At 41.2% G+C, this 137,293-nt stretch overlaps 15 protein-coding genes and 1 long non-coding RNA gene across 30 annotated transcripts in view; 9 read left to right on the top strand and 7 right to left on the bottom strand.

The window, feature by feature from the left end:
* LOC137789714 (receptor-type tyrosine-protein phosphatase H-like) overlaps positions 1-1,146 on the bottom strand; it is a 7,949-nt gene extending 6,803 nt beyond the window's left edge. Inside the window, exons 1-3 of the mRNA XM_068583477.1 lie at positions 1,068-1,146; positions 655-921; positions 237-485 (exon numbers count right to left, since the gene is read on the bottom strand). Of these exons, the coding sequence (XP_068439578.1) occupies positions 237-485; positions 655-921; positions 1,068-1,146 (595 nt within the window). The remainder of the gene's footprint in view (positions 1-236; positions 486-654; positions 922-1,067) is intronic.
* A 3,620-nt stretch (positions 1,147-4,766) lies between these two features.
* Positions 4,767-14,066, bottom strand: LOC137789713 (receptor-type tyrosine-protein phosphatase H-like). Its single transcript, XM_068583476.1, has 19 exons — positions 13,998-14,066; positions 13,064-13,196; positions 12,651-12,917; positions 11,383-11,631; positions 10,882-11,139; positions 10,432-10,689; positions 9,085-9,333; positions 8,719-8,949; positions 8,261-8,521; positions 7,970-8,063; positions 7,830-7,880; positions 7,351-7,432; positions 7,043-7,133; positions 6,829-6,905; positions 6,541-6,675; positions 6,201-6,323; positions 5,794-5,954; positions 5,232-5,367; positions 4,767-4,877 (listed from the first exon to the last, which is right to left on the bottom strand). The coding sequence occupies exons 1-19, from the start codon at positions 14,064-14,066 to the stop codon at positions 4,767-4,769; spliced, it is 3,036 nt and encodes a 1,011-aa protein (XP_068439577.1).
* A 1,590-nt stretch (positions 14,067-15,656) lies between these two features.
* zgc:56095 (Ferritin, lower subunit-like) lies at positions 15,657-18,138 on the top strand. Of its 3 annotated transcripts, none has more exons than XM_068583175.1 (5): positions 15,657-15,803; positions 16,443-16,546; positions 16,756-16,902; positions 16,993-17,118; positions 17,572-18,138. In XM_068583175.1, the coding sequence occupies exons 2-5, from the start codon at positions 16,445-16,447 to the stop codon at positions 17,719-17,721; spliced, it is 525 nt and encodes a 174-aa protein (XP_068439276.1). In that variant the 5' UTR covers positions 15,657-15,803; positions 16,443-16,444; the 3' UTR covers positions 17,722-18,138. The 3 variants fall into 3 exon arrangements, with proteins under 3 accessions (XP_068439276.1, XP_068439277.1, XP_068439279.1); XM_068583176.1 differs by lacking the exon at positions 15,657-15,803 and adding an exon at positions 15,883-16,220; XM_068583178.1 differs by lacking the exon at positions 15,657-15,803 and adding an exon at positions 16,236-16,304.
* Positions 18,139-19,235: 1,097 nt separating this feature from the next.
* Positions 19,236-23,898, top strand: syt5b (synaptotagmin Vb). The gene is made up of 9 exons (XM_068582938.1): positions 19,236-19,415; positions 20,311-20,514; positions 21,497-21,672; positions 21,761-21,859; positions 21,998-22,165; positions 22,542-22,709; positions 22,861-22,978; positions 23,092-23,225; positions 23,329-23,898. Exons 2-9 carry the CDS (start codon positions 20,316-20,318, stop codon positions 23,536-23,538), a joined length of 1,272 nt encoding a protein of 423 aa, XP_068439039.1. The 5' UTR covers positions 19,236-19,415; positions 20,311-20,315; the 3' UTR covers positions 23,539-23,898.
* A 488-nt stretch (positions 23,899-24,386) lies between these two features.
* Positions 24,387-28,246, top strand: LOC137789389 (dynein axonemal assembly factor 3-like). 5 transcript variants are annotated; one of them, XM_068582933.1, is made up of 12 exons: positions 24,387-24,487; positions 24,574-24,656; positions 25,229-25,335; positions 25,557-25,650; positions 25,761-25,915; positions 26,059-26,259; positions 26,350-26,472; positions 26,556-26,678; positions 26,820-26,964; positions 27,168-27,282; positions 27,421-27,495; positions 27,747-28,246. In XM_068582933.1, exons 2-12 carry the CDS (start codon positions 24,575-24,577, stop codon positions 27,886-27,888), a joined length of 1,362 nt encoding a protein of 453 aa, XP_068439034.1. In that variant the 5' UTR covers positions 24,387-24,487; position 24,574; the 3' UTR covers positions 27,889-28,246. The 5 variants fall into 5 exon arrangements, with proteins under 5 accessions (XP_068439034.1, XP_068439037.1, XP_068439038.1 ...); XM_068582936.1 differs by having other exon boundaries at positions 24,404-24,487; positions 24,556-24,656; XM_068582937.1 differs by having other exon boundaries at positions 24,409-24,441.
* LOC137789392 (troponin T, slow skeletal muscle-like) lies at positions 28,224-30,147 on the bottom strand. 2 transcript variants are annotated; one of them, XM_068582940.1, is made up of 9 exons: positions 30,026-30,040; positions 29,840-29,912; positions 29,634-29,750; positions 29,422-29,499; positions 29,223-29,336; positions 29,036-29,145; positions 28,730-28,820; positions 28,605-28,645; positions 28,224-28,332 (listed from the first exon to the last, which is right to left on the bottom strand). In XM_068582940.1, the coding sequence occupies exons 3-9, from the start codon at positions 29,730-29,732 to the stop codon at positions 28,287-28,289; spliced, it is 579 nt and encodes a 192-aa protein (XP_068439041.1). In that variant the 5' UTR covers positions 29,733-29,750; positions 29,840-29,912; positions 30,026-30,040; the 3' UTR covers positions 28,224-28,286. The 2 variants fall into 2 exon arrangements, with proteins under 2 accessions (XP_068439041.1, XP_068439040.1); XM_068582939.1 differs by having other exon boundaries at positions 29,855-30,147.
* A 3,365-nt stretch (positions 30,148-33,512) lies between these two features.
* On the bottom strand, positions 33,513-46,883 carry LOC137789226 (carnitine O-palmitoyltransferase 1, liver isoform-like). 3 transcript variants are annotated; one of them, XM_068582570.1, is made up of 19 exons: positions 46,718-46,883; positions 44,423-44,572; positions 43,688-43,827; positions 43,272-43,443; positions 42,824-42,925; positions 42,270-42,407; positions 41,981-42,058; positions 41,309-41,416; positions 40,731-40,818; positions 39,345-39,540; positions 39,062-39,247; positions 38,866-38,971; positions 38,663-38,779; positions 37,716-37,880; positions 37,449-37,577; positions 37,094-37,249; positions 36,874-36,984; positions 36,668-36,760; positions 33,513-36,265 (listed from the first exon to the last, which is right to left on the bottom strand). In XM_068582570.1, exons 2-19 carry the CDS (start codon positions 44,561-44,563, stop codon positions 36,140-36,142), a joined length of 2,352 nt encoding a protein of 783 aa, XP_068438671.1. In that variant the 5' UTR covers positions 44,564-44,572; positions 46,718-46,883; the 3' UTR covers positions 33,513-36,139. The 3 variants fall into 3 exon arrangements, with proteins under 3 accessions (XP_068438671.1, XP_068438670.1, XP_068438672.1); XM_068582569.1 differs by having other exon boundaries at positions 33,514-36,265; positions 44,423-44,568; positions 46,717-46,883; XM_068582571.1 differs by lacking the exon at positions 40,731-40,818 and adding an exon at positions 40,088-40,172 and having other exon boundaries at positions 33,515-36,265; positions 44,423-44,568; positions 46,717-46,883.
* A 627-nt stretch (positions 46,884-47,510) lies between these two features.
* On the bottom strand, positions 47,511-60,867 carry brsk1a (BR serine/threonine kinase 1a). Of its 5 annotated transcripts, none has more exons than XM_068582884.1 (19): positions 59,507-60,867; positions 59,323-59,417; positions 59,008-59,093; positions 58,391-58,531; positions 57,955-58,071; positions 57,679-57,712; positions 57,223-57,291; positions 56,922-57,068; positions 56,361-56,392; positions 56,053-56,217; positions 55,001-55,098; positions 54,170-54,323; positions 53,982-54,042; positions 52,148-52,778; positions 51,857-51,905; positions 51,577-51,700; positions 51,036-51,246; positions 50,498-50,587; positions 47,511-50,173 (listed from the first exon to the last, which is right to left on the bottom strand). In XM_068582884.1, the coding sequence occupies exons 1-19, from the start codon at positions 59,589-59,591 to the stop codon at positions 49,962-49,964; spliced, it is 2,601 nt and encodes an 866-aa protein (XP_068438985.1). In that variant the 5' UTR covers positions 59,592-60,867; the 3' UTR covers positions 47,511-49,961. The 5 variants fall into 5 exon arrangements, with proteins under 5 accessions (XP_068438985.1, XP_068438988.1, XP_068438986.1 ...); XM_068582887.1 differs by having other exon boundaries at positions 52,148-52,424; XM_068582885.1 differs by having other exon boundaries at positions 54,170-54,320.
* A 2,135-nt stretch (positions 60,868-63,002) lies between these two features.
* On the bottom strand, positions 63,003-64,853 carry LOC137789168 (uncharacterized). The gene is made up of 3 exons (XR_011077809.1): positions 64,748-64,853; positions 63,832-63,944; positions 63,003-63,218 (listed from the first exon to the last, which is right to left on the bottom strand). It is a non-coding gene; the product is annotated as an uncharacterized lncRNA (long non-coding RNA).
* Positions 64,854-66,797: 1,944 nt separating this feature from the next.
* prr12a (proline rich 12a) lies at positions 66,798-82,535 on the top strand. The gene is made up of 15 exons (XM_068582591.1): positions 66,798-67,988; positions 69,867-70,024; positions 70,478-70,639; positions 70,901-75,636; positions 75,792-76,016; positions 76,177-76,864; positions 77,081-77,568; positions 77,876-77,992; positions 78,226-78,359; positions 78,685-79,139; positions 79,276-79,395; positions 79,932-80,029; positions 80,314-80,445; positions 80,912-81,007; positions 81,185-82,535. The coding sequence occupies exons 1-15, from the start codon at positions 67,906-67,908 to the stop codon at positions 81,317-81,319; spliced, it is 7,827 nt and encodes a 2,608-aa protein (XP_068438692.1). The 5' UTR covers positions 66,798-67,905; the 3' UTR covers positions 81,320-82,535.
* Positions 82,536-83,242: 707 nt separating this feature from the next.
* irf3 (interferon regulatory factor 3) lies at positions 83,243-89,321 on the top strand. Of its 2 annotated transcripts, XM_068583580.1 has the most exons (11): positions 83,243-83,359; positions 84,607-84,771; positions 84,924-85,095; positions 85,514-85,590; positions 85,692-85,752; positions 85,894-85,962; positions 86,071-86,313; positions 86,460-86,550; positions 87,101-87,396; positions 87,505-87,623; positions 88,052-89,321. In XM_068583580.1, the coding sequence occupies exons 2-11, from the start codon at positions 84,607-84,609 to the stop codon at positions 88,163-88,165; spliced, it is 1,407 nt and encodes a 468-aa protein (XP_068439681.1). In that variant the 5' UTR covers positions 83,243-83,359; the 3' UTR covers positions 88,166-89,321. The 2 variants fall into 2 exon arrangements, with proteins under 2 accessions (XP_068439681.1, XP_068439682.1); XM_068583581.1 differs by lacking the exons at positions 83,243-83,359; positions 85,514-85,590 and having other exon boundaries at positions 84,692-84,771.
* On the bottom strand, positions 88,849-94,208 carry si:dkey-94f20.4 (synembryn-A). The gene is made up of 13 exons (XM_068583579.1): positions 94,116-94,208; positions 93,975-94,022; positions 93,195-93,212; positions 92,993-93,076; positions 92,337-92,911; positions 91,936-92,071; positions 91,538-91,726; positions 91,328-91,422; positions 90,689-90,839; positions 90,457-90,552; positions 90,202-90,346; positions 89,661-89,937; positions 88,849-89,486 (listed from the first exon to the last, which is right to left on the bottom strand). Exons 1-13 carry the CDS (start codon positions 94,203-94,205, stop codon positions 89,348-89,350), a joined length of 2,043 nt encoding a protein of 680 aa, XP_068439680.1. The 5' UTR covers positions 94,206-94,208; the 3' UTR covers positions 88,849-89,347.
* Positions 94,209-100,084: 5,876 nt separating this feature from the next.
* On the top strand, positions 100,085-113,073 carry LOC137789441 (transient receptor potential cation channel subfamily M member 4-like). Its single transcript, XM_068583038.1, has 28 exons — positions 100,085-100,153; positions 101,403-101,464; positions 101,576-101,753; positions 102,075-102,255; positions 103,557-103,726; positions 103,907-104,081; positions 104,749-104,813; positions 104,949-105,182; positions 106,023-106,125; positions 106,227-106,348; positions 106,457-106,753; positions 106,872-106,973; positions 107,104-107,232; positions 107,439-107,568; positions 107,885-108,030; positions 108,443-108,555; positions 108,651-108,767; positions 108,926-108,975; positions 109,082-109,314; positions 109,487-109,602; positions 110,104-110,236; positions 110,517-110,691; positions 110,902-111,067; positions 111,177-111,358; positions 111,620-111,752; positions 111,852-111,924; positions 112,479-112,572; positions 112,716-113,073. The coding sequence occupies exons 1-28, from the start codon at positions 100,094-100,096 to the stop codon at positions 112,742-112,744; spliced, it is 3,768 nt and encodes a 1,255-aa protein (XP_068439139.1). The 5' UTR covers positions 100,085-100,093; the 3' UTR covers positions 112,745-113,073.
* Positions 113,074-115,042: 1,969 nt separating this feature from the next.
* LOC137789844 (sarcoplasmic reticulum histidine-rich calcium-binding protein-like) lies at positions 115,043-119,025 on the top strand. The gene is made up of 6 exons (XM_068583665.1): positions 115,043-115,940; positions 117,523-117,632; positions 117,726-117,797; positions 117,893-117,947; positions 118,063-118,099; positions 118,222-119,025. The coding sequence occupies exons 1-6, from the start codon at positions 115,259-115,261 to the stop codon at positions 118,241-118,243; spliced, it is 978 nt and encodes a 325-aa protein (XP_068439766.1). The 5' UTR covers positions 115,043-115,258; the 3' UTR covers positions 118,244-119,025.
* A 2,311-nt stretch (positions 119,026-121,336) lies between these two features.
* LOC137789712 (uncharacterized) lies at positions 121,337-132,232 on the top strand. The gene is made up of 17 exons (XM_068583474.1): positions 121,337-121,388; positions 123,534-123,542; positions 123,928-123,960; positions 124,052-124,228; positions 124,391-124,542; positions 124,643-124,732; positions 124,971-125,037; positions 126,138-126,295; positions 127,779-127,884; positions 127,967-127,999; positions 128,085-128,261; positions 128,635-128,783; positions 128,885-128,974; positions 129,766-129,801; positions 129,879-129,948; positions 130,027-130,190; positions 132,056-132,232. Exons 1-17 carry the CDS (start codon positions 121,337-121,339, stop codon positions 132,230-132,232), a joined length of 1,740 nt encoding a protein of 579 aa, XP_068439575.1.
* A 4,141-nt stretch (positions 132,233-136,373) lies between these two features.
* The window catches only part of LOC137789711 (uncharacterized), an 8,554-nt gene continuing 7,634 nt past the window's right edge, over positions 136,374-137,293 (top strand). The window contains exons 1-4 of the mRNA XM_068583473.1: positions 136,374-136,379; positions 136,700-136,772; positions 136,869-136,895; positions 136,988-137,158. Of these exons, the coding sequence (XP_068439574.1) occupies positions 136,700-136,772; positions 136,869-136,895; positions 136,988-137,158 (271 nt within the window). The 5' untranslated portion in view covers positions 136,374-136,379. The remainder of the gene's footprint in view (positions 136,380-136,699; positions 136,773-136,868; positions 136,896-136,987; positions 137,159-137,293) is intronic.

Genomic DNA, 137,293 nt, shown 5'->3' with positions numbered 1-137,293 from the left:
AAGAAAATGTTGAAACATAATCTGAGTTTAAAAATTGCATCCTTGTTAACATGTTGTGTTTGGTGCAGTTTCTTTTTTGAATAAATAATAAGTTGCATCATATTATTTAATTTCATTATCCACAATATTAAGTCAACAAAACACTTCTGTTGCTTATAAACTTTTAATCATCTTATATTCTTCCAGAGCTTTGACCTGGCTCTTGTTATCTGGCTATGAGAGGAAAATTCACTCACCAGTAAATGCAGTGATGTTCTCTCCGCTGCTTCTGACACTTTCAAACACAGTGAAGAGACTGAAGTCATATGCAGTCGTATCTGTGAGACCTGAGATTGTCACTTGCTGTCCAGCTGATGCAGCGATGTTTGTCTCCACTCCATTTAACACAAGTGTATAACTGAGGTTATCGTCCACTTTTTGCCACTTCAGAGTTATACTGGTCTCATTTTGTGTGACCTGTTGAAAATCTTTTGCATTGGGAGGAGCTAGGATGAAAACAGAAGTGAAGAAGATGTTGAAACATAATCTGAGTTAAAAAAGGACATATTTGATAAAATGTGTAAAACTAATAATAAGTTGCATGATTTTTTTAATTACAAATAAAAACACAGCAATTTAATTTGCATATAACAAGAGAAATGCCTGATTACCTACCAGTGACAGCTTCAAATGAGTATCCAGTGCTGTTGACTTCCTCAAAGGTTATGAGGATGAAATTATATTTTCTTGCAGCAGTCAGATCAGAAACCACATATGTGACTGATGGCCCCTGTGTCTCAGTTATGAATATTTCCTTGTGGGAACCGTCTTCGTGAAAATATTGTAGAAAGTATGTTGGGATGTTGTTAACCTTGTCCCACTGCAGAGTTATACTGGTCTCAGTTCGTGTCACCACAGTTACATGATGAACATTTCCAGGAGCTGAAAAGACAAAAAGTCGACAGTTTTAGTAAAGAAAGTTTCAGACATGACATTAGACATCATAATTGGTCTTTACAGAAGTCTGCTTCACAATACAAGGATGTGCAGACATGTCACCAAGATAAAGGACAGTGGCTCCAACTTACGTGTTTTTGTTGTTGGAATAGTTGTCAACGGTGTTGATGTCATTTCTGGTGTTGCTGTGATTTCTGGTGTTCCTGTCATTTCTGGTGCGACTGTGGTTTGGTTTTCAGTGACAAACTAAAACAGAGTATGAATTATACAGAGAGAATGACCTCACATCAAAAATGTTATTTCTAATTTAACAAAATTCTCACAAGTGTTCATTTGACTATGGACTAGTTGAGAGAAATATAATGCAATATGATAGTGTATAGCAATATGATAGTGTATAGCAATATGATATTGTATAGCAATATGATAGTGTAGAGCAATATGATAGTGTATAGCAATATGATAGTGTATAGCAATATGATATTGTATAGCAATATGATAGTGTAGAGCAATATGATAGTGTATAGCAATATGATAGTGTATAGCAATATGATAGTGTATAGCAATATGATATTGTATAGCAATATGATAGTGTATAGCATTCTGTTAAAACTGTTGCATGCTGTTTTTTAAAAGACACCTTGGTGTTTCAGAGACGTTCTACTTTTTATGATCTTGCTGAGCAGGAAACATCTGAGAAGTTCAAATGCAAATTACGGCCCGGAAATTGTTGTAATATGTTGTACTTTGACCTCTAAATCTCAACAGTAGACAAATCTAAAAATAGTGACTTTAATGCAACTATTGTCTTCTTTTAGTTAAACCAATCCTGTTCATTGAATATTTATATATTTGTGCACAGTATTTACTTGTAATAACTTCCATGTGCTACATTTTATACAATAGTATAACTTACAAAATTTATCCTAATAAAGAACAGTCTTACAAAACAGTATGCAGTCTAAAATATATGATGAGCAATATTGATAATCAAGACAATGTTTCCACTGTCTAAACCTGGTGAGGATTCATATCGTGCCTTGAATCATAACTGTGGTTTTGACACTTTTCTTTTGAACAGGTATCATATCTGATTACTATTAGAGGGGAAAGATTTAAAAAACACTTACCCAAAGTAGAGTCAGGAAGACACACCGCAGAAAGTGGTCTGAGGTCATTTTGAAAGATAAAAGCTTCATCGTCATGAAGGTTTACGAAGCTTCACACATTCTATGAACTCGTATAATCCTTTTGTCGTTCCCAGATAGACTTTAAGTTTCTGTTTTCAGCTCTGCCTCAAGGTTGTTGACAGAAACAACAACGCATGAGGTTGACAATGAAATTCTTCGTGCCCGGGCTGAAGCAGTCCAATATTAACTTTATTCCGGTGGTGTTGACTTTTAATTCTTAACCATGTCCTCCTTCTGCAACCTCTGATCCCCTCTCATATTGGCAAGTGACTATGTAAAGAACTGCTTCTCCTTTTTGGCCTTGTACAACCACAGAGACCTTTGCCCCGCCTATTACTTCCTTATTAACGGTCATAGTGTGCGACTTGTCAAAGGTAAGTCAATCAAGTAAATGTGTCCCTGTTTTACATGTTTATTAGTGGTGATTGCTTTGCATATGCTGTGTGTTTGTCAGTGCCAGTCTATTGTTTGTGACTGCCCGTTTATCTTTATGATGTGCAAATAAACGATGCCGAAGGGTTTTTTGTTTTTTTTTATGAACACAGGCAAAGCTTTTTCAAATGCTTCTCAATATATTTTAAATTTGTTTTGTTTTCTAACTATTTGAAATAGTTATTTAAGTTGCTGTTAAAATCCCTGTGTAGTCTCTTCCGTTGTTCTGGTTTCACACAGCAGTAGATTTGTTTGAAGTTTCTCAGAGCGCAGTAATATTTATAGTTTCCTTGTGGTTGGCGTCTATAAGAAAGTGCGACTCAAAAAACCCAACACTCTTTTAATGAAACATGAATTGGTGACAGTGCTTATGGTGTCATATTGTGAGGCAGTGCTCAATAAATGTTTTCATGCAATTACATGAAACAAAACTGTGTTCAATTGGACATTAGGGAAACATGAGGAGGAAGTAACCTTTGTGAAAGACATTAAGGTTCCTTATCTTATGCTATGACATGATCTCTCTCTTTTGATACAATAACTATAATGAGCTTCTGTATGTGACATTGAGCATAACTATTGCTTGTTTTAAAAGCATTTTCAGTCAGCATTTATGCAAACTTATTTTATTTTATATTTTCTCTTTGCCTGCATGATCATTTGTTTTGAATACAAGTCTAAGATCTACACGCTAAAGTGACAAACAAACAAAACTAATTTTCATGTTGCTAATGTTTGTTTTTTTCTCAATTCCTTTTATATTTTTTTACATTTTGCAATTGCAAAGAATATTTGTTGATTGGTTTCTTGAAATACTTTAGTGTGGCTGAATTTAAAATAAATAACTTCTTGCCGTACAGTCAACTATGCAAATTCACCAGTTTTTCAAAGCACCACTGGTTCTCCTGTCCATCAAAAGTCTTGCTCTGACTCGGGCTGACAGTATATGAGGTAATACTGTACACCATGTGTATATGAACATCACAATATACATTCCTTTACATTTCCTGTATTATGCCGGCATTTTTATGAGCACAGCAATACATATTTTTGCATAATTCTCTCACTGACCAATGCTGAGAGGCTTATTCTTAAATTTGATGTTAACTGTTTTGGTTTGCTCCCATTTTGTCCAAGTCAGCAGATTCTCTTCAGATTGCATGTGTGTGAACACTTGCAACTGTGCCCGCTGTTGAGTCTTTTTAAGCTGAAATAACGAATATCGAACCAGAACTTGTCTCTGAAATCCTGTCTTCCCTGCACAGAGAAGAAGCGCCGCTACACAGAGTCCCTAAGAGTCGGCGTCAGGATACACTGAAGAGTGACAATTCACATATGTATGTATACACAAAAGACAAAGGTGGAACATGTTGTCTCAGGTATAAGAACAAAGGGACTGGATCACCTGTGGGCTCAAGGTATTCGTCCTGCCTTTAATTCATGACCTTTGCACACAAATGATTGAATACTTTATATCAGGTACAGGAACTGTTCACTATTTGTGTTTGACAGCTGCAGGAGAGAAGATGATCGACATATATAGGCTTAAAGGCCAAATCACGAGTGAAAGAGAAAATACAACTAATAATATATAACATTGCCATTACATTCCTCCCTTTTGATCATACCCTTAAGCAACATAAACATGAGAAACGAAAAGACAGGTTCCTGAAATGGATCCCCCGAGTCACCTGCGATGAGAAAATGAGCAAAGCAAGACAAACAATAGACCAGCACCCCATGAGGCAGGGAGGTGAACAGCATTAAAGTGAATTGTTCTGGGTCATAACATAAAGTATGCATATTGGACCCAAGGCCCAGCTTATAGAGCAATATTTATACTCAGTGTGTTGCTTGCCTGTGTCACTTTAACACTAATATGAAAATGGACACGTTGTGTTTTTCATTTATTTAGCAGACTTTGCAGACACATTCAGGTATTTCTGCTTATGAAAAATAATGTGTTTCTTGTACAAATAGAAAATATGTCTTTTCAACCTACATTTCTTATTTTTTTTAAATGTGATTAAAAATAAAATCTGTCACCTGGAGTGTTGTTTCCACACAAGAGGATGAATACACATTTTATAAATGAGAGGAACACAAATTTACAAGTAAAAGAAAATCTAAAGAGTACTATTCATGTACAGTAAACATTTGCATATTTACAATTAATAACAACTTTAGCATGCAACCTTTTGTCAACACTTAGAGTGTAGTGGCATATATCATGTCTTCATTCTCATATATGTTTTCTTCATTCTTCTCATCCGGCTGCAGACGGTCCATGATGCATTGGTGCAGGAAAACGTACTGGGACTGAAAATAAACCAGATTTTACTGGTCATTTGAAAAGCAGAACTTTGGGTGTAGCGTGTTTATGTTCGCGTCGTATTCTGACTAATACTTCCCTGTAAATGTTAACGAGCCCTTAGTTTCCTAATAATGTGGGCTTGTTTGGACTTACAGTTGAGCAATAAAAATAAGTTAAATATGCATTCAAACAAACGCTGACACTTGAAAAAACAATTTCAGAACTGTGTCTTTGGAGGGTGCAAAAGAACAACTACATGGACATCTAGAAGCAAAGCTTACAATGAAACCATAAACATGTTTCCTGGTATAAAGGAAGTGGTACTTCGGCCTGAAGGAACTTCACATGAGCGGTTTTACCTCCGTCTGCACCATGTGTGGTCGGCTCAGTCTCATCTTGTGCACAAAGCCTTGGATTCCTACAGCTCTTTCTTTCTCAAGCTGCTGAAGCAGCACATCCAGAGCAATGATAGTGCCCGTCCTCCCCACTCCAGCACTGAGAGACAAAGCAAAAGGTAAGCAGTGAGTGTCCAGGTCTGATGGTCTCAACGTAGATTTACATGTGGAGATCACTCACGTCTGAGCACCTTCTTTCTTACAACTGATATAAACAACAAGTGAAAGTTAAAGAAACTTATGTCATCTAAAATGCCTGTGCATATACATATATATATATATATATATATATATATATATATATATATATATATATATATATATATATATATATATATATATATATATATATATATATACACTTTCTATATATATATATATATATATATATATATATATATATATATATATATATATATATATATATATATATATATCATGACATATAATGGCAGTAATGTTGTAAGTTGACCCAACTACCTCAATTGGATTTGTGTAGGCTGACAGATAAGTATTCGTTCTGTACCTGCAGTGAACCACGGTTGGTGCTTCTGCCCCATCACTCTCTATGTGCTGTCTCACCAGTCCTCTGAACTGGATCAGCACTTCTGTGCCCTGTGGGACTCCATGTTCAGGCCAGGCAGTGAATTGAAATTGTCTCACTGTGCGTTCCTCTGAGGTAATCCCCTATGAAGGTGATCAAATAATATAATACAATAATATTGAGTAATTAAAATAATGTAAGTCTTGAACCAACAAAAAGGTCGTCGAAGTTGTCAAGCGTTCTTCCTCTTTAGGAATGTGTTGTGAATTGGTATTGGTGCTCTGACACAATGACACTTTCTATTCACTGTTTTGTGCCCAGCCTAGTGACTTGGAATTATAATAAAACTCATCCTATTTAACAATACAACTTTTAGCGATGGTCCGTACATGTATCACGCTAAACTCCCTCAATGTCCAGTTGGACTCCTGCTGCTCAGATCGGATGGTGACCAGCAGATCTCCGTAGGAGCACGGCTTCCTGTCTGCAGGCCAGTATTGCTCACACTTAGTCTAGAGAAAAGAAACACCAAAATTGGGTTATTGAAGCTGTTTTAATGTACTTGTTGGAATGTAATGTCAGTTTTTTCTGGGGGACTTAAAAACCTAATAATTGTAAAAGTCACCATTCAACAACACGTCAGCTATTAAAGCAAACTATGCACAACTAGTCAATAATTTAAGTTAAAATCTGTCTGTAAACATTCTCCAAATCTTCCTCATGACTCACCCCTCCATCCTCAGTGCAGTTGGTTACCATGACGATGCCTTTCACTCTTTGTTCCCAGATCATTCTCCAAAAGTCATTGACTGTCGAGGGCAGAGGCCCCTGGGCGGCGATGTACTCTCTGTTGCTGTTGAAGCCCTAAGAAGCAACGGTCAAAGGTAACGTGAACACCTGTCTAGTGTGTACCAGTCCTACATTGCTCAACATGATATAGAAACCATTGTCATTAGAGATATTAAATGATTCAAGCTTATCAAATCTGCCCTTTGACAGTCATCAAGTAATACCTACCGGCATGTAACTGGCATTAATGTAGTCAGAAGTTTCATTGGGACCGGATGTAGATAACTTCACCCGACACCAGTCATCTAGGAGGACACAACGAGAGTTCAACTGCAATGCAACACAACTACAGTCGGCCATGCTTAGAAGGAATCGGTGGGACTGTTTCATGAGTGTCGACTGCTCATGATATTGTGGTCCAGCAGTCAGAGGACAGGCTTACACGGCAGGACATTGCTGAAACGGTTCCTTGCTTTGTTCTGGGCCAGAAGAGCTGCTTCTCGTGTTTGCTCCGTGCCAACAGGAATGAAGCTCTGCATGGACGTTGAGAGATGAGAATGCATGTGATTGAATGGGAAGCATGTGAAACAGTACCTCAGCTATACACACACACACACACACACACACACACACACACACACACACACACACACACACACACACACACACACACACACACACACTGTTATGGTTGAGTCATGAAATAGGGAGACGCAGCAGAGAAACAAAATACAACATGCGTTCATGCACCTCATATTCCTGGCTGAAACCTCTCCTCTCATCCACACCTAATTGGTAGAAGTGGTCTGGAAACTTTGCCACAGAAATAGCTCTGAAAAAACACACACAACAAGAGTAGAATCCACGGCATGTTGTAATAGTATTTAAGACAAATGATATACACAAATATAAATAATGAATAAATAAATAAATAATAAAGGCGTTAATCTTATAGACACTAATGGGGTTGTGTTCATGTAATAGGGCTGGGATGAGGCATAATTGGCCTCAGCTAGAGCGGATTGTGTGTTTTGTGTGTCTTCCCTATGTTAACTGTAGGAGGGACGGAGGAGTGAGAGAAGGCGCGAGTGGCACAGTCTGCCAGAGCGGCGATGCTGGACGGTGCAGGTCACAATCAAACGTTGCCAAACGATACCTTACGCCTGCTCGTGTCATTAGTGCTGGGGGGGAATCCAGGGAGGTAACTGAGCTTGTCACAGGATACTTACATGATGTTTTTGTTGGATTGTCTTGGAGCACCAATGAATACATTTTTCCTGCTGTAGGAAAGAAGCAAAGAGGGTGTGATTGAGTCTGATTCACTACATGTCAGAGATAATATATCTATGGTTACTGGAGCATCACTAACCTGATAATATCTGGTCTTTTTAAAAAAACAAAGAGAGCCAAACAGACCAGGAGACCAAAAAGCAAAACACCAAATACGGACCCTGCAATGACTCCTACAGGGAAAGAATCTGGATTAAAGACTTTAAAACATATACATACTCAAAATAGTAGACACCAAAACCAAACAACAAGCCGTCATACAACTGATTCAAAACAGCACAATAATGCGATAAAAGTGAGAGTATTTTGTTACTCCAGGAAACACACTGAAATGGTCCTTCTATAGAGTAATATAGTCACTCTGACTCACCCCTCGGATCAGTGTGACATGAGAAAACAAATGGTACACAACTCCTGTCGCCGGACACTGAAGCTAAAGACACCTCATATGTTTTAGCAGGTTGGAATCCAGGTATTTTGAGATGCTGTCCCTCTGATTCACGCACTGTGAAATTTCTCCCAGTCACGTTCACCTCCACAGAAGTCCACACGCCAGCCGGTTTATTCCAGACGATAAGGACAGAATAGCCAGCGTCCCAGTACTCACAGTGAGCGGTTAAGTACGGAGGAACTAAGAAAAACAAGTAGAAATGTGCCTTTACAACACAACCACAGACCAGTGTAACCATTGTCAAACACAAATACATTTGTTTTTATGTCCAAAAGTAATACTACAGAACCACATTAGCCAATCCACATGAAGTTATCTTACATACTCGGATCATAATTGATTTGTCACTTAATGTGTTCAAACAGTTTTGTACTCACTGATTGTCAAATTGTGGCTACACTGTGGAAAGCGCATGGACCTTACTTCATAGACCAGAGACACCTCGTAGGTCGCGCCAGGGTAAAGGCCAGAAAATGACACATTGCCTCTGCCAGGACTGACATGAGTGTCTGATTCATAAGTGGCTGTTGCATTCGAGAACAAGCCTTCAATCGTCCCTTGGATTGATGAGTTCGTCACACGCCAGGGGACATTGGTACAGTTTATGGCTGAAATAAGGAGAAAATAAAAGCCTCCTTTTGTTAAAACTAGCACATGATTCAATCAACAAATAACACTTCCGTTACAATTCATGTTGAAAAGTGTTTGAGGGTTTGTGGCAGAGAAAGCGTGTAAGTAAATACCTGTCACTGTGAAGCCTTTATAAACAGTGCTATTGAGTCCAGAGAACGCTGTGACTACGCTGAATGGATACTGCGTTCCAGGCTGGAGAGAGGTGATTGGATGGGAGACGACACCCATGGCTCCTTTTGGGAAAAGTTGTTCCCCATCAATTTGGAGAAAGTATTCCCAGTTTTTATTCGTCTGCCACGTCAGAGTTAAGCTGGTCACCGAGCGCTCAGTCACGTTGACCACAGTCACCATTGAGGGAACTGAAAACACACACAAACACACTGTGTGTCAATGAAACACATTTTGAATGCAGAAATTAGGTTAGAATAAATGTTTTTTAAAACCCGTTAAAAACTGTGGAGACCCTATGGGCTCTTGACCTCTTTTTCCCTGTGTTTGAGTCATTGTAGGAACCCCAAATAAATTCCAATACTTGTGTTTATTATATGTATTTGTTCAGCAAAGTTTTGGGGAAAAATGTATATCTGAAAAAGTATTATTTAATTGATATTTTGATCATAACTATAAACAACCAGCATGAGTGTATCAAAAAAGACTCCTCCAGAGTTTAAAATGCATTGTTCGGTGCGGTAACAACTTCTCACAGACTAATTTACAAAAGATTGCGACCTAAAACATCGAAATCTGCCAGAATAAACACAATCTAGGAGAGCGTTGACATGTTATGAAGCATATTCAGTAAAACAAAGGAAAAATGACACACTTTGTGCCAAAGCAGTGTGTCTAATCCAGTCAATCTAATATCAAAAAAATTAGCTGTTTCCGCATGTGCTGTATGACTGGGTTCAAGCAAGCGGAGTCGGACCAATGAGATTGTAGGATTTTGAATCGCCGCGCTTTGGCCGTGTTTGTAAATGTCGCGATACTAAAAGGGGGTTTGTAAGTATATTGAGTACTTTATTAGACTCCCACAGGCCCGTACGGTTACAGGGTTGTGTCTTTGACAGAAATCTGACGTCGTAAGAGTTACTTATAAAGGCTTTAGTAAAACAGCCTAAATAATATGATGTGCATTAGGAAGATTCAAGTCACTACCGTATCTCCTGTCTGATGTCAGTTCTATTGAACTGTAGTTCTGTTGTTTTAATTGTTTTACTGCAGTAATCTATTGGCCTGATTTAAATCATCAGTTGCAAACTCTGCATTATAAACAGGTAGTTAAGTAACGTCAATGCGCATTAGTTCCTCTAAATCCTTTGTTGGAAGTTTAATTTGTGATGGGTGGGACAACCAGGTAAAGTTGTTTAAAAGGTGCAATTAAATACAGCAATGTGTAAAGGGCTGGCATATCATGAACAAAATACCTGGCTTCAAGTGTTTACTCAAAGGTCACCTACCAGTCACAGCGTAAAAGGAGAATCCAGTGCTGTTGACTTTCTCAAAGCGAGTGATGAGAGTGAAATTATATTTAGTCCCAGCATCAAGTGAATGGACGTCATGTGTGACTGATGCGTCTTGAGGAGATATGTTGATAGTGTGCTCTTTGCCTTCATATTGTAGAGTGTATGATGATATGTTCTTGACTTTGTCCCACAGCAGAGTTATACTGCTCTCATTTTGTGTTGACACAGTCACATTATTTACATTTCCAGGAGCTGAGAAGGCAAACAGTTCACAGTTTTCAAGACAAAGGGTCTTTCAAGCAAATCAATAGTTGGATTCAACTCCATTATTCCATCAGCAAAATCATTAATCCATTTATTAACAATGAGAAACTTTAAATGTGATATTGTGACAGAGCACTCCTTGCTCTTGTTGTTCGTCTTCATCAGGAGTGAACATCTTACCAGTCGGTGCAGTGATGCTCTCTCCGCTGCTTCTGACACTTTTAAACACAGTGAAGAGACTGAAGTCATAGTTAGTCCCACTTGTGAGCTCTGAGATTGTGTGTGACATTGGTTCCTGTCCCGCTGACAGCGACACATTAATCTCTCCTCCATCATACACAAGTGTATAATTGAGGAAGTCATTCACTTTTTGCCACTGCAGAGTTATACTGGTCTCATTTTGTGTGATGGATTTGAAATCTTTTGCATTGGGAGGAGCTAGAATGAAAACAGAAGTGAAGAAGATGTTGAAACAAAATCGGAGTAAAAAAATACAATAAATGTGTTTTGTGTAGTTTAAAAAGAAACTGATAATAAACTGGATTACATTATTTAATTTTATTAGCCACAATCTAAGTGAACAACACACTTCTGTTCCTTATAAACTTTAAATTGTATTATATTCTTCCAGAGCTTTGACCTGGCTCTTGTTATCTGGCTATGAGAGGAAAATTCACTCACCAGTAAATGCAGTGATGTTCTCTCCGCTGCTTCTGACACTTTTAAACACAGTGAAGAGACTGAAGTCATATGTTGTCGTATCTGTGAGACCTGAGATTGTCACTTGCTGTCCAGCTGATGCAGAGATGTTTGTCTCCACTCCATCATACACAAGTGTATAACTGAGGTTATTGTCCACTTTTTGCCACTGCAGAGTTATACTGGTCTCACTTTGTGTGATCGATTTGAAATCTTTTGCATTGGGAGGAGCTAGAATGTAAAAAGAAGTGAAGAAAATGTTGAAACAAAATCTGAGTTAAAAAAATGACATCTTTGATAAAATGTTGTGTTCTGTGTAAAACTAATAATAAGTTGCATTACACTATTGAATGTACTTTTCCACAAAAAAAGATTACATCCATGATAAATAGTAGTGTTGAACAGCCTTGATCACTATGCTGCTCCTGCCGCTATGCAAAGGAAGCAAGCTGTTATTTGAGTGATTTATGAGCGCTTTGCCCAGCAGCATCATCACTCCTTCTAACCGGACGACTGACTCCACATTTGTGGCTTTAAAGGAGGGTGATGGACACAAAACAAAGAACTTTTGTTTTCTCATCTTTGCCTATTTTGTTCTGCACAACTATTGTTATGTTCACAAAGAAACTGTAAACGAACAAAAGCTGCTTAGTTTGTTTTTCTCTGTACCAAATTTGGACAGCAATCTGAATTCTGTTGTCCTGTCGTACAATGACAAATAAAACCCTTGTAACCTCTTGAAAAACAGAAACGTGTTAGTGGACGTAGCAGTTTTTGTTGTAAATGTACAACTGTTGCTGCTCTACAAACTATATTTTAAACAATATTAAGTTTTTTAAATGATATATGTGTTTTTAAAACCAATTATTTTGTCAGGTAGAATATTGACAAGTGTAGTTTCTTCTACTAAAATCTTAAAAATAACTGCCCCGAAGACCACAATAGTTCTCCAACACGCTTGGAAAAGAGGTGTGAGCAGAAAGGTATTTCGTTAGTGTACAACACACCACCAGATGCCTCTGAATCTTACACACTGGGCCTTAAGGCCATGGTTCAGAACATGTTCCACTTTTTTTGTTGTTGTACTGATTTGAAATATTCTGCTTTCCGGAGCTATAGGATGTAAAGATACATTGATACTTGAATATTGTCTATAGCAAGTTAGATTTAGTTTAAATGAATTTTTTAATTACAAATAAAAACACAGCAATTTAATTTGCATATAACAAGAGAAATGCCTGATGACCGACCAGTGACAGCTTCAAATGAGTATCCAGTGCTGTTGACTTCCTCAAAGGTTATGAGGATGAAATTATATTTTCTTGCAGCAGTCAGATCAGAAACCACATATGTGACTGATGGCCCCTGTGTCTCAGTTATGAATATTTCCTTGTGGGAACCTTCTTCGTGAAAATATTGTAGAAAGTATGTTGGGATGTTGTTAACCTTGTCCCACTGCAGAGTTATAATGGTCTCAGTTTGTGTCACCACAGTTACATGATGAACATTTCCAGGAGCTGAAAAGACAAAAAGGCGACAGTTTAATTAAAGAAAGTTTCAGACATGACATTAGACATCATAATTGGTCTTTACAGAAGTCTGCTTCACAATACAAGGATGTGCAGACATGTCACCAAGATAAAGGACAGTGGCTCCAACTTACGTGTTTTTGTTGTTGGAATAGTTGTCAACGGTGTTGTTGTCATTTCTGGTGTTGCTGTCATTTCTGGTGTTCCTGTCATTTCTGGTGCTCCTGTCATTTCTGGTGCGACTGTGGTTTGGTTTTCAGTGACAAACTAAAACAGAGTATGAATTATACAGAGAGAATGACCTCACACCAAAAATGTTATTTCTAATTTAACAAAATTCTCACAAGTGTTCATTTGACTATGGACTAGTTGAGAGAAATATAATGCAATATGATAGTGTATAGCAATATGATAGTGTATAGCAATATGATAGTGTAGAGCAATATGATAGTGTATAGCAATATGATAGTGTATAGCAATATGATATTGTATAGCAATATGATAGTGTATAGCATTCTGTTAAAACTGTTGCATGCTGTTTTTTAAAAGACACCTTGGTGTTTCAGAGACGTTCTACTTTTTATGATCTTGCTGAGCAGGAAACATCTGAGAAGTTCAAATGCAAATTACGGCCCGGAAATTGTTGTAATATGTTGTACTTTGACCTCTAAATCTCAACAGTAGCTAAATCTGAAATATACGACGAAAAGAGTTCACAAAAATAGTGACTTTAATGCAACTATTGTCTTCTTTTAGTTAAACCAATTCTGTTCATTGAATATTTATATATTTGTGCACAGTATTTACTTGTAATAACTTCCATGTGCTACATTTTATACAATAGTATAACTTACAAAATTTATCCTAATAAAGAACAGTCTTACAAAACAGTATGCAGTCTAAAATATATGATGAGCAATATTGATAATCAAGACAATGTTTCCACTGTCTAAACCTGGTGAGGATTCATATCGTGCCTTGAATCATAACTGTGGTTTTGACACTTTTCTTTTGAATAGGTATCATATCTGATTACTATTAGAGGGGAAAGATTTAAAAAACACTTACCCAAAGTAGAGTCAGGAAGACACACAGCAGAAAGTGGTCTGAGGTCATTTTGAAAGATAAAAGCTTCATCGTCATGAAGGTTTACTAAGCTTCACACATTCTATGAACTCGTATAATCCTTTTGTCGTTCCCAGATAGACTTTAAGTTTCTGTTTTCAGCTCTGCCTCAAGGTTGTTGACAAAAGCAACAACACATGAGGTTGATAAGGAAATTCTTCGTGCCCGGGCTGAAGCAGTACAATATTAACTTTATTCCAGTGGTGTTGACTTTTAATTCTTAACCATGTCCTCCTTCTGCAACCTCTGATTCCCTTTAATATTGACAAGTGACTATGTAAAGAACTGCTTCTCCTTTTTGGCCTTGTACAATTAATAAATTGCTCCCGTAGCTGCGACTGAAGTGTATGAAAGTTAGATAGTTCTGATGTTTGATGTTTTTAGTTCAGTTCAGTTTTTCTTACTCAGTGAGAAAAGTCCAGTCTGAGTTGGCTTGAACAAGAGCACTGAACATCTTCAGACCATGCCTCCGTGAGGAAAGTTCTCCTCCTTCAGAGAAGTGAAGTAAAGATCCAGAAGTGATACTGACTTAAAGTGCTTTGCTATAGTAAATCAGACCGCTGGGTCAGGAGCTTTGCACATTGATGAGTCTGCGTACAAAGGGGGGATTGAACAGCTGGCCCTCTAATGTGGTCAGAACAACATGGAGCAGAAGAAGTTCAAAACTATGGAGAGGATAGTGTCCTTCAGGAGGAGCCCGCCAACGTCAGGGATCCACAATCTCCCAGGACCTAAAGTGGGCCTCCAACATCGTCTCAAAAAAAAGGCAAGCGCAGCAGAGGATGTAGTTCCTACACCAGCCTCAGCACCAACTGAATAAGTTTTACTATGTTATCATCCAGTCTGTCCTCTGCACTTCCATCACTGTCTGGTTTGGATCGGCCACCAAACAGGATGGGAACAGACTACAACGGGCTGTCAGGTCTGCAGAGGAAATCAGCTGACAGACAATCCAGTCAGCAGACCCCAGAACAGCTTCCTTTTTGACAGATAGATAGATAGATAGATAGATAGATAGATAGATAGATAGATAGAGAGAGAGAGAGAGAGAGAGAGAGAGAGAGAGAGAGAGAGAGAGAGAGAGAGAGAGAGAGAGAGAGAGAGAGAGAGAGATACATACATACATACATACATACATACATACATACATACATACATACATACATACATACATACATACATACATACATACTTTATTATTTATTTATTAATTAATTAATGGGAAATTTGTTGTCAGAGTAGCGCCCAACACTTTACACTAAATGGAATAAACTAACCACAGGGATGAAGGATGTACACAAAAATAATAATAATAATAATAATAATATATATATATATATATATATATATATATATATATATATATATATATATATATATATATATATATATATATATATAAATTTAATTAAAATGTGTTTAACAAACAAGGTCTGCTTACAATCCTCACTCTCATGTCTTTCTTTTTGTCTTGACAGATTAGTGTGCATCTCTTAATCTTTGTGTAACAGTAATAGAGAATGTGTCAGTGTTATGGCTCATAAGGTCTCACTGTTGTCTGTAATATGTAATTCGTCCCCAACACACCAGGTGGCAGTGGAGACGCGCAGATAACCGGACGGGGGTCTCCGTCTCGTGAGCTGCAGTTTGCTATAAAAAAAAAAAAAGAAGAGATAATAACAAAGCCAGCTGACGGTGCTACCGGAGTGGGGTCGCTCACAGACCTCTGGAGAGAGACGAAGAGCAGAGGTGACTATGCCAACCCAACTTTATCCACAGCCCGGTGCAGCCAGCGAGCATGCGTGCTAGCTACTATGTAGCATTATGCTAGCTGGTGCTGACTTTGACGACGTTAGGTAAACAGTCGCTTTGCGTCGTCGGCGGTTAGTTCTTGTTTTAAGTGCTTTCAACTAACGAACAGAAGCCAGAAGTGACGATAATGAGGTCTGTTCTCCAACGTGTGTATTATAGAGGATGTATATAATCTCATTTCACTGCAACGGATAACAAAGGTGACCTGACTCGAGATGTCACATCCCACTTGAACTCAATTATCTTAACACATGACGACAGGCTGGCTGATGTTTCACTGAAGCCCTTAAATACCGGCTGCATACAAGCTGGACAGCAAAGGCGTGCAGCACTTTGATAATCTCACTTCACCAGGCGAGTAAACACACACACACACACACACACACACACTCACACACGTTTGTCAGGCAAGATAACTAGCTGAGCGTGAAAGGAAAGGTAAGACGTGTTTCTTTGTCTTCTGGACTGCTTTGTGTTACACAACAGGAGTGCTAATGGCCTTCTCCTAACTGGGCATTGTTTCACGTCAACGTTACCCTCATACCAGTCGTATTGATTTTTTTTTTTGTCTTTCAGAAATGCAGTCTGTGGTCAAACAAAACCTCCATTTGGAGACCGAAGGAGATGTGAACAAACTCATCAACCTGAAGCTCAATGCATCCTACACCTACCTTTCTCTGGTAGGATTTCTGTCACAGTATCATGAACGTTAATCCACGACAGCATAGTCTCTGTATGAATAAATAGTATTGTTATGCAATGTTTTGAAATCCTGTTTTTGCACAGAAATATACTAATAATTTGCCCTCTTTGACAGCGTTCCTTCTCTCCTAAACACGTGTTTGCACTGTAATCCTTCAATACTGCTTTGCTCTCATTTCTTCTGTAGGGGATGTATTTCGACAGGGACGATGTTTCTCTGGCAAAATTCTCCAAATTTTTCCTGGAGCGCTCGGTGACAGAGAGGCAACAGGCTGAGAAGCTGCTGGATTATCAGAACCTGAGAGGAGGTCGCATTATGCTACAGACCATTGCTGTAAGTCCATTTTGTTTTCGGGGGAATTTTTAAGCCACCATTGTTACCATTGTTTGATATATTTATCCAAGTATACACTTTCTGTTGTAGAAACCCAGTAGAGAGGACTGGAGAGGTGGTCTGGATGCACTGTCCTTTTCCCTGGACTTCCAGAAGGTCCTAAACGGATGTGTCCTCGACGTGCACCGCAGAGCTGAGACCCACACTGACCCTCATGTAAGTCTGGTGCAGACGGATAGAAATGCTATTGGTTCTTGAGCTTTTGTTTAGCTGAGAGATGGGGAATTTGATACAAACACAGCTACGCTGTTGCAAATTAACAATTTACGTGAGTTCAATATGTATTAAGCAAACTCGGTCTGCAAGATTTAAGGGTTGTGTTGTGTTATAATTATTAACTGTGACCTAATTTATTATATTATTTGTGTTGATCTGATGGAGCAATCTGGTTTATTTGAAAGTGATTGAAATGTTCTTTTTTCTGTTATTTATAAAAACACAGTCACAAAATGATGTATATTTACAGAAAAAGTTTACGTACCACTGCTTTAAGTGTTTGTGTTGTCGCCGCCAACCCCCACCCTGAAGCTGTAAACCTAAGGGAAACACTGCTTTTTAAAGCATTCCTTTACATTTCACTCACTACTGTCTGTCTTGCTTCTCTTGTAGCTGTGTGACTTCCTCGAGCAGCACTTCCTCACCGATGGCTATGACACTATGAAGAAGCTGGGCGATTACATTGGCAGTCTGACCCGCATCACGGCGTCTGAGACACATGGAGCTATGGGAGAATACCTCTTTGATAAACACACTCTGTAAAGGTCACACACCAGTACAACGAAATAAGCTCCACATTTCAAAAGATAGTAAACCGAATAACAGTTTCTCACACTATGCGTTCTACTCCGTTAAGAAAACTTTACAATATTGTCATGGTTTACCAGAAACTTCATTCTTGTGCGATGGGCACAAGAGAAGTTCTAAGAAAAAAAACACAAAATACCTCAATTTTCTAACATGTTATCATTAATATGATGCTGAAAACTATTTTCCTCAGCTGTTAATTAGTCACATGTTAATTTAGTCTCAGTTTATCATGTGTCATGCATTCCATTGTGTCAGATATTTCAACTTTCACAAATATATGAATTCATACTATTTTTGAGTCAAATACATGATTTAAGATTTGGAATATAATTGAAATATTAAATAAAGCCAGACAATGTTGACATATCATTTTTGTTTGTCTTCTTCTTTTATAACCACTTTAACATGTATTTGTCCTTTTTTTTTCTCTCAGATCAGTCACTTTCTGTACTTTTCCTGATGTCAAGGCTGCCACTATAGAACACTGTAAAGATAATAGGGGGACTTTGCTTAGTCACTGTTGGGTGGGAGCTTAATGTTTAACATTAGGCTACTAGACAGCATGTGGTTAAACATGACCGTGCTGCTTCTTAGTAAATGGCATGGTTCAGCAAAGATAAGGTTCAGATGCAGACGTTGTCAACAAAGTGCATCACACCCAGGCATAGTACTCTGTTTCAGTTGCAACCTAGAGATGCATTGCTGCAACATAACAAAGATAAATGATGAAATGTAATAAACAGTGATTGGGGGGAAAAAAAGACACTCATTTGTTTAAATAAGAAAAAATATCCCATTAATTAGCTGACCCCATTAACAAAAGCCATGTGTTGAAAAAACACATTTTTTACAGACTGCAGAGGGAATATAATGCAAACAAGTATGTCGTCATCAAAATGATATTTCTGTTGCCATGTTAGTGTTATTTTCCCAGTTTGTTTCCGTATGCTGTTTAGTTAGTAATCTATGAGAGGAGGCTGTTGCATGTTGGACTGGAGCCACTGAGATCTCCAGATGTAGCAGTGCAAACCTGTGGCAGAATGCCCAGGGATTAATGTTCACAGTGCTCTAGATATGGGTATGTGTTTTGTACAGTTAAATGGTAAGCCAGAGGATGGAATATCCACTCTCAGTGAAAGTTGTTGGTAGATTGACGATTGAATGCAGCACAGCAATGTTGAGGGGATTAGTGCAGGGCTGGATGTACTACAATCTCTTCAATCCAATGGATAAACAACCACCACCATGTTTAGTCAGTCACTTTTCTTACTCCAGAAGAAGCCTTAAATTGTTCAACTTGTGTGGAATCTGTGACAGTGGAGTGGTGATATACTAGAAGGTGTTGTTGCTCTTCATGCATCTTTCTTCAGAGACATACAGCAACAGATGTGTTGGCAGCGTTCTAATGTCGGGAGGGGGTTGGGGGGATTAAATCACCACGCTGCTCTTGTGATTTGACAGTGCTTTGGCTTTGATCGAAAGGGATGCAGGGAGCCTGCCAGTCAGAGTCAGCAGCCTACTGAAGGAATGATGGGTGTGTGAGGGCTACAACGGGCCAAAAGGGAAGCAGCAAGAAATACACTTCGAAACCAAAGGTTGCTCCAAAAGCTGTGTCGGCATAGAGGGAATTAAAGGGACATCAACTGGTGAGAAAAAGCTAGATTTTGTATTTTTTTTTATTTATGATAATAGCCCATTAGGATTTGAACAAGCCAACTTATTAAATGCAGCCTCTAGGTTGTTTTTCTGTGACTGATTTGTCCGATAGGGTCCGATAAATCTGAAATAAACCATGACCCCTGATAAACAGCTGATAAGAGATGTGAATAGATGTCAAGTCAAACTATTTTAAAATTGAAGTCCAGAAGAAATTTACTTTCTATGTACATTTTATTTGTAAAATTACATATTTGTTTGCATGTAAATATATATCATAATATACATATATCATAATATATATATACATATATGTATATATGTATATATATATATATATAAATATATATATATATATATATATATATATGTGTGTGTGTGTGTGTCCATGTGTATGTGTGTTTTTATTATATACATTTTTATTTTATATACATGAAAACAAGAAATCTCTGACAATTTTTTGCTTCAGTCCACTGGACGTACTTTGGAAAATGCTTCTCAGAAAACTCCATGAGAGGAAAATTGCGAGAGGAGACCAACCCCTGTATATGTAAGCTTTGAGGAGCTTTTTGGATTAATACTGTAGTGCCACAGTTTAATCCAGTTACATGCATAGACAGTGATGAGAGAAAAATAGGGATGGCACAAACGGGGGAGTGACAGCAATAGAGAGATGACAGAGAGAATGAGAGTAACAGAGGGATTTGGGTCAGCCATGTTGAGCATCTGGCTTAAAGATGGCCTATGCTCTTGAACTGTCCAGCAACGCATGGACATAGGGATTACATGGCGCACCAACGTGGTTGTGTTATCTCTCACTGCAGGTGCCAACATGACAGAATAAACAAACCAACATTAACTGCACAGATTCATCTGTTTTGACAGCTGCCATGAGGTTGGCCAGTGTAAGGGTCCGGGCCCGGAGGGCCGCCGAGCCGTCTGAACCGGAGCATGAGGAAGCAACAGAGTCGGAGCACCACGAGCACTCCCATACGGAGCACCATGAGCACGCCCATCCAGAGCATCACCCCGGCCACGACTACAACCACATGAAGGAGAAGTTCATGAATGAACTTGGTCATCTGCCAAGTAAGCCGCTTCCAAAATTGAAATTTCACAACTACATTTACTTGAGGAGATAAACTGTATATTTTACATCCTCTTTGGTTATCGTTTGATAGAAATGCACCCATGTACTAAATCGATGTAGAAATTATATTACATATTCTATTGACCAGTGTTGTCTAGCTTATTTTTTAAAGGTATTATGTTTTTGACAAAACATTCAACATATTATAAGACATGATTCATAGGAATTGGAGCTTGTTTTCATGGTCATTATACTAATAATTATTTGTGACGGTCATACCCATGAAAATCTTAGTGGGAAAAGAGCACAATAATTATTTTGCCCTTAAATTAACAGCTACAGTGCTCTGAGTAAGGCACATAATGATGAACTGTGCCGCGGGCTGTGGTCGTACAGGGACACTCCCAACTCACAGTGTGTTAGTCTCTGATTGTGGAGAAGGGTGTTGCTGACGACACACATGCATGCTCATCAAAATGTCGCCAAACAACAAGTGCTTGAAAAAATGTAAGGCCATGAAATGCTGCAAAGAACCCTCACACACAGCATTTGTTCCAATATATCATGTCTTATTTCGATGATAGTGTACATTATGCTCTCAGCTCGGTTTCCAAGCTTTTGAAAAGGAGTTTATGTTCAACAATATTGTTGGAACTGTCTTAGATTGTAGCAGTAAACCGATTTATGAAAGTGGATCTTTCTTTGATGTAATCTCTTGAAAATCCTGATGCGTGAGACTTTTACAAAGCCTACGATAGAGAGGGTAGTTTTTAAAAGTCTACTTAAAAATCTATTTAAAATTCATGTTTTTTGTTTCTTTTATTGCTTTTTGGGGGGGCGTTGGGAATTTTCCTCATCATCTTATTATATTAGAACATAACAGAAGATCAGACATCCAGACATTTCTGCCAAATCAAAACACACTCCCATTTTGCATACAGTGAATACGATGAGTAACTTTACCTTCTTTTTATTTTGCAGTTCCCGTGTGGGCAATAGCAGCCATTGTTGTGGTGGTCCTGGTTTTGGTGGCATGCTTCATCTTTTGTCTTGTCAAGAAATGCTTCGGGAAAAAGAAAAAGCCAAAGAAAGTGAGGGAGCGGAAGACTGGTCGCCGCAAAAAGGAAAAGGAAGGTGAAGGAGAGGCTGGAGAGAAGGTATGTTTATATCCAGTAGCACATCATTGGATAATCTTACCTGATCTTCATGATAAATACCCAATGCACTTGTGTTTTAATCTGGCAGGAGGGAGAGGTGAAGAAGGAAGGAGAGGAAGAAGAGAAAGAACAGGAAAAGTTAGGAAGGCTGGAGTTCTCGTTGGACTACAACTTCACAGATGCTCAGGTTGGTCCTGTGTGAAAACAAAATCCTTATCAGTTGTATCAAAGACGTTCATATTATTCTACAAATATTCAAGAATAAATCTATACACCTTTTTCATGACCACGCATCATTCTAACACCTGTTGTCTTTCCTCCTAAGCTGATCGTGGGTATCCTTCAGGCTCAGGACCTTGCTGCTATGGACATGGGGGGGACCTCAGACCCCTATGTCAAAGTGTATTTGTTGCCAGACAAAAAGAAGAAGTATGAGACCAAAGTTCAACGGAAGAATTTATGTCCTGTTTTCAACGAGACTTTCATCTTTAAGGTACCGCGTGCCTGATATCGAGCCTTCGTCGCCTTGATGTTGTCTGTGTTATGTTTGCTCTTTCTCTTGTCTTTGTGTCTCTGTCGCAGCTTGTGTTGGTGTTCCAGGTTGTTGATGACATATCACTTTTTACCCCTCGTGAGACAGAAGTTTGGCCTATGTCTGAACTTCCCCTCGTCTTTAATCTTTCAATCCCTGAATGGCGTCTGTCAAGGTATCCCTGCCCCTAAAGCAGAATGTTTTAATTGTCTCCTGTCGCCATATGTTCCTTGTAGTTGTCTGCATTTGTAAATTTCATTAAACAAAATTGTCAACAATCTACCAACAACGATTGTACATTCTAATGCTGTATCCACCTCTCTCTCTCTCTCTCTAGATCCCGTATGCAGAGTTGGGTGGAAAGACTTTAGTGCTGCAAGTTTATGACTTTGACCGCTTCTCTAAGCATGATATTATCGGCGAGATAAAGATTCCCATGAACAGCGTTGATTTGGGCCAGCCAATGCAACAATGGAGAGATGTGGAGAGTGGTGAAAAGGAGGAGGTATATATTGTATTATTGTTATGTTGAGTGTATTTATATTTACTAAAGAGTATACTAAGCATTACTTCTCTAGTTAATGAGCATAATAATCTACAGTGTCATAAAATATGTCTTAATTTGTATTTGATGCAGTGACATATTTTCTTTTTAGCAAGAAAAACTGGGCGATATCTGCATTTCTTTACGATATGTACCCACTGCTGGAAAACTGACAGTGAACATCATGGAGGCAAAGAATCTGAAGAAAATGGATGTTGGTGGATTATCAGGTAATTAGCCTCCTTATTATTGTAATACTGGCCTAAGACAACTTTAGTCTTAGGAGAAAGTGAAGTAGCTCAACAAAACACAACTATATCACCTTCTTTTCCTCCTATATAAGATCCGTATGTGAAGATTGTTCTGCAGCAAAATGGGAAACGGATTAAGAAGAAAAAGACGACCGTTAAGAAAAACACGCTCAATCCTTACTTCAATGAGAGTTTCAGTTTTGAAGTCCCCTTTGAGCAGATACAGGTAAGATGTGTCTCAATATCAATGATCAACTAGAATTTTAGCAGACCCTTATTGTTATTATACGTAATGATTTGATATTACATCTTTCGTTTTTGTGTTTCAGAAAGTGCAGGTGGTCATCACAGTGTTTGACTACGATAAGCTTGGGAGCAATGACCCCATCGGAAAGACCTTCATGGGTTATGGAGCGACTGGAGTTGGCCTGCGCCACTGGTCAGAAATGATAGCCAATCCCAGACGCCCAGTAGCCCAGTGGCACACTCTGCTGCCAGAAGAAGAAGTCGATGCAGCAGTCAAAGCAAAACCTCGTTAGAGTCGGACCTTGTTTGGATATTGAATACTGGCAATATCTTACTTATTGTCATCGTCCAGTGGTGTTCTCAAGTGGCTTTTCCTGTTTTCCATCTTGTTTCTTTTAAGGTACTTTAGTGTGTGTGCGAGTGTGTGTGTGTGTGTGTGTGTGTGTGTGTGTGTGTGTGTGTGTGTGTGTGTGTGTGTCAACAGACAACATTTGGTTGTTACTCAGCTCCCCCTGTTTACCTTATACTTTAAACCAAGATGACTTTGTATTTGAATACTTGTAAAACACGTATCTGTGAATGTGCATCTTTTGTGTATGCTCATGCATGGGCCTATTAAAATTATTTCAGGGTCACTCTGTTTTAAAGTCCAGCTGGAGACGTGGTGGAGCTAAAAAGGCTAACAACCCTTTTGCATCTGTAATTATGATCTGGTCCTTTTTGTCTACTTCATCAATAAATGTGTCAGAAAAAATTGTCCTTTGGCTCAATTATTTTGCTCCTTTTTTCAAGAGAAATGTAACTTTCAAAATCTGACAAATATTTGTCATTATTATGTTATAAAGGCATATGACAGTGTAAAAACCAAAAAGTAAAGGAGCATATTTGAATTTGCATCAGGTTTCTCTTCATAAACAACAGAAATTAAATTGAAACAGACTTGTTGTAATGCGTTTGATATGGCGAATGAACCCACAATGCACTATTTCACATCAATGCTTATTTTATTCTCTCAACTTTGATTCAATTAATATTATTAGAAAGGAAGGAGTATACGACGTTTCACGTCATGTCTGTGTCATGCCATGTGCCACCGGTAGATGGCGCCCGTCCCACCCGTTTAGACACTGTTGCTTAGCAGCAGAACTCAAACGCAGGGTTAGCTGGGTAACTTCACTCAGGTGTCACACCGAGAGGTGAGTTTTCACCGTCACTTGCAGTAACTGGTCGCAGCACACTGAGGTAAGAGGCGAGATACACAATAAAAGGCTTCTTTTAGGATAGTGACGTGAAGTTTTCCGCCTCCTCGGTCTCTGTTTCGGCCCCAGAATGAGCGCCGGACGGGCATCAGAGGGCGCTGGCTCCGTCACCTGGTGGGGCCTCAGTCCTGCGCGCGACCTGCTGAGTATGGGTGAGAGCTGAACGTGCACGTGCATGTGTCGTCCGCCAACACACGTGCGTCAGATGAAAAAAGATCTTCGCCTGAACTAAAAGTACTGCTTACATGCTAGCGCATCGATTCAAAGGATCCAATAAGTTAACAACCATTTCACTTAATTTTCGGCACTTTAAATAAATGTGTTGTTACTTTTGTTGTGCACTTTAACATTAGCGCAATTTTGAATGCTTGGTGTTTACTTGAATTGCAGTTTAGTATTGCAACATGGTTTATGTCAGACTTGTAACATTACAATAAAAGGGCAAATGAGTCATGTACACAGAAGCAATATGTAGTTATTAACATTTCTGTTTCTCTAAGTTACGGCCTCAACTTCAACTAAACAGTCCTTATAGTCGTAGCTTATTGTTATGAGGGTAATTGAATTTGATAATTAAGAGTTTCTTTTAAGCTTTTGAGGTTTGGTACCAGACCAAATAGTATGATGTTACTACATTACACTCCACTACTCTCTCTCTCTCTCTCTCTCTCTCTCTCTCTCTCTCTCTCTCTCTCTCTCTCTCTCTCTCTCTCTCTGTACTCAGGCCCTGTGAGACTTAATGAGGACTTCAATGTTTTACTGGTTGGCAGCGGAGATCCACGACATATTTTGAAGACCATTTCTGTTTTGCAGAACCAGCAAAGCCTTCATGTGAGCCTCTCAGTCTCTTAAATTGTCTATATATATATATATATATATATATATATATATATATATATATATATATATATATATATATATATATATATATATATATATATATATATATATATATAAGATGTGTACCAACATGCATTTATAACAAATACCACAATCATAAATTGATATTCTCGACTTTGAGCTGCACACTTCTTCCCTCTGCTCTACTGCAGGTGTGGGTGATAGAAGACAGCATGGAGGTGGTGGCTAGACAGCTGCTGCTCCTCTACCTGGCACTGATGCCAAAGGAAAGCGTGGGAATTAATGGTGGGTGAGGTTTTGACGTATTTTTTTAAGTATTATATTATATATATTCAGTAAAATAAATAAATAAATGGGTCCTAAATAAAAACAATTGTCACGATTTTTGTGTTCAGAGAAGACAGAACTTTTCTTGGAGGTGTTTGGGAACGCTGAGATCCGCAGTCAGACCGAAGAGACACTGAGACGTGTGGCATCACAGCTCACTCTGTCTGTGACTGAAACACTGGAGGAAGCCACACACCCCTCTCTGAACACAACTCTTCTCAAGGTACAATCATTTGTAGAACAAGGCCCATCCTCTGTGTTTCTTTTACCTTACGATTGATATTTTTTCTTGAAATAAGACCTTGAGGCCTGCTCAGTCGAACCCACGTGAAACTAGACATTCTTTTTCTTTGAATAATTCCTCAGTTCAAGGAACGAGACGAGCTGGCCAGGATATTCAAGTTGTGGATCCAGCCTCGTCCGTCCTCATCCTCTTCTGAGTGTGCTGCGCCTATACTGATGTCCAAAGCCTGGGATTATCGGGTCAGACAGCACCTTGGAACACGCTACGACTCCAAAAAGAACTGCTTCGACTGGGACCTCACAATGAAACTGCACGAGAAAAGGGTCATTTTTTTATAGTTTGTTGAGTTGAATCAGTTTTAGAAATCTAGGCATTTGTAAGCTCAACTGCTGCCATTATCTCTGTTTCTGCAGTGTGGTGTCATCAATAAACAACAATATACACAATGGAGGGAACGGGGTTTGGCATTCGAAATGAGGGAAGGTGTCTACCAAATTACCAATCCAAGTTTGCTCTCTTCCAGAGTGTTCTGTCGAGTAAGTGTGTGTCTGTTTTTCTGAACAATATTTCTACACGATGCAGCAATAAGATGACATGAGGGAACTTTGTATCTGGACAGAAAGGGGACAAAGTGTGTTACAGCGGCTACTGGGGGGACATTGTTTCCAGTCCTTATCTCTCCTTTGGCATTGAAACTGATGACAAGAGCCTGCTGAAGAAACAGAATGGGCAACACATCAAGGTAAAATACAGCAGCAATGGCACAGATTACATGTTGGATTAGAGTAATGTCTCTGCATACATTTATCAGACCGTTGCAGTGAGTCGTGAACCGTAAATACACAATATAAATGGTTTCTGTCCCCTTTACTCACATCCACAGACAGCCCAGGATATCTCTTTTGCAAATGTACAGGAATTGTTCCGCTCCCTGTCCAGTAGGCGGGGCTGCCCCGCCACCTCTCAGTCAGACGCAACGGCGGAGGAGCCATCCCCCGAGGCGGACCGAAGATCTGTCACCATTACCGGTAAATGGCTGTTAACACTCGCGGGCCAGGTCATCATTACATGATTGTCAGTGCACTGCAGTTAAAAATAGCTTCTGCAATAACACAAGCGGTTTAATTAACTCACAGTGAAAATGAATCCTCTGAATCCTGTTTTGTTGAGCACACACAGTAACAGTAACTATGTATGAAACGTGCTCTGAATTGTCTCAAATCCTCTTCAGACCTGATGCGACTGAATGGCATCTCTGTGACGTTCCTGCCATCGGACTCACTTCACAAAATGCCCGAAAAAATGAAATATTCGCACTTCTTTAACACCATCTACTTCTCTGCCAGGTCAGCATTTTAATGATCAATATTCTCTTACGCACAATTCTAGCAATTCATCTAAAATAGGATCCGTTCACCATCTTGACCGCAGACTACTGACGTAAGCGCTCACCATGCTTCATTTCTGTGTTCACTGCTCTGAAGCTGCGTGCACCGGCTGGGCCCGACAATGAGACAGATTGCAGCGCCAGACGCTGTGCTCGTCGTGGAGTTGGCCGAGTGAGTGTTTTTTATAGTAACATGTTACCATGGTGACACTGTATTCACCAAGAGTACAGTGACCATGCTCTGATATTCACAAGTGCTTGTGCTTTTCTGTATCGGATTGCTTTGTGTTTGCTCACATCCCATCTGTAATTTCGATGATAAAAATGATATTGATAACTGTAATGCAGCGGTTGCATTCAAGTTCAGTTGTGTGTCATTGTGTGACGGCTACATCTTGGATCTTGTGTGTCATTGTGTGACAGGTACATCTTGGATCTGACCAAAGAGCAAGCAGCAGGCTTTGCAGAGAAAGTGGTGAGCATCGCTCTGGAGGCTGAATTTGAGCCGTGGCGAGACGGGAAGAGTGATGACGTCTATGCTGTTTTCATACCACAGAGGAAGTAAAGGTGGTTGATTTATTCTGCTCCCATTGTCAGCAGCTTTACCTTCATACTATCTAACATTCAAGGGAATATTTCCTCACAGCACAGCCATTTTGTTTCAATATCCTATGCACACAGAGTTTATTTTTCCTTCAGAAGGAAGTTAACCAAGAAAGTAGCTAAATACATTTGTGTTCATTTGTGTTTGTAGTATGTGAACCTTTCCATGTTTAGTTTACTTTTTCACAATTTGGATGACACTGCAAGAAAATATCCGTTTTATGTACACATGCATTTTAATAAATACAGATGCAATTGCAAGTGGATGTATTTTAATAAATGTGCCACATCAAAAAATCTCTAATCTTGTTCAGAAACTAGTAGATTGTCTTCTGGTTTCATTGTGCCTCCGGTGTGAGTTCACTTCCAGCGTCCTCCGACCTTCCCCTTCCCATGGACCTTTTTGCTGCATTGAGACAAGAAAAAAAAGAAAGTATTAACATCAGCACAGAAATGACCAGCAAGTGTGACTGACTGGAGATGGATATGGCTTTATTTTACACATCTTAGATGAATATTAAGAGCTGTGAGGTGGTCATTTCCTGTGTAGACGTGACGGTTGCCATCCATCTGTGCTGTGTTTGCATCGTCGATGCTAAGTAGCATTATACAATGCTCACTTTTTAGGGTGTGAAAGTTGTGTCGAGGCAGACTGCTGGGATGAGCAGAGGGACTTACAATTTCTGAGCATGTTGGATTCTGTTCAGGAGGACGTTGATCTGAGAAAAAAGAAACACAAATTACTTCACAAATGATATATATTTAAAATACCAGTTTTGTATACTCCTGGCTCTATGACTCACCTCATACTTTTGCCTCTTCGTCTTTTCAGTCAGCTCAAATTTCTCTGACTCCAGCTGGTAGATACTTTCCCACATCTCCATGGCTCTCTCTCTAAAACACACCAGCATCAGCAACAAGTTTAAATGACAATAAAATGTCACTTTTTACTTTTGGCAACAGATTTGTTTGCCAGGCTCACCAAGCTGGCATTTCTACGACTTTGACCTGCTCTCAAATGTGATGGAATATTTAAACTGAACACTAATCCTTTCGCAACCATTAACAAAATTCAAAAAGCATCAGTCTTCAATGGGCCCTAAACTGACCTCAGGCCGTCCTCTCGCAGGGTCTCAATAGCCAGTGGCTTGCGTCTTTCTGCCAGAGTCTTCCTCTTGATTTCCCTCGCCGTTTGCTTTTTGCCCCGCCTCTGCTCTGCCTGCGGGAAACCAAACACAACTCTTTAACTCTGACCCTTTGCAGTGACACAGCGGCCTGTAAATGTATTATTCTGACCTTGGCCAGGAACCCTCCGAAGTGAGCTCCCATGTTGGAGAGCACTTTCTTCTTCTTGGCCTCATCCTCTGCCCTCTTCTTCGCCTCTTCGTCCTCCTTCCTCTGTCTCTCCTCCTGACAAAGTCATAAAAAAACATTGTGATCCCAGCAGATTTTTTTTTTTCACAACATATGAAATACAATGTTCAAAGTTAATTACTGCAATCCGTGTCTGTCTGTGCCGCTCTTTCTCAGCCCTCACACGCTGCTGCTCAGCTCTTTCTGCCCGGCGGGTCTCCTATTACAGATAAAACACATGTCTGACTTTTAAACATGACTCAAGTTGCATCACTATTGTTCTGAATAGTCAATGTGTCCTGACACATCTTTTTCTCTCGTACAAATACATGGGATTAATGGACAAACGGTTACAATTCTCTCTTTGAGTCCAATCAGCTCCTCTTCCTCTTTCTTCCTCTGCTCAAAGTGGACATCAATCAGAGTCTGCAGCTCCAGAAGATCTTTCTCCATCCTTTTCCTGTGGATATCCTGTCGGAGAACCAGTGGAGACACAGATCAAGTATATTGAATGCCTGTGTTTGGCTCTATAATCGTGTAAATGTTCCATTAACAACAACCTTGAAGGAACATACATCAAAGTCAACCCTATCCCCCTCAGGTATTTTAGGGGCGGCAAGCTGGGTGACCGGCCTGTAAAATAACACAACGGCATGTCAACATATTCAATCTGAGTGTCTTTACTGCTTTCTGTAGTAAAATCTGACAATGTGTTTTGATGTGTAGTATTTCCATGTCAATCTTACTTGTATTTGGGGCGTTCTTCTTCAACATGACAGCCACACAGCAACAAAAAAGGGAATCAGTTTGTTTTGTTTTCATAAACAGCAGTTGGATTTGACTATGTTTCATTTATTTATTTATGACCTTTTAGTTGAACACCAATAGGCAAACAATTAGGTTTTAAACATAGACATAAAACATAGGTTATGGCCACTGTTCATAACCGTGATATGAACGGCCCAATATAAGAACAGCATTCTCTTATCTCGTGAGAGAACTTAAGGTTTAAAGCTTCCTGTTATATTTGAATAGAAGTTCAACGTTCCTGGGTCAACATGCATGTAAATACTTATATTTACATTAATCCTGGGAGAACACTTTCACCGACAGGTTGCTGTTACAGCTCGTACCTCAGCTGAATGTGTTATTTCTAGGGTGAGGTAATGAACTCGACACCGCCCAGCATCTTATCTGATTTTATCTTATCTTATCACAGTCTCACCTCCCTCGCCCTGCTCCTCGTCTTCTTCTGGAGAAAGAAGGAGAGACAATTGAGTTCATAGAAATGATAAACGTGCTGTTTTTAAAAATGAAGGAGTGAATGTCCTTACCCTCTTGATGGCCTCTAAAAAACAAAAAAAAGTTCATGTGTTATGAATGTAGAAACGTTTATAAATGAGAAACAAGTTAACTTGCACTGGATTGACTTACCCGTGATCGTCAAACTCAGACATGGCGACACTGGAGAGAAAAACATGTATATAAAAATCACAACTGTTTTAGACATGTAACAGCATTAGCCCAATACATGAAAGGTCCTCCTGACTTTTCAAAATGTAGATCTGACAATGTGCTGGCTAAATACATTAGAATACGTCCTAAATGATCACAAAATGTGTTATTACCTATTAATCAAAGTACATTTGTGATGCATTAATTGGTGTTTGCTCTCTACTTTTAAAGGAGTACGTAGCATTTGAAAGAATGAAAACACAACCTTCCACAGATGAAAAGTCGAATACATAAGGAAGAGAATGCAGTTGTTCAATAAACTGAGGAATGCTGTTGCTGCAGCCGTATTTTATCCGGTATGACCAGTAGCTTTTTGTCTCTTTTCTATTTGTGCCACTGCTTTTAGTGACACATTGGGGACACTTTTGAGCTCAGTCAGGTCCCTAATGACACGTTTGAAGCAATCGACATACGAATATGCAAATCAAATACATTCATTGTGCGATTATTTTGTATCACTTGTGGCCACGGTGGGCAATGTTCAGCAAAAGTTAAAAAGTCAAGGCAAAAATCTGACTGATATTAAACGTTTGATTATATATAATAACGTGCAATCTGAATTCCTGGCATGAAGAATTAAAATACTGGCCCTTCAATGATTATTTGTGCACGCTCAACAGTGAACAGATTTGATGACATACGAGACGACGCATTACGGGATCGATGCAGGCCAGTGCTTTTGTTCAAAGCATAAGATAACGCAGAGGGCCATTTGGAGCAAATGATCTAGAAATAGAAGAGGTGAGAGGGACTATTAGCTCGCAGCAGTGTCCTGTTACCCAGGATAACAGTGAGGTATTAGCTAGCCAATCTACAAAAGAGAATGTGGGATGGGGAGATTAAGTTGGTCGGCTGGTTGCTATTAACACCGGCCAAGTCTTCTATTACCATTTGATCTGTTTGCAGTCTCACTGAACTGAGGGGATGTTTAAATGTGTGTGGAGCCCCATCACAGACATCAAGACTTTTTAACATGCATTTCAGTGGGACTTGTTACAGGAGATACAGAATCATAACTGTGCAGAGAACACATCAAAACCAGACACACCAGCAACAGACCAATTTTCTAAATACTATTTTCAATGAACAACTGGAAGCCCTCCCAGACCGCCTGTCTTTGAGAGTATTAACATATAGATCAGGCCCCGGGGCCGACGCCGTCGTCTCTCAGAGCCCGTCATAGTTAGTTTTTAGCCAAGATATCTGGGCATGAGCATGTGAATCTGAATAAACACGGGCACATGGACAAAAGGCAAATGAGGGATTGGGAGAGGAATTCATCACATTGCTTCACTGTTGAATGTGTCTGGCTCTCTTCACTGAACTTAATTGTAATTAAGTTTCCAAAGATGCCAACTTGTATATTTATTTATATATTTCACTCAACACCAACATGGTATGAGTTCCAACAAGCAGATTCTGAATACATTTTCTCTGACGTTGTACGATGAAACAAATCTGAGCATGTTTAGATCGAACAAATTTCACACATTTCAAAGCATCTTTGATTTAATCAGTTATTATTGTCATTACAGTAATTAAATGTTAGAAGTGCAATAGATGTTGTTTTTATGGAAACTTACAGGCAGCTGGAACAAGTTTTGAACACAGTGACATATTAGCTGCACCTTTGTTAAAACGTATTTCACACATCCAGCAGACATGAGGAGAGATGATTCATTTGGATGATTCTTTCACTGATAAATGCTCCATTATGCTTACAAGCTGATCAGTTTCCAACTTTGTGTCTGTTTATCAGTTGGAAAGCCTGGCACAGTGTACAGTGGGTTTTTAAGTTGCTAAAAGTAACTGCTTGCTGCGCGAGCACTGTGACTCAACATATTAAAGATGCAACCTAAAAAATCATAAAAACAAGCGCTGAAAAGCTCTGTAGTGCTGAGAAGAACTGCAGCTTTGGAGCAGTCCCTCTTCACATTACTCATAGTCATTTCATCCATAAAACACGTTGATTATTGCCGCTTTAAACAAAGTTATGCAAGTAAAGCATTTCTTGAAATGACCACAGTCCATAAACAATACTATGCAATCAAACCTAATGGCTTTTGTACGACTACATACGCTACATACTGTACCAGATAAAAATGACGGTCGCCCTTTTGATGGTCACATATTTCAAATAATCACAGCACCGTACGAGAAGAAACACCTCGGTCTAGAAAGGGTGTCGAGGAAAAGTGAAAACTCAGCGGCCTACCTGAACAGCAAAAGAGAAGGATGTTTGACTGGTGATGGAAACAAGGGCAGTAACACTGAGCGGGGAGACAGAGCTTTATATAAGGGGTCCTCTCGGGTGACTTGAGCGGTGAAAACATGTGTGTGAGTGTGTAAGGCAAGATTTAGAAAAGAAGGACAGGGGACTGAATGTGGATTATTGTCGGCTTTTGTGAGCGTATGCGGAAGTCTGAAGGGCAGGATAATGAGCGAAGGGTTGGTTGCTGACCTCACAGCTGAAACAAGACACAGACAGACAGGTGGCAGGAAATACACAGAGACAGAAAAGGAGGCAGAAACTCGCCAATTCCTTGCACATGGAGATCCTGTGTACGGTTCAGGATGGGCGTGATTCATAGAGGTTGTTCCTCTTCCTCTCCTGAGTAATAGATCTCTGAATAAACCTCATGCTGCTCCTTCTCTATCTGTAGACATGACACAATAGAAGGTCACACATAACATGTATGACAGCCAGCTCTCACTACATAACTACACTTGCTTCTTTCTTGCACAAGTTTTTGTGAAATGCAAATATGTCTTTTGGAATAATCAAAAGCAAACTGCATTTGCATATAGACACATATGAAAGTGCGTTGGGAACCAACGACTCACCCCGCAGAAGTGCACTCCATCTCTCACAAAGACACACCTGCGCATCAGGTAAGAATTGTTTATTGTTTATTTATGGAACGCAATCTTATTGTAGACGATATATATTTACATGTGATTGTCTTACGGCAATAAAAACACGTCAGTGATCTCATTATTTTTAAAATCTTGCAATATGGATAACATGGATAGATATCCTAAAATATGTCAAAGAATACACTTAAGATTGCAACTATTCTTTTCATTATCTGATTCATCCTGAACATGAGCGAAAACCTGCAGGAATGACGTAAAGTTGCCGATATGAAATGATCTGCAGGGACAAACAAGACTTGACAATTACTCCTGAACATAAAAACATAGTACAAATATGTGAAGATAAACCAGAACCAGCTAGGGGATTTGTACCATGAAATTATTATATTTTACAGACAGCACAAATTTTAAATACTGCTCTTTGGAAAGTGCTTTTAAACCATTTGGCAAATAAGAATTATTTGGAAAAGTAAATTACTTCCAACAGTTGTAATATCTTGCAGTATATGCATCGTATTTAATTATTTACGTTAACTCGAAGGGTGTTTCACCTTTAAGTGTTTACTTCTGCCAACTCCCTAATAAACACATCATATATTTTCATTTTATTTAGAATTGTCTGTATTCCTTTAAATTTAATTGGTTATTCTTGTTTAGTTCTTATAATTTGTTACATATTCAACATAGTATTTGTATTGACGCAGCTGATTTGGACTTTTTCCATGTTATCTTCAATGTTTACTCTTATTTATCATCATTTATTAAAGTAGGAGTGCTGTGTCCTTTTGCAGAAAATATATACAAATAAATAGGTTGCAAGGAGTCAGCAGATCCAGCTCCTCTTGAAGGTCAGTGTGTGGTATTTGGCGACATCAAGTGGTGAAGTTGAAGATTGCAACCAAGTGAAACTATTGGTGGCCCACGTGAAAACACAAATGGCCTCGTCTAGGGCGAGTGTTTGGTTTGTCCGTTCTGGGCTCCTGTAGAAACACGGCGTGGAAGGTGTGGAAGCAAAGAATAACTGAACACAAAAGTTCCATGGGACGCAAACACATGAACTGTCCCAATCAACGGAGTAGACAAATATATTATTAAATATATTGCTAGTTATGCTGCATCAATTCAATTGTTTTTTTAAACGGTCCATGAGTCCAATAATCATATGGAAGTGCAATGCTAAATCAGCGGCATACTCTTCTCAACAGAAAGAAACACTTAAGCTTTTTTTCAATTAAGAATTTGTTTATGTTCTGCTGTAATATTGCATTACAAAAGGATAAACATAGTAACACTACGAGACAAGCTTAACTGAAAAATAAGAGGCAATAATTGATGAAGAATAACTGAGGAATCTGCGTCACTGATACACAACTGTCTTTGAATCAGATGGCTTCACTCCACATGTAATACACATCTGACCTGCGGCTCTGCTCAAGACTAAACAAATGCCTGCATATGGTATTCATGAATATAGCTTGGATTGTTATGTTACTGAGTGATGAAAATAATTACAAAACAAATTCGTAGATGGCAGTGAAATATGTGAAGTTCCTTGAAGTACAGTTTTTAATAAGTTGGAAATGCCTACTGACCACTGAAAGTAAAGTGGACCTATATTTATTTGTATGTACATTTTGAATATGTTTGAAAACCTTAAGTTATTTCCTGGGTGAGCTCACTGAATATAATACTCGTCAAACAGTAATGCCAACCTATGTATTAAAGAGCCATGTCATTTCGCTACATGTATTAACAGCCTGGCACTCTCAGCACAATATTACAATCATGTGGTTTTTGTAGAAAGCAGATTTATACATAACAAGTAAACGATGAGAAGTCCCAGACTTCCAATCTTTCACAATGTGTGGTGTCACTGTTAAAGCAATGTTGCATTCAGATGCTAGAAAAGGAAATCAACAGCTCTGTGTTTTCTGTCTGCGCTAATGTGCCGAGACTCAAGATGCACACGTCCAAACACAGTTTCCCAATAAATACCTCACAGAAAACCAGTGTGGTACATGTAATGGTGTCAAAATGTACTGCACTTAAATTGAAATCAAATTAATCCCCGTAATAAGGTAAAGTATTAGGAATTTATATCCTAATTTTGAGAGGGCAATTCATACTGGCCTTAGTAATAATCCATGATGTCATGATAATAACGTACATTTCCAATTGTTTCTCTGTTAAAGCTAAAGCAATAAATCCTACTGTACTTGAATCTTATTTGACATTTTTCCTTCTCGCACATCTATCACACACACACACACACCCACCCACCCACGCACACACACCCACCCACGCACCCTCCATTTTATTTGTTTTCCAATGGAGCTGTTTCTTGAATATCATCTGGCTGGCAAAGAAATCTCCCAATGCATTACAAAAAAACTGCCTGTCCTCAATTTATAGTGTAACATTAATGCTTGCTCAACTTCCCTTCATCTTCCTTTACCCCTAAGTGCTGCCTACAGGTCTTTCTTGACCTCCGGTCGCTTCACTTCTGTCCTCTTGAGCTCTGTCTGGTTGGGGCACAGCAGCTGGATCAGGTCGCGCAGAGCCTTTCTAATCTGACCACCAAATGTATTGGCACCCTGGAGGGAGACATCAAATAAAGAATGAGGAGATTAATGTGTCTGGGGCATGAAACACAATTTGCATTTTACATAAATTCATCTCAAAAAGTTGTTTGTAATTTGCTGTCATCATAACACAATGTTTAAGTCTAAATAATTTCACAACTTTGGGGTAAAAAAAAAAAAGAAGCTGTGCTCAAAACATGAATATGTTGTTTTTATCTTAGGTATTGATATCAGTAACTGACTCAAAAAATACATATCTTTGGTATAATAAATGGTGTAATACACAGCATAAAAATACATATTCAGTCCTGGCACAGCAGTTCCTGCCGCAAGTTAAGAAGTGTACTTATTTCCACTGTTCATGTCCACCTACGCAGAACACTATTATTATACTACTACTTTCATCAAACTCACAGTGTTTGGACATGAATGCTTGCATGTGATGTGGAAGCTTAAAATGTTTTCTCCCAAAGCGCTGTAGGACACCCCATAACCTTCATCAGCCACCTGAAAGAAATATAGACAATATTTAATACCTATTGCTGCTTGATGAATATCACAACTGTATGGTTGGTTTCTAGTTAAGCCAAACAGGTTAAATGACTGAGTGAAGCACTGACCGGTCCAAAGCCCCCTCCACAGGTGACATACTCTGGGTAGTTGACGATGTCAAACATCTCCACTAGCAATGGAGTCTGACTAGTGGACAGCCGCCAGGGCTCGGATAGCACCTGCAACACCCACAAGAAGACAAAGCATCAGTTTGCTGAAGTTGCTGCTAATCAGTGTGTACTGAAGGGATAAATACTCAAACTAAACTCTTAAAGAAAATAATTGAACCTCTTTCAAGAAAGGAGACTCCACTCTGAGGTATTTGGATACCACGTAGAGACAAAAGAGGTGTCTGTCGATGCCAGCTCCAGTCATAGCCATGCGGTATAGATGCTGGTGCTTTTCTGATGCTTCCTGGAACAAACGTCTGCACACATCTGCTGCCTGGTGGAGAATGGCATGAGTGGCGTGACTGCTTGGCATAGCGCCAAGCAGTCACGCCATATAAAATAAACACTGTATGATTTATGCGATGAAAATTAGACAACCTTTAATCATCCTCTTTTGAGTTACCTCACTACAACTTTCCTCACACGCTTTACAAAAACCAATGAAAATCAAGAGACATTTTCCATGGTCTCACCTCTCCACCTTCCAGCGCTCGAACGAAGGCACTGCTCTCATTGGTGCAGGAGCGAACCGTCTCGGTCCGGCCTTCCTTGAACAGACGGGTCATGCAGGCTTCGTACGTCAAACAGAATTTCCCCTGGTCCTGGAATGCAAACACATAGCTCACATGCAACGGATAATACTGACACCAAGTTCAATGCCCAAATGTAATGTAATAGTCGCACACGCACACGCACACACACGCACACACACACACACACACTTTCAGAGGGAGGCTTACCCTGTAGTGGGCCAACTGAAGAGCCATCTGAATGAAGGCATCTGGACTGACTCGACACCTTTTGATCTTTCCTTTGCCAAATTCTTCAAAGGCAAAAACGTGGACATCCACATCGTCAGCCAGGGCCTGAGCCACTGCCAGAGACCCGGAGATCTGCTCCTCACACTGAGACAGACACATCCAAACAGCTAGAATCAAACGGACTGAGATACCGATAACCGTTGTACTGCGGTTTCAACAGAAAGAGCAATTCTTCCATCTTGTAATAAATAATGAGTCAGCTTTTTACCACCCTTTTTACATTACTATTTACATGAAATGTATGTATCAGTTTGCTTGGCTCTCAAATTTTCAATCCAAGTGATCGTTTTCTAAGTCAACACACTGCGGTTGAAGAAGATCCATGAACATTTGTCAAGGCAGTATATGTAGAACTGAAACCTGAAACCAATTGTTCGACAGTTTTGCAAACATGCTAATTTTTGCTAATCTTTCTAGAGATTGATACCAAGAGATTGCCGGGCAACATTCGGGACTGTGAAAGTTACTGCATCACATAAAACATACTTTTTGATGCGTCTGACCAAAATCAAAGTATCTGTATGTCTGCCCTTTGATTTTCTCAACAACCATTCATCCGATAAACTTCACAATTGGCACGTGTATTACTTAGAACAACAAGAAGTTGAAGCTAGCGCTTGAGATCTAAGGGAAATATTCATTATCTCCTTCTGACTCCTCACTCACTACTCTAAAACTCAATGCATTGCCGCAGCTCAGCTGTATTCATTCAAAACAAGCATTACAGAGGCGGTTGAGGCAGACAAACCTGGTAGAGATCTGCACTCTAGTGAATAGAACTTTCTAGTTGGTAATGCATTATGTAAACACTGTGTTTTGAAAGGGGACCAAAGGAATTACAGGCAAGGTGTGGATGGATTACTAACTTCTGGAGGTATTTCCCAGGTCAGCTTCTGTGGCCGTGGTAGTGATGAATCCACTTCTCCTTTGCAGTGACCCTCTGCATTGTAACCGAGCTGGAAGCAGTCAGTGGACAAGACGTACTGGAAACACACAACAATTATAAGTAATTACCTCTTAGAACCAAGAGACACCAATGTGGAATTTACTGTTGTTGCATGTTCCTTACCTGCCAAGAGTGTGATAACACTGGTGCATCAGCCCAGGAGTGCTCTCCATTTAAGCCCATTTTTCCATTCTTGAAATAAACAACTGTGAAAGACTTGTCAAACCACCTGCGTGTCCACCAAGATCAGAATTGGAAAACACAACATTACCAACTAGTTGATTTTCAGGAGGCAGTTATCAGTTCAGTGAAAGATTACCTGTCAAAACATTTCCCATGCAACAAGGACTTGGCGTATGAATCTATTCTAGTCGGGTCATCTGCCATCCCGCCCTGCTCTTCATCATCCAGAGACACAAAGAAGGCCGCTTTCTCAATGTAGTCCAGAGACCGTTTATTGACCCCACTGCTAAAATACTTCATCCTGGCTTTAGCCCATGGAATCCTGCGAAACATTTCAGAGGAAATCATGACATTACATCAATGATGCAGTGTACTTTATTGTCCATGTGATTTAAGAACTGGTGGCTTGTCAAACTGACCTGTCTCCAGCAGTCAGGGCCCCCAGTTTGGCCTCTCCTTTGGAAGGAGGTGCCGGGTCATCAAGGATCATCTGAATTTGAGATTCTATCTCCCTGGGTGTTAGAAGTCTGCCTGCATGATACATCCTTAGCCGAAAGTAGCGGCCCCTGTGGTATACCGCTATGTGGTCACTGTCCTGCCAATGTTGCAAAGTGTCTTCACAAATTAAATAAAACAGAAACATATACTTTGTTAATTGAGTCAAAGGAATGTCATAGAAAAACAAATATATAAATACCAGATATGATGCTCTTAATGCGAGTGCCTTGCACTTTTGGTTATGCAAAACTGTCTTCCCCACTGGCATGGGTTCCTCCTGTCACATTCTTGACTCATCAATTTTTTTGTTTTGACTGCAGGACACAATAGCCGCATCTACAACACATCCTTGTGACAGTAACTGGTTTGAATTCCACAATAAACAGGCAGATAAACAATGTTCATGTACAGGATAGTATGCATGTTATGTGGCGATACATGTAAAAGATGTGGCGTGATCAGTCTCTACTCTACCATCTTGGAAAGACCTCAAAGCTGAGTGATTAAGGTCTGATCCATAAGCAAACGTTCAAACTGGCACACATTTGACCCAAATTAATTCAGATGAGCAGTGAAACTTCTTCAATCTCACAATACAACACATTTATATTATCATATTGGTTTGACATTTAGAGATCTAAAAGGGTGAAAATATAAATACTACCTGTTAGTGTTCCAGGGATACGACAAGTGTCAAACATCCGCTCAAATTGATAGGAACAGCAAGGAACTGCAGACCTCAACATCCACTGAGCATGACAAAGAAGAATGGGCCAGTACAAATAGAAAGTAAGGGAGAGAAAGGAATGAAAAGGATAGAAAAATACACACGTGAGTGTTTGGAAGAGATAGAAAGAGACCCAGGAAAGAGAGGAAGGAAAAAGATGAGAAAACAAAATGAAAAAAAAGATGAGAAAACAAAATGTGTGGGCAGAAGAAAATAGGTATTAGTTAGAGAAAACATTTCCAGAAACCCAGACAGATCTGCGATGAGACCACAAGGCAAGAGGGAGACAGATGAGAGATGAGAGGATGGCCTGTACAGCAGACATACTATGACTCAGTGAATCGCGGCACCTTGCTTCTTTAGACTGTATAAACTCACACATACACACACACCCTGTCTTTCACACAATTTTCTCTCCCACGCTTAAACTCCAGAGGGCTCAGACACCTTCAGTATGCCTCATCATCTCTGAAGCAGTGGTGTATTAACACTGCTCACTTGCTAAAGCTACCTGCTCATGTACAGACAATATTGTGTCAGCACTGTGTGTCTATGTGCGTGTGTATGTCCGTCTCTTTACCGGTTTCCTCTCCAGGAATGCGTGTGGTGTTGAATACCCTCTCACACTGAGCTGAACACAGAGGAATGACAGTGCCGGGTATACGGGTCTGGGAAACGGAGAGGAGAGGACGAAGGCAAGAACAGAGGAGAGCAGTGGAGGGAACGTAGAATCAATCAAAAAGGGCAAGATGAGTGAGAGGACATGAGGAAATGAATAAAGAGAAATTAAGCGAGTGAAAGACAGGTTGAAAAGAGTAGAAAGGGAAGGGGTGAGAGATGAGCATGGCATGAGAATATGAGGGATTTGTCGGTACAAACATAACATGGAAACTAAATAAATAAACGGAAATGCACACAATATCTACCATACACTTGCAAGACACACAAACGGCAATGAACAAATGTTACTCAGTCAAGAATCAAGCAAATCAGTCAATCAACCATATATTTCTCTTGTGATTATTGATCAAAATAAATATATACACAAATGCCTTAAAATGTGTCTTCAAAAGTCTTCTGTTGCCATGGCAAAGAGACATGAATTATGAACGCCTTTGTCTATTTGGGGCTGCTGGAGTTGACTGGTGGAAAACTCACAGGTTTAAGCTCTTCCTTGTTGAGTTTGCGGCGGTATAGGAAGTATGCGTGAAGGCTGTTGCCGGCCCTGGCCGCCTGGATGGGTGTAGGCGTCACATACATGAAGTCCTGTTGAAAAAACGCGCAGAGACAGGAAGTAAGGCGCAGGATAAACATGAATCATCTATTCTAAAATAACTGCAGAACCAAGATTCAAGTCTTGCTTATAGAGTTTGCATGAGTAAAAATCTTCCTAGTTTATTGATTCAAAAACAAAGGACTGTTTATTAAAACATACTTTAAGAAATAGTTGCGTTTTTAGAGACATAAAAATAAAGAATCACACTCATATAACCGTTTGTGTAAAATTGTATTAAAAATTAAACCGATAATGAATATAAATGGTAGTTTAGCTTTTCCAGGATTAATAAAACAATAAAAAAGATTGCCTGTCTTAGTCTAACAGGCAGTAACACAATTATGTATCCAATATGTTTCTCTTCTCATGACAAACAAACACCCACAAATGATTCACAGAGAGAAAATCCTTAAATTTCATGGCCATAAAATAAAATAGAAAATAATTAACATGATACAGACCACATCAAATAGTCAACATCAAACAAAGTCAATGCTAATGATGACTACATCAGGTTGAACTGGGAATTTATTAGACCAAAATGACTTCCATACCATCCCATAATAGTTACTGTTGACCATTATTGGGCTCCGTCCACGTAGATAGACATATTCCTCCCACCAGTCACTGACCTTAAGAATGAAAACAAAAATGATTTGTGAGAGAGCTAATATTGCAGCCAACTGACAGCCACTTCCACGCCTTACATATTCAGCCAGGGTAAATAATTGAGATCACAGAACCTTACAAAGACATACATTTTTAATAGAATTTAAAATTGCTTTGGACATTTAAGTGATATTGGATTGGAAGTAGCCACACACACTGCGGTCAACCACTTACATAGTTGGTGGCCCATAGAGCTTTGAGTTTGAGGTACCACTCCAGGCGTTTACCGAGGCTGCTCTCAAACTCCACTGACAGCTTGGTCATGCGTTCATACTCTGTATCATCCATGAGCGGACGCACCGATTCCAAGTGCTACACAAAAGAGATGTGCGAAGAAGAAGGAAAAAAAAGCATCATTCAGTAAATATAAGATGACCAACATGATTATATCTTCAACTAAATACAAAAATATAGAAAATATATGTCAATCAATAAACAAAATCAATTAAAGGCCACAATTGGTGATGTGGAAGCCTTCTATCACTAGAGCCACATCTACATTATACTGAAATCTTTCATCTGTCAAAGATACATCCATTTATAAGGGTAGATGGTATGCATTTTCTATATTTCTAAACTAGCTTACATCCAGATTAAACACTCAGACAATAACAAAAGAAATTTGTTGCAACCGAGGCAGAAAATGAGGAATGTGTGAAAGCAATCCATCTGTTCCACAGTTAGTTGTCAGCATGTTGTCATTTCCTCGGCTTCGTGTGACGTCTCACCCTTTGGATTGTGTCCTTTATGGCAGGCACAGGCAAGTTTGGCAACGAACCCTGGTAACTGTAGAGCAGAGGCTTTCTGCCAGAGAAGATCCGCACCAGCGCCTATCAGAAACACAGGCATTCAAAAACAAACGCTAAAAATATTAAAGTGAGATTCAAGATTCAAGATGTTTTTACTGTAATATGCACAGCTAACAGACAGTTCTTCTCTACAAAAAGCTTATTTTGCTCGGTCCTTCTAACACAGAATTACAATAAACTGTAAAAAATAAATAAATAAAAAATAAGGCACAAAATATAAAAGATATAACAGTATTGCACAAAAATATGATAATAGTATTGCTAAGATATGAAACATTATGATAATAGTATTGCTATGATAAATGACGGCAAAGGGCATTGTTAGTTCACAGTAACAAATAGAAAAAAAGTGTGAGACAACACTGACCACCCAGACTTTGGTGGTGGTGGACATCTTGCCGTGCTTCTCAAACATCCAGCGGTGGTAGGACAGAAGCTGCTTGAGGCACATGCGCATGGTGAAGATGAGCAAGAGCCATAGCATGGTGCTGAAGAGCACTGCCGACACCAACGTCTGGCACTGGCTACTCATAGACTGGCTGGAGATAGTGGGAGATGATGGACAGATGGAGACAAAAAGAAACAAAATAAACAACAAAAAAATACTAATTTCTCCTATATTTTACATAACATTTGTGTATCATAATTAGTATATGAATTATTGATTCATGGCCAAACATGCGTTTTGTGAAGTCACGGTGAACCTTCACCCACCAAATTCTAAGCAGTTTGTGATAAATCTGATAAAATTATCTCCACAATTGACAGGGCAGGATGTATTACCTGACTGGCAGGTGCTCCTGTATCTTGGCTATGAGTCCCATGGAGGGATCAGAGCGTGTGTACATGGTAGCAAGAATTGCTATGACCACAAAAAGCCAGGAGGATGGGCTAGCAGGATATACCCCCGTTAACACGCTGTTCTGTTAACAAGAGAGGAGAAAGATGTGAAATCTACATTGACATGCACACAGATTTTGTGATCACATTAAAGTAATAAATTTGAATTTTTACTGCATTAACTCGATGCCAGCCTTTAAATAGATTCATATAATAAATCCCTGTGAATTTCACTGTTAATGTGAGGCTGTTGCAGCAGGTGTGTGTCCAACTTCGTTTGAAAAGCTTACACATTAAACATCACTTTAATTCTTACCCACATTGCTTGTGAAAACCAATGAGTGATGGAAGATCGATCAAAAACACAAGTATGCCCGATGTACTAGGCCATACAATCAAAACTAAAAAAAGCAACATTTTAAATTAAGAATTATTTGCAATTAAAAGAGTTCTTTTTAAAAAAGTCTACAATTAAAACAATTAAAGAAAACACTGTTGCATTCAGCCTGTGTCCATGTTTAATAAATAAGGTGAAAATACAAATAACTAATTCTGCCAAGTTAAAGTTTGTAGTCTTTATTCTTGCAAAAATACTGAAAACATTAAATAAACAGGCCAACAGAACAGAATACTTTATAAGGCTCCTCAACATTTAGCTCTGACACAGATGCAAGATACCTTTAGTCCGACAATACGCTTCTTCCAGGAGCGCACACCAGAAAGGTAGATCTCAGTGAAGGCCTGGTGGGACAGATGAAGATCAATGCCATCTGGGGTGACCGTGAACTGGAAAGCCACCGCCTGGTGGGCTTCCGCCATGATGACTGTGCACAATGAGAGGGAAAGAAGGGGAGAAAGAAATGTTTACTGTGAATAGGAAGCAACAACCTAAAGGCAGAAAGGAAGGAATGTATGCGTACTAAACACAGATTATCAAAATGTTAAAACCTTAAAACAAACAATACAAAATGAACATGGCAAAACAACTTATCTCAGGAGAAAATTAAAACCATGTGAAATGATTTTGAGTGATAGATATTTTCTAATATTTGAAAGCAGCCTCTTCAAGATGTACAAACCAACTTGTTCAAATGCCTGCAATAAAACAAACGATTAGCATGAAGTCAAAACTGTCATACACATAGGGCCCAAGTTTGATGCAAGTTTTCCTCCAATTCAGAAGTAATGACAAATTAAATTGTCTTTCAAATAATAAATGTGCACTGCAGCAGCTGATCGGAAACTGAGTTCTGAAGGTGGTAGCAAATGAAGGAATTTAAGAGATGATTCATCAAACTGATGCCTGCCAAATCACATCCATTTCATGCATGAGCATTTTAGGAGGAGCTCAAAAAGGCACACATTATTCATGAGTCCTTTCAAATGTAAAGTCAGCTTGAAGCAGATATGAGTTGGTTGGGAATACGCTGACGGGCTGCTGATGTAATTGGGTATATTTGTTTTTTGCAATAACTGCTTCTCTTCACACAGAATTGATTTTCCTCCACAAATAGGCTATGGATAATGCCCTGGGGTTGAGTCACTCTGACACTGGACTGCACCCATGTGGAGGACACGTCTACTCTTGTGGTGCCCTTTAGGTCAGATCTGGCAGATAAATTAATGCATTCACAGTGAAGTTATCGTGAGCGTCAACTTTGCGTCCCAATTCACTTGGAGAGTATGTCTTTAAAGCTGGGCGATAAAAAAAAAAGGCCGCCAGACAATGATACTGTTAACAATTATATTTTTGATTAGGCTACGGATACAGTATAATTTATTATAGTAATTAATAAGCGGGTGGGCTGCGAATAGTAAAGTCTGTTTAAAGACAATATAGTATATATCAAGGTTTTTAAAAGGGAGAAAAGGTTCAACGCAAACCTGTACCCTCTCAAGCAAGTACACACTTGCTTGAGATGAAAACTAAACTAAACAATTTAGATTTTTGGAAAACTGCCAGACAGAAAGCCAAACATTGGACAGTGTGTCCACAGCAGGAAGAGGATGAAGGGTGAAACGGTCAGCTTGTGTAAACTAGGTAAAAGGTGAACAGCTCTTAGAGGTTAAGTAACTGTTTAATAATCATATTAAAATCCCCCTATCTATTGTATGACAGCAGCTCTAGTCTTGTCAAGCTAATATGCATATTTGATATGACCCCAAGGGTAAATAACTAGTAGATTAATATCAATAACAGAGAAGTTAAGTTAGGAATGGAGTGTTTGTGCCTAATGGGAACAACACATTCTCACCTTATCTCGACTAACCTTTGCTGAAATTATGCCCCAAAAGGAATAATTAACAGATTGAAAATAGCTCCACGTTAAAGCACTGTATCCTATCATGGCAACAAGTGAAAATGTAACATAGTCAGATGTCTCTTATCATATCCACATTGTGGAGGCAATAACATAATTCAACAAACAGTTGTGTTATGAGCAGAAACAACATATGTTTGCACAAGCATCAACTAACGTAAATGAGGAGCTATGGGTGTCAACAAACAATAGTCACAGCCGAGAGGACACTTGAGACCTTTCAGCCAAGGCAACCCACATTAGCAGGCAGGGTTTGGGTTATAAAAGCGAGCCAAGACTTCGCCATATAGTAGTAAAACGTGATTAAGCAGGAATGAGAGTATCATTAACCATGTTTACCAACTGTTATTAACCTCGTAACATTATTATTATGGGAAGCGCCAGAATAACGTTCGCTAACGTGCGAGAAATATGGAAAACCAAGTGCTGCAAGTGAGCGCTACTTAATAACTACAGCAGGTAACAGATAACCTAGGTTTTTCTCGCTAAATGAAAGCTAGCGGATGCTAAGCGTCGGCTAGTCGAGCGTCGCCAGCCAGTTTCGACCGTTGGCTATCAGCGGATGCTGGAGGGACTTCTGAACGGTCACGGAACGACGTTTATGCCTTCGTTGCAGCGCACAACGTCCTTTTCACTATGCCGCTGGCGTACCTGTTGTTGTTGTTGTTGATGATGTTGTTTACGAAATGTCGAACGGTCCAAAGTAGCAGGACAGGTAACTTCTCACGACGACTAAGTGGCGTCGGCCCTGTGCAGCCGTACTACACAGATGCTTTCCTATGGGATGAAGCTGATGATAATGCTGCCTTCACATGCTGTCGGAAATATCGCAATCACGCATTGCTGTGATGCACGAGCTGCTACGTTTAGGGCGGAGAGAGGCGCGTGCATTGACATTTATGTCTATCGGTTCGGGGTGTATTTTATTTTAAATGTAAGATGAATTACAGTATTTACACGTATGACTGTCGTATGTTTGAAATTAAATTAATAAACGAATACATTTTTATAGTTGATACTGACATTATTATTATCGGTGCTGGCGTAACACATTTGTAGTCCTGACCCTTTTCTGTCTTCTTTCGTCCTCTTCTAACAGTCATATAATATTGTAAATGGACAGCACCCAAAGTTTGTTGAAAGCTCTGAGGAATTCAAATGTGTCATGGAAAAGTATAAGATGTGATTGATAGCTCCAGGAGAAGCTAAATATGTTTTTGTTTTTTTTGTTTGTTTGAGCATAAATTCATGTTGAGATTATCAACATGAATTTATAACATAACAGATACTAATGATTGTATCCGGGAACATTATCTGGAGCTTTAACATTTTTAACATCAGTGCAAGACAAAAGAAACAGCTATGCACAATAAACAGACATCATTTAAACCCAGAAACTAAATAGACACACATGAATTTAGGGTTTATTATTGTAACCATAACAATAAGGTGGATCTCTCTTTATTTTGACCATCAATTCAATCATAATTTTTTTATCACAGGCAATAGTTATAATAGTGCACTTTTTATATTTAAATTATGATACAGACATTTCTTTTTTAAACACCTTATTCTACTGACCCTTATGAATGGAGAATAGTTTACAATCTTAGCCAGAGTTGGGTCAATGAAAGTGGAGGTGATGCAGTGAGGAGAGAGATGAAAATGGGGATGGTGAGCAATCAAAGAGTGTATACGGACAATGTGGCAAACAACTTTGTACAGTTTCTCTTGTGATGATGGCTACACGACAGGTGAACAGGCAAACAGACAGGTTAAAGGGGCAAGGCATGAAACCAAGAGATGAAGCGAGTTAGCAAGCATTTAATGTGTGTGAGAGAAATTATGTGCTGGTCAGGGTTTGGCTATGTTAGTTGATGTAATATTTCTTGGGTCAGTCAAAATCTCTGCACGTGATCAGCTCAAAATACATCTGCTGCAACAATTTCAGCTCACTCTCACTCGGCCATCATCCACCCGTCTCACACACGTTCCAGTTGTCAGAGATAAGTGCGATAAAACACATGTAAGATATAAACAAAGATCATCGGAGAAGTCGGATGAGAGCAACTTGTCAGTCCTGCTATCAAAGTCGTTCTTCTTCTTGGAAACAAACACTCAAAGAGAGTGAAAATGAGAAATTAAATATAACAGGATTGTTCTTTAAATAGCTCTCTATATATTTTGTTGGCATAAAACAGTTTGTAAACAAATGCATGGCACTAGCAACCACATGAACAAATAAACTCACACAGAATTAAATAAAAACAAATAAATACATGGATAGTTAAGTAACAAATATAAAAAACAGAAATAAAAATAAACATAACTGTAGCACTGTGTATCTCTCTGAAAACATTCTGCACGATTGTTGCATATTGTGCTGTATGGAAGGAAGACTGGTGAGAATCATCGACTTGTCTGACGAGTGCTGGAGTAATACATGACTGTCCCGAGTTGCTACGTCTGCTTGCAGAATGGTGCGACTCTCTGGTGATGAGCGTGAGTGCAGTGATGAACTACTTGGCTTGTTGGTGAACACTGAAGTTGGTAGCATGGGGTTAGATGACTCTTTGCTTGCTTCCCATTTTGAAGTCCCGTTCAACAAAGAATTGACATCGCAAGCCTTTTGAAGTCCGGCATTATCGAAAATGTCCATTGATATATTTCCTTTGTTTTTTGTTTTTTTGTTGTTTTAGTTTGTTCTGAGTCAGTACATTAATACTATGGCAATAGGAGACAAGCTCGACAAGAAAGATGGCTTCTGTTTGATCCACGGGCCAGGAATGCTCTTCTCATTCAATCTGGGGTCACAAACAGCTGTGATGAGGTTCATGGAACTATTCACGCAAAGTGTTTTTTCATATAATTATGTTTATATTTCTGTTCAAATCAAAAATACTTTTCTTCAGAGCAACAGGGGTCCAATACGAAAATCTTAGATGTATTGTTTAATATTGTCTCTGAGTAAAAAGAAAATAGAAAAGAATAAAAACATTAAACTCAAAACAAAAGCCTTCTAAAATGCAACTGGTCAGCTTTCCCTCTCCAACACTGTAGAGTATTTTCAGTTACTGTCTTTTCTGTCATCACTATGCTACTGACATCCTCCAAAGAAATATGTAAACAATAAATACAAACTAAATAAAAAAATACTTTTTTTCACATTCACATTCACTTACTTAGCTTACTTTGTTGGTTTTCTTTACCTCAGGAGAAGACACTGCTGGAATTCTAGGATGTAGTTTCTCCTGAGAAAATCAGGACCTTTTGTTCAGCTCGTCATCACTGACTGAAGTGGGAGCAGGTTGCTAACTCTTAGGGTTCATCTGCTGAGATACGTCTATATTTCTTACCAGTATGGACTGGTAATTGCATGTTGCTTGATAATGATATGAGTGCACTGGTTAATTTTAAGAGTAATCTTGAGAACCATCACAAGACTGTTATTTCTTTTTGGTGTCAGATACTGTATTACAATGATATGGTAGACTAGCCTATCTGATCATTTCAGCATCCTTTAGCAGGCTGATTTGCTAACTGGCATGCACATTAGCACTTCAAAATTCCTAGTTTGATTGGTGAAGCTGTATCTATGATGGATAGCAAACTGCTCATTCCTATTATTTTTTCCATTAAAGGGTGATTCCTTAACACTTTGTTCTCATTTAAGGGGAAGGAATCCTGGTGATCCAGAAGATCAAAAGAATCTCAAGTTGGGGGGAAAAAAGCATGACGGGGAAACGGCTCAATCCTTGCTAGTCAAGCACCTTCAATAACTTAGTCAAGGAAGAATAGGAGTAGCTCATGGCTCGCAGTGATACTTGGAGATGAAGCTACACTGTCTTCTCTCCGGTGTAGTTCAGGCATCCTGCTGCGTAGTCTCACTTTCTATCCTACGGTTGGGATTGGGTTCCATTGGAGGACAGCAGTCGGGTTCTCTCTTTCGCCGAGCCTCTGCGCTGCAGAACTCCCCCGCTGCCACCTATGCCTCCGCCATCTGCTCGGTCGCCCCACTCGCACCTGTCGCCCCCACCCTCGGAACGCCTCGAGTTTTGGCGGGTGGGGGTCCCATGGGGCCGGCCGTTCTTCTCATCTGGGAAGGGATCTGTAGAGGAGAAGAGGAAAGTCACTCTCGACATATACTTGCTACAGTGAATGAAATGAGATGCAGTTGTGATTACAAAAAGTCGGAGGCGAGCCTTGAAGTTCGTTGTTCAATTGAGAAACAGTCGGAGGCGGACACTACTGTTCAGACAGTGCTGAAAACAGCACCATCCTATTCTGTAAATACTTTAAGACAATTCCAGCACAAGAAAATAAGTATTGGTCATGTGGTTAGGAACCATTTCAGAACAAAGATAGCTACTCCTTTATGCATCTAGAAGACAAAGTCAAAGCTAGGTACACAAGTGTGTAAAAGCAGTCTCACCAGAAAGGGTTTGCACCATGGGTTGGTCATGGGAGCTGAGAAGCTGGGCTTGAATTGTTTCCACTACTCGTCTGAACCTGCGACTCGGACCTGGAAATGCAAGGCAAGGCAATATGATACTTGAGGTTCAGCACCAAAACCATTACTATAACATTTTCAGATCAGCAATTTCTCAGACGCATCACTGTCCATTGTGCACTCATATATTAAAAGAAAGTAATGAAATCATGATTTATTTCATGAAATGTCTGAATCAGAGAATAAATAAACAAGATGAAGGATCTGCAAAAGCATTTGGAGCCAATTATCTTTTTATATTTAAAGGAATAGTTTGACGTTTTAGGCAATATTTGCTTTCTGGCAGTGAGTTAGATAAAACATGTTTTACAACTCTTTATATACATGGCTAAAGCGAGCATCCTGTTAGCTTAGCATAACGAGTGGAAACAGGATGAAACATTGCATTGCTCTTCCAAAATGTTTAAATCAGGTCCCTATTGAATGGTTAAAATTTAAATGAAATGGTTCCTCCGCTTGCCTGAAATGAGGGTGAACGTCACGCTGTAGATTCCCGTCTCCCTCCTGCCCTCCCTCTCGGTCCTCTCCCTGTCTCGTTCCCTCTCGCCTTCGGAGAAAGCAATGTCCACCTGGAACTTGACGGGCTTCTGGAAGACGGAGGGGCCGCCGGAGGACTTGTACTCGGCGCGAAAGCTGGTCTGAGAGAGAACGCTGTGACTGAGTGACGGGATCTGTTTGGTAGGGAGAGAGAGAAGAAGCAGAGAGACCGACAGACTTACGAGGCGGGAGAGGTACGGGGGCCAACGTGAGTATAGGGAGACAAAGGGTGAGGGTGAGGAGAAGAGAAAAGGGTGAGCCATTGGTGGAAGCAAAGTGATCTATCAACGTGCCACGAGTGAGCAAGATTGAAATAGAGAAAGCAGAAATAATGAAAGAAATGATGTGTGTACAGTATGAGAGTGCATGCGAAGTCCTTACAGCTTTGCCAGTGAGAGACACGCTTTCTACAAACAAGCTTTGATAGTGACAGGCGTGAAAGACAGAACACATCAGATACTCACAGACAGGAAGGCGTGGACAATGTCGGCTTTGACAGAACTCAGAGGTTTGTCTCTGATCACCACAAAGATCTGCTCCTCTTTCTCCAAGCCGATGAAGTTCCCAAACCACGACTTCTTAGCCAGCCTGGTAGCCAGACACAAATTATACAGTAGGAGCAAATAGCCGCAGGCATAGAGAACAAGAGCACAAACACACGGCTTTATTGAGTGAAAACAAGCGACACCTCTGGTACACATTTGTTTCTTCCTCAGTCATTTAACTCAAGGGGCTGTGACTTACTCAGGGCTGGATTCTGGTGTTAGACTGGACATGTCTTCTGATGTAGGAACTGAAAGAAACAACTCATATTAAAATGTGTGTACAATATTAGATTTTTTGTTGAAAGCCAGAGGAAAAAATAATTGCGATATAATCCATTTATAGAGGTCTGAAATACTGAAAAAGAAAAGTAATGTGTTCCAAGTGTTAAAGCCGAGGAAACGTTCTGAAACGGGTGAGCTACTTTAGTATTTACCATACCTGTGCAGCTACCGACGACCACATAGTATCGAGGTAAACTATAAAACTCACCTTGCAGTTTACGGCGATGGAAGCGGGGTGAGCCCAGCAGGTTGTTCTTGAAAGAATTGAGGCGAGTCCTCCAGTGGGCGGAGCTGCTAGCCGCCATGCCGCTTCCCCCTCCTGGGCTGGAGGGTGGGGTCAGGGACAGTGAGCCCACCCCTCCCCCTCCCTCTGCCCGCGAGGAGGACGAGGACGAGGAAGAGGAGGGCGGGGTGGAGGAGGGGTGGTGAGGGTGGTGGACAGGGGTGCCCAAGGGAGTGGGCAACGGAGAGCCTTGGGGAGTAACCTGCGGCACAGAGTGGGCAGAGTTTGGATAGAAGCTCTTAGTCACTGACTTTAGGAGAGAGGACGAAGGGAAGAAGAAACGAGGGATGGGTGACAGGAGCGCAGAAGGGGAGGGTGAGCGGGAGGATGGGTTGTGCAGAGGCAGGGACTTGATGGGCTGCAGATGGGGTCGGTCTGCTGGTCCCTTGGCGGGCAGGGTCTGGGTCTTTGGGTTGGGGGAAGCTTTGGGCTTGTCATGAGCCCGTGTTGAGCGAGGAGTGGTGGCGTTTCCCTGTTTGGGCTCCTTTGTGAGGGGGGTGGTGGTGGCAGAAGTGACGTCTGATTGGCTGAAAGTGAAGACGGGGCTTTGATAGGACTGGGAAGTGGGGTTTGTGGGGTGGGAGAGATGGATAATAAGAAAGAGAGGGGATGGAACATGGAGAAAGGATGAAAATGAATATCATGCTTCATGACAAAAGAGTGCATCTTGTGAGTAGTGAAAGTGTCAAATGCAATACTATCATTGCTGACTATAAAAGCTTTCATTTTGTATCTTATGTGAGTGAATGTTTAGTGACAGTTGTGGTAGTGACAAAGTGACAAAATGCAGTGACAAAGGACAGTGGCAGTGAAGGTGTTACAGTTCAGTGAGTGCTGGTATATTACGGTTGATTAATTTATCATCTATTGAGTGTTTCAATGTAGTTTAGAATATGAGCAAATCAGAAAAGCAAATTATCACATCAACCAAAATAAATCATCCAATAAAAAGATCTAATGGTATTATCTTAAAAATTGTATTTACAACTAGTTCATGTATGGTGAAGAAGAGAAGTGACATGAAGACAGAAGAAAAATGCCACACAAATCTCCTGTCGCGTAAGATTAAATCTGGGGAGCTGGTGTTGTGATGATTGAGGAGTGGATTCCATTTTTTTAAAGAGTTTGATGCCAGGTTGGGCGATACCAGTGAATACAAGTTGCTTAGGTAATCACAGCATTCTGATTTGATAGTTTACAATGTAATTAGTAAACAACATGACCAACAAGCGACAGGGTCACACATTACAAGATTTTTCTTGGGACCGTCCTTGAGTATGCCTGGTCTCTAAACTACGTTTTGTAATCAAAAACAAGTGAGAAAGTAAGACAGTAAATGACGTATACCATGGGCATAGTCATGCTTGTTGGTGTTGTCGTTGGCTCACATAAAATAGCCTGCACCACACATCTTGACTATTTATAGTTAATTTTGGTGCAACAATAACCTAGGGACATGTTATCAATGCAACACATAAGGTGAAATTCCTATTATTAGAGCCAACAACTACCCCAGGTTTCCCCAAGCCAACGGCAATTTCCTTCTTTTTGGGGCTTTTGTTGGGGGGAAATAGGCATTAGAAAGGGATAATGTATTGCTGTGTGATTTTAAGATCAAATGTGAATGTGCAAGTTAATGTTGTAAATTCAGTATTTTAAAATGCATGCTTGCAATGCATCATGTTCAAAGTGCAGGTCATCAAAGCAGCAGCAACAATTAGGTGTACAGTTTGTTAAAAGTTGGCCAACAGGCCCTTACCCTGGGACTGCTGAGAGGGCTGGAGGAGAGGCCAGTTGATGCTCCACTGACGGAGCGAGATCTGACAAAGACACCAGAGGTCAAAAGATCTTCAACAATAACGGAGTATAACAACCAAGAAACTGTGGGCCTTCGTGTTAACATTTAGAATGTGTGTACTGTATATGTGTAAGTATAACATACTCTACCTCTGGCTGTGTGCAGCTGTGTCTAGGGCCCTGCGAGGCGGGGTAGGGGACCCCTGTTCAGTAACACTTAGGACCTCCAGGCTTTTCCTCTCGGGGCGACAGCGGCCATGGCGTGTCAGCATTGGAGAGTCCACGCGCTTTCGAGGAGGGTCTGCTGTGAAACACCCACATAAAGTTATGACAGAATTAACCAACGTCAATAAGCAGTTTTGTTAAAGCCCCAATTATTTGATATTTGCATGATATGTCGTGCAACTGCCACGATAAAATAACACTCAGAAAGATGGTTTGTCCTTTTTGTTTGCGTCTTCATCATCCCGCTCCCTGATGTCCCTCTGTCATTATGCATTTATTTTTTGTGTTGCAGTACTGAAAAGTATGATTATGCTGAAAGAGATTTCTCCACAGGCCTTTAGCTCACTGCACCATCTGTGACTGTGATAAATGTAGCGTTATTTGCACATACAGAATAGCTGCCCTCTTCTAGTTTTGTCACATAGAGAAATCTTGCAGATGTCTTGCAAAGTCTGGTTTAATTATTAAAACCCAATTATGACTTATTGATAGTAGAATGTTACATATAGTTCCATAAAATTCCATCATAAAATAATTTAAAAAACAAAACTAGCTGATTACCTCTGCAAGATATTTCATCAAAAATGTAATAACGTTTGGAAAAGATTCCAAATGATCCCAAATTCATTGGCAGAGGTAATGAGTACCTGTGTATGCGCCAGACTCACAGACTGTAGAACAATTGCTTCAAAGAAACTGGCCGAGAAAAGCAACTCTCTCCTTTGAGTGGTTCCCTCCTGCCCCCTAGTGACTGACCTACGTCATTGCGTGGTGGCAAATCCTCATCCTCATAGCTTGGGTACCGCTCTTTCCTGTCAAGCAGCAGGTAATAGATCATCTTCTCCTGGTTTTCTCTGAAAGAAACAGAGAGAGAGAGAAAAAAAGACACTTATTGGAGGAGATGTTGGGAAAGAATAATGTTGAAAGGAAAAATATGTGAAAATAGTAGATGACCCTGCTATAAAGTCTGTGTAGAAAACATTGCCAGTAGCAAGTGACAGCAGCGGGATGAGTTTTTAATTTAATTCTTTTGAATTGATGATGTGTTTATTCACAGCTGTCCACTGAAAAATATATTTACTGCAACATACTAGAGAGAGTAGTCACCTTGGGATCTAAACTTGTGGCCACACATTTCCTCCTGCTTATACCATGTGCCTTAAAGGTATGTTCAGGGGCTGGATGCTTCAAAGGCTGCAGTCCTCGACGGAATACGTCATAACGACAAAACACAGACTTCTTTGAGCACAAACCGGCGCATCGTTTGAAAGCCTCAATATCAATCTTTTGTGACAAGAAGCAACTGACAACCCCATGACTTTGGTATTTGTGAGGCTTGATCGCTCAGCTCTGCTAGTCTATCTGCCATCTTGCATGCTTTAACCCTGTGGTGAGTCAGTCATCCTGACTCAGAACAGGAGTTTCACATTGCATGATGGAGAGGAAACCATAATCCCTCTCTGCTTTCAGACGGCGCTCCAAATGTCTAACCACAATACACACAATAAAAAAAGCATAAAAATACATGGCTGCATGATTATAATAAAGTAAGAACTAACTTGATGTTCAATGTACTGTATTGTTGTGTATGTCTAAATGTATGGATATTTTTTTAGTTTTGCTCCTATATGTTTGTATATGATAGTCTGTAATGTAATACTGTTATTAAATGATAAAATGGACATATCTGTCCATTTTTAAGTAAGGCAGTAGTAGTTGCATTACATGGCTACTTCATTGCATTGTGTTGAAGTGTTTACATTTTTCAGGAAAGATGAGACGTGTCAAGAGTTAAAAAAAATACTTACTCTTCACATTGTAAATCACGTGTGAGTTTGCCTCGGTCTCTGAAACAACCCAGCGAGTGCATGCTGTCCAACACATCTGGGTCCAGCTCAGTCAGGGATGAGATTTGTTTCACACACACTCGCCTGGGAGGCGGCTGCTCTGGACACGGCTCATTACGACCACCCCTGGAAACCACACACACACACACCACAATTAAACACACATGAATGACACAGATATGGTGTGTATTAATAAATATGACACTGCATCGCCATAAATGTGCTTTTCATTGAATAGTTAAAGTATGTACAAATTGTGATATACTCACAGATACCAGGCATGTTTCTGGATGGCCTCAAGCTGTAAAGGGTGACAGGGCAGTCTGTTAACAGCCAGATGGCCACAGAGATTTGCTGTGAAAACACTTCACACCAGATACCTTTCTTGCATGCACAAGACACCTCATCAGTACTAAATATTGTACAGTAAAAATCCCAATTTGCATACATTGAAAATTGGATTCTTTTGATCCTGTGTCTAAAACAAACTGATGATTTAATCACCCCAATGTAAGTGGCTCTAATCTATATCAGCTATGATGAACAAAATGCTATAGTGAAGATCCAGCTGCAAAGTGCTCAAGTAAAGAAAAGCAGGCAAATCAAAACATGTATCAAAACTAGGAAATTATTCATATTAATGACGGTGGTCCAATTAACAGCTTTTTTTCTATTCATGTATTCAAAAGGAAGGAATGAGAGGCAATCCAAACAGGTGTACATCAGGGTGGGTCTATCTCTGGATACAGTGGGCTTATAAGACCTGTATCAATTCCAGGTGTTGAATCAAACCCCCTGTGTCTGAGTCTGGTGGGAGCAAAGTCTCATACCGTGAGCCTCTTTTCAGGGTTGACCTCAATCATGCCCTTGAGCAGGGACTGGCAGTCCGGGGGGATGAAGTGGGGCATGTGAAACACCCCACTCTTCACCTTCTCCAGGAGCTGGCGTAAATTGTCATGGTCAAAGGGCAGGGCACCCTGTAGGATAGAAATGGAGCGGTAAGGAGGAAAAACAGATGGGCTCAAATAAAATTGACTTGAAAAGAGGAAAAGTAAGTTAAGACCGCCAACAAACGAGGGTCATTTTACAAAAGGACCAAACTGAATTATGAAGGATTTAGAAAAAACCTACCACCAGTAGAGCAAACAGGATGACCCCACAGCTCCACACATCTGCTCTCCGCCCATCATATTTCTCTCCCTGCCGAAGACCGAATCCACATCAATTCCACACATTGATTACATTGAAGGTTTATCCATGACATCTCAGTCAAAAGAAACACAAAGTAATCCATTTTAATCCTGAACACAGGGAAACCATCTTTTTATTGATATAACTAGATAATAGTTGTGTATGTTGAGTGCCTTCAAGAATATCTCGGACTAAAGATGAGCCTTCTTTAAAACATCCTGAGTGACAGACCTAATATTACATTCACACTAGTTCCAGTATTTGTTTATGGCTTTCAAACTTTTACCAATGTCTTTGTGTTTAGCTCATGTTACAACAACTGTTGCCACTGAATGGGTCATTTAATAATCATTTGCTAATTTATATTACTGGTACCAAAATTTGAATAACACTTACCCGTATAACTTCAGGGCAAGCATAATGTGGGGATCTAAAATAAAATAAATATGTTACAAGCAACATTTCTATGATTACAATTCTAGAATAATTTAGACTAATGCTAATAATAGTATAACTAAAGTTTTATAAAGCCTCTAGTGTCCGTGACAACTACTGTACTCTTTATCACAACATTATGTAATATGCATAGATTTATTTTAATCCTAAAATATATATAATTTGTATAATCTGTGTAGACAATATTATTCGCACAATCACAGATAAGGTACTCACCCACAGCTGGTCTCCAACAAACTGTCTCCCACCTGTAGGGAGGCCATGCCAAAGTCAGCTATACGGATGTTGTTCTTTTCATCCAGGAGCAAGTTCTCAGGCTTCAGGTCTCTGTGACTGCAAACATACAACAGATACCATAAGTATTCTAGTGCTGAATGAGGGATTTTATATTAACTGTGACTACAAGGGTGTGATAAAGTGCTTTTAATATTGGTTCATGCGGCACAATCACAAGTTTGTCCACTACTTTATGACACAGAAATGTATTTAAGGATAAGTGCTTGAAAATATCAATTCAGTATAAAAGAGGAATGTTTGAGATACATTTCTGATGTTACTAAGGCAGCTTCTGCCATGACACATACAATTGGCATTGATTCTTCATTGTTTAAAGAGGTTAATTTAAGAACCACTGCTCTCTGCAAAAACCAACCAGATGGAATGACTGTGGCAGAAATCCAAAGCAGAGATGATCTGTCTGAAGAACTTCCTGGCCTCTTTCGGAGTCAGTCGGCCTTTCTTCACCAGGTAGTCAAACAACTCTCCTCCTGACACATGCTCCAACACCAGGTACCTGCCAACATACAGGGACAACAAAGTTACTTCAAACGTTCATTTCTACGAGACAGAAGGAGAACATCCTGAAAATATATTAAATCAATCCAAAAATGAAAATCTAACCATACAATATTAAACTGTAAGATACCATTGATGTGTGATGTCGGCTTGTAGGACAACAACATTGAGATGAAATCTTGCAATTCTTCTTTTTTTTTTTATACTCGCTTTCAGCCAACCTACCCGTCTACACCAACAGTTGTTTTATATCAGTGTTAAAGCATTTTGGCAAGTATTTTTTTTTCTAAAGATAGATCAACAACTTTGTAGGAGATGAAGGAAAAATTTAAGTGATAAGAATAGATTAATATAGTTCTTAGAGTCATATTTATACCCATCCTGCTCCAAAGTTCAGCATTCACAACAAGAAAAAAGCATGCAGACAGCACTGAGGCCAGCTGTGAGACTCTTTTGAACGAAAAGGGAACTCACAGGTATTTGCTATTCTCGTAAACGTCATGCAGCTTCAACACATGCGGATGCTCAATCAGTTTCAGAATGGCAATCTCCCTCTCAACCTGGTTAGAGAGGAGACAGATGTAAAGAAAAGGAGGTGAAGATACTAAAGCAGAGGACACAAGCCACGCATGTCATTTTTGAAGTAACAGAATAGAGGTTCAATTCTGAAAAAATACAGAAGATAAATATAGATAATACAGAGTAGTTTGTGTATTGCATAAAACATCTCATCATAAACAAATTTAGCATTATCATCACTACAACAAGGTCAACGGCGTCACACTGTACCTTCATCAGCACTGACTCAGACAGCTTCTCTCTGTTGACTATTTTGATCGCTACCTTCTGACCCGTAATGCAATGGACCCCGAGCTTGACCAGTCCTGAAATACACAATGCGAGAGTTGTACAGAGACAACAGGAGACAGATTGGCATGAAATAGCAGTTTAAAATGAAACATTTTGTACTCACCTGTCTGTCCCTTCCCCAGAGTTTTCTCCAGTCGGTAGGGCCCAACATATTGAGCTGACTGACTTAGAGACAGTTCCTTACTCATACTGCTCTTTCTGGAGGCTAATACACTACAACGACTACTACTATTACTGCACAGTGGTTATTGCAATCACTGTGATATTATACAGTTATTGTGAGATACAAGATGGTGCAGAAGGACTATCTTTTATTTCAGTGACAACAATGCAACCCTGAAGTTACAAACACGTGACCAAATGCACAAATCAAACTGCTGCTGATTTACTACATCTGGATGCCAAATGAGCATCCTTCATCTAAACGTGGTTAACACACAAAGATAATATACCTGCCTTTATTAATCTGAATCACGGTTCACGTGTATTATTATGATATTCAACAAAAATAAAAAAACTGCTTGCTCGTGGTTGATTAAAGCAGAGAAACTAAGAGTTCCTACGCTGTTTTATGCGTTAAATACCGAGCAGTAACCTAAAGAAAAACATGATACGGTAGGTAAACTGCAGAGCTCCCTCCTGTACATCAGCGTATGTGTATAATTCACATGTATGACGTTAACTGTATATGACAGTGAATAAGAAAATTCCTCGCAAAGTGTCTATATGACGTTATTAGCCTTAAAACACCCGAGCGGTGTCACGTCTGACGCACAAGATGTGTGTCCTCTCGCCGGTGGAGGCCAACAACACGACGTCAAATAGGTCGATAGATAATAAAATGAGTTGTTAGTATTCCCCCCGTCAGGCCTGTTTCACAGGTGCAGTAACGCGCTATCGTAGCCTCGCCGCCGCTTCTCCCACACAGCAGCGAGGCTAGCTTTAGCTTCAACGGCTGGACCAACGGCCGTCTCGCTCGCGCCGCCTGTCAAAAAAACCGACACCTCCGGAAGTTTCTGGGCATCGCCGAACGGTGAGATTGATCAGACAGCCGCCGCATTCTCGCAATATCTCGAGGTGAAACGCGTATTCCCAGCAAAACAACCATCTTTGGCGAAGTCCTCCCCCTCCCTGTCTCTCCCCCCCCCCTCGCCGCTGCCTCTCTACATCACTGCGAGTAGCGGATCACAGCATCTTCTCTCTCCTTTGGCGTGTCCTTCTCCTCCCTCACCGGCGGATGCACAGGTGCAAAAAAAACACAGATATCCGCAGTTCAGCCCGCACTATTATCGAGTGCCTCGTTCCCCTCGTCACTCCTGATAATAGTTCACGCAGGGTAATGGGCCCCTGTGTTATACTCCCTTCGGTTTTCTTGCCGTAAATCGATATTTTCTCTCTCCTCTTCCTTCCTTCGCCTCACTCGCATCAGCATCCGGGTCCCACTCCCTCTCCATCCACTCTCCTCTCGCCTCTCCTCCCCCGCCCTCCCGCTGATCGTCTTCCTCAAAATAGGCTTACGTCTGCATTCACCTCCGCGCTGTGGCCCCACTGAGGGCCCCGTGAATTGTAGCGGACGCCTCCCTCCCTGTTATTATGTAAGACCTTTGTAAACATCGCCAGAGGCAGCGAATGAGGGATGCTGGGGTGCTTTGGCCCTTCTGGCCTTTCATCACTTGTGGCCCACAGGTGGTGTTTTCAACTGAATATAATATTAAATGAAAGGTGTAACTTTGGGATAATTTAATGCCGTGCTGTTGTGGAATAAGCATTAGGATATTTTACTTAAACAGTTGCAAAAATAATACTCCATTACCAGTTCCCATGTAATTGAAACTAACCTAAATGTAATACTCAAATACATTACTTCAGTCAAAACATTTCAAAGACTGCTTGTACTACAAAATGTAATTAATTGATGTACTTTAATGCATTTTTATAGATCAAACTACTCAGCAGTATAATGTAATTCAAGCTCCAACTGATGTTTAAATATTGGATTGCACTCATGAAACAATACAATGTTGATGATTATAACACTGTGAAAAGCATAGTGCATAGTGAGTATAGTTTTAATAACACATTTCACGAGTAATGTTACTTTTACTTGTAACATGCAGGACTCTTAGCTGAAACTGAATTCTGGCATTACTATGTCCATTACAAGTAAAACCCTTGCATTTAGGAACATATGACTTAAGTAAAGATGTATAGAGACCTAAATGTACAAATGTAAAAAATAAAAGTATGTTCTTCAATGATCAATTTTGTGAGAATTTACTTTTTCTTTTTTTATGCCATTCAATTCAGAAAAAAATTATATATCTATAAGATGGCTGTTTGAACTTAATGTCAAATCCTAGTGTTCAAAGTACATTTTCACAGCTACAAATAAATTGACTGGTGTAAAAAATGTATTATTTCCACATACATTTTCTTTGTAATGATGGTGCGTTATTCCTGAAGATAATAGTAACAGTAGAAAAAGCAACAAAAAAAATCCGATGATCACAATTCCTTAATGAAGAGTGTCCCACCGCCCCTCCTCTTCTATGACAACTGAAAGACAAGTGGTAGGTGCTGTTAAATGAATCATGCAGGCATGACAGTTTTATAAATTTAAAAAAGGGTAAGTAGGACATTCGAATGTATCATCTGTAAAGTGCCTTGAAAATCTCTAAAATCTCAATTTGAAATGTTGTGTGTGGGCGGATAATTCCCCAAAGCCCATCTTCATCTGCGCCTATCTGGTTGATTTACACGCAGCCAGAAGGATTTGTCTCCAACCACGGAGCAGAAATAGAACAGAAAACTCGTCCTACCGTTTTCTGGTTAATTCTGATGGCACATATGTGGTCTTTGACATCTGTGCTTTACAAATCAGGACTGTAAATGATAAACGTCTTAAAGGACACATGTATGATGTATGTATTAAAAAAATCATGTTTTGTTTGGTTTTCCCATCATGAATAAAAAAAATTGAGGCAACAAGGGTGTCAAAGAAACAAAGGAGGAGGAGTTAGTAAGACAACAAGTCTCAGTCTGCAGTAGTTTTGAGGACAGAATGAAGTTTGTCTTTCCATAAACCTAAAAACTACATGTCTTCCCACCCATATATGTTTTCTTTCACAGCTGAATGTCAGCCACTAATATTCTCATTTAAGGGATTTCTGTCTTTCCAGAGTTGATCCTGAATCACTCCTCAATTACGTGGGAGGTTATTCTGTAACATACAGCATGTAAGTAAAACCCTCTGGTTTCTTAAAACCTTTTCCTCCGGTCTACTGAAAACACTTCTCTTCCAGGTCCTTTCTCCAGTCCACTCTTTGTGCATTCAACCCCCACACCCATTGAAAGAGCTCCAACTGTGAAAAGTGACATTGGACTGCTCAGTGCAGGAACTAATGTGAGGATTAAGCAGAGATTAACAAACTGTTCTTCCATTAAGAGAAGCTATTCCACGTAGAAGCCTGTGCCAATTCAACAGCCAGTATGTGGAAGAGTTTGGGGACGCAACAGAACTGCTGATATTATAACATCTGATTCTCAAGAAAAAAATACACTGTGCAGCAGATCTGATTTATAATTATTGTTGTATTTATTTGCATGAATGTATTATGCATCAATATGTTCAGTGTATTGGTAATAAGAGTTATAGAGTTATAACATTGATGTAAACATTGTCACATTGATAGAAGCGTGTAGCCTCAGATGCTAAGTGTCATCACCCCCCTCTTCAGATTGTCAGATGGTTCAGTCCAGTGCCAAAAGCAAGGAAAGGAATGCTGGTTAGAATGGAGAGGTTTGATCAGATGAAACTGTGATTAAAAAAGAAGAAGATGGTAAATGTTATGACTTTGCAATAGCATATGGAATATGTGACAAACTATTTGGCTCCTGAAGGTACCTTACAACACACACATAGTTTCTATGCAATACTACTAATATAAACATGGCAAATAAAGGATCAAACCAGCCTTCACAAAGTCAGTAATGTATATGTTATTGTTGTTATATGTTATATGTTGTTGTTTCAAATTCCCATTTCCCAAAATCCATTCATCATTTAAACATTTTTCTTTGGGTCAGTTCTTGAGATCTACATTTGATTTTTATTTCAACTTCTATTTTCCTTTTTAATTTTAGTCTAGTTCTGTATAAGATGATGAGCCATATGCTTCAGACTTCATCTCTTCATGAACTCATTGATGATTCTTGGTTATCAGCTTGTGAAATTAGTCAAGTGATGTGACAAAATAGCCTAAAATACATACACATTTCACCTCAGTAACTGACCGCCAATAGCTTTGAATGATTGCTAGTATTCTGATTTACAAGCACTTTTCAGTGTAAGACCACAGGACGTTTTATTGCTCTTTATTTAGGAAAACAAATGACCATAATATTTTGTAGTCATTCTTGTCAACTTACATTTTATTAAGATGTACTTCCTTGTGTATCATGATCCCTCTGACAGGGTCTTTATACAGGCCTGGAAGGCATCTATCAGATCTTTACAGCCTTCCACTCCCTTCTCTCTAACACTGAAACACAAAGCTGGATTTACAAAACACACTTACCACTCGATGCACATAGAGCTGGGTTATCCTCTTTGGCATATTACATAGTTTCCTTTAAAATATGACATGTGTAAAAACAAATTTACACATTAAAGATCAAATGACTGCGTGGAGGATACAAGTAATACCTCTAAATTCAGTCTAGTGTGCAAGAAAAGGATTATTACAGTATATTCAAACTCAAACCGCCACAGCTGCTTTTTATCTAAGTACGAGAAGAAGATTGTGTATCTGTGCAGCAGCTCCACAAACACGTGGACACGCACCAATCGCCTGTCGCTTCTTCATGTAACACGAACCAACAGCCTGGAATGTGTCGATGCTCAAGAGGTTATTCATGTGGACGCCTATTTTAAACCTCAGGTGTATTTGTGCTCCTCAAGACATGTATGTTACATGCAAGAGCCCTCTGTAAATGCCATTACTCTTATTCTTGTGATGTTGAGTGGATTCACTGAAAGTTGTAAACAAGTATTCTACATTGATTCCAATCGGACTTACAAGTTGAGCCCGGAAATGAATAGGAATACACTGAATGTCCCACACAGAGGGGTCAGTATTGATGAATTAATGGACACTAAGTTGTAATGGAAAGTGACTAGTATGTAGTTGGAACCCAAATCATCTTTGAGGGCGCAAAGTTATACAGAAACACTCTGCACTGGCACTTAAACTTCACCAAAGACTGCCACACTGAATGGAAACAATATTATACCTGTATATATTATTAAAAAATACAAGTATACATCATTCCTCTCATAACTCACCATTTGTTAACATCTTCTTTGATAACCTGGCACGGTGCTGGAATAGCTTCATTAGAGTCTGGCATTTTGACAGAGAAGAGCTGGAGCTGGTGCGTTGCTGCAAGAGTTGCAGTCAAGTGTGGTTACAGATTGGTTACAGAGATGAAGGGAGGGAGGGAGGGAGGGAGGGAGGGAGAGAGAGAGGAGGCACAGCCATGATTGTGTGTGATAAACTCAAAATAAAGGAATCATCTGCAAGAGATTATTCCGTTTGATTTCAAATGATTGGCTTTCATTTCTAGTCTTACTATATGTTTTATATTTTTTTGCAAAATGTTTGAGTGTGTTCTGTGTCTTTACTCCTTTGTCTTAGTATACCATTGTCTCTGATATGCTTTCCCATGTACATCAACCAATATATTTTAGGGATTTCTGAATGCTTTCATTCATGTCCTTTGTTTTACCACCTTTCTAATGAATATGTTGATAGCTGACCTTTTGAGTCAAGCATTATGCATTACAAAGACCTCATAATGCATCTAAAATACTCACTATAGGGGAGGGTCTTTTCCTGAAACGAGATTGGAAAGCCTAACATTGTTTTGTTGGTTTAGGAAGTTGTGAGGTTATAGCATTTGTTAAACCTATAAAATGTTGAATTAGCATTGAACCCCCTGTTAAAAATGTTGCAATTAATAGTCTTGAAGTATTAAAAAAAAATTAGGATTTTAAAAATGAAAATAAAAATGCGTGTGTAGCATTAGGAGAATTAATCCCTGAACATACAGTTTCTTGTGTTGAACATCCAACTCATCTTTCTGACCCAGTCAAAGGGTTTTCGCGAATGCGTATATGCAGTGCTTTGAACATTTTCACAAATAATTGCATTTGTACGCAAATTCCTGCTCTAGGTAATGGGAATTTTAAAAAGAAAAAAAAAGCCATCTGGACGACAGTGGGAAGCATCTTTTCCTAATTTTGGATGGTTAGAAAGCAATTATTTTCCACAAAAAATAACAAGATAAATAAATTTGAAAAAATACAAATGCCAGTTTTCCTCTATCAGAATTAATATAAACTGAGCAATATTATAATAAAGGGCTTCAAAATAATATGAATTAAATGGAAGTGAGGCATTTATATATATTGTACATTTGACACTAAAATAATGATTGTTTAAAAAAGGAAATTACATCAAGTCAGAACAAGGACAGCATGCAATTTATCCCTCATGTATTGTAATTAGATGTGGGACTGCATCACTTTATTCTCCACAGCTATTTCATAATGACACAGAGAAATATGTTTTTAAAAAAAGAGAAATCACTAGAGACACTTTATTTTCCATGATTTGCACGTATGACACAGCAATGTCAAACAGTTGAAATGGATCAAATATTGTAGTCACGAAGCATTTACAGTATTTTAGTGACATAAATTAACTGCACCACTAGAGGGCAACACGCACCATACACAATACATTTCTGGACAACTGGGCCTGTGTGGACATCATTGTTACCTATAAGTAAAGCAGATCACATTTACATCCCTCAATATTAACTAGTTCAAATGCCAGTACAGGTATTTTACAGTGTTATCTTGGTGTGTGTGTGTAAGATTGGAGGATAGCTCCATGTTATTATGATGGAAAAAGCAATTACAGGGTTTCAGAAAATCCTGATCAAGGGAACTCTCTGTTCTCAGCTCCCAGTGAATCCTCCTCCTTTTTACTGACCATGAAATCCAGTGTGCCATCTGCTGGCATACACATCAGATGCACATGAGGAGGTTCGGCAGTACAGGTTGTTGAAATAATAATACAACTAGCACACACAAACAACGGCTTAAAACAGGTCTTGGTGTCTTGAGGAATGTTGGCACGTGAAAAGAGGAAAATACCCCTTATTTGCATGCCACAGCTGATAGGCAAACTGTAACCCAATTGAGCTTCAGACTGGAGGCAGGAAATGCTACCGTCTCTCAAACAGGCTGCACAATTCGGATGTGAATTTGCAAAGCGACTGCTGAAGGCCTAGCCTATATAAATCTGGTTATCACTGGAAATATTTTTGCACGCGAATGCGTCTCAATCGCAACGTCCAGCACTTAAACGGCTGACTATTTTTCGCTCCTGTATAATGTAGTCTAGATTAATATTTAGCCTCTCAATAAGATGAAAATCGGGAAAAGCGCGCTGGTCTGGTTGGCAGACTGAGGGGCCGGTGAATGGAGGTCACCGCAGACATTGAGTGAGTCTCAGCGTCGAAAGAGAGGGGGAGAGGGAGGACGGACAGCGGCCAACCGCCTTCAAAAATGGCGTCTCCGGAGGAAAATTAGTAAAAGATATTAAAACGCGGCCTGTTTTTCTTTACACTTCCTCGTTCGGTATTTTCGTTTTCTTCGCACTCCGCTTGTATATTTCGCGGTGCAAGCTTATTTTGTCGTCGTTTTTTTTTTTTTTTACTTGAATGGCGAGAGAGCAGAAATCAGAGGAGCGAGCATTTGGGGAAATAAAGGCAGCCCTGTTTTATTTTGATGCGTCGTTACTGACAGCTAGCATCTGCTGCTAGCCCGGCAGCTCCGCTCCGGACGGGGGTGGGAACCATTTGCATTCAAAGAAGGAAAGAGAAGAAGAAGAAAAGAAAGAATACTTTAAAATTGGGGTTTTCCTCGCACGTCCGCGGTGAGTGATTGCTGCTACCAACGTGGCCCCGTCGATTGCGATCTTTTTCTGCTGCTAGCATCGTAGCAGAGAGACTGGCCTAAAGAAAGGGGAGGAGAGACGGAGAAAAGGACGCATTCAAATCAAATGTTTATCAGCCTTTCGTCCGCAACCAGCCAGACCCAGCGGCTCCTTCATCATGACTGATTTTGGATTAAACCCGCAATCGAGGAAATGATAAATGTGAAAGGCGTTGGAAAAGGAGAAAGACTGGCTCTCTTTTTTTGGAGGTAGTTGGATTATAACCCCGTAGACCCCCCTCTTTTTTTCATCCAGCTTTCTCCTCCTCCCCTCCATTTCTCTTTCAATATGCTGTTTTCCACTCCTGAGGACTTGCTTATGAAACCGGGGGAAATAGCCTGAAACCGAGAACTGGAAAGACTGGATTTTTCCCCATAATCTGCGTTGCGACGTTCTCGTTGCTTTCGTCCTCATCGCACACATTGCAGCCACATAAATGGATAGAAATTACCCGGGAACAGGATTTGGTGATTTGGGCGCAGGAGCAGGATGGAGTTACGAGAGATCGGCAAAAGCAAGGTATGCATTGGATTCAGACAATGTGCATGCATCACTGGCCCTTTGCAGGGCACGATGATGCCAATGTAAACAAATTGTCGCCATCGGGCTCATAAATAGTGCCATGCGTTGCCATTATGTGCAGCGCATTGCCATCGTTGCATAGTAATAATATTATAAACAGGAATAGAGCAGTGTGCTTGTCGTGGGGGTGGGCGGGGTGGAGGAAGGAAAGGTTGGGGATATGAATTGAATTTGATTGACAGACGTGGGCTTTAGGTGGAGGTGGCGGGGTGGAGGTGGGGGTATGTCTGGAGCATCCATAGGAATTATTGTTCCCAGTGTGCAGGCCTGGACATAGATCCTCACGGATACAGTCACTGCATTTATAGCAAGTGCGAAGAGTGCAGACGCAGCAAACCCCCTGACAGACATCAACAAGAAGAACTGATGTATATTTACCGGGGAAATGTATTTAATGAAAAAATTGTCCATTTTTACGGTGTAACGAAAACGTGAAATAAAAAATGTTAAAGGGGAGTTGGTGCATTTCTTTAAAACACATATATAAATATGTATATAAGTAGGGGCGAGAAAAAAATATGTATAATACATTTGTGCTCGAGCGTCATCCAGATAATTGGTGATGGGTTTTGGATGGTTTGTTAATTTGCATAATTTACATTGAGGAATATTCACACCGCATCAAACTTGCAAATGTATTGTTTGTCTGAAATTTGTTTGAAAAACACAACAATGCCACAGTGATTTTATATGATGCTGTGAATTGGCTGGTCTGTAAGAGATAGCACAATTAGCTCTGCGTTAGCCTGCAAGCTAGCGTCATGTTGCATCGGAGTCGTCTGAGGCCTGCGCTCCGCAGCCACTATTGCTCAGTAAAACACAATATATATATATAAAAAAATTGACCCGCAGTTATATGCCTTATCCAAGTCAAAAGCCACCGCACTTGTATTGGAAGTGTTATTTCACCCCAGAAACCTGGCTAATTGATGGCGTTTGCAGGCAGCATAGTAATGCATTTGCGTAGACTCGCACCAACCAGCTGTTAGCTATATCGACATAATCAATGGCTGCAGTCAAATTAATCGCGTGTCTTTAATAACTTGCATATGAAGAAACATTCATTTTTTTACCAGGCCTAAATGTGCACACTGGTTCATTGCGGTGTATTTACGAGTAACAGACAGGCCTTGCCGTTTGGGCCTAGTCTGCTTCTCTTCCATAGATGCTGTGCTTTGCGGCTAGTTGATGCTACCAGCAGCACAACCGCTAGCATGTTATGTGTCCAGGCAGCAGCCACGCATTTCATCTCTATGTTGTAGAGCTAAAATCTGCTTCTCACCAATGCTCGGATTAAATAAGAATCGTATTTAATTGGTAAATGTATACATTGTGTAATGTTTGAGTCTTGTGGGTCTATTATAATACTTGCAAATTACTATCCCATTATTTTTGCATGGCACTTACATTGCTGGTTTGACAGATTTGCATCTACTGTATTACACTCTGGTATATGCACAAGTTTGTGATTCTGTTTAGGATACTGTTTGGGGGAGAAGAAAAAAATCCATAACCTCTACTATATCTACAAATATTCATCAGCTTCATCAGGGATTTTGTTTTTCAAATGTAGGAAGAATACTGTTGAGCAGTTGGATATGTAGACCAAACAAATGAACTGCCTCAAGTTTACATCTGAAGTGTGGGTTTTTAATTACGAAACAATTTACTTGCATGTCAGATTTTGTGCATTTCAAAAGTGAGCCAAGCATTAACTGTTTTCTCTAGGGTCACATTTTGGGAACAGTTTACTTTGTGTAAATGTGCTCTAAAATTAATAACACTGGACTATTTTCAACACCCCTCTCTCCATAGTCTTGTATATGGGAGTTCCAGATCATCCCACCCTGAGTCTGAGCTCCTTCACAGACAAGCCTACGCCACCCCACACCCTCTGCAGGGCTATGCCACCAATCACCACCCAGGGAGCTCTGGCCAAGGCGGGGCTTGGGGAGCAGCTGGACGGAGTTTGGGTGAGATAAATGTCATACCTTCCATGTCGCTACCGTAAGGGGCCCCAGCAATGAATTATTATGTCTCTCTATGCAGGCCCTGCTTGGTTGTCATTGAAAAATGTGCACATTATAGCTCAATTGAGTTGAAGCCCTCGATGTGAAAGCCTGTAGTCACAGCATTCATTTTCGCACAGTTTAACGATATCCTAAGGGGTTGTTTTCGGCGACCTGGGTTTATGTGCTTAGTTACAGTCAATTAAAACTACTGACATAATTTAAATTTTTTTAATTGTGACAGCAGACTCGGTAAATAAACTTAGTTTATTTGGATCTTAAAATCTTAGATCCTAGAATCTTGTCTCATTAAGTTTTAGGAATTCATCAACATCTCCACAATTACCTGTTTTTTGCATTATTTTTCATTCTTGATGAATTCATATATTTTCATGGTTCTGTCTTTCCTTCCTAAAGGTCTGTCGGGGCTTTTTGACACTGGCCTCCACCATGCCAGCCCCTCAGCTCCCGATGCCTCCGTCATGAATCTGATCTCAGCCCTGGAGTCTCGAGGTCCCCAGCCTCCACCTTCGGCCTCTTCCCTACTTTCCCAGTTCCGCACGCCATCCTGGCAGACAGGTGGGGCGGCGTTAGATCTTCCCTCAGCTGTTGACATTCAAACAAGCCCCACAGTCAATATGACATTTAAATAACCTCCCAATGTTTGGCCGCATTATTATTCTGACATCGTTGCTACATTTTCATATACCATTTTACTGTACGGTTAATCATCATACTCTAGAATAAAAACTTTTTCTTGCGTTCATTATTTAGTGATTTAAATAATTAAGCTTGATGGATACGGAGTAATTTTGCAATATGTCTTCCTTTTCCTAACAGCGATGCATACACCTGCTCCTCCTGAACTATTCATCTCTGGAGCCCTTCCTGGCTCTGGCTCCTTCCCCTCCTCTTCAGCTCTCTCAGCCTATCAGCATCCTGCATCCTTCTCCAGCCGCTCTTTCCCTACAGCCTCTCTTTCCCTCCAGGACACGCCGACGTTTAGTCCCACATCCAATGGCCTGCTCTCCCCACATGACCCCCTGTTACATATCAAGGCCCCTTCCCAGTCTAGCCTGGGTTTTGATAGACTCCTGTCCTCGCAGGGTGCCGCAGCAGCTGCCTATAGGGGCAGCCAGGATCCCACGAGTGCCGCATCAGCCCAGACGTCCTCTGCTCGGCACCTGCAGTCACACCAGTTCAACCTGCTGTCATCACAGCTCCAAGACCAGTCGTCCCAGCTGTACAATGCATCAGTCTTTTCTTCAGCCCAGCCCCAGCCTCAGTCCCAATCCCAGTCAAATTCGGCTCAGGAACGGGCTGTTCCCCGGCAGGACAGCGTTATCAAGCACTACCAGCGTCCCACGCCAGCTCAGTCACAGCTCTCATCCTCTGCTGCCCACTCTCTTCAGCACTACCTCAGCTGTGGAGGGGCAGGGTACCAGCAGATTGCCACTCACCACAGGCACGCTGGCCTTTCCTGCAGCCCCCTGGGCGACCAGAGCCCCTCATCTGACCACAAGGCCCCCTCTCGCACTGAGCAGTATCGGCCAATCATCCAGCCTCCCTATTCCTCCTCCTCTTCGTCCTCATCGTCTTCTTCAGCTGGGAAAGGTACAAAAAGCAGCTCCAGCAGTGGCTATTCTTCTGCCAGTTCAGCATCATCCTCAAGAACTCCCCACACTCCACCTTCTGCTTCCTCTACCTCTTCTTCCTCCTCCTCTTCTTCTGCCCCCTCTGGGACTCACCCTTCCAACTCAATCCCCACCTCCAGCTCCAGCGCAGCCCCTTCCAGGCAGCCCCCCCCTCAACCAGCCCCTCCTCCTCCTGCCCCACAGCAGCAGCAGCCCCCTGCCACCTCCACGTCAGCCCCCCAGTCTCTCCCCAAATCCTGCCTCTCAGGCTATGGTTCTCCTGTTCCCCCAGTGAAGACCTCCACCTCTGCTCTTACTGGTCAGACCCCACCCCAACAACAGACACAGTCATATTCCCCTAATCAGCCCCCTACTTCCCACCTGGCTCAGTCCTACGGAGGCTTCAGTTCACCACAAGCCCAAGACCTGAGCTCAGGTACAGGTGGAAAAGGCTATGGGAGTTTAGGAGGGCGAAGCCAGTCATACCCCACAGATATATATGGAACTGACTCTGCTTATGGATCACTCCCATCCTCTCTGGGGGGAGCTGGAAGCCCATCACTAGGCTACGGAGCCCCAGGTCACTCCCCTGCCCTTTTACGGTCGAGTGGTTCAGCTGGCAGTGGTGCATCTGGGGGAGGAAGCAGTGGCGGCACAGGAAGTGGGAACTCCGGGTCAGGAGGGGGAGCAGGAAATAATATGACTGAGAGAGGTGAAGGTGGTAGTGGTGGAGGGTCTTATCATATGCCAGACTCAAGCCCCTCTCCATCAGGCAACTCGGGCATCATCCGTCCAGGGTTGCACTCCCCAGTGCCCACCTGCCCCACACAATCTCCAGGAGGTGCAGGCTCTAATAAATACATTTCCTCGATTCTCTCCCCCACCTTCCTCGCCTCCCCACAGGGCTACCCTGATACTAGAGGCCCCGGCTCCCAATCCCAGTCCTATCATTCCACCGCCTCTAAAACAAAGGACTCTTCCATGCTCGGAGTGGGCTCTCAGAGATCTCAAGAGGAAGTAGATGACGACGATGAGTTCTTGATCCAGCACCTGCTACAAGCCCAAGCGAGTCCCGGACCCCAGCCCGCTCATCACCATTCCCAACAACAACCCCAACAGACATCCCAACAAACACAGCCTCAGCCCCAGTCAGTGGCCCCAACCACTGATTCAGGCAAAGGGCTGAGCTATGACATGGGTAAGAGCTCTGAGGAGAGGTACCACCCCCAAAGTGTCATACGCACCCACAGTGCCACATCTGCTGGTAATGCAGGGTCTGGAGGGGCCATCTCCGGGCTGGAAACCCAGCTGGAGATGTCACTAAAGAAACAACAGCAACAACATCAACAACAGCACCATCATCAACAGCAACAGCAGCAAAGGAACGAGAGGTCTGTTGGAAGCAGCAGGAGCAGTGGGGGGAGAGGCAGCGCTGAACAAGTGCACTCCCATCTCCATCACCATGACAACCTAGGTTCGGTAGTCCACTATGGGCGAGGTGACCCATACAGTCAACACTCGCTTGCTCCTCAACACTCCTCACACAGTCAGCTTGTGTCCTCACACTCACAGATCCCATCGCACACCCAAATGGAGCTCCAAAAGAAGCCGCAAGAGCGGGCGGAAATCCCATATTCCCGGAAAACGCCGGAAATCCAGCAACAGCATTCCCAGTCTCAAGCTGCTGGCTCCCTCATGGACTCTCCCACCGATCAGTCCCGTCAGCCACCACACCTGCTCCAGTCAGTGCTGTCCCACACCACCCGCAACAAACTGGAGCCTCATCAACAGCACCTCAAGATGGATTCTCACCAACAACATCAACAGCAGCACCACAAAATGGACTCTCACCGGCAACACCAACAGCATCACAAAATGGACTCTCACCAACCACATCAGCAACACCCAAAAATGGACTCTCACCCTCAGCATCAACAGCACCATAAAATGGACTCTCATCCCCAACAGCACTCTATTAGCCAACAGCAAGCCGTAATGGAAAGTGGAGGTGGGACTCTTGGCTCAAGTAAACATCAGGGTCAGTCTCAGTCCCAAACCACCCAGCTCCAGCTTCAACTCCAGTCCCAGGCTTTGGAGGTGGCGGCAGCTCACTACAACCATGGCCCCCCGTCACATCAGCACGAGCAGAGCCAGGTTAAACAAAGCTCAGTGGTATCTTCTTTGGACATGCTGGAACGCTCCCTCTCTCAGACCTCCAACACAGACGTAGCTGTTGCAGAGGACAGACGTGGTGGATCAGGTAGCGTGGGAAGGAGTGGCGGTAGTAGTGAGCGCCACAGGCAACAGCAGGAGCAGCAGCAGAGGCAGCAGCAGGAGCAGCAGCAGAGGCAGCACCCATCCCACCATCACACACAGCAACACTCAGCCTCTGAGCTCCACTCCTTTCTCTCTGAGCCCGATATCGGCTTATCCACCCCGCCTCACATGCATCATCTTTCACAGCACCACCCTCAGCAGCAGCACCCCAGCACTCAACATCAACAAACCCACTCTCACCACCCTCACCAGCAACCCTCACACCCTCACCACATACCCCCTCCATCTGGCTCATCCCACTCCCAGTCACAGCCTGACCAACAGCAGCCACTATCGTCCCAGCTCACCCCTCAGCAGAGCCAGCTGGACCAACAGCGATCTGAGCAGCACCAGTTTGACAATGTCAGCCCAGTGGAGAAAGCAGACCAGAATCAACAAAGTAACCGCTTTGTACCCCTAACTTCCATCTGCTTCCCGGACTCCCTACTTCAGGATGAGGACCGCTCCTTTTTTCCAGGAATGGAAGACATGTTTTGTGCGGAGGACTACAAGTCAAGCTGTGCTGGAGGGGCAGGACCAGGACAGGAGGAGATGAATGAAAGCCACACTGGACAAGAGGGAATGAATTCCATGAAAGCTGGACAGGGTGGAGGTGGAGCTGGGGGAAGTGGTGGCGCAAGCTATGACTTAATGGGTCACCATGGTGGCGATCAAGGTTATGAACCCTATTGTCATGGCATGGAGGAACCCAGCAACAACACCATGACTCTGGATCTAGACTCCCTAAAAACCCACGAGCTCCCGTCCACTGTGAACACAGAACAGCTAGGACTAATACAGTCCCAGGGCCCAGCTATGGGTATGGGTCCCAATCCTGCTGGACCCAACAACTCTGGAGCCAAACTGTCCTCTGGGCCTGGAGGAATTAGCCAAGGACCTGGTTCTGGAGGCCTCCAATCTCCCATTTTCTGCTCGTCTCGTCCCAAGAAGCTCCTCAAGTCCAGCTCTTTCCACCTGTTAAAGGAGCGTCGGGACCCCAACACACTGCCTAAAAAAAGTTATGCTCAAGAATATGAGTTTGAAGATGATGAGGATAAAGCCGACCAGCCAGCGGACATTCGGTTGAACAGCCGGAGGCTGCCAGACCTTTTGCCAGACTTGGTATCCAGCTGCAGAAAGGGGGGAGGAGGAGGAAGTGGCTCTCTCAGCCCTTTAATGGGTGACATTGACTTCTACCACTCTTCTGGTTACTCCTCAATGGGTTCACAATCTCTTCTGCCTCAGGATGGACCCAAGAAGAGGGGCCGAAAGCCTACTAGACCCAAGAGAGACGGTCCACCTCGGCCAAGAGGCAGGCCTCGCATCCGCCCAATGCCTGAGCCCTACACGCCACGAGGCATGATGGGGGAGATGGGTGGGACGACAGCCGGAGGCGGATTCAGTGTGGAGGGACGAGGAAGGGGCAGAGGCCGTGGAAGCCGAGGTAGAGGACAAAGGAGGGAGGATATGTACATGGAAATGAGCGGGAAGGAGCAGGATCCGATGCACCAACAACATCAGCAGCAGCAGCAGCAGCAGCAGCAGCAGCAGCAGCAGCAGCCGCCGCCACAGCAGCTCCATCACCAGCCCCAACAGCAGCTACACGAGCCTATTCCTCCCCTGAAGGTCAGTGGCATTCACTCTAGATATGTTGAGACACAATTTAATTTAGGCACATTTTAATAATACATGAATAACTAGTGCTTGTTATTACAAACAAATTCCTTGGGTAGTCGACATTTGTATGTTTAGACCAATCTTATGGCTTTCTTTTGTTTTAGATCAAGTTACCAATTGGTACCCTGTCCTCCTCTGATGCCTTGCTGAGGACGGACTCTTTGTCTGGCACGGACCCTGCTTTGTCGGACGGCTCAGTGGGTTCTGCTCCCTCACTTGGTTTGAGTCCTGGACCCCCCTGCAGCACTGAAAGCAACAGAAGTCAGGAAAAGAACAAGCAGAAAATCCACATGAGTGAAGGAGTGGATGATGAGGGGCTGGAGGAAAGGGTAAGAGCTACATGATTACATATTCGCTAAGATGAGCAGTAAATGCTAAAAAGTTGCATAAAGTTGAATTTGAGCTATTTTAATTCAAGTTAATTGTTTCGTAGTTGTAGAGTTCACTACTTTTACGTGGTGCTAAGTCTCTCTTTAACATTACTTCTAGGGCGATGAGAAAGACTCTGAGTCCAAGGCCGGCTTCGTCGCTTCATTCTTGGACTTCCTCAAGACAGGGAAGAGGCCTCCAGGCTTGGACATCTCTCCAGGAATGGAGCCCGACAATGGTGAAACCTCACCCTGTAAATCGGGAGGTCTGCGCCCACTGTCTCCTGCACCTCTTCCTTCACTGCCGCCCCCTCCATTCGGGGAGAGTGAAGGGAATGGCGTTCTGGCCCTGGGCAACTGCCCGAGCCCAAAGCGCTTGGAAGATGAGCTAAAGAGGAATCTGGAGACCTTGCCTTCGTTCTCCTCTGATGAGGAGGACTCAGTCGGAAAGAATCAAGACCTCCAGAAGAGTATTTCCTCAGCCATTTCTGCTTTGTATGACACTCCTCAGCTGAACTCTAACATCCAGACCCCGCTACCTCTTACACCTCCCCATCCTCAGCTTCCTCAGTCCCCACTTACTCCTTCACTGCAGCCCCCCACACTTAGCCCACAGCCTCCCATGCATACGCCTCACGCCCTGCCCCAGTCCAACGAACCTGATGTCCTCCAGCCAGAAGAGAGAGACATGGATGAGAACAAAGATGAGGAGAATGAAGAAGAGAGGAGCACAGGAGGGGATGAAGAGAGCGATATGACAGAGGAGAGAGAGCCACAGCTGGAAACACTCTGTGCCCCCCATCTTGATGGTAAGGCTGTTCGTTTGCTTTTTATTCCACTCAGGCCCTATTTTTATACATATTTGTTGAAGAAAATGTCCCATTATTGCTGTATGTATTCATTTTTTGGGGGGAAAAGTCCCAATTGTCCAATTTGATTGAATTATTGTTGCTGTTTTAACACTGTGGTTAATTAATCTATAAAAATGACATAAACCCTAATCTTGCCCTTCTTTTTCCTTAAAGTGTGCCTCCCTGAAATTCCTCCAGAGCCAGAAACTCCTGAGCCTCCCTCTGCCCCTCCGTCTCCCGCCTCATCCTCATCTCCCTCTCACTCCCCCCTCCCTCCCCTCTCACTCCCCTCACCCCTGCCTCAACCAGAGGAACAACAGGAGAATTCCCAACCTCTAAGCCCTGTCGCTCCCACAAGCCCGTCTCCGCCACCTCCCCCACCCACCACTCTCCCTCAGCCTGCTTCCCCTCCTCCTCCTCCAATGTCCCCTCCCCCGCCATCTTCAGTTCAGAAGGAGTCTCCCGTGCCATCGCCAGAGTCCCCAGCCTCTCCCGAAGAGCCCCCACCTCCTAAGATCAACTCCCTGCACCTTGCCCAGAAGCAAGAAGATGCAGCCATTGCTGGAGAGAGTGAAGAGGACGAAAGCGAGAGTGGCGGCGAGGGCATCTTTAGAGAAAGGGACGAGTTTGTGGTACGGGTGGAGGACATTCGAACTCTCAAGGTATTTGTTTGGAAATGCATCTTTTATGTATTATTGACAGTTAAAGAATCACACAGTACTTTGTTGGGCCAAAAATAGTGGCTTGCTTTCTGCTGGAGAGCAACATATTATTTGAACTAATACCAAATAATTCAGCTGATGCGTAGGTGTCAGTACAGGCTAAAAATAGTGGAATCTAAGATATTGTGAAAACCATTCGGAAACATCACTTGAATGAGACAAATGAGTTAAAACTTGAATCCTTCAGTAGCTTCCAAATGACAAAATATGTCATACTTACTTACTTGTGTCATGTGTTTGTGCACAGCTGGCCTTGCAGACGGGCCGTGAGCCTCCTCCCATCTGGAGGGTGCAGAAAGCGCTGCTGCAGAAGTTCAGCCCAGAGATCAAAGACGGACAGAGACAGTTCTGCGCCACAAGCAACGTGAGTTTTCCCGCAAGCCTTCAGCAATCTAAACACACCTGCAAACAATCATGTTGATTCTACACGTTTCACAGTCCAAACTGCATCATAGCATATGATGAAAATACTATAGGATATGTTGTAATGTATGTTTGGATGGATAGCTTTTTCCCATCATTTTCAGTCCAATTAATGACACTGAAAGTTGTGGTACTTGTGTGTATTTAAAGATTTATAATCTGTTTCTGGCACAGTATCTTGGCTACTTTGGAGATGCCAAGAGGCGATACCAGCGGATCTATGTCAAGTTTCTGGAAAACGTCAACAAGAAGGACTATGTCAGAGTCTGCTCTCGAAGACCTTGGCGCAGAGCCACACCTGCTCTAAGGTAACTATGTTTGCCATATCAAAAATCCTATTTATAATGAATTAGGACTCAAGTTTTATTTGGGATAAAATCACCCGGCTCGGACAAGGCAATACCAGTGTCTCGCCGTGAGACAGGCCTGGGAGAAAAGCTCCCAGCTGAGTTGTGGTTGTTGAGCTGAGCCTGAAGGTGAAACTCTTGATTTACTTATTGTTTTAGGTTCCAGCCCCCTCATTTCAAATTGCTTGTGCCTGTTTTTATGTTTAACATCTTTGGCAATAAATATACACTCTATTAATCTTTAAAGTTGTCTCCATCTCTAAAGCAATTTATTTGTGCGTCACAGACGTCAGTCCCTCTCCAGAATGGCCTCCCCTCCTGCCGCCCAGGTGCCACCGAAAGTAGAGAAAGAGGAGAGAGTGGCTGCGCCAGTCCAACGTGAACAGAGGGAGAAAACCAGAACCGCAACAACAAAAGAACAGCGAGAGAAAAAAGAGGTTCCAGCTGCTCTGCCCAAATCGAAGGAGAAAGAGAGGGAACATGAGCCTGAGAGGGAGAAGCGAGTGCAGCCGCAGCAGGAAAAAGTGGAGAAACGTGCTGCAGCAGCCGAACGAGGTAGAGCAAAGGAGGAGAAGAAAGCAGTGGAGAGGAAGGAGAAGGAAAAGGCTGAGCGCCAACCCAAGTCCAAGCCAGCCAAAGTGAAGGCAGAGCCACCGCCAAAGAAGAGGAAGAGGTGGCTGAAGGAAATACCTTCATCATCTGACTCGGACTCATCGGAGGAGGCAGCTAGTGAGAATGAAAGTGAGATGCCATTTTGATTCTTTGTGCTATCATTTTGCCATTCAAAGTCATTGTAATGGAGTTACAAAGCAGTTGTTTTGTAATGTCATGCACGGTGGTAGGGTGTCGGTTTAAACTCTGGTTCTCGTCCGCTCAGTGCCAGTGAAAGGCGGAGTGAACAACCGTGCCATGAGGGAGATGTTCAGGAGCTACGTCGAGATGCTGGTCAGCACGGCCCTGGACCCCGACATGATCCAAGCCCTGGAGGACACTGACGGTGAGAACTGCACATATGTGGCCTCTTAAACATGTTTACAATTTAAAACAGCCATTTGAAAAAAGCTCAGGTGTATGTGTGTGGGTGGGTGTCTGGGTGTGAGGTCTCTAACCCGAACCAGATCGTCTCGTAGCATGTTTTCTGCAGATTAATTGCCTGCATTAAAACGGTTGCATTGAGGCATTTTTAAGGGTACTGTCTTCAAGTGGCTTCAAGTGTCTGCGTGCTGTTTGAGCAGCTTGAATAAACCTCACCGGCGCTGACGGAAAGCAGCTGCTGAGTTTCAGTTCAAGCTATTCACAAACAAACTGATGTTACAATAGCAGGGGGAGAAAAAAAAAGAATTCTAAAGCATATATATTTAAATTGAATGTTTTTGTAAAATCCTAATAAACAAGGCGTGACAGGCTGATGCGAAGCCCTAGGAATGCTGATAGACAGAAAAAGCTGGTTTTAATATGTCATTGGTATTAAGATGATTGACAGCTACTTGAATGATGACTAATGAAACTTCCTTTACCTTGATTGGACACCAGACGAGCTGTACCTCCCACCGATGAGAAAGATTGACAGCATCATCAGCGAACAGAAGAGGAGGTTGTTGAGGAGAGTCGGCATGAGCTCTCAGCACCAGGTAATCCGTCCTGGATCTACTGCTTCTCTCTGTCTCTTGTGTCTGAAATATTGTTACAGGTGTAACAGTGCTGATTCCAGACTTTAATAAGAAAGTCACAAAAAATGTGTCGAGGATTAGCTGCTTTTTTAATGTAATGTCATGAATTGACATCACCTTTTTAGGTTCTGATGTTTTATAGACTAAATGGTCAAAGAAAATAATCACAAACATTTCATCTTAATACTTTGTTATTGGTCTACCTTTGTCAGTTTCTGACCTTTTTTATGTCTCTCCCCTGACAGGAGTTCCTGCACGCTTACCCCCAGATCATTGTCGACCCCCTGGACTCAGGAATGGTCAGGGTGCGGCTAAGCGGAGATGCTTACAACCGAAAGACCCTCAACAGAGTCAAGAAGACCCTGCCTAAACCACAGGTAGGTGTCTATGAGTGTTTAGAGGGTTAAGAGTGTGCCTGTATGCAATTAATAGATTATTAAATGTTAATAAATGATTATTAAATAAAAAATGTACAGAATCTATTAGGGTCAAACACTAAGGAATACCTCTTGGTCTTTTTTTGAAGTTGTCATATTTTAATATTCTATGGAGACTAGATTTTTAATTCATAACCAGGTGATTATTTCTAGTTTCTGGGTGACCCTTAACCAAAATGAAGCATTACCATTAAAAGCGTGACGGTGAAAGGTGGCTAAGATGAGGGGTAAAGTACTATTAGCTTCCCTTGTAGCACCTGGTGTGTGTTTCAGTCTTTCTTGCGTGGAACTGCGAAACATTTTCACTGCAGCTTTTCTGTCAATTAAGCGTTTTTAAAATTAGTCTAATGGTTGTGATGATGAATCTGACTTGTATTTTTGTTTCTTTTTTTTCTTTTCTTTCTAGGACCTTAAACTGTCATCAGAGACGTATAGAATCTACAGTCTCTTCCACTCCCTGCATCACTATAAATACCACACCTTCTTACAGTGCAAGAAAGAGGTAAGCGTAACATCGTTGTGTTAGCTGTCAGTACAAACCAGCTTTAGCATGCAGGTACTCACACGTATAGAAAAGCAAAAATCTCATTAAATGGGCAAAAAAGAAAGCCAACACAAGCTGGCCCCATGTAGCCTTGTTTGAGTCACAATTGTCTGTGTTTCCGTCCCACTTCTTCAGACCAACACCATTGAGCAGGCAGCTGAGGACCCGGGCCAAGAGGAAGTGGTGCAGCAGTGCATGGCCAACCAGAGCTGGCTGGACACCCTCTTCAGCTCCTTCATCGAGCTGCTGACGCTCAGCACCAAAGCCTGAGTCAACCACAAAGAGAGAGAGACCATTGGTTAAAGCAAGAGGATTTAAAAAAAACTAAATGAAGATGCAAAGAGATGGATCCTACTGTACAGCCCCCCGACCCGCTTCAAGTCTCTAAGATCTGAGGATGAATTTTTAAGGCCTTTGACGAACACGAAGAGGTCAATTCATGTGATCTCGGACACTGGCCGCTGTTCTTTTTCTTGTTGTTGATCACTGACTAAAGAAATGTCTTACTTTGTGCGGGTGGGACCCTACCGGATCAGGGGTCACTGGCGGGGTCAAGAGGGAATTGACCGTTGGGGAAAAGGGAGCGACGCGAAGTGGAAGGACAAGGAAGAGGAGTCGTAACGCCAAGTCAACGGAGGAGCCACTGACATCTTGTTAACTGTGTGTCATGAAGAAAATAGTTCAAAGAGAAACTATTACCACTTAGTTTTTACATAAATTATTTTTTTGAAGACTAACATCAGCGGTTGGCTTTTGAAAAGAGTGGAAGAGGGTGAGAATGCTTTTTAAACTGCGTGTAGAGTGTGCCGTGAGCGGAGTGAACACTGACTCGTCCACGGATAGAAACATGAAATGTGTTAATAAACGCTCTCTCTCTCATCCTGTATTATGTGAAGGGCAGCACCAGTCAGCTGTGTGATAATATATAAACACATTTTTATTATTTATATGAGGAGGTTTTTAACTTAAACTCTCACAAGCACTGGGTTGCTGCCCTAACATTTTAAAACCCTTTTTATTTCCCACAGGATCAGTATACAGTCGTTACCCACATATCCAAGCCGTCTTCCCCTCTATTCAAAGAACGGACGTTGAGACAGAAATATTGTATCAAATACAGTGGGTGTAAAATAACAGAAAAAAAGTAAGAAAAGAAAAAAAAGACTGGGGGAAAATCTATTTGAAACTTAACATTGTTGTGCTTCAGTTCAATCATCCGTCATGCAGGTGCAAAGAAAAAGAAGTAAACTTTCCATTTCCCATGTGGGAAGAAGGAGTATAAATAAGTAATATTTAAAGAGGAAATAGTCATTTCATTTTTATCATTTTGATGTTTGTGCATACTATGACTTATTTTGAAAACAATCTAATTTTCCATAAAAAAAGGAAAAAAAGGCTTGTAAATATTGTACAGTTCTTGATGAAATTCTTTGTCCTTCTGTACATTAACTCTCCTGTATTTGAGAAACAAATAAAATCTGCAAAGAACAAATTGTGTTACGTTTCCCATCCATCTCTGTGAGGATATTTTTGCCTGGTCCAAATGTATTTAAAAAGCTCTCGGGGGAGAAAATTGTGATTAGTTTTAGTTGATTTGGATGTTTGGCCTTCAATGTCAGTTTGACACAAGAAAAGCTGTTTTCACATCTATCTGTTGATGGAGGAACACGTCTCTGCGCGCTTTAAACCTGAGTTTAATACTGCAAGTATCATCTGTGACTTCACAACTGTGACCCAGTATGCAACTTGCACAATGTTGACAATGAAAATGATGTATTTGTGTAGCCAAATGGCAGTCATCTTGCGGACAGTTGATAAACATTTTTCAAAAAGGGTTTTGTTTGCAAGACCACAGATTCTGCATTTTTCAATGAGATAGGAAGAGTTTATGTGGTTTTAAATGTCTACACCGTTAACTAGACTTTCTCTATGTGATAAAAACCATATCAGACTCAAATGGTTATTCATTGCACAGTATTTTATGTATTAAAACACATATACCTGAGATACAAAGGGTTGGGGGTGATGTACTATGCCCATAAGGGTCCTCACAAGTATAGAAATGCAAACGTGCGTCTGACTCCCCCTTGTGGCCTCGGCTGGTATGAACCGCCCTGACGTAACATCTTGAAAACGAAACTGACGATTCGGAGTTTCCCGTGAAACTCCTGTCGGAGGAGGAAACAACCGACTCATGGCGGTATTTAATAAATACGCCGCTGGGATTGAATGATAGCTCTTCACACGGTTTCTGGCTCCTGCCTGCCGGAAAACGACTGAACCTGAACTCAACGCGCAGCTCTGCTTCAGGTAGGAGAGTTTCCATCGGCCAGTGTTGTTACTAATGTTTAGTTCACGTCTCCTCAGCAGTGCTCCGTGGTGGAGTTGTAACTCCTCAACACACACGATAACATGTTCACAGGAATATTTCATTTGACTGCAGACGTATATTACATGTAAGGCCGAGCCTGCAGGCGACTCAATACAATACTGCATGATGTATTCAATGTATACTGTAATGTAGGGTATATTCATATGTACACACTTGTATAGCCCAGTTCATTGGTTCTCAAATGGGGGTACGTAAAAAAAGTAACATCCATTCAAAAATCCTTTAAAATTGTTATTGAATACATACTCCATAAAATATAAGTGTGAGTTCATGAACATCATTTGATATATTCTATATAAAATTAGACACTGGTGGCACAGTGATGTGTATTATGTACTTTGCACTCGTTAGGAGTTAACTTAAAACCAATATTAATATTTGACTATAAAAAAGCCTTTTTCAGAGTGAAGTACTTTATACATTTCACTGCAATAAGTATTTTGAGGTTGTTTTTTTTGTATTTTGTTACATATTATATTGAAGGCTGAACCACACTTGTTCTTATATTTGTCTGCTTCCTCTTTCTTCAGAAATTGCCAATAAAAGCTGATTTTCCAGCTGCACAGTAGTAGAAGTCAGGATGTTGATGCTCACATATTGTGTGTTGAATATTTCTGAAACCTTTTCATAAGTTTGTGGAAGTGAGACAAGACAGAAAGATGAATCCCTCATTCTAATATTTGTTTACATGCATAAGGAATATATTGTCTACACTTCAATAAACTGTTCATGGAAACATGCAAAGGTTAAGTTGCTTTGTATTCTATTTTGACCCATTTACCTACATTACTAACTCGATTTCATCGTTGAATCCAGTTGTAAAATGACTAAGTAGCGCCCTATATGCTAAAAGACTATTTTAAACTGGATCAGAACATTCTCATAATTCATACAAACCTATAAATACATATGAATAATTATGGTGATTAAAAATCCAGCCTGGCTCAAACAGTTCTTCCACCGATACTTTCTCCAATTTGTGCTGCTATTAACTGTTTAATGCATTGGTTCAGTGCATGGCCCTTTGGACATTGATAGCTAACTACTGCAATACTGATTTGGACAGGCTTCTGAGCTGGAAATGTTATAGATATTATTCAAATATTACAAAGCTCGTCATAAAATAAAAGCAACACAAACATGTATTAAATTCCTTCTGTTATAGATGTCTCATTCTAAGCCGCTGCTCATTCCGTGGCTGCGGACCAAGATTAACAGCGGCAGCTATCCCGGTTTGGTCTGGACCAACCCGGAGTGCACCGAGTTCTCCGTCCCATGGAAACACGCTTTAAGACAGGACTCCTCCGACACTGACATCCTCATCTTTAAAGTAAAAGTCACGCACAGTCCTCATTCAAAAACATCCATGGCAGTATAGTAGAAAGTAGTCATATCAATGGACTTGACATAACTTTTGATTTGTATTCATGTATTACATCGTTTTGTATAGTGTATTGCGTTCAGCCTGTGTCTTCCCTGCAGGCCTGGGCAGAGGTGAGTGGCAATGGCCGTGCTCATGGAGATCCCTCAGTCTGGAAAAGGAACTTCCGCAGCGCCCTCCGAGCCAAAGGCTTCAAAACGGTTTCTGACAACAAGAACGACGCTGCGAACCCCCATAAAGTGTTTCGCTGGCCGGTTGAGTCCGCATCAGGAGGTGAGGAACCGCCAGGGCGTCTGTAGACTATCACCATTTGGTCCTTTGTTGTAGTGGATACCAGGCAAGTCAAAAAAGAACTGTATTAAAAATCACCTCCGACCAGAAGACTGACGAATGAGACACGTGTGTGAAATGTATTCACTGGGACTTTGCATTAATTGGATTTGGAAAGGATTTTTTCAGTGTACACGTATATCTAATCACCTCCCTCCCCGATTTGAATGATCACATTTCCATCTATTTTGCATACACTTATGTTTGGGTTTATGTGTCTGCAGTTGAGGAGTGGTTGCAGTAATACAGAGACAATGCAGTTTGCAAAGGGGATTATAAGATTGGAGAGTTGTTTCTAAGGAGAATAAATGAGAAAGAAAGATGCAGATGTTAACGCAGCTCTTAACTTTCACTCCACAAGCTACTAACTCTCCTGCTGGATCCCAGGACCAAGATGACCCCGATTTGTCCGAAGGTCATCGCCTTCCGACACAAGAAGTAAGCGCTTGTGCTTGTGGGTTTGTAGGAAGGCTGGACGTGAGATGAAATTGCTGTGTAAATATGTAATTGCATGTAAATGTGTGTATGTGATATCTTAGAGTCAGCCTGTCCAATGCTATGAAGACTATCTCTATCTTCCAGAGGACACCGTGTTTACAGGTAGGGGCCTATTTATCTCCTGGCATGCATTTTGTATTTTAGAAGGTACATAATTCCAAAAATTTTAATTTTTGTAATTCAATAGCTAAGACTGTGGAAACACTTTTTCTAATTATTTCTGAATCAACCGATATTTGCCAGGAGAATCCTCTGCCGACCATGATATTCTCCAGGAGTGTCTAAAGGGACTGAACCTCAGCCCTGTGCAAGGTAGACGTGATGTATCTGCTCACCGTTTGCTCCTCACTGCTGCAGTGTGAACAGAAAACAGGTGCTTTCCGAGAAACACCTTTTTCAGCTTCTCCAACTTCTCCACAGAGACAGAGAGCACCGCAGGCTTTGAGCCTCCTCCTGAGCAACAACCGCTGCAAAACCCAGTTGTGATTGATGGACACATGTTGCCTAGGCAACAGCAGTATCCAGTCGTATTTGGCAGTGAAGCTGGGTTGCCTGAGCAACCGGCAAGTCCAATGGTGGAAGTCGTGGGAGGGGCCTGTGATGGGCTGTTGGTAGAGCAGTTCCTTCAGACCATCACCATGACCAATAACGGAGATAATTTCAGTAAGTTGACGGATGAACTTCAATTAGGCCATTAAAATAATGTAGCACGTCGATTTATATAATTTTTTTATTCACACAGTTCGATACAATAGAGCTAAGAGTGGTACGGCCTTTCTCATAATCTTCTCCTCTTTCTGAATCCATAGAGACTCATTTCAGGGTATCAGTGTACTACAGAGGGGCGATGGTGTCCAGCCAGCTGGTTGAGAATGAAGTTGGAATCCGTTTAGTTTACAGGTAACATCAAAATAAAGCTTTAATCAAAGGAAACATGTCTCAAAAATGTGCAGTGTCTCCAGTTTAGCTTCAGATCAACTGTCACAGGTAAAGGAATAGTTTGCTATTTTAGGAAGCACAATATTTTCTTTCTTGCTAGGAGTAAGAGATAAGGAGATTGATACCACTCTATACGGTAAGTATTTTGCTCGAGCCAGTTGCCAATTAGCTTAGCTTAGCATGAAGACTGTAAACATGGGGACCCAGCGAGCCTGGCTCTTTCCAAAGGTAACACAATCTACTGACCATCTCGTCTAAAGCTGATTAGGTAACACCAGGCCAGCTGTTTCCTCTTGTTTACAGTCTCTATGCTCAGCTAAGCTAACTGTCTCCTGGCCGTAGCTACACATTTACCTTACAGATATGAGGGTGGTATCAATCTTCTCGTCTAACTCTGGGCAAGAAACACAATTAGCTTATTTTTTGAAATGTGCGACTATTGCCACTATAGTGTTGTCAGGGCTCTGCCTTTAATCTCAAATCTAATGACAAAATGTGGTCTTCACATCAGGCCCGAACTCAACGGCACAGTCTTGGATCACGGGTCGGGCCTGTCCCTGGTCTCACTGCCAAGTCCTGGTGCCATGCTGGATCAAACCCAAGCCCGTTTGACCCAATGCATCCTGGACAAGCTGGGCAATGGTTTGGATGTGGGCGTGTCAGGCCATGTGGTCTACGGCCAGCGACACGAATCATCACAAACTAAAGCATTTTGGAGCTTCTCTAAGAATGACAGGAGCCGACTGCCGCAAGAGATTTCTAAACTGCAGCCTCAACCTCTGTACATGTTCAAGGACTTTGTGCGTGGTGGGTGAAACCATAATTATGTCGCTTTTTTTCAGACTACCTGTGAAAAACATGTGCCGTATCTCGCATGCCGGTTTGATGTAGTGATTGATTGTCCTTTCCCTCCAGGAATAATGAACTTCATAGATGGGAGAGAATGCCCTCCCTGCTCCCTGTTCTTCTGCCTTGGGGAGAAGTGGCCTGACCCAGACAACAGGCCTTGGGAGAGGAAACTCATCACAGTGGAGGTGAAAGTCCCTTTGAATTATTAAAAGGCACAACAGTGTTGTGCTCTTACATACCATAAAACAGCATTTCAGTATGATAATAAGAAAAAAGTTCTTGCTGCACATACGTCTATCAAATTTCATGAGTGATCAAACTGCCAAAATTGACCACTCAAGGGAGCTGGAGTCGGCAGCACTTTCCAAGAGGCAATTTTGTCTCAGTATTGATTAAAAGCAGAGAGAACAAAGCCTGAAAAGTGCCCGGTGACAGTTGATCCCTCGGCTGTAAACGTTTTTTTCTCTCTGCAGAGATACAAAATGTTACTTCGGAGAAAGCAGCATTGCTCCAGCTTTCTTAAAGTGCATGGCTTCTGTCGAGCTCAAATTTGCCATCTCACTCTCGTCATTGCTTCTGACTTTCTGCGCCACGTTTTGTTCTCCTGTCTCAGGTGGTCCTGACCTCAATGGAGTTACTGAAGAATATGGCGGTCGCAGGCGGCGCCTCCTCCCTGCAGTCTGTGGAGCTGCAGATGTCCCTCGAAGAGATGATGGAGATGTGCTGACACACTTTGTTCAGCCTTAAAAAATAAGTGTTTTTTTCACCACCCTTTTTTTTTAAATCCTTAACCTGGACAATAACATCTCAGAAATAATCGTGTACACATTTTTATAAAAATTATGATATTGTGATTCGATACCAAAAATAATAGATCAAGTTATACAATTGTTGTTAATTATTGCTCTGGTGTTGGATTTGGTGGTACTTCACAAAGGTTCAACCTGGACTACGTTTAAGTATTTCTAAGAGTACCTGTTTTCTGTTGCAACAAACTGAGATAAATACAAATTCTTTCATGTCAAAAAGTAATCTGCAACTCTTTTCACCGGCCTTTCACTCATTACACATTCTGCCTTTGTAAATAACGTGTTTGTGCTCAAGGTACAATATCAAACTCCTCATCAAAACTGAAATACTGTTTGTACAGTGAAATAAATATACTATAACAATACATAAACCCTCCTCATGAAGAGAAATGTAAAGCATTGAACTCAACTGTGCAGCCAATCAAAGTATAAGTTGATTTGACAGCGCAGATATGATCAGAGCATCTGGAATCTGTTTAGATGTTAGTGTGTGTATCACAACTTTATATGGACCTGAGCCCAATCTGAGACAACTGGATACTGCAACACAACAGAGACTCTGGGAAAAAGTTAATATGCTGTGCAGATGTTTATTCCAACGTACAATCAGTGATGAAAGCGAGTATTTATTCTGATAAAACGCTATAGAAAAGACTGAATAAAACTATGCTTTGAAATACACAACATTTCATGACAAACTATATGCTTCCACGACTTTATTCAAACATGGGACAATATTATAATGTTATTACAATGAAATGAGTTCCTTCTTAGGATCCACTATCAATTTAACTCCAACCAGTGTGACCTTAATGCTGCTCTAAATGATGCGTCTGAATACAGAGAAGAGAACAAAGAGATATATCCATATATATCTTTTCAACATTGTTTTCATATCGTTCATACACATGGACACATATGTACTGTCAAACTTAATTTTAATTCTAATTCTTACCTTAAGTTTATTGTATTTCTGTGTGGAAGGAGGACCGAGCAAAATATGTTTTAACTCTGTTATCTGTGTATATGACAATCAAAATATATGAAATCTTGAATTTACAAATAAAATCAATAAGTTGCATGAATGGGTTTGACATGTTTCAGTTCTTCTCTCCTTCCACTGCTTCGCCGTCATTCTCAGACCCAGACTTCTCCTCGGTGAGGGAATTACCCCTCAGTCCCGACATCGCGACCAGCTTCCCCTCCGAATCCACTCCCATCGGCTGGATAATGTTATCTCTGGAAAACAAATGAGGGGTGAAAAAAATATGGGTTTGAGATTGGCCCGAGATTCCAATACATATGAATATGAATCTGTATTTAGACTTAGAACTCCTCTATGTTTAACACTATTCGTGAAAGGTTGTTGATAGAAGAGTCTTTATCCCTCTGAGTCTTTGTCGCGTCACTGACCTGGACAGCTTGTTGAAGAGCATGATGAGTCTCTTGGCCTCCTCCTCCTTCTCCTCCTCCGTCATGCCCTCCATGGGGTCCGGTTGCTCCGCCTCCACCCGCCCTGTCACCGGATTGATGCGATCTTTGACCTGTCGATACTCCTCGGTGTCTGAGTCGGAGTCGCTGGAGTACTGAGCGTTGGAGCTGACTCTGGAGCCCTGACCGCCCAGAAGCCCCCTGGTGGCCAGCAGGCCCGCTGCGTTGCCGTAGCCTGTGTACTTGACAAAGCGGCTCACTGCAGGAAGACGTGAAGGTGATGATCAAAGGTTAGTGTTGAGGGACATTGGTATGTTAGCTATGTACATGAAATAAAAGATGAAAATTGCTGAAAACCAGTGAAATGTTTTTTCAAATTCCGGCGCAAATATGGAGAGTTAGAAACGTCTTTGTCCATGATTTGGAAAATTGTCTTTGTTTAAACACAATACAAGTAAGAAACAAAGGGGAACTTGCAGTTCAAGCGCATCAAATACAAATACAGCTTAATAGGATGACGGACCATTTTCTTTGCAGAGGACAAAGATGAGGTCAGCAGCGCAGTGTTTGAGGTCTGTATCCAGGTGGGTCATGAGCCGGACCAGACGACTCTTCACTGTGGAGCCTTCCTCTGGTCGGTGGGACGTGTCTCTCAGAGGAGGCAGGATCTAATGAAGGGGATTAACAATCATTTCAGCTGCTAGTTTAAAATATAATCCAAATATTGTGAGCGAAACAAAGCTTTCTTTGAAGTATCGTGTTTTCTTTGGGGTATTACATGTTTCCTGATGCAATGGCGTGTTTCTCTGTGGGCCCTGCAGCTCTCCGTCAGCAGATTGAGGATTGGCGTCAGCTTCTCTTTCATCTTATCACCCTGAGAGGCAAACATACAAGAAAGACTCACTCGGGTTATTTCAGCATCAGAGGAGGGTCGCTCTTTTCAACTTTGTAATTGCAGCTTGGCCACTAAGCGTTCAACCCTCTTCTCTGCGCATCACTTTCTCCCTCACCGACTCCAGGCGTCTCTCCATGAACTGCACCAGGATGTGGACGCAGTCCAGGTTGACCCCCGGGCTCTGCTTCGAGTCGGGCTCCAGAGGCACCATCAGCAGCACATCGAGACACTGGAGCGGCAGCGCCGACAGCAGGTTGACTGTGTGACTGGGATTGAGACAAGATTACAGGAACACAGCGTAAGAGTCAATAGAAGTAAAGCTGGACTGCTTGAGATGTGATGAATACAAACATATACAACAAACATTAGATCTCTGAAAGTGAGATTCAGGGATCAAACAAGACTTGGATCATTCATACACGTAAATGAAATATAAAGCTCTATTGTCCATTCACAGACAAATGTTTCTTTCATTGTTATGCCCAACATACTTATTTTTTTAAACAAATTTTTGAAAGATTATTACACTAAAGATAACACTGTGCCACATTACATTAAATTATACCTGCATAGTATGTGCTGTAAGTGTAAACACATGATTTTCTACCATATTATCCAATCTATTTTGACCCTTCATGCCAATAGAGCTCATATCAACAGAGATAAAAGTTCACCTGAGAGATAAAATAAGAAAACATGCATGACACCAGTAACTTTAAATGGGTGCGCATCATGGTTGTTGGTTCACGCTCACCCCTGCAGTTCATCAGTTTCATCCAAAAGCAAACACTTCCTCATCAGGCAGAGACGCAGGATCGCCACCAGGTGTCGGTAAAGAGCTGCGTCGTCCTGAGGGAGGAGAAAACACACAGTACACATCATTTGTCTCTGTATAAAACACATTGTATTCTCTGCCATTACATCTGACCGCTGACAGGTTAGGTATGCGCTCATAGTTCCTGACCTCACTGGGCTCCTGCCTGTGGCTGCTGTGGGTGATGTTGAAGAGGATTTTGAGGATCTCTATGACACGCTGAGAGGCTTCCAGTGAGATGGGTGGTGCTGCTGGATCCAGCACACACTCATACTGGTCCTTCCACTGAACCTCAAGACAGCTCTCCAGAGCTGCTGTGAAGATGGACACACCTCCCTCCTGGAAGAGACACGTAATGAGAGTGAGACACGAAGAACGAGGTGGAGGCCGGCCATCTGTTAAATTCATATTAGAATAAACTGAAGGTGACACAATAAACAAACAGAGATAGAGTGCATTGCTACCACATATTCTAACAAGCATAATATATACTACATATTTCAGGGAGTGCCTTTGTAGGAGGCGAGGTCATTTGTGAGGTCGGGTACCTGTTGAAGCTGAGTGCTGAGCTCCCGTCGTAGTGCAGTAATGAGGAACATGAGGCGTAGTTCATAGAACTGAACGCTGGAGGGAGATGAGCCGCTCACACTGGAGGAGAGAAGCTCTGTGAGGCCACACATGAGCCTGATGGAGATAATAACGAGAGGTTAGCTGTCTGGAAATATGCTGTTCTAACAATAATAATATCAATAGTGTTACTGAGATTAGCCGTACATCATTTTGTCTTTTGAAATACCTGAAAGTGACTTAAGACTGACCACATTTGACCAGTGTATGAAGGGAAAAACAGTTCCTCAGCCAGTAGCTGAGGAACTGGCATTTCTGGTTCAGCAGTGTTTTGTATTGTTGTGTGTGGATGTTTATTTCTGCGCCCTGCGAGCACACCCACCTGAGACTACTGAACCTCTCCTGCGCCCAGCTGCTGTTGTAGACCACGTTACACAACACCTTTAAGGCCTCTTTCCTCTGTGTCTCCTCTCCTGACGCGCCTCCCTCCTCCTCTTCCTCCCCCCCCATCTTGCTCTCTCTGCGGTCCCTCCTGCCTCTTTCCAGCACCTTGTGATGCATGCTGGTCCTGTGGCTGTCTGAACAGCTAATGCTGTCCAGATCTTCGCTGTTGTCGAGGCTGATGTCGCTCTTGGCGTCTTCATCAAACTCGTCTTGTTGGTCACTGGCTTCAACGTCAGCTTCGTCCTCGTCATTGCGAGAATGCAACACTTTGGCCTCCGCCAGAGAAGCAAGGATGTTATCGTAGAAATCGGAGTCTGGTTCGCTGGATTCGTCACTTGCGTCACTTGTGGTCAGCCCGGCTAGTTTGGCCAGCGTCAGGAGAGCGCCGTCGGTCACCAAGGGGCCCAGGACCTTTTTGTCCCTGGAGAGGATTCTTAGACTTTGTAGAGATACTCTCAACAGACTACCTTTAACTCCTGTTTGAATGAACCTCACCAGGACAAGAGCTAAATTCTGAGGACAGGAACAGAAAAATAGATCTTTAGTTTAACAGTGTAGGAAAGACAGAGAGCAGAAAGTGACCGTGTCCGGCACCTGTCTGAGGACGAGGCCTCGGTCCTCCTGGTCGTACTCGTCGGAGTCAGAATCAGCGTAGTCCCTCACTTTATTTTTCCTGAACTGGTACAACAGGGCAAAGAAAAAATATGCTTAAACACAGTTTATGAATTTGTTTAGGGGGCTCTTGTGTGCAGACAAAGTCCACAAACATTATTCCCAAAATGCTGCAGCACTGTACCTCCTCCAGTTTTTTTTTCTTTATGAAGGTGGACAAGCCGATTTCAGGGAGCAACAAGCAGCAGGAGGAAAATAAAAAGATAATCAGTAAAGTGCATCATATATTCGTGTCATCATTCTGATGCCATATTACACAGAGTTTTGAATGTAACTATTAGGAGTTCAAACCATTAGTTCCTGGTAAAAATATTCTTCTTCAGAGCATTTCACAAAGCTACTGAGAGTATTTTGTAACTAAGACAAAGTTGACTCTGTTGCTATAGATGACATCATGTTTCTGAAATAATTAACTCACTATGTCCACAAAAAATAACTAGATTCATAAAAAATAAAATGAAGAACCATTCAAAATACATTTTATTATGAATATGATTCATTACTTGAACTCAAAATATGTTTTTATTCAATTCCATAATTTATTGAAAAATTGGATTTCATACAATTTAAAAAAGAATATTGATTTCCATCAAATTATCAAACTTAAATGATGATCATTAATGAAGATATTTTCGGACATGCTGTGCAAAGGCTGCAAAGGAAGAAGCTGAAATAGATTAACATGCAGTGTGTCGTGTATTCTATCACTCTGCCTGGGCTCAATCGGCCTGAGCATGCAAGGAGAGAGGATCAGGAGTAGCTGATACAGCACAATTACTAATCACAGACTGTGGATTGGGGGTGGGGAGGAGTGGGATGAGGTGGGTTAAGCGAAGGTGAGGTTTAAGGAACACAGGCAGGACAGTGATGCGTCCCAGCAAACGAGCGCAGCCGCATTACTTACTTTCCTTCGGTCACTCTCCTCTGAATCAAAGAAGAAGCACTGGGCATACTGCAAGAGAGAAATGAAGATATGATAATGCTCTCAGCCGTCACACGTCTTTTAATCTGACGCACGGACGTGTGTGCTCCTGTGTGGTGTTACCTCTTTGTTAAAATCCTGCAGCTGTATCTGAAGACTGTTCTCATCCCCCTGCTTGATGCAATGGATAATCCCCTCCAGGTCCACGTCCATGTTTCCTGCATGCACACACACACAAATACACACACACACCACACACACACAGGGAGACACAAATAATCATTCAGGCCATAACTAAATTAAAGTTACACAACAATAATGATGAACAAAAGCAGAAGTGCATTTTAATAAAGTAGTCATCCTGCCATCTTATCTCTAAAGCAAACACATCTGTTGGATCACTGATGAATGCTTCATGGATCACGAAAGCTGTATTAATGTTTTACTTACATACATGAAAAAGATTGCTGACAGATGAAAGTTCAACTCATTCGTGTGTCTCAACTTACCTTGTGTGAATCACTTGATCAGCCAGGTGATGTAAGATAAGTATATTATAGGACAATATATACCGCAGGTGAGCCCAGTGCTGTCACCACTCTTCAGCAAGCGTTCCTCCGTCCACGTACTGGCTCAGTATACAATGCTCAATTCAACCGCTTTCCCGTTACCTTCATGCACTCAGCATATCTCTGGATCACTCTCTCTCTGTGTCTCTCTCTCTCTCTGTGTCTCTCTCTCTCTCTGTGTCTCTCTCTCTCTTTAATCCAAGAGAGATGCGTGGTTATGGTTATAATCCACTAATGGACTCTAAGCTTACATCTCCCAGTGTTGACCCTCTAACCTACAGGTTTTCCAGACTTGTGCTGCACATCTCTCTGTGAGTGTGCCCGGCTTTAACACACTCTTTCCATCAAATCTCTTAATAGCACAGGAATTACTGGAACAACCATTAAGATTTTTGTTTTTATCACGCCTCTCTGGCTGTTGTGTAACCACACTGGAGCTTTTGACAGCTAATGTTGAACCTTGAAAATAAAAAATACATTAGAGAGGCAAGTAAGATAATGTCAACATTTTCAAGCTGAGAGCTTTCATCTTAAAATGTCTGGGTTTTTATAAACCACAATCAATCCACCATGTAAATAAAAACAGCCCCTTGAGTTATATATGATGCTGTTCTGGTCTAATTCCACACGATGGGGTTATTCTCATGGTTGAGTCAATCCAACCATGATGTATGCCGAGGTTATTTATCTCCTGCACAGTAGCTGTGTATTTTAAAGTGTTTCCATTGAAAGTGAACTTTAAAATGTTACTCTTCTTATAAACTATACATGGTACCAACCTCCATGAGGTCAGCTGTGACAGATGACATCAAAGATATTGCTCAAATTCACATCTTCAGTTGTTGTTGTTTTTTCAACTGAGCGAGCCGACTTTCGGCTGTCGCACACGATGTACTGTAAAGATAAAAGACATGTTCACACACTTGTTGCAACGTGTCTTGAGAGCCATGAGAGATGAACCCCGTGAGAAGATGATATGCGAGTGACAGGCTTTCCTGGCAGGATGCTCACTCCTGTGCCCAGTGGGTAGAGGAAACAAGGCCGGGAGGTCTGAAGTAGCCGGCTGGTGGCTGCTGACTTACAACAACAGGATGCACACTACGTCAGCGAGAGTAGGAGAAAAGTCAGAGGAGTCCCGACAAAGTGTTCTCATGGAAGGAGATGCATAGTCCTTCAAGATGAATTAGAGGCCTTTGATGTAGGACATCAACAAGTCAGCGCTAGACTGATGACCCTCAGTGACCTCTAAAACCAGTGGAAGAAAACAATCGTTATTGACGAGAGCAATCCGGGACTATCTGTTTAACTCATCTTGACACAGACTAACATAATTACTTGCTGTCATAACGGCTGGGCCACAATATACTGCATGCAGCCTTAAGTCAACTGACCTTTGTGAGCTTTTAGGATCAATTAACTTGTCGGGTATCTGTCCATCCGGGGAGAGAGATCCTCCCCTGTTGCCCTCCTCAAGATTTCTTCCCTTTTTCCCCTGTGAAAGGGTTTTTTCTATTTTTTGAAGTTTTCCCTTATCCGATGTGAGGTCATGGGACAGGGATGTCGTGTACAGATTGTAAAGCCCTCGGAGGCAAATTTGTGTTTTGGGCTGTACAAAATACACTGAATTGAATTGTTTTGGACAGAGTCTGACTCCATGTTTTGTATGTTTGCTTATGGTATGTTATAAAGGCGTTAAAGAGAAGTTTTACAAACTTGGTAAATTAAAAATAATTGAATCTTCATGGTTTCTGGATTTTTCAATGAGGAAGGAAGAGTAGATCCATTTTTCATAAACCCCACATCAGACAGAAATTGGTATTTAAAGCAGATGTTTCTAAAAAGAAATGTTCCTACATTATTCCAAATGTCATAGCAGGGAGCAAATAAAGATCCTGATTGTGCTAAAGAGGGATGAAAAATACTAATACCTGTAACTCGGTATGCAACTAAATAGTCAGATCAAAATGCCCATCATAGTTTACCAAAGCCCATGGTGATGACACCACATTAAAGTAGGGATGTTTATCATTCTTGCCTGAAAAATGAATGAAACAATTAATCAATTACCAAAATATTTGCAAATACAATTTCTATTTGTTGACTTATTTAGTAATTGACTCATTGTATTAGTCCTATTGACAACGTGTACACTCTATTGTAGTATGCATTTATTTGGGTTTAAAATATTTAAAATAAGCTCCTGTTTTTGACAGAAATCACCATTCTGTTCAAAGCTCAGCAGCAGTAAATGAACAGGAACTGTTCACCAAGTGACTTTGCTTTTTTTTGCCATGCAATCTCTGCTGTCATGCAAGTTGTAACCTCATTAGAGGAGTTATTCGGTGTAAACCCTTTCTTTATTGTTTGTAAAATCACAAGACTGCCTTATCATTTCATTGCTAATGCGTGCTCGCACACCATTGATGACTCAGTGCACTACTCTGACAACACAACCTGCCCAGATGGTTTCACAGGAAAGGTACACAATGGACTCCTGGGGGGGAAGTTGTGATTCACAGAAAGGGAGCGAGGCAGGGAGAGTGGAGCGTGAAAAAACGAGACATTGCCTCCCCACAGATTAACTGTATTATTAAGTTAAAGAATTATAGTTGATTTCCTACATGACAGAATGGCCATGTGCCAAACCTGAAAAGTTCATCATTTCAGATTGCTAACAGAGCTTTAAGCCATGGCTGCTGCAATTGTATCAGGTAATCTGTCAAATGTAATTATTTTAATTTCTTATGTATCTTTGAGGAAAGTTACACCACCAAGACATTGTTTTTGAAACACTTTGTGTGAGGGGATGTGAGTGAAGGACATTTCAGGAATAAACACGGTGACGGCAAAAGTGACTCAAGGGAAAAAGGCACAGGAAAAATGAAGCGATAAAGAAAAGCCTGGAGGAGAATTGAGGTTATTTTAGGCCCACTGGGCTTCCTGCAGGTGATGGAAATGAAAGAACGATTTCTAGAACAATTGCTCAGCAGCACATGGAGAGATGGAGGAGAGGGATGGAGGAGGATGTGGATGAGGGGGACAGGGGCAAGGGGGGATGGGGGTCTGTGAAGCAAAGAGTAAATATCAAGAATCAACGTAAACATCAGCGAAGGTACAAGGTCAGTTTATGTATGAGTGGATTGTTGAGCTTGGACGCTGTTGTTGAAAGGTGTTTTTTTTTTTTTCCAGCGTCACATCTCTTGTAAATAAAGCATAAAACTGCCACTACAACCAATTAATCACAAGTGTGGGAGTCGGTCTGAAAGTGTAATGACTACGTTCCAGACACACCCCCTCACTCACTCCTGCGCACTATAAAGGACCAGAAGGCGAGAGGGGTGACAGACTTGGGCATCCAACAATCAGCAAGAGATTTCGAATGGTTTCCTCAAAAAGCCAAAGCAGGTTTTGGAATTTTCTTGGCAGTAAGTTTCATGTTTATGTTCTTTTTGACAGATCTTTAATTGTATCATTTCTTTTCTGAAAATCTTCTGTCTGTATTAAGTGTGCCTTATGTTGAGTTGTACAGACCATTTGTTAGGATTCACTGTGGTCAGGACAGGATGTTTTTCCTCAGCATCACTCATTGGTTTTTCTGCCACAGGCCAGTGCGGTATGGAGATAGTCGTTCTGCTGCTGTTGACTGTGCCTTTGAGTGCTGCCACACCACTTAGACCAACTCACAGGTCAGTGAAAAGCATCAGTAAATATACTGCCACTGATAGGCGAGGAATATTGACAGTTTACTGATGATATGTCTCTATAAAAACAAAGCATTTCTGAAGAAAAAATATATATATATAGAAAAGCTGGGCTACCTAATTTATCAATATATTAAAGTATTGAACATCTGAGTAGTTGTTTGGTTCATGAGATGTCTATATTACTAAATACCTTTTTCCCCACAGGTCAGACGCAGACATTGTCCTCCCAGGCGACACTGTCCAGGCTTCAGAGGTGAAAAGGACGGAGAACACACCGGAGCAGCATGCTCAATCCCTGAAGATCATCCCATTTCACTCAGAAGACAAACATCTCAACCTGGAGGCTCTGAAACACAGGTACAAAAGAGCAGATGCTTTCACAATATATAGCACACGTTATTAACCATTACAAGGATGAGTTCACAACACTAACTTTCTTATATGATATCACATGTTAAAGCACTGTTGTAGGTCACTGATGCAGGATTCATGCGAAATGCATACTGCAGTTTATTTCGGTTTTGCTAACTATGACTGTTAACAAATGAAATTGTAGGTTTTTGATTTCTTTAAATACTAGACATTATTTTGCAAATGTATGTGATGTTTTAGGCCCACAATGATTTTGTACCCCTCTTCTGCTTCGTCACCATTACCACCAGCATGGCAGTGAAATTACGTCTGCGGCGTGCAGTCCAGCGTGGATGCCAGCTCGGGACGTGCCAGCTTCACAACCTGGCCAACACTTTATACCAGATCAGGAAAAAAAATGGAACAGATGAGTCGAAAAAGGCCAATGACCCGCACGGATTCGGCAGATAGCCGCCAAGAGGAATGATGGCGCCTAAGGACTAAGGAAGTGGAGAGTTCTCACCATTTCTCTATCTATTTACACCAAATATCTTTATAAATGTTCTGAATGACTGGTACTTATTATGGATGTATGCTCCCACATACAACGTGGCTATGTTATTACTGTGTGAAATGCTTTATCATATCAGTTTTTAAAACACAAGTTCCTCAATATTTAAATGAATTGTACAATAAATATTTAATATAAACAACCGTGCGGAGTTACAGTTTTTGCATACCTGTACTAATCTGAAAGGCACTCTAAGAGACTGGTGCGTATCTCCCAAGGGTTAAAGCAGTGGGGCTTTTTACAAGAAGGCATAAGGGTCACGAGTATTATTCTTAGAATCAGGACATTTACAAAAGTACATTTTACTGTTACTTCCTCCTAATACATTCTGATGTGCAAAAGTATCAGACTTCCACTGTCCATGATGGGTCTGATCGAAGCACCTGCCCCACTTGCATGGTGTAAAGCCAGAACTGACTTTGCATTATTTTTAGGCAACCTTGACAAGCGTGTCAGTTGTCCCGTCAGCTACTAGTGGTGTCAAATATGTGTCATCAATAGCCAAGAGCATTTCCTTTCTAACTTCCCCACAGCTGATGTCACTCACCTGAAGATTGGGATCTCAACAGTGAAATGAACTCGTGTTTTAAGAGGTTTATAATCAGCAGCTCACACCCCAGGTAATACACACATGTGGTTTTGACTGGCCCCTCCTATTTTCAGAGACTCGAGGACAGTGTTTTCAAAGTCACAATCTCACCTGTGTGGCGAGTACCTGCACCTGGGTTCCGCCTCGATTGCTCTGAAACTATTGGAAATTAGTTTTCGGTATAGTTTCAGGATTGTATAGATACCGCAATCCTGTAAATAAGGCCATTCTTTAGAAAATGGTCAAAAATAAAAATTGAATTATTTTTATGCAGGCAGGGATCTGTCAGTCGAACCAGAAAAGGAAACAAACGAAACATGAGAGACACCGGAGAAGGAGTGGACGGAGACAGGCTCGGTAAATCGGAGAAGGACCAGGTGGGTAGGCTTTCAATTAAACTGCTCTGCTCCCGGCGTGATGGCGACTAACTACTGAAGTTTAACGAAACAGTAGTCCACGAAGTGGAAGTTGTGCTAAAAGTTGCGGCTGCCTGTTAGTCCCCGAGGCTCCGAGGCGCGATGCACGAGCGTCCCGTCCTCCCCGGCGGCCCGCGCGCAGCAGCTGCTCGCCCCGTCATGTGACGCTCTTTCTCTCGGTAAACTGTAGTGTTACGGCCGCGTGAGCAAACACACGCACACACACGCAGTAGTTTGTCCCACTTGTAGGTCAGCTAGTGCAACTTCTCGTGTCTGTGGACTCTGTGGAAGTTCCTCGTCAGCCGGTGGAAGTTAAGCAGGAAATGCACAATCGGCTGTCGCACAATAAGCCAACAACAATGACGGCTAATTCCGGAGAAGCGACAAGAACTGGAGGAAAACGGCTTCAGTGAGCCATTTTCTAACTAAAAGTACTTAAAATGTACTTCAAAGTAACGTTAACTCGGACTGTAAAACAAAGACGAGAGCGCCCACTGTTGTCCTGTGTGTGTGTGTGTGTGTGTGTGTGTGTGTGTGTGTGTGTGTGTGTGTGTGTGTGTGTGCTGCCCAGCCTTGTTTCACCGTCTTCACGTAAACTACATTTAAACCGGATAATAACTTGTGTGGGTTTAGGCTTGCAGCTAAATCTGGAACAAACGTTGCTCAGTGGCACAACTTAATGGGACGGAGCCATCCTTTGGCAGTTAAACGTGTGATTTAAAAAAAAACTACGTGTCAATGTCCTGTGAGACCGACGTATTCACGTTATGTCATAGCTGCATGCCAATTATGGACTAAAACTAATTTCTTTATAGGCAGGTTTAAATTCAAAGTTGTAAAGACAGTCCAGGCTAGTTTCAAGAGTCCAGTTTAACTCTGTAGCTTGTGCTGCAGATTGTGCTGTGTGTACTGAACATACCTGTGTACAGTTGTGACACACACACACACACACACACACACACACACACACACACACACACACACACACACACACACACACAACCCCATGTCAGAAGTCACAGCCAGGTGTTTAGGTTTAGTCCCACCAGCTCATCTTTCTCCCCGAGCCAACGTTTCTCATTTTACGGTTTTCTACAACGTTGCAGCCTCATGAATTCCAAGCACATGAGGGTAAAGAGTGGCTCTGAACTTTAAATGAAACGGTCTGTATATAATTTGTCTGTTTTAACCTGTTGAACATTATTTGCAGAGTTGGATTCCCAGAATCATCAAGAAAAGAGTGTGCACAACCTTTGTGGAAGATTCTTTCAGGTACTGTGTAGTTTGTGCAGCACATTCCTCTGTGATAGTGGTGTCTACGTACTGTGGCGATGCGTCAGGATGATCATGTTTTAACATGCATTATCCTCCCGGCTCTCTCAGTAATGGCGCACTGTGTCAGTGTGGGGGTGAAAGGGATGCCCATGGCTCTGTGGCTCTCGGGGACTTTTTCAGCACGGCGATTGTCAACCACTGGGACAGCGCCCAGCACTCCTCTGAATACCCGACGGATGCCTTTGGAGAGTTGCAGTTCGCAGGAGCCAGCAAGAGGCATAGCTATGTGCGTGGTAACATGCTTTATCTCTCAGAGTTTGTCTGTCCAGCTTCAAAGCCAAATATTGATTTAAACACACCAAGCTCTGTAGTCGGTGCTTTGCTTTTCCTAATCTTTATCCTCCTGCTGCACCTGAGTAAACAAGCACAATGCACAAAGCAATCATATGTGCACTTTCAAACTAATAATTACTAACTAATAATATAATAACTAATAATGTAGAATGTGTTTTGATACTGAAGTTTAGTCACAGGTTGTCTACAGATTAAATACATTTGGTCCTGTTTAGTCAATCAAATGTCCATTTTTGTCTGTTGTGGTTATTAGTTCCTGCGTCTGTCATGGGACACCACGCCATCTATGGTCTACACCCTGATGACCGCTCATTGGGGTCTTCCTTCGCCTAACCTGGTGGTTTCTATAGTGGGCGGAGAAGGCAGGACAAAAGTGAAGACTTGGGTACGGGAGGTCTTGAGGCAGGGACTGGTGAAAGCCTCACAAAGCACAGGTAAACCTATTATTAAAACACCACTTCAAACACTGCTATGAAGGTGGGTGATAGGTCACATGCCAGTTACAAGCATTGTGAAACCCATATGGACTGTTTGCAATATCACTCTAATATCCTTATACAGAAATATTTGGTGTTGAGAGATGTTGTACTCCTCAAAATGGGATTGTTGCGACAGTAGATAGTGCTTTTTTTTTCCAGTCTGCACCATCAGATCTGCAGAAGAGTGTTACTACAGCTAGCCACAGTAGCTCTAGGAGGCTCTTTGTTTCATAAAGGGAAAATGCTAATTTGAGCAACGACTTGACCTATTGGTTATTTCATTCATCCATTTCCCGTGGCTTGTTCAGGTTGTGGTGATATTATTAAATATATCACCTGAAATGTGAAAGTGTAATTCTTGGCCACATTGTCTTACTGGTTTTCCCTCATACTTGCATATTTACCTACTATACTGTAAAACAAATGGCATTGTATGGTATATTAAATAGTCTTAAATTATCTTGATTAACCCTGCAGAAAGCTTGAAAGTTGTCACTGGTGCTTTGGTCTCTTTGAGGCTATGTCACCCGCTTTATACCATCGTTTCATTTTGGTCTTTTGTAACTGACGAGTGCTCACTATGAACCCTGGAGCTTTTACTGGCGCAGGATTGTCTCCTGCATTTCTTTTTAAGTTTAGGACCTTTTCCATTTTATTTACCTGTATCCAAACCTTTTAGATATAAAAGCGCATGTAGATATAAAAATAAATTGCTTTATAAATGATCAAAACAATGAATTTAATTTGACCAGTAGGTGCTACCTCCATGCTCGATGGCACGCTGAAGTGCACTAGTGGGTGAGAATAGCTGGAGTCAGGTTACAGACTGATGTGTTTTTCAGTTGTGTATATTTTTTGCTCTATCATGGATTTTCCAAGCAGATTAATAATGTGAAATTCTGAATCCAACTTATGTTTTCCTTTTTTTTAATTTTTTTTTTACAGGAAACGGTTGTTACAAAATGTAGTTGCATAACACTATACGACTCTCTGGGGTCCGATACTAATTTAAAACTCCAATGGCCATTTCCTCTAAACTGCTGTGCCAAGGGCAGGTGGGACTCGGCTGTACTGGTCTCTGGTCACCTGAGGTCACTTTAACAAGCTGTTCTCTCGTAGGCTTCAGATCGGAGAATAAGACTGTTGATGCACACTGGAGCTGGACAGTTCCAGATTTGAACTGCAAAACTGTCACGATACGACTGCCTCTTAAGAAGTTTCCACAATCAAACGTTTGCTCTTTCCACTGTAACCAGGAGCGTGGATCCTGACAGCAGGCTTGCGAGAAGGCGTCGGCAGGTGTGTTGGAGAGGCGGTGAGGGATCATGCCACCGCGGCCTCGTCGGTGTCCCTCAACAAGGTGGTGGCTCTGGGTATTGCTCCCTGGGGCCTGGTGCACAACCGTCAGCAGCTGGTCAACCCTCAGGTTGTACAAACGCTCACATACTGTGTTTGCAGCTTGAATTGTACCCCACAAAAAATGTCTTGTTCACTTTTATTGTGCACACTAGGAATATCTTGGGATCCACCGAATGCAGGCCTCTAATGCACCACAGGTATTTGAAAACACCCAGCTATATCATATGCCTGGTTGTTGCTCTTGCAGGGCAGCTTTCCTGCTAAGTACTACGTTCAGAACATGTCCCGGGACTCCTGCTGCCTGGACAACAACTACCAGGCCTTTCTGCTGGTGGACGATGGGAGTGTGGGACGCAGAGGAGAGACGGGGTTCAGAGCCAAACTGGAGGACTACATCTCCCACCAGCGCACAGGCATCTGGGGTGAGACATGTGAAATATGATGTTTTGTGTAGGAATAGAGGAAATGTTTGTCATTGCCTCACAGAAAATAGGACGCTTATGACTAAAGTAAGCAGTCCAAAACATTTTTCCCTGTTTTTTTTGTTTTTGTTCCTTCATCTGAGTCGCTGGAAAAAGTTGATATAGGAAACACAGTGAATAATAACACATCTTAGCTGATTTTGCCTTATTTAAATAGAAGATCTATTACATTTTCAGGGCCCCATGTACAAATATTCTAACAATGCATTTATTTGTGTTCACTGTATGTTAGAAAAGCTGAGAGATGTCTACAGAGTACAATGCTCTTACAACCTTAAACAATGATTTCAAGCTATTCGGGCCTCTTGTGGTAATCTTTTTGTAATGTATGTGACGATAGGACGATCCTCTGGTATCCGCTGGATGAAAGCTATTGCGTGCCACTGCAAGTATTTGAGATCCAACTATTCAACGTGTAAAGTTAAGCAGAGATTTGTCCAAAATGTGACCGGATGCTGTTTTTGTGTTCTTTCAAGCACTAAACGGTTGTACTACAAGACAAATATGCAGATGGTTTGTCTGCAAACATAAGCGGAGTGTCTTCATTAAAGAGACTTCATCAATGTTCTGCAGGAATTAACTGTAAACATTTTTTGTATTTCTGTAGGCAGCGGCAGCATTGACATTCCTGTCCTGTGTATGCTGATATCAGGGGAAGCAAGCATGCTGGAGGTACAGATGCTGCTTTGTATGTTGGTTGATTGTCAAAAAGAAGCTATTAAATAAAAATGTACAGTTTTTTTTAAAATTTGTATTATGCCTTTTTGTTCTGTAAAGCAATCTCTCTTTTTCCCTATTTTCTCCCAGAGAGTCGATCTTTCTCTTAAGAAGTCCATGCCCTGGCTGGTGCTGGCTGGCTCGGGAGGCCTGGCCGACTTCTTGAGCGACATGTTGGACAACCTGTCATCAGCCACGGTGGTACAGTCATCCGGCGAGGGAGATGGCGAAGCCGGTCCCAGCGTGGATTTGAAAGACAAAGTTGCAGAACGGGTTAAAAAGCACTTCCCCTCTGAAGCCGAGTCGGACAAACTCGTTGAGCGGGTAAGTGCTGTGGACGCTGCCTTGTGACGTCATTGTGTGGCTTTCGACACTCAGAACAGGAAGAAGCTGTTAATTAAGCAGCCACGGGGTTAGATCGCCATGATGTTTAACTTTGATATTCATGTTCTCAGTTTCCAAATGTTCTTGTTGACATCTTTTTTAAATTTTTGTACAATGGTCGGGATTCCAATGTTGTTCTCACAGGATACTTCACAACATAGTGGGCAGATTGCCAATAAACCTTCTGTGCAGCGTTTATGCTCCCAAGTGGACAAAGCCTTTCTTTCTTTCTTCGGCCTCATCCCTCTGGGAAAGCTCACATGTTTAGCCTCACTGTTACTCCCGAGGTTCTCCAGCAGAATTATCAGTTTGTTGCTTACGTCATCAATCACGTTATAGTTGTGGCATGTAATAAACATTTATTGAGCCTCCACTGGGCCTGCAGACTTCAAACTACTCGCTGTCTCAGTTTGTCCCACATTCCTGAAACATTTTGCAGTTGTTCTTGCGCCTTTTTATGATCCGCTCACTCACAAGCAGCGGTTTGGAAGTCAGTTTTAGTTTACAGGTGGCAGAATTTGATTATTGTTGTAACTAAATAAACTCTAAAAGTGATCGGCTGCATTGTGTGAGGACATCTGTTGTCAAACTCAATCTTATAAGCTAGAAAATGGGACTTTCTAGAAAATTGACAGAATGCAATGTAAAAAGCAGCGAGTGTCTTTGCTCGCTCTTTTTTTATGAATGGAAGTGACAACAATACATGTCAGCATCGCTACACACTCTCCTCACAGCTGCAGCTTCAACATGATAAAAATAAGTCCTCTTTTGGGTCTCCAGGCTCTGAGCATCTACCAGAACAGAGACTTCATTACTATCTACCATGGAGAGCAGGAGGGCCCAAATGACTTTGATACAGTCCTGCTCAAAGCATTGGTCGGAGGTAGATCCAGTTCATTTACATTTTGGAAATTGCTGTTTTTATGTGGCAACATGTTTTGATTGTGATGCTTGTGTGCGTGTGATTTTTTTGCTTTTTTTTAGCGAGTAAGCATCGTTCGTCAGCTATTGCCAGCCCTTACAATGAAGAGCTGAATCTAGCGGTCACATGGAACAGGGTTGACATTGCCAAGAGTGAACTCTTCAACGGAGACATCCATTGGCGGGTGAGGAGGAAAATACTACCACTACCTAACTCTAAAGTAGACGCCTTATCTGTAGTACCACTTTTAGCCCAGTTGTATTGACCTTGTATTAAACCTTTAATCAAATAGTATGAAGACTTGGAAGACTCCATGACGGATGCCCTGATCAACGACAAGCCTCAGTTTGTGCGTCTTTTCACTGAGAACGGCCTCAATATTCTGGACTACCTGACTTACGGCAGGCTGGAAAGTCTTTATCGCTCAGTGGCCGATGGCACGGTGCTTTACCATCTACTTCAGCGCCGTCTAGTGGAGCGATTAGGAACTGCAGCATGTGCGCCAACCTCAAACCAACAGGACTCGGCCTCCAAAGTGGCAGCAGAGAACATCCAGTGTGGCCCAGGAAGGGAGATTAGCCTTTTTGAGGTTGGATTTTTCTGTCACGAAACATATTGAGTACAAAAAACAATAAAAACAATGTCAAGAAAACTTGTGTTGAGACCAACACTTATTTGTTTGTTACCCTACCCTCTTGTTTTTTCAGGTTGCAAGGGTCCTGGAGCTGTTATTGGGTGACATTTGCCAGCCATTTTACTACGATGCTTTGGGCTTAGAACAGATCTCATCCAAAAGGAGAGCACTTAGGGTACTTTTACATTTTCTTATGACACAATGTCCATGAAAGCTAATAAGCTACTGACAAGCCACCTGTCTGTCACTGTAGCGCTCTCTGTCAATCTGATGCTTCCTCCCCTGCTTCTTTTTATCCATCTCAGCATGCCAGTAAGTTGCTCCGGGGAGACTGCCTTTATCGGGAAAAGCGCTGTCTCTTCCCCTGGGCTTCGCTTTTCATCTGGGCCGTCCTCCAGAACCGCAGCGAGATGGCCACTTTCTTCTGGGAGATGGTAAAACTTCTGAGAATCACAAAATCTCTCTCTAGGAGGCTGCAACCAGGCTCAGAACTGTGACCGCATTGGCACAAATACTTCTTTAACACAACTAGCTGAAAATAATGTACATGGACACCCTTTTCAATGCAAACTACGGTATCAGTAGTAAAGAGCTTGAAAAAGAGCTTGTATGCCTTGACTTATTTTTCTCTCTGTCCAAGACAGGGGAGTCGGTGCTCAGTGCTCTGAGCGGCTGTAAGATTCTGAGGGAACTGTCCAAGCTGGAGGTTGAAGCGGAGAACAAACTGTCCATGAAAGAGCTGGCCCAGAGGTTTGAGAACCTGGCACATGGTGAGAGCACGAACATACAACACGCCATCAACTAATGTTCAATTAAACAACAGCGGATTTAATTGTTCTTGTGTTGTTTGTCCTCTCCTTATTAATGAATTATGTTACATGAGTGATTTAGCTTTATGTTTGTTTGTTTTGTATACAAGTTGCTTGTGGTGATTGCAAGTTACTTCAATTCTTTAAATGAAGTAATGCTGTGCTTTATTCACATCCATTGTATGATGACTGTATTACTTGATCAATTGAATTGTGGTTTTCTGAGTGGTAACCATCCAACCAAACTCTTTCTGTACTTGTCTTTCCCTGATCTTAGACATGTTCAGCTCTTGCTATCGGAGCAATGAGAGTCGCTCTTTCACCCTACTGATTAGGAAGTCTCCAGTTTGGGGTGGTACCACCTGCCTCCAGATGGGAATGGGCGCTGACGCTCGGCTGTTCTTCAGCCATGACGGAGTACAGGTGTGTTGCTGTTTTCAAGCCTGTGTGACGGACAGTTAAAATACAACATTGGCACCAAGTCACTGACTTAATGTTAAAGTTCAACTGGTTATATTTATGCTTAGTCCCGTTTGACATGTTTACAACTGTAACTGGAGCTTGCTTTTCCGGATATCTAGACTAAAGCCTAATTTATTTTTCATATTATATATTTTATAAATAAAGTCTTTAATATTGAAATGCATGCTCTGTCAATCAATGCTGAATATTAAATGTGGAGCTTAAATAGTCTCTCTTTAAAAAGGAATTTCAGCACTTTATTAATATAATTAAGGAACAATGATATAATACTACACATACAACACAAGCCGCTTTCATATTAAGCTAAATACATTTGTAGCAGTTGGGGAAATAATTGTATTTTCTCCTCCAGAGTCTGTTGTCCCAGATCTGGTGGGGTGACATGAAGAGGAACACAGATGTGTGGAAGCTGCTGCTCACCTTCTTCTGCCCCGTCCTCTGCTACACCAACCTCATCGCCTTCAGGTAAAATGCACACGAGTATTTATTTTTTCCATTAGCATTCAGAGGATGACGATGTCAGGACTGATTCTTTGCTACAACAAACCCCACCACCACAGGAAACAAGAGGATCAGCATCAAGAGGAGGAGGAGAAGCCTAATGAGTTTGGGCCGGGCAAAGACAGCGACAGCCTCTATGGCACCACCGTCTTCTCTTTCTCGGACATCAAACACATGTAAAACAAAACATTTAAAAAACTTTGGTTTTTCAATTGGCAGATTTCTGCCTTTTATGACATGAATTTGATCAGTTTTGAATGAAACACTTTGTTTTATTATCTTTTTGATACATTTCTAGTGTTTTATGTGTAAAATGTGTCACTGTTTTTACCAGTGAAGCAGATGCACAAGGAACACTTTCTCCAAGGTCAGCAAACATTAAAGGTGAGTCCTCTTGAAATGCAGCGCTTCAAGAAAAGAAACCCAAGGAAATATCATTATCAGCCTGTATGTTTATCTATTAAACCACGTCCACGAACCCTCCTTACAGGCGTACCTCACAGACGACCAAAGCGCCCGTTCATAGTGTCAAGATGGCGTGAGTTCTGGTTCGCACCCGTCACTGCATTTTTGGGCAACGTGCTGATGTACTTCCTGTTCCTCCTGCTGTTTGCCTACGTGCTGTTGGTGGACTTCAAGCCTGCGCCGCCCTTAGGCCCGGCCATCACCGAGTATGTGCTGTACTTCTGGGTGTTCACCATCGTGTGTGAGGAGATCCGGGAGGTGAGTGTAGGGAGACATACTTAACAAAATATTACGCTTAATGCAGCCATTTTACACCAAACAGACTCAACGTAAAATGATTCACCCACTGAAAGAGCTTTTTAGTTTTGGGCGCTATATTTATAGCTGCGTTTCATTTATTGATCTGACGATTGGTGTTTTCTTTCCCAAGACATTCTTTTTGGGGGCGAAGACAATGCGTCAGAGGTTAAGAGTTTACATCCAGGATGTGTGGAACAAGTGTGACCTCACTGCCGTCGTGCTGTTCATTATTGGAGTAATCTGCAGGTAACTACGTAGTATAGACAGTATGTATTAGTACAGGATTATGCCTAAACCTTCCACACGTTTAGATTAATGTTCAGGGAGGTTTTCATAATGCAGAATCACAAAGTATGCACTTCCAAGGTTATTGTCCTTTTGGTGTTTTTAAGGCACTTGTTCTGATTGGCTTTGGCTCCTTAAAACCGGACAGTGTGTTACTTGTGTCATGTCACAGGGTGAATATAAGCACAGGTCAACCTAATTGAGTTGTATGTTTCTAATAGTTTGGGATGATTAAAGTATCAAGGAATCAAATACAGTTTGTTTGTTTTTTTCTGGACATAAATCAGTCACAGATAGGTCTTAACGGATCCATAAAACATCTAATTTATTCCTGTAAATTCACGTGTTTCCTCACGGCCATCCTGTGGTATTAAAATTCCTTCTGAGAATCTGGAGTCGTTTTTACATGTTGCCACTGGGTGGAGCCCTTCTAACAGCGTATATGCTTCACTCTGGTTTTAGGATGTTCCAATGGTCGTATGCATTTGGCCGGGACGTCCTGTGTGTGGACTACATGGTCTTCACCCTCCGTCTCATTCACATCTTTGCCATTCACAAACAGCTGGGACCAAAAATCATCATTGTTGGCAAGATGGTGAGCTTTTCATACGTTGGCATCAAACCATTACTTTGGTTCCCTTTTCGACTATACCTGAATAGAGAAAGTAGCACTTAAATGGCACTTATAGCACTTTGTAGTTGAACTTTCTTAAAGAAATTGTACTTTCTTGATTCATATTGTTCCGAGTTTGTACTCCTGGTTGACTTATTTTAAGTCGCTTTGGATAAAAGCGTCAGCTAAATGTGATGTAATGTTTCTTTAGCAAGAAGTTGGCATTATAATGACAGAAAGAAAACTATTTTCTTCTTTTCAGATGAAGGACGTCTTCTTCTTCCTGTTCTTCCTGATGGTGTGGCTCATGGCATACGGAGTAGCCAATCAGGCCTTGCTTTACTCCTATGACCCGAGCTTAGATCGCATCTTCCGCCGGGTTTTCTACAGGCCGTACTTGCACATCTTTGGACAGATTCCTGTGGAAGAGATGGATGGTAGATGTGTTAGTTTGTTTGTGTGTCATGCGTCTTGAGAAAAAAAATAAGTACGGTTGAAATGTACTGGATGTTTTACCACATCCGTTGCAGCTTTTTAAAATCACCACAGTAATACAAAATTCACTTTTATTTTAAAGTTATTGCAGAGATATATATATATTTATTTATTTTTTTATTTCCTTTTTTTTTATTTTGTGTCTTTCCCAGTGGGGAAGCAGTGGGACATGCCCTGCACAGACAACGTGACATTGATTGAGAACGGTTCTGAACCATGCAGGACTGAGTCTAGTAACTGGCTGGTGGTAATTTTGCTGATTGTTTATCTGCTGGTGACCAATATCCTGCTCATCAACCTGCTCATCGCCATGTTTAGGTACAGAGCAATGAGATCGGTGTCCATCAATCTGTTTCTAGCGAGCTTTACTGACGTGCCACAAGTTCTCTCTACAGCACTCTTTACTCTGCTCTCTCTGTCCACCCAGCTACACCTTCAATGAAGTGCAGGCTAACAGCGACATCTACTGGAAGTTCCAGCGCTACACCCTAATCGTTCAGTACCACTCCCGCCCTTCCCTGGCTCCTCCTTTCATCATCATCTCTCATATCAATCTCTTTATCAAAAGGATCATCCGCAAAGTCCCGTCTGTCAAGATCCACCACTTTGGTCAGTATTTGAACAGGAGTTTGGGAACTGGGGAAGGCAGTTCATGTTTGGTGCTGTTGGACTAAATGTCCATAATAAACTTTCAGCATATTGTAGTTCAAGTGGTACCCTATGATGGACCGATGTTTGGAAAGCAAAAGAAAAACAACAATTTGAAAATGCAGCCCCTCCTTTATTGTTGTTTTCCATAACGGCTTCACCTCAGCACCATGACTGAGTCGAATGATAACAAGGATTGAACATTGTTGCCTTTTCTATCAGTATTGCAGTTAAGAGGGAAAGCAGCCAACAAGCTAATGACATGGGAAACCATTCAGAAGGAGGACTTCTTGACCGCCCAGAACACAATCCAGAAAAGCAGCGACTCAGAGAGGCTCAAACGGATGTCTGTGAAGTGAGAACACCGTCCTCCACCAACACTGTAGCAGTTCAATTGATCCTTGTTTTTGTCTCTATAATTCTGAGGTAAATATCTCCTTTGTTTGTTTTTTAGAGTGGATGGTGTGCTTAAACATATGACTGAAAGCAGAGACTTTGACCACAGGCTGAGGGCTCTGGAGAATGAGGTAACTCTCGTCGAAGCATTTCACTGAGTTCATCACTCTGCACCATTTGTGTAGTTCTTATTGCATTATCACAACTAGAACACTACGATCTAATATTGAAATATGTATTTATGAATGTAAAATCACACATTTGTTCATCGTATAGTTTGCCATTTTGGGAAATACGCTTTTCTTGCTGAGTTAATGGTACAATCAATACATCTCATCACAACTGTACAACCTGCAACTGCTTAGCCCAGCTCAGCACGACGAGCAGGAAACAGGAGAACGGCTACTGTAAAAACAACTAACTTCTGTTATTTGGGCTATGTGCCAGAGTCGTTTCCTGTTGTCTGCTGGTTGTGCTAGTTAGTGCGCTTAACAGCTGGTGGTAACTGATTTTATAACCATTGGACAGAGTCAGGCTAACAGTTTCCCCCTGGTACCAGTCTTTATGCTAAGCTAAGCTAACTGGCTGCTTGTGGTTGCCTCATATTTAGCGAGCTGATTTTTAGAGTGAATAAGTGTATTTTCCAGAACGCTGAACTATTTTTGTCTGTCTCTCTCTCTCTCAGATGGAGTACTGCTCAAATGCTCTCAGCTGGATTGTTGATACTTTGGCACAAGGCAGCACATTTAAACCTCCTCGTCCTCCTCCTACATCTAGAGGTACAAATGAGAACATGCATGCATCTTCACAGAAACAATAAAAATGTTAGTTGCATGTTGCATTGTCATATCCAGTATGTAGTGTTTATTTTCCTCGACTCACTTGTCCCCTCACTTTCCATATTCTGCCTCTTCCTTCCCAGATTCCTTCCTCTCTTCCAATTCCACCTGATCCAGCGGTGGCGTTGCTCAGGGTCGGCAATATTTAATTGCTTTTAGTTTGGACACTCACCATTTTTACTTACGGTATTGTCTTTTACTACGTTCATCACAGGACTCAGTTACAGAACATGTTTACTGCAAAGAAAAAGTGTAGCAGCCATCTCTCGTTACAATATTGATTAAATGCAAAAGCTGATATGTTAAGTGTGCAATTAATTATATTTAAATGCCAAAGTCAAGTGTGTATTTATGATGTATCAGGATGTATTTTATGGATTATATTTGTCAATGCTATCTTGTCGTCTTTGCTGTAGTTTTAAGATTACTGCTGGATTTTTTTTTTTTTACGGTTTTATAGATTTTTACTGCTATATTGAAATATTTTTTTTCTTTTACAGAGGTTACATTCACTGCACATTACTGTTTGAATAATTTTGTGTTCTGTTACTTTCTGTAAATGTTAAGCCATGTATTTGTAATGCCACATTACTTCTGTTCAATAAATGGTATATGCAGTATTAATTAATTAATTATTTTACTGTTAATGGAAGACAAGAAAAGAATGTCGTGCATCTTTAGATGCACGACATTCACATTCCTGCCGAGAGTTAAATATCACTCATGAGCCGGCAGACGCTGAGCGTAGCTTAGCACAAAGAATGGAAACGGGGCCACACCTAGCCTGACTCGGGATTCATGGAAATTAGTGTCAGTCACTAGTTAGTTTGTTTGTTTGTTTGTTACAGGTGCAAGAGAGTTATATCATCTTCTTGTCTAACTCTGCAAGAAAGCAGATGCATTATTCCTCCAAAATGTTGAACAGTTACTTTAGTTGTAGTGGCTTCGTTCAAAGAAACTCAGTAAAAAGGCGTTGCGCTGAACTATATAGCAATACATTATGCAAATTTAATAAGATAATCACGGAGGGAAAGTGACTAAAACAAATGAGTGAAGTAGTTGGCTATACTCGAGAGAAGAGGATATGGGCAGTGTAAAAGGTGCACCATGGTGCTGAGTTTCAGTATGCCAGAGGTCTATTGAAGGTCACATAGTGGAGCAGGGCTATTGAAGGAACCTTGACTGTAAATAGCCGGTTGGGCCACCTGTCAATCGCACCAGCGGCTTACACCAAGTGAGGCGATGTCATCACTTTCTGCCTTGCTGCATGACTGCTGCATGTACACGTATGTTTCCATGTAAGTGATCATGTGTGTCTCACTACTCTCATCTCAGTTTCTGAGTCATTTTGATCTAAACTCATTCGACACAATGGCACTGGCACAGACTCAAACTCTGTCCTGTTTTTTATCTGGCTTCATGATGAAAACCATGTATAACAACTGTACTTCAAATATAAAGTTTCTTTGAAATGTCAAGTTGCTGCACATGTGCAGACTGGCATTATCTCCATGTCCTTCTATTTACATCCATACATACATCATCCTGACATGTTCTCTTCTGCTTTGTGACAGGCAAGCAAATATATTACCGCCACTGTATCTGAAAGGTGTTGGTTTAACCCTGTGGTATCTTAATACGCCAGCATTAAAGGGTGTATTACTACTAATGTTGATGTTTGGAATAATTAGTATTTGATGTCCTTTCAGAGAGGCCTTTATTAAAATGGATCCGCTTTCCTATGTACAATGGGGTGTGTGCACATGCTGTCTTTAACTTGAGCCACATTTAAGAATTAGATTAAATTAAAGAAAAGGCACATGTTTCCACTCCCACAACTCGATTGGGCTGAGAATAAAAAGTCAAAGTTGAGTCTGAATGCCATCTGTTTCTGTCGTGTCTTTTTAAAGGATATTTCTATATTCAATATTGGCTCGTTATGGGGATTTTATAAAATGTGTGCTGAAATGACATTACAATTAGAAAAAAATATATCAATAATAAAGTAATGAATAACGGACAAGCTGTTTGAACGTGGAAGAAGTATAACCCTTATGGATTTTACAGAAAGGGTTGATTTGTTTTTTCTCTCCTGAATTAGTTTAGCATTTTTACAACAAAGGTTATGTCAAATTTAAAACTTCATGAACTTTAATAGGAATGATTTAATGTTGGTAATTGAACCCCTCCCTCCTTAACATTTCCATATGTTCTTTTACCCTCTTGCAGTCCATAGGCACACACCCACCTCTCTGAAGCACTGGGTTAAGGGCATCAGGATCATTCTTCCCGGACATGTGCCCCTGTCACTCACGCACACACAACTACACCACACCCCCAGTTGTGTTTGCACTGTGTCCTCTGCGTTCCCAGCACAAGGGTGGCACTCTGCTCAGTCGGTCTTGTGAACGCGGCCTTCCTCTCCCCGTCTCTCTGCAGCTCGGATCAAAAAGCTGAACCAGATCCCTGAACCGCCTGCAGCTCTGTTACATTTTCTGCGGATTTAATTGTTCTTACGCGTTTAAAAACCCATTGATTGTTTTGGGTTCTGTTCGAGAAAACAAATTGGAAATAATCCTCCGGAGTGGATTTGTAGTTCAGAAGAGGTCCTCAACTGTCTTCCAAAATGGCACCCGTGACAGGCTGTGTAGTGGGGCTCCTGCTGGTCCTCCTGTGCCCATCGCAGGGCCCGCTCTCTGCAGCAGTGAGCGCCCAGGACGTGGCTGAAGCAGACGAAGGCCTCCATGCCAGAGATGTTGCAGAGGTTGTGGCTGAAGAGGGCAAAAACATCGTGGGTGATGGTGGTGCAGGTGAGGAAGATGAACAGATAGCAGAGGAGGATGAAGAGCATGATGAAGAGTCAAATGATGAGGCCGAAAGCGATGAACAGGAGGAAGAGGAGACTGCTGAGGAAGAGGAAGAGGAGACTGCTGAGAAAGACGAGGAGGAAGAGGCTGCCGAGGAGGAAGAAGAGGCTGCCGAGGAGGAAGAAGAGGCCGGCGAGGAGGAAGAAGAGGCTGACGATGAGGAGGAAGAAGAGGCTGGCGACGCTGAAGAAGCTGAAGAAGAGGGAGCGAAGGCTGCAGATGAGGAAGATGCTGAACAGCGGGAGGAGGCTGCAATTGAAGAAGAGGAGGACGAAGATGAAGAAGAGGCCGATGAGGCTGCAGCAGTGGAAGTGGAAACGTCTGAAGAAGATGACGCAACTGAAGGTGTTGATTTACTTGAGCAAAAAGATGAAGATGAGCATGATGAAGAAAAGCATGAGGATGAAGAAGAAGAAGCAACTGAAGCACAGGAACATGACGGTATATCCACTTTTTTTAATATATTGGGTTTATCACCACTCAGGATAAAGTGAGCCACATTGTTTTATTTCCTGTTTCCTATCTTCTGTCACAGCGAGGCACACACACTGCCACACATATCAATCCTAAAATAGACCGGCTTATCTGGGAGGTAGCTGGCACCAAGCAGCATCATACCCATTCGTGCCTTTTGTTCAACCAATGTGACCTTTTAGAGACCTCAAAACGGGCTCTGACAAAGTGTGTAAAAACATTCAGAGAGACGCAATCTTCAGAAGAAGAGCGTATTTGTCTCAAGAGGTTTGGGGGTTAATGTTGTTTATTCTTTAAAGTGCAGAAACAATGTTGTACAAAACCAGCTTACACGTGTTGGAGATAGTTTGCTCATGGACCTGGTGTCTTGCTTTTGTTATCAGTACTTCTGTGCATTTTGCCTCTTTCAAAAGGCAAACTGCTCTGAAACCTTTACAGCCAAATACAATAAATATTGTTGTATAAGCACATTAGCATTTAGTTTGATAACCCAACACCATAATATGATCTCATGCTCTCTGGAAAAAGGAAGGTTCTCAAATAGTAGAGGTTATAACTATATAGCAACCAACATATTAACATAACATGAGCAACAATCTTGATATGGATCCTTTAGATATGTTATTTAAAGAATTGTGCCGGAGATACACACCAAGCAGGACATGTTGCAACGTAACAAGAGAGCCTGCAGTCATAGTAGCTCTGTGATGCTAACATGCGTAGAGACAATACTAGCATGTTGATGTCTCACAGGTATAATGTTGGCATTATAGTATTAACATGCTAACATTGGCTAATTAGCGCTACACACATAGTACAGCGGTGGTTGATGGACTAGTTTTGCTGGTATTTGGTGGTGAAACAAAGTGACCTGGTGATGGCGTTATTGTAGGTCAGGAGGTCAAAGTTAGTACAATTCATTCCTTTAACAGCAATCCATCCATCCAGAGATTGTCAAGATATTTCTCTCTGAATCACAAACGTCAGGCTCATCGGTGGAGGAAGAGTAAGAGGATTACTAAAGTCAATAAGATTCATCTTCTGAGGACCATAAATGTCTATATGCACAATGTTGTTAAGATATTTCTGGACCAAAAGTAGTGGACAAATGATTTAATGGAGACACTTTATAAATTACTTACACACAGCAATGCTTACGGTTGGCTATAGTTTAACAAATCACACTACCAGTACCAGTAGAGTGATACAGACACCAATAGAGTGCTGAAATTGTAAAAGTTTTTCTATTCACTACCCATCATGAGCGTCTCTGGGCGCCCTGTACTGCCAACTTCAAAGGCTGGTGTTGTAGTGGACACACGTCCCGCTTCATCAAAACCAAACAGATAGTATTTTCACTTGAGATCCGGGTACAAAAAGAATTGAACGCAAGTATTGTTTGACTGAAAAAACTTTGACACTTCTTGATACTGGTTTATTTAGATCGGCTCCGGTGACACAATATATCAACAGTAAGATAATGTCAGTCAGGCTGGATTATCGCTGTAGCTCTACAGGCCTAATTTGTCGTTGACTCTGTTGACTTTAGAAGAGCCGGAAGGTGTCGACACAGCAAATGACACAAGTGAAGAGGAGCCCGCGACTGAAATGCCGCAATTCCGTTCTGGCTCTTTGTGCAGCGTTTGCTCCATCTGTGAGGTAAATGTTACGAGTACAATAATCTAAAAAATACATTCCTCCAGTTTATTTGAACAGAACTGTACATAATGTCTCTCCCTCTGGCTCTTTTAGCACTGCTCTATTAACTGTGAGAAATGCCCTTGTGAAGAGGGAGATGAGTCCGACCACTGTGAGCACTGCCAAGTAAGCATCTGCATGAACATGGTCTATATAAAATACATTAAAGCAAATGTTTCAGTGGACAAGAGCCTCATCATTTTAACCTTTTTGTCTTCCAGGAATGCTCATCCTGCTACATTTGCCCAATATTGTGTGACACAATTTGCTCACCAGGTACGTACTGATCGTAATTTCTCATACTCTGCATGTACCGTGTTTATTAACATCTTTAATCTTCAACTTCGGCCTTTTTTAAATAATATTATATATATTGTTTTTTTTCACCTAGGTGGCTTTGTTGATGAGCTAACTGGGACCCTCTTTCAGTAAGACTTCTCACAATTCGTATTTAATTCAATATTTGTACTATATAATTTAGGCATATATAATATTTTGAAATGCTAGTTCAGTTTGAGTGTCCCCACGGTCTTCTGTCTTTGTTTTGCAGGACTGTGGCCTCTCTACTCTGAGCAACCAGGACACTGTGCCCTTTACCACCGCCTTGTGGCTGCGCGAGGTACTGCGCCCGGGATCGGCGCTGTCCGGCTGTTCACACCTCAGCATCATGTGGACTCCCACAAGAAGTCACCATGAATCTGACAGCTGATGGAAACACAAAAAACACATTTAGGTTTTAACTCATTTTTAGATTTTTAACGTGCCTTAAAATTATATTGCTCTTTTATTTTATTTGATGATCTGCATACTGTACATTTGCAATGCAAAAAGGGCGATACTAACCGGCTAAGGCGATTATATCATTTGCTAGGAATCTTTTTTTTTGTAGGAGCATTTTTTTTTAAACAGTTTAGTTTATCCAAAATGTTAATTGGTCTATCTCAGTGGCAGGAATCTGTATGAATGCACTAGAGAAATTAAAATGAAGTCTACTGCACTTCTACTCATCTGCGAAACTTGGTTTAAAATGTAGTCGACATGTACATCACAAGCACAGGTTATCCGCCATTAATTTGTTTCCAATAAGCTGCTTTTGCTAGGTTTACTTTTAGTTTTCTATTTTACATTGTTTAATGACTTCAAAAGTATTAATAGATATATGTTTGTGCATATACTCATGACGGGCTACCGGCAGTTGAATAAAACGTCAATAACTTGGATAAATATGCCGATAAAATACAACAGTTTGAGTTCACAACTGTGCTTATAAAGGTTTACCTTATGGGATATACATGTTGTAAATTCAAAATGGTTCATAATAATATTCTTATTATATTGGGTTTAAACTTTTAGTCCTGAGTATGAATACATTTTAGAATAGTTTACAGAAGTAAGTTACATGTATTGCTGTTTCTTAAATAAATCATTTCTGTTCACCCTTGCCCTTTTATTTATTCTCTAATCAGTTCTAATCTTACCTTTTTTCCTCCTGGTCGCACGAACCTGGAAAGCCACTTAAACGATTTGTGAGCGCCACGACAGAGCCAAATGTCCAACCAATCACAAGATGAGTAGTTAACGAACGCTTGCTGGGAGGTTCAATGTCACCTTCCGTATCGCGTCCCGGACAAACAAGATTCTTATTTAATTGTCTGCGACTTGGCAAACACAGTAGGAAACATACAGTTTGAACCTATTGTACAATCAACTCAGACACGAGTTCGGAAAGTAATGACCTTTTGAAATATTGAAGGTTCCTGACACTCAATTTATGTTCAGCTGATCTGAGGCCTTGATGCTGCCCCCTTTTAACTTGAACTTGTTTAATACTTTAAACTAAGAGGCGTCCATAAGGCCTTATGTCTTATATAAGTCACTCTGTTGATTCTTTTACAACCTCACCGTCATTCCTTTGGGTAATTACCACAAACCTGCCCGACCGCTCCCTTCCTGTGTTTTCGATAACTTTAAAAAAAAAATCGGGTTGGCATAAATGGAGGTATGATGTGATGAAGGGCAGGAAACTTGTTGTGTGGGTTCATTTACAGAGTTGTGTGTGTGTGTGTGTGTGTGTGTGTGTGTGTGTGTGTGTGTGTGCGTGTGTGTGTGTGTGTGTGCGTGTGTGCGTGTATGCGTGTGTGTTTGTGTGTAAACACAGGAGCACTTAGAGTAAACACTGACCTCGACAAAGACAGTTTCCAATGTTTTCTTGTTAAACTATGTCATTATCAATTCCAATGAACTGTTACGACATTTTGGAAAACACAAACGTTAACTTTCTATCAGAAAGTGAGATGCGTCGATGCTCCACGGATTGATTTTCATGAATATTCTACTCTGACAAATAGGAGTTACATAAAACTGTAAGAGTGATCTTAACTGTTGTTTTAAAAAGCTGCAGTTGATCAGACCACAAAAATATCTGTGTGTGTGTGTGTGTGTGTGTGTGTGTGTGTGTGTAACACTTTGCCAGACAGTTCATCAGTTTCATGTTTAATGTTTCACCCTGGACTTCTGTTGCCTTGCAGAAGTTGAGCAGTTGAAATGTAATCATATGTGTCATGATACAAATGGCACTGGCTCAGCAAACTGTGTAATATCTCCCATTACTGCAGTTTATAGTTGACATTGCTAACATGGCTTGTATTGGCTTGAAGCCTGAGATAATCCATTGTGTAAAGACCAAGTGTTATTTAGCTTTTAAGGTATCGGTTTGCAGGGTCACCTGTGAATTAAAAGCTTAGTCTAGCGGTGTCCTATGTTTAAAAAGGGATGGAGTACAAATTGCAGTATATCCTTTCATCTGGACTGTGCTTTTGTTCGTTTGTGTTTCATTGTTGGTGACGACCACAGTGGTTTCAAATACTACTTCCTTTCACAGGGTTAAAATGTATGATTTGGTTTTTTTTTTGTTGCATTTAAGGCCCTTTCTTTAATTAGAAATAGTGACGATTAAAATGCACTGCTTTACCCTTCCATTGAGACCGCATTGTGCTGTGTCATGGAGCACGGTTCATGGAGACAACTTTAAGAGAAAACCCTCACATTACCAGATCCTTGATATGGTCTAAACATTTATATTTTGATTGCAATGTCTGGAAAAGTGACCGATAGCTATGTTGCATGTCACCCCCCATACTGGTTGTGTGTTGTATACGCAGTGGGTCCCTCCTACTCCTTAGGACTGACTTGATAGATACTGGGATACTTTTCCACCTTCTCCTCACTGATGAACTTGTTTGGAAATGGACACATATTTTTAATGCGACTCCTAATTCAAATTTTTTTGTAGGAGCTCCAGTAAGGTAGGATGTTTCTCAGACTCACATGAATTGTCAAGTGACATTCCTTGCTCCACAAAGATTTTATTCTTCAATATTGTGCATTTAAATGGGATTTCAGGTCAGTGATGAACTCAGTCAGGGATGTAATACAGCTTGCATGAAATGGGTGAAAGCTGAAAAAAGAGCCCCACTGTATTCCCATTGATATTCTTTAACTTAAACAAAGTAGCATACATATTGCTTAATCATCACAGAGGCTGGTATAGCTATATGTTACCTTTGTCTGATAACAAGGTTACTTCAGACATTGAGAATGATAAAAATGGTTAGAAGATCTGTGCAAGACCTTGAGTGACAACTGATTTCCTTTTCCTTCTAAAGATGCATCTTTTCTCCCTTCTGCTGTTCCTGAGTTTGGGAGCATTGGTCAAATGTGGTGAGTAAAAAGCAGCAATTTCCAAATAATAGAAGCATTTGGAATTGGTGAGATTTATCAATTTATGTACATCAACGGATGAGGATATGAGTAATCTTTTTCTCGAAATTTAAGCTAAAGTTTTGAAGGACCGCATCTGTTCAGCAATCTACAATACATCCAGTAGTTTAAATCAATTTCTTTTGGTTTAAACTGCAAATGATTAAAGTTGACAACTTGACCGTGGTACCGGTTGCAGTGGTGGAAAAAGTACTCGGATACTTTACAGTGTTGAAATGAACCACGAAAGCTTTGCTTTGAAAATCCTACTAAAAGGATTTGTAAGTTGCTTATTTTGAGTCGCATATTCCTACAATAAAGTCATATAGAACCGCATGTTTGCGACAAAAGTTTTTTACAAAGCCTCAAGTGCAAATTCTTGTTCATACTTATTTTTTTACCACTTGAATCAAGTTAAGATATCTTAATGAAACACACTGTGCTCACTGGTCGTTTACCAAAAACAACAACATAGAAATGTGGTTCTGTAACTGCCGCCTCTATTGCAGGTACATCTTTTGGTCGTACCGGTGATAACAGTGTTAATAGTAACAGATATTGTGTATCGGGCGACACATCCTCGACCTGTGAAACTGCCGAATGAAGGCAGTGCAGAGGAGCTTTCATGGGCTGGTCAGGGGCACGCCCGGCGGGCCCTGCAGCTAAAGAAACAAAGAGAAGCCCGGATTACAACACACACACACACACACACACACACAGAGAGAGAGAGAGAGAGAGAGAGAGAGAGAGAGAGAGAGAGAGAGAGAGAGAGAGAGAGAGAGAGAGAGAGAGAGAGAGAGAGAGAGAGAGAGAGAGAGAGAGATACTAGACATTTCTCCATTACAGCTTTACATTGCAAATTCAGAATTTACTAGTTTAAAAAATAACTGCACACGTGTTAATAATGACACTACTTACCATAGTTTTGTTTTATAAATCTCCACCGCGAAAAAACATCTACTGTTTTAAATCTGCCCTAATCTAGCAATGCCAATCTGAGATTGAGTCTACATCATGAAATAAATCCTCTATCCTCCGACTCGCCTCACAGCGTCCATCCTTTCTACTTGTTCAGAGATCACTGTGTATAGAAACTCATCACACGCTTGTTCTCCTACCTGTGCTCTGGGAATTAAGGCGTCAGCACATTACAAAATCTGATGTTGGACTAATTATCCAGTGAACACATTGCGCTTTCCTACGCCATGACAAAAGTGTGTAGATGAGCATTAAGATACTACTTTTTCAAAGCTAGCGCCCGCATTAATCTCGCCAAAGTAGTCCCTGTGGTGGCTGATTTTCTTTGAACAGACGAGTCAAAGACGAGGTTGGAGATCAATTCATCAGAATTATTAATTAACATGAATCATGGGAAGAAAAGCACAGTTTGCTGGACTGCCGAATTTCATCAACTATGAAGAACCCCAAGACCTTTATATCGTAACCCGCCATGTAGAAGTGGGGGTGAGACACATGGGGGTCATCTTTATATCCATTGGTAACTAGCTTAACATTTACATTTCAGGGAGAGATGCTCAGCACAGGCACACGAAACATAAGTCAATATATGAACAATGCAAGACATGGATCTCAAGATAGATAAGATACACCTGTTGAACCGGAGTGTATCCAGTCACACAGAGGTCATCCGTGAATATCAGTGTGTGTAATTCTACAACAAAGCTGGAAATATATAACAATACATTATTGTGGTGAGACCTCTCATAAACTGTTATAATGATACATACAATGTTATCAATCTTAACATGATTCTACAGCAGGAGTTATAACATATCTCCACATCCCCCTGCGGTCTGCGAGTGAGGTGGAGGAGTGTTTTTATTTTTGTCTAATTTTTGGTCTGATTAACCATAGAAAAGAAATTCTCCTTGGATTTGGACTAATTGGTTTTTTTTTGTGAAATATTGGATACTTTTACCTATTTCAACAAATAGTCCCCACCCTTTGTCAACCCAGTACTCACCTGAGAGTAAAGAATGTGTCATGGAGGTCAAAAGTGTAGTGTGAAGGTCTGCGTTTGTGTTCATGCAGGTGCATAACTTCTAAACAAATTCACATACCAGCAGTTCAAACTCTTTGTAGTCGTCTCTGGTGGGAGGCTGCATTGGTAAAGCTTGGAGGACAAGTTTGTTGAGGTTGTTGGAGAATGCGTGCACCTGAGGATGCATGTGCATACGTGTAATTTACCCTTAATAATGCAAAATCATAATTTAGAAAGTAGCTATTGTTTTCAAAAATACATTTCTCTCTGAAATGTTGTGAAGAGGAAGTATAAAGTAGCATACAATATGTGTACAAGTATGCTATCTTTTGTCAATTTTACTTGAGTAACCGCCACTGTTATTAGGTTCCAGGTACAATATTCTTCAGGCAGGGAAGTATTTCATTACACAATGCTGAGAAAGCCACCTTTGATGCTTTTGTTTCAGCTGGCTCCTGCAGTGCTCACAGTACATTGTCTATATTTGTGTTTCAGCTGCTGATAGTGACTGGTGCTATACTGGCTGTGGTACGTACAGACAGATGTGACTGAACTATTTGGATCCAACCATCATCAGTCTGCAGGAGCTTATGGTATTAACCACCTCTAACTTTCACAGAGCACACCCCGAGCCATTGGGCAAACATCCCCGGTGTTTCGTGCGGCGAGAAAAGGCAGTCTCCTATTGATATCGTCACCAGCAATGTTCAGATTGACCCTCACCTGCTCAACTTCACCTTTGTCAACTTCTCCTCAAAACACGCCATCAAGTCTATCAATAACACCGGCCATACAGGTACACACACTGAGACTGAGTACGCAACAAGCCTTTTTTTTTTTTTGTAGAGAGAACACTATTGGACCGAGGTATAGAAAGGCACAAAGCCACTCAAATAAAATGTGTCTTTCTTCTGTATATGCGCACTGTAACTACATAAACCATCTTCTCCATCTCTAGTGAAATGCACACTGGAGGACCATCAAGTAGAAGTGAGTGGAGGTGGACTTGATGGAACGTATTCTACACTTCAGTTCCACTTTCACTGGGGCAAAACCGAACATCATCCAGGCGCAGAACACACGATTGATGGGCACAGATATCCCATGGAGGTACAGTATGGGTTGGCGTTCACCATAGACAACATGCCTCACCTCTTTAAAAGCCACGTTGCTTTACCTTTGTCTCATCACTACATGTAATCTTCCGTAGATGCACATCGTCAGTCTGAAGAAAGGCTTCTCAATCCAGAGCGCCTTACAGGAATCAGAGGGACTTGCTGTTCTTGGCTTTTTCATAAATGTATGTCCAATATTTCAATTATTGAATACAAATAGGCCCTGAAAACAGCATTCAAATATTACAATTTTGCTCATTGTAAAGTGGTTGCGTTTATGAAATTTGATGAATTTCTTTGAACACGAACAACCAACTCAAATACTGTCGACTGGACTCCAGATAATATTAACATAAAAAAAAATGCATGCACGATGAAAGAGTTGATTTTGTTACAAGTATAACTCATGTCCTCTTCCGAAAGGCAACCGACGATGGCGATATGTCGGGACCATGGGCCCAGCTCACGTCTAACCTGACAAACCTCACAGGTGCGTTTGTCTCTCCAATGTTATAGCAGAAGATGTCAGTGGTTGGTCTGAGAGAGACCTGCGTTTCTACCTGGAAAGAAAAAAACCTGCAAAGGATACATCGCTGTTTACTTGCTTGTAGCACCTCGAGATGCATTTTAGTAACCGAGATGTCCTTCAAGTCAAAGCGCTGAAATCGATTATGCAAGTAAAGTCAGAGAGAACCGGAGAGTAAACACATTTATACATCATTTATCTTGTTTCCATTCAGTCACGTGATGCCGTTAATGCCGGAGCGTCGTGTTTGATGCGTTTTGTCATTTAAACGTCCCTTTCCAACTTAAATTCAGCGTTTGAAAGAAACCATAACCATATTCTCGGTGACTTTATGACTTCACAATCAGAACTGCAAAACATACAGAAGCAATTCATTGTTAAAGTCGACTGACGGCTGATCCTGTGCCCGCTGTCATCAGAAACAGGGGTTGCTTCACATGACGGTTTGGAGGAAAGTATGTCTCCTTAGTTTTCCACTGCGTACGAGCAGAGTGCAGAAAAATAGGACAGCGCAGAGAACAGGTGTGAGAGAAGTCGTAGCTGCTCGGTGTAGTGAGCACAAACATTCCTCAGAATTGAAAGCGTGACCTGATGCTCGGCGCTCTTCTCTCAACAACAAACGCACACGGATCACACCCAATGCTTGAAATATTTGCTCAAACAACCAATCACGCAAGTGTCAGCATTCTGTGGGAGCCTGAGTTTTATTTACAGCCAACATGATTAAATGAACATGTGACACTGCAAGATCATGGCCTGACCCCAGCACTTAAAGGAACACCTTTTTTTGTATTGTATGCTACTCCCCTGCTCGGGTATCATTGACGACACAGGCTTTCTTATGGGAAATCAGGCTCCTGGCGTTGTACTTAGATTTTGTCTGGTTGTATTGTGAAGTGGGATTATTGTTAAGTTGTTGAGGAAGCTGGAGGGAGGTTCAGGTAAAAAGTAGATTTGATCGTACTCCTGATTATGTCTAATGCTCATTCTTTATAACATTATGTTAATGGGATCATTTTAATGACATACTTTTTGTGTGTTTTACATCTTTTCACAAAACACAGAGGTTGATGTGAAAAAAAACATTTCTATCAATGACCTGATTGGAAATGTAGACCTCACGAAGTTCTTTCGATACATGGGCTCCCTGACCACGCCTAACTGCAGTGAAGCCGTTGTGTGGACAGTCTTTCAACAGCCAATAAACATCAACAAAAAGCTGGTGAGTGAACCATGTTTAGTCTCCCAATACACTTTGGCACCGAGATGAATGAAGGGCCTTTCATCCATATAATCTATTGTTCCAGTAACAACAGTGCACACATGCACGTTAGTTATGGCGGGATGCCAGAATGGTGGGACTACCACATTAGTTAGGTGGTCAGTGCCTTGCTCAAGGGCATCATGACAGTGCCAAGGAGGTGAACCTGCTCAGAACCAAACACCAGACAGACAAAGAAACTAGCTGGTGAACATAGGGGAGCATTTAGCAGCTCAATAGAGGGAATTTATTCCAGGTGGCCAGACACACAGCTCCAAATTAATTTTAAGGTTGCTGTGTATCTTCTGGATATTTAAATAGTCAACTGTTGGCTACCAAGCATCAATTACTGCACATCAGTGGAGAGATATGTGTTGAATCCTGTCCCCCCAACTTAAGGCAGAAGAGGGTAGTGCGAAGGTCAATACATGTATAAATGTTTTATATTCATAGAAAAATATAAAATAATCTATGAAGTTGGAGCTTTTACTTTAGCCAGTGACACCTGAACAGCACTGAAAGTGAGCAGTCAACAAAAGTAATTGGATCGAGTGATCCGTCAAAAGTGGGTGTGGAAGATGTCGGCAGTTCCTGGCAGTCTTGTTTTTTGTATTCTTCTCTGTCAAGAACAATTTGTTCATTGCTAGGTTACACCTGAATACCTGACCACTGATCGCCATCCGGCGTACGTCCCCAGAGAACATGGTGGCGGGACGTATGCTGGTACATGCTGGTGTGCTGTTTTAAAGACCATGTTAAGAAATGGCAGTTGACTCATATGCTGTTGTTGCCATGTTGAAGGGACAAATCATCTCTTCATCTTATCTACCTGACAGCCATCAGCTCTTGTAAGATAGACCGGCGCACATGTCTCTGCGTGTGCGTCATGTGGTTCAGCAGGTGCATGACTCGGTCAGTCACAAAGCATACCAGTCTGTAAAAAACTTGCAACCGGTTGACAGTGATCCAAGATAATTGTCTTTAAGTACACTAACAAGTGGATTTCTTCACTGTAACTTAATTATTTTCAATAACTGGTTTTGAAAGGTGCTATGGAAATAACGTTGAATTACCTCAGTGTCTAAGTCAATCAACCGTACTATATGTTTCACATGTTTCCTCTCTCGGGAAAAGTTTGAAAGTACCTCCTGATAATTTCTCTAAAGTGACGTCACTGAGTTGCCGTTTCAGAGTCAAGTTTCAAAAATATGCAGAGGTGGAGTTCTAAAAAAAGTAATCTTTCCAGACCAGAGGTATTCATGACATGTTTAAAGGAAGTGTTTGATCCCTCAGTCGATGCTCTATGCTGACACCAAAATATGTCCTTTGACTTTGTTAAATGGAAGAGGAGAATTGGCATCACATTAATAAGGACATCCACAACAAAGCGCCTGTCAACTCTTTCAATGAAATGTTGTGGAACCAACTTGTCTTTTGTTTGTAGGTTCAGCGGTTTCTCACTGACACAGGATTAATGAATGTTTATCGGCCTACACAACCTCTTAATGGTCGTGATGTGTTTGCTTCCCCTGCAACTTCTTTACCACCAAGTGAGTTGTACAATCACACTCACAGGTCACCAGTAGTGTTTATGACTGTGTTAAAATATCAACTGTGACTTCCATTTTTCAGGTCATTCATGGTGCTATGAGGATGAAGCCTGTGGTATGTGCCAAGCTGATAACAGTTTGAAAGTGATAATGATGTTGCAGGGTTTGGTTCTCAACGTGTTTTCCCTCTCTACCGTCAGACTACAAGCCGTCTCATTGGCACATTCTTCCTCATTCATACTGTGACGGGAAGCGGCAGTCACCCATCAACATTGACACGGGTAACACTGTGACCGACAAGCATCTTGGTGCCTTCATTTTCACAAAGTTTGACGACAAACATGCCATCAAGTACATCACTAACACAGGCCACTCAGGTTTGTTCTTTCATATTATGGACCGTTTCAAAGATATCCCTCTAAATGTGTCCATTCACATTGATCAGCGGATTAAAGATTTTCATAAGAATCCTAAAACTATTAACTGTAGAGTTTGAGGGTTGTGATTGGAGCTGCAATGATTAATCTAGTCAAACACAAAATAATTAAACGGCAACTATTTCAACAATCGTTAATAATTTAATCAACTGTTTGGCAATGGACAAGATGATGCTTTTCTTCTACATTTCATTGTGAACTGAATACCTTTTGGGTTTTAGACTTTGTTGGTTTTAACAAGCAATTTGGAGTAAATCAATAATGAAGATAAACGCAAATCACAGTTCCCCCTGTGCTCTCACTCAATTCTCAGTAAAGTGTGTGCTGCATGAAGACATGGTGGAGGTCTCAGGGGGAGGTTTGGGATACGTCTACTCCGCCCTTCAGTTCCACTTCCATTGGGGCTCAAATAAGTCTGATGGCTCAGAGCACAATGTGGATTCAAAGAGATACCCGATGGAGGTAACTACAATCGTTGAACCACTGTGTTGTTGCAGTGAATGCGTTGTTTTCTAATACATTTAGTTTTGGCCACTGTAATACTATGTTGTGCCTTTGTCCAGATGCACATAGTGAGCAAGAGGAAGGACTTAACTCTGGAAAAGGCAATAGAGACTCCTAATGGTCTGGCAGTGCTGGGATTCCTTATTGAGGTAACATTTAGTGCATTTGAGAAGTTATATAAGTCAGTAGTTGTTCAAATAATACATTAAACATTCAACACTTGTTTGTATTTGTTGCTTTTCCTGTATGAGCATGCTCTACTACACGCTCTATTGCTGTTCAGACCCAAACATTTGCATTACTTCTTACGAGCATTGACAGCGAGACACATGGCTGTATGGGCCCAGAGATGCCTACTGTAGCGGGAATTACCACAACGTACTTTGTATATGTCTCTGTCTCTTCAAATGATTTGTCATGTTCCATCAACACAATATGACATTCGACACTTGGCAAACATCAGCGAGAACAAAATCCATACCGTAATGCAGTTAGTTATACAATAGGAGAAGGGCTGAGCATTGCACCAAACTAATTGGGCTTTCACCCAACAGGCGACATATTTTGAAGAGACAAGAATGTTACGCCTACTCTCAGTCATTGCTAAGTGTTTTATACGTGTACCTGAACAGTTGTGTATCTGCCATGCCTGACAGTTAAATGACAATAAGTACTTTAAAAAAGAAATTGTAAAATGACTTACAAACCTGTAATCCTATTTAAAACATATTCAAAGGCGTTGGTATGTTTAAGCGAGTCCCAATGCAAAACTCGTGAATAGTACAATATAAAAATCTGTGGTTGGTTCTAAAATTGGTGGAGTTTTCACAATGCACATTGAGGTCAGAAATCATCTTTTCTTTTCTCTCGAGTCTAAATTTGACATTTCGCGAAGCTGTTTACACAACAGACTTACTTATTTGTTATGTTTATTTTCCAGGCGAAGAATGCCGACAGCCACAGTTCGGAACAAGAGGTGTTGTTTTCTTAAAGCAGCAAATTGTGTTACTCCTGTAATCAAAATGTTCCTCACAGCTGCGTTTGTCTTTGTAGACACATTCCACATCTGATATGGAGGCCTGGAAAAAAATGACCAGCTATCTTTCAGCTATTCACAAGATCAGTGAGTGAATACCTGTTTTGTTTGCTATAATGTTGAAAAACGTGGCACTACATCTTATGTATTTTGGCTTCCATGCAGACTCAAAAGTTAACGTCACAGAAGAGATCTCCATTGATGACTTGCTTGGCGACGTTAACCGAGCCGAATACTACCGCTACAACGGCTCCTTGACCACGCCTTCATGCAATGAAGCGGTGGTATGGACGGTCTTCAAAGAGCCTGTCAAGGTGGACCAAGACCTGGTACGTCCTTCTCGACATCTCGGTGCCGACGATTTCTAGTATATGTCGTGCGCCACGATAGGATTTATAGACGCAGTGTTTTTATGCCTACAAACAGGTTAATGAATAACATTAATGATTGGTAAAACAGTTACATGGGATGTTGCAAGTGAACCGGTTGTTCCATGTTATCACAGGACAATTCAAAACGTCCACAATGAGCTTTGCAGTGGAAAATACAGAAATGCAGTGTTGTCAGAATCATCTCATGTGATTCAACTTGCACAAATCATAACATCTGCTATAATCTCAGACATGAGTCCCATTCTTTCTACTTTTTTTTTTTTTACAGAAAGTAGTTGACATTTTTAAGATACGTCTTTGTTAAGAGTTTGGTTAGCAGATTGTTCGTCACACATTTTTTGAAAGTGATTTATTTTTTGAACGACTGATTCTCAGATGGTTGTGTGAAACAAACCATCTGGCATGTCAGGTTAGTTATATGTGGATTGATTCAAATTAAACTACAGTTCCCATGTACATCGTTAATGAAGGAGCATGTCAACCAGCGCAACAATGTGGTTTATTGATGTGTTTAGAGCTTCAATATCGAGGAATAAGCTGCATCAGACTTTGACCATGCAAAAGGAGAAAAAAAAGGAAAATTGAAAAAGAAACACCAATCATAGCATCGTGTAAACTTTCCAAAACATCAGTTATTTCTTGTCATCTCAGGAGAAAAAAATATGTTTTTTATTTTAAGAGACAGTTTAATTGCATATTAAAAAAATTAAAATTTAAAAAAAAACAAAAAAAAACAACAACTTGGAAGAGGCCCCGGGGAAGACTCGGGACACGCTGGAGGGATTATATCTCCCGGCTGGCCTGGGAACGTCTCGGGGTCTCCCAGAACGAGCTGGAAAATGTTGCGGGTGAGAGGGAAGCCTGGGTTGGGCTGCTGGGTGTGCTGCCACCGCGACCCGACCCCGGATAAGCGGCGGAAAATGGATGGATGGGATGGAAAATGAAATAGACTAAATGAGGACATCTGTGTCAATACACAAAAGAAACAATACATTTTAACGCAAACACTTCAGGGTTAGGTGATGTTATAATTAGAAATTGAGACTTGTTTAACCGCCGGCTGTACAGTACACTTATTGACAGTAATGATAGAAACTAATCCTTCCACAAGCTCAAGTAATTACCACACCCTATTTTTGTACACATGACCCACGATCAAAAGTTCCTGGAGTTACACCCATGACGACTTGATTTGATTTATGGTTTGCTAGTTGAACCTGTTCCCATTGACCTACTTTGATTCTTGGCAAAAAGACTTTTTTTTTTTAAAGATGATAAAAAATGTTTTTAATCACACAAAGGTACAAAGAAATTGATGATTGATTGATTGTAAAATATCAAACGAATATAACACAATAAAAAAATATTTCACAGAGGTTATCAATGATTGACAAACTACAACATAAATCCTATAAGCCAGTGGCGGGCCGTCAGCGCCTGCTAAGCCTTCTCTGCTGGCCCAAACTCCTCTGCTGCTCTCCTGGAGGCTTCTTCCCTTTTTTCCCTGTGAAAGGGTTTTTACTATCTTTATTTGGGGGAGTTTTTCCTGATCCGATGTGAGGTCCCGGGACAGGGATGTTATGTGTCCAGATTTTAAAGCCCTCTGAGGCAAATTTCGTATTTGTGATTTTGTGAATTTAATTGAAATGCATTATTTTTTTTGCATTATAACAGGTTATACTCCTGGAACAGATTAATTAGTGCAGGCATGTTATTTTCATTGAAAAAGGCGGCCTTTTACATCAAGTCAAAAGTATACTCTGTCCCAAATAAGACTAACTTTTTCTTTTCTTTTCCACCAGATAAATATGTTCCCGACTCATGCAGGATATCACAACGTGTACCGGCCGACACAGCCTCTTAACAACAGGAAAATCTACACCACATCCGCATCCAGTGCCCCTGTTCCCATCATACTGCTGCTACTGCTGGCATGTCTCTGTTCCTTTTCACACGTGTACCAGGAGGAGGACGATTAGCCAACTGTAATTGCAGTGAAGAAGTGCATTGTGCTAATTATTGATCTTGCACTGTTCTTTAACGTCCCAATAATTGTGGTGTTTTATTGGTGATGTACATTTACATCCATTTTTATTTTGCAATTATATAATCTCCTAATCAAGATCACATCTAGATTTTTTTAAAGTGTGAATACCTGATACAATTGTATCCTGATTGATCATACCAGACCGAAAAATTGAAATATTCAACTATCTCATGGTAAATCAAGAACATTGTCTATTCTACTAAACCAATAATTTCAGTTGTCGACCACTGCACAGACGATGCAAAATGATCAAAAGATATGTTGTGTTCTTCTTGAGTGGGGAAATAAAAAATTGATACTCTTTGAGGGTGAAATGCTTCTTCAAATTATTTCATTTATTTATGGACAGCAGGATGCGACTCTGGATAACAGATTGTAACTGGTCGTATCGAGACCCACTTGCAACACACCAGATTTCAGGGATCTTCGACCTTTTATTTCCATCTTCCAGAAACCGCAGGCAGAGTTAGACAGGTTGGTATGTTCACCGAGCGTCAGGCTTGCAGGTTAAACAGGGACAGTAATGCCCAACCCTAAACACTCAAACCCTGAACCGTCAGAGACTCACTGACGTCAGCTGCTGAGTGGTTGAGTGTGAGAGTCAGTGAGGGCTCGAACTGGTCTACATATGAATAAGATCGCACTTTGTTGCAACAACACTTAATTACATAAAACAATATTGTGTACAATTGCCTATTCATTTTATACTTCATATCCACTGATTTGAACGTCTTCCTCAGGGGATGAGAAGTCATTTTAAATGATGAAATCACTTGTTTTTGTCAAAACGAAATGTTTGATGACTGTTAAATTATATATATATATATATATATATATATATATATATATATATATATATATATATACAGACATTTTTTTGCTTGCGTTCCTCTAATTCATGTGTTTTTATGTTTAATTTTTAATCCATAATGTTGTACAGTAAAGGTATTTCATCATTGTGTTACATTTTTGTTTACCTTTTTTTCTCCATGCTTCCATTGGGAACTTCGTGTTTAACCTCACGTTGCAGTACATTGTGGGTAACTCTCTCAGGCAAAGTCGGCATCTAATGCTGACTTACGGAAAGGGTTCGTAAAGGGCTCAAAATGTCTGCCAGAGAGCCCTCAGGCACACGACAATGGGACACCCCATAACCCTTCAGACTTCGCGGGAGCGCGCCTCAAAATGTGTGAGTCCGTAAGGGTGAGGGAGGCTTGGATTGGGCCTAACAGGATATCAGTTGGTGAAAGGGCGCTTGGGATTCTGGCAACATGTGTCTGGGAGGGGCTTGATTAGTGATCAGAGGCAGGTGGGAGAACAGGTGAAGGGAGTTAGACTGACGAGGAGGGAGTGACTGTGACGCAGACGTCCTGAATGTAAATTGATCAGCTCAAGAGTTGTTGTACTGTACTGCAAATACAAGATGTTTCCTAAATGAAGTCTTTTAGGTGTGGGTAACGTTTTGAAGCAGTATGTTCATTCAAATTAAACACATTTTATGAACATTAGACTATGCAAATTGATTACATGGCACCACATCTGCCAAGCCAAACCAAGGAGACCAAATAAAAAATAATCAATAGTCTGCGCCATTAAAAATGTACTAATCACTAAAATGTACGACCAGGCCACCATTCACCTTGCAGACTGAGCGTGAATTGAAATATAACACAAATATATGTGGCAACATGTGAAAGCTATGTTTGTACGTGGCTGATATCGGACATACATATAAACTTGTTATACTCTGAAGTTCTGATTTCAAGGTCTGGACCGAGGGACTTTGCCACGAATCTCTTCTGGGGTTTTACTAGCCAGACACGTCAGTTCAACAACATCACTTCATGTGTATGACTTACACAACTGTTGACAGCATTTTTTGCATGTGAAGGAAGTTGTTGTACACTACTGTGCAATTATAACAAATATAGCAAACTTGTTGGTGTTGTTGGTGCGTCCACTAACAGCTTGCATACACAGTGCAACAAAGCATAATTACTACTGCAAGTGCCAGTTGCATTTATGCTTTAGAATTTTTCAACCGCATGTAGTGTTGGTACAGTGTACAACACACAGAAAGAACAATAAACATGAAATGGTGAAGAAAAGAAAAGAGGGGAAATAAGGATAATATAAATTAGATTAAAATTATATGAATTAAAATGCATACATAAATAATTAAATAATAATCAAACACATTTTGTTTCACTTCTAGCTCCCAATGTGAGAACAACAACACAGATTGCAGCAGATATTTCACAGGTCAAACGTCAATTCAACATCCTGCTAAAATGAGTTCATTTTTCAGGTAGTGTCTGGCTTTCCATGTGAATTGGCTTGGCGATGGAATACAGTTACTATGCAGGAAAGATGCACACTCTCTCTCACACTCTCTAGATCACATACTTGATTGACTCACTGTAACTGACGGAAGTGTAGTTGGATTGGGTTTCAAAGTTTGAATTAAAGTTTGGTGTGGCTGCAGGAGTAGTGATTAAGTAATTATGTTGGGACTATGTAGCCACAAATGACACAATAGGGTGTGTTAACAAAGACATAAAAACCAAGTCAAGTTCATGGTTTAGATCTATTGGTTTGAATAGTTAGAGTTGCCGTGTGTAACTTGTCTCAATGTAATACTGATGGCTCTATATGAACTACATGAATAAACAATCAGTGAGAACATTGGCAATTTCTATTTAGTTATTCTTAATGCGAGGTCATATTCCATGCAAAATCGGCATAATTCATGCAGGTTCACCAGAAACTACAACCGGCCCACTGCAGACAGAAACCCGGCTTCACAGCTGCCTTCAAACTGCAGTCGGCGCTCCAGCAGGAGTTTGAGAGCTCGGCGCCCGGCAGCATCGTCTTCTTTGGCCAAAGGCAGAGCTGCCGTGAGCTTGGTTTTGATTCTTTTTTTTTAAATTTATTTTTTATAGTTTCCTGCCTCTTTTATCCTTATATATCAATTCATTTCTTATTTCATGTCATTGTTTTGGGTTTCTGATTCAATCAATGATTTTTAATTTTAAATATGAATATATTGAGATCCTAGGGGCTAAAGAGCTGTCTAATGAACGGAGCGCTTTAATGCAGAGTTGTTGCAGAGAGCCTTTACAAAAATACAGCATGGGTGAGTACATAGCCTGGCATGATGAAACAAGAAGGTTAGCAATAAAGCCAACTAACCTGTTTGTTTGTATCCAAGAACTGAATAAACATGGCGTCTGGGTGACGTTAAGGATGCTTTATCAGGCCGTTTATCTCTCAGGTTTCTCAGCCAGTCGGACTGCCCGCCTGTCAGTATCTATTTGACACATACTTTACACACTCATTTATAGAAACCAAGCCATTCTTCTTCCTTGGAAATGTTGGACAATGACGTTGCTTCAACAGTTTCTATTGAGAGAGAGAGAGAGAGAGAGAGAGAGAGAGAGAGAGAGAGAGAGAGAGAGAGAGAGAGAGAGGAGCACAGTCATTGTTCAAACATCCTCAAGAGGTTGCTTTCCAAGTTAAGCATTTGAACAAATGACGGATACTGATTGTGGTGAGGATGGTCTCCTTAGAAGAGTCCCATGTGGAAATTATTCAGCGAGGCCCTTTTTAATATTGTAATGAACACTTGTAAGAAATTCACAAGATTTTAAATCAATGAGTTTAAGCATTATAAACTGTTAACACTTATTTTATTACTGCCCATGAATGTATTTTTTATGATACCAATATTGTAACTTAAATAGTTTTAACACATAATGATAATAAGTGTTTTGTTGCATATTTCAATCACAAAGCGTTACGGTAAAAGGGAATTATTTTTGAAAAGGCCATGTCGCTCTATCATTTGATCATTACAGAGTATTTATATATCACAGCAATACACGCAAAAGTACTTTCCTTTAGTCCAACATACGGGATTACATCTCCTCTGCTTATCAGATTCCGGGGAATGATCTCAGGTGACTGTGAATGTATAACTCAGACATAGAGGCGGTGTCAGAGCAGTTACTGGATGGGCTGAGCCAATAAATAGAAGGAAGATGAGGCTGTTTCAGTCGAGAGGTGCAGGTGCGTCAAAGGTGAGACTCGCGGTTGCTTGGACTCGGCTGTGGCGGAATTACCTCCTATTATCTTCAGATTTTTTTTTACACTATTGTTAGTCTCTGTTGCGTCTGTTCATGAGACAGTAACGTTTTAAATTCCCGCAGTAGTTTGTGATTAATTTAATTATTTTTAAGAGTTGTTAAATTGTGTGCGTAAACGGACTACATCTAGTTGATTCTCATTTAAATAGTTTCATGGCTACAGCTGCATAGTCTTGTCGAGGAGTTAATGTGAGTGTTTATTTGTTGTTTGTTCAAATAAATTGTGTGAAGTGAATTTCTATCTGTTGTTTTAGATGTATTGGCTTGGAGCTCTACTCGCTGTGTGCGTCCTCGTGCCCAACGCCCACTGTGCCGGAGGCTCAATCGGTATTTTAATTATTACTTTAATCTTGAATCCATATTAACAATTTATTTGTAGATTGTTTGTCAGAATAACTAAGTGTAACCCCCCCTCTTCTTTAGAGTGGTGCTATCATGAGCCAGAATGCAGTGAGTATCCTCCTTTCTCTCAGCCTGACAACACATAACATCTTAAGCGTTGTTTCCTCTTCAGCTACTCAAAGCCTTGTTCCTATTTGTAGATGATACTACCTGGCCAACAATTGTTTCCGAGTTTTGCAATGGCAGCCGACAGTCGCCCATTGACATCGTCTCAGCATCTGCCCAAGTTGACCCCAATCTGACTGCATTCACGTTTACTAACTTCGACAGCACCTCCTCATTGGACAAAATCTCAAACACTGGCAAGACAGGTAAGAAGTGGATGTGGACAGGAACCAGGTGTGCCAAATGTTTTAATTGCATTTTATTTGAGCGTTTAATGACTTTGCCTGGGAGTAAAAAGTGTCTGACGGTTTTTAGTACCAATACATCTTTACTGCGAGTCA

This window comes from Clinocottus analis, unplaced genomic scaffold, assembly GCF_023055335.1.
Source record: "Clinocottus analis isolate CAN_PGR_092001 unplaced genomic scaffold, fCliAna1.0.p SCAF_19, whole genome shotgun sequence".
In the NCBI taxonomy this organism is placed as follows: Eukaryota; Metazoa; Chordata; class Actinopteri; order Perciformes; family Cottidae; genus Clinocottus; species Clinocottus analis.
The sequence above is the reverse complement of the archived record's forward strand: the minus strand, read 5'-3'. Positions and strand labels throughout refer to the sequence as shown.

What these genes read in the sequence shown, in the direction of transcription:
- brsk1a (XM_068582884.1), bottom strand. Translation starts at nt 59,591, where the DNA reads ATGAGTAAGGAACTGTCTCTAAGTCAGTCAGCTCAATATGTTGGGCCC. An exon ending in ACCCTGAAAAGAGGCTCACG is followed by an intron (nt 56,393 to 56,921) that starts GTATGAGACTTT and finishes CACCCTTTACAG; the next exon opens with CTTGAGGCCATCCAGAAACA. An exon ending in ACACCAGAATCCAGCCCTGA is followed by an intron (nt 51,701 to 51,856) that starts GTAAGTCACAGC and finishes TCTGGCTACCAG; the next exon opens with GCTGGCTAAGAAGTCGTGGT.
- LOC137789844 (XM_068583665.1), top strand. Translation starts at nt 115,259, where the DNA reads ATGGCACCCGTGACAGGCTGTGTAGTGGGGCTCCTGCTGGTCCTCCTG. An exon ending in TGAAGCACAGGAACATGACG is followed by an intron (nt 115,941 to 117,522) that starts GTATATCCACTT and finishes TGTTGACTTTAG; the next exon opens with AAGAGCCGGAAGGTGTCGAC. An exon ending in CTAACTGGGACCCTCTTTCA is followed by an intron (nt 118,100 to 118,221) that starts GTAAGACTTCTC and finishes TTTGTTTTGCAG; the next exon opens with GACTGTGGCCTCTCTACTCT.
- syt5b (XM_068582938.1), top strand. Translation starts at nt 20,316, where the DNA reads ATGAGGTTGGCCAGTGTAAGGGTCCGGGCCCGGAGGGCCGCCGAGCCG. An exon ending in TGAACTTGGTCATCTGCCAA is followed by an intron (nt 20,515 to 21,496) that starts GTAAGCCGCTTC and finishes TTTATTTTGCAG; the next exon opens with TTCCCGTGTGGGCAATAGCA. An exon ending in GGATGTTGGTGGATTATCAG is followed by an intron (nt 22,979 to 23,091) that starts GTAATTAGCCTC and finishes CTCCTATATAAG; the next exon opens with ATCCGTATGTGAAGATTGTT.
- LOC137789712 (XM_068583474.1), top strand. Translation starts at nt 121,337, where the DNA reads ATGCATCTTTTCTCCCTTCTGCTGTTCCTGAGTTTGGGAGCATTGGTC. An exon ending in CACTAACACAGGCCACTCAG is followed by an intron (nt 128,262 to 128,634) that starts GTTTGTTCTTTC and finishes CTCAATTCTCAG; the next exon opens with TAAAGTGTGTGCTGCATGAA. An exon ending in TGCTGGGATTCCTTATTGAG is followed by an intron (nt 128,975 to 129,765) that starts GTAACATTTAGT and finishes TTTATTTTCCAG; the next exon opens with GCGAAGAATGCCGACAGCCA.
- prr12a (XM_068582591.1), top strand. Translation starts at nt 67,906, where the DNA reads ATGGATAGAAATTACCCGGGAACAGGATTTGGTGATTTGGGCGCAGGA. An exon ending in CACGCCATCCTGGCAGACAG is followed by an intron (nt 70,640 to 70,900) that starts GTGGGGCGGCGT and finishes TTTTCCTAACAG; the next exon opens with CGATGCATACACCTGCTCCT. An exon ending in ATGAGGGGCTGGAGGAAAGG is followed by an intron (nt 76,017 to 76,176) that starts GTAAGAGCTACA and finishes CATTACTTCTAG; the next exon opens with GGCGATGAGAAAGACTCTGA.
- LOC137789392 (XM_068582939.1), bottom strand. Translation starts at nt 29,732, where the DNA reads ATGGAGAAAGATCTTCTGGAGCTGCAGACTCTGATTGATGTCCACTTT. An exon ending in TCGGAGGGTTCCTGGCCAAG is followed by an intron (nt 29,146 to 29,222) that starts GTCAGAATAATA and finishes GGTTTCCCGCAG; the next exon opens with GCAGAGCAGAGGCGGGGCAA. An exon ending in CTGCGAGAGGACGGCCTGAG is followed by an intron (nt 28,821 to 29,035) that starts GTCAGTTTAGGG and finishes GGTGTGTTTTAG; the next exon opens with AGAGAGAGCCATGGAGATGT.
- LOC137789441 (XM_068583038.1), top strand. Translation starts at nt 100,094, where the DNA reads ATGAGAGACACCGGAGAAGGAGTGGACGGAGACAGGCTCGGTAAATCG. An exon ending in TCATCATTGTTGGCAAGATG is followed by an intron (nt 110,237 to 110,516) that starts GTGAGCTTTTCA and finishes TCTTCTTTTCAG; the next exon opens with ATGAAGGACGTCTTCTTCTT. An exon ending in TGAGGGCTCTGGAGAATGAG is followed by an intron (nt 111,925 to 112,478) that starts GTAACTCTCGTC and finishes TCTCTCTCTCAG; the next exon opens with ATGGAGTACTGCTCAAATGC.
- irf3 (XM_068583580.1), top strand. Translation starts at nt 84,607, where the DNA reads ATGTCTCATTCTAAGCCGCTGCTCATTCCGTGGCTGCGGACCAAGATT. An exon ending in CTGACATCCTCATCTTTAAA is followed by an intron (nt 84,772 to 84,923) that starts GTAAAAGTCACG and finishes TCTTCCCTGCAG; the next exon opens with GCCTGGGCAGAGGTGAGTGG. An exon ending in GGAATCCGTTTAGTTTACAG is followed by an intron (nt 86,551 to 87,100) that starts GTAACATCAAAA and finishes TCTTCACATCAG; the next exon opens with GCCCGAACTCAACGGCACAG.
- si:dkey-94f20.4 (XM_068583579.1), bottom strand. Translation starts at nt 94,205, where the DNA reads ATGGACGTGGACCTGGAGGGGATTATCCATTGCATCAAGCAGGGGGAT. An exon ending in GCCATTGCATCAGGAAACAT is followed by an intron (nt 90,347 to 90,456) that starts GTAATACCCCAA and finishes CCCCTTCATTAG; the next exon opens with ATCCTGCCTCCTCTGAGAGA. An exon ending in TGTCCTCTGCAAAGAAAATG is followed by an intron (nt 89,938 to 90,201) that starts GTCCGTCATCCT and finishes GTCTTCCTGCAG; the next exon opens with TGAGCCGCTTTGTCAAGTAC.
- zgc:56095 (XM_068583175.1), top strand. Translation starts at nt 16,445, where the DNA reads ATGCAGTCTGTGGTCAAACAAAACCTCCATTTGGAGACCGAAGGAGAT. An exon ending in CCTACACCTACCTTTCTCTG is followed by an intron (nt 16,547 to 16,755) that starts GTAGGATTTCTG and finishes TTTCTTCTGTAG; the next exon opens with GGGATGTATTTCGACAGGGA. An exon ending in AGACCCACACTGACCCTCAT is followed by an intron (nt 17,119 to 17,571) that starts GTAAGTCTGGTG and finishes CTTCTCTTGTAG; the next exon opens with CTGTGTGACTTCCTCGAGCA.
- LOC137789713 (XM_068583476.1), bottom strand. Translation starts at nt 14,066, where the DNA reads ATGAAGCTTTTATCTTTCAAAATGACCTCAGACCACTTTCTGCTGTGT. An exon ending in GAACATCACTGCATTTACTG is followed by an intron (nt 11,140 to 11,382) that starts GTGAGTGAATTT and finishes TTTTCATTCTAG; the next exon opens with CTCCTCCCAATGCAAAAGAT. An exon ending in GAGCATCACTGCACCGACTG is followed by an intron (nt 10,690 to 10,881) that starts GTAAGATGTTCA and finishes TTGCCTTCTCAG; the next exon opens with CTCCTGGAAATGTAAATAAT.
- LOC137789226 (XM_068582570.1), bottom strand. Translation starts at nt 44,563, where the DNA reads ATGGCGGAAGCCCACCAGGCGGTGGCTTTCCAGTTCACGGTCACCCCA. An exon ending in ACAGTAACTATTATGGGATG is followed by an intron (nt 41,417 to 41,980) that starts GTATGGAAGTCA and finishes TTTTTTCAACAG; the next exon opens with GACTTCATGTATGTGACGCC. An exon ending in CATGGGAAATGTTTTGACAG is followed by an intron (nt 38,972 to 39,061) that starts GTAATCTTTCAC and finishes GTGGACACGCAG; the next exon opens with GTGGTTTGACAAGTCTTTCA.
- LOC137789389 (XM_068582933.1), top strand. Translation starts at nt 24,575, where the DNA reads ATGAGCGCCGGACGGGCATCAGAGGGCGCTGGCTCCGTCACCTGGTGG. An exon ending in AAGATCTGTCACCATTACCG is followed by an intron (nt 26,965 to 27,167) that starts GTAAATGGCTGT and finishes AATCCTCTTCAG; the next exon opens with ACCTGATGCGACTGAATGGC. An exon ending in ACCATCTACTTCTCTGCCAG is followed by an intron (nt 27,283 to 27,420) that starts GTCAGCATTTTA and finishes ACTGCTCTGAAG; the next exon opens with CTGCGTGCACCGGCTGGGCC.